The sequence below is a fragment of the Sphaerodactylus townsendi genome, linkage group LG06 (genome assembly GCF_021028975.2).
Source record: "Sphaerodactylus townsendi isolate TG3544 linkage group LG06, MPM_Stown_v2.3, whole genome shotgun sequence".
NCBI lineage: Eukaryota > Metazoa > Chordata > Lepidosauria > Squamata > Sphaerodactylidae > Sphaerodactylus > Sphaerodactylus townsendi.
The window spans coordinates 110,464,550-110,608,169 of NC_059430.1; the positions used below are offsets into that span (position 1 = coordinate 110,464,550).

The following is a 143,620-nucleotide window of genomic DNA, read 5'->3' on the forward strand; positions in this document are numbered from 1 at the left end:
CATATGCTGGCGGGTCCAAGCTCAGAGATATGCCACATTTTCTGCAGCATATCTCTGCTTTCCCCTATTGGGGTTTTCAGGTAGAACTTTTAAAAGCTTTTTGGACTTCCCTTTGGAGGGGGCAGAGCGGCACTGGAACTGCACTATCCCTGCCTGCCAGCCCAGTCTGGATGGGGCTGTCAAGCTAATTCTTCAGTTTTTGTCATCCCATATGGATTTATTTATGTGTTTCTGCCATTCCTCCAAAGTTGTCTCCTGAATATATAGACTGGTTAATTTTGGCAACATATTCTTATTGTAGAAATCCTTCCAAGCCATGAAATTTTTAGCTTAGACCATCTCTGCCGATCCTCTTGTATCTTCATTCATGTTGCTTGTAATTATCTTTGAATAGTGTATAATTTTGTCCCGTCAAGTTTATTCCCACATATTTAGCTGGGTTCAATATTATTACACATCTGACAGTCCTTCTAACATATTTCTCTTCTCTGTTTCATTAAAAAAAATTAAATTCTTTTTGTCTTTTTCCTGTTGATTTTACAATCTGAAAAATCTTCAATTTGGTCTATTATATATTGTATCAACAAATGGGAATTTGTGATTGTTAGCACCACATCATCAGCATAACTTTTCATTTTGGACTCTTCTCCATTCACTATCAGTCCTTTAATTCTACGGTCTTGCCTTAGTTTAGCACAAACCCAAATTAAGTGTTTTGTTTAAAAAAAATAAAAATAAGAGGAGAGTAAACAAAATAGTCGGTTTGGGGGGGAAAGGTGAAGGGTGGGAATCTTGTCAACTCAGAAAACACCCATGAATTCCAACCATACAATCCCAGGTATTCAAAATGTTTTCAAGATTTATACTAGCTTTAAAAAATCTCTGAAAAGAAAAAAAATTATCTATGCATCTCCCCTATAAGGAGGCAAATATGGCACTAGCTTTTCATTCTTCATTCCTTTCTGTATATCTCCAGGGAAACAGCTGTGAATTTTCAGTCTTCTCTCTCTGCTTCTATTTGCTTTGCAAACTAGCAAATTAGCAATTAAATGCAGTAGTTGGACACAGTTGTAAATCTCAAAGTTTTCTTGACAGGTTATTTTTTGTTGTTCTTATCACTGGCAGAGATTTTGGGTTTTGTTTTTTTACTATCTCTTTCTCTCGCTCTATGAACACAACTCCCAGGAAGAAAGAAACAAGACATAGTTTTGCCTTAGACAAGTTTTCAATTATTGGAAAGGAGAGCCTATAATAAAAGAGATTAAAAAGAAAAGAACAGAAGATGAAGTAAACAAAAGGGTGGGAAGCATGTCTTATGTGCTTCTTGATGAGATCCGATCCGAAGGATGCAGCTATCAGGTGTGCAAGGATTCACCTGTCAAATTCGGTCTCCCCCTCTGGGAAATGTGAGAGGAAAATAAGTCATCCTTCTCAGCTGACATTTCTCTCTTCAAATATCTTAAGAGTGAGATAAGCTTTGGAGCACTTTAGAAGTGCTGCTGTTCAGACTGCCATTTCCCTGGAAGTTGGGATTACCATTGACATTATTGATCATACTGTGCTGTGGCAAACAGCTTGTGTTGAAGGAAGCCCTTTCTAAATAATTAATATAAGAGTGACTAACGATGTTACAGCAGCAAATTGTGCTTAGCAAAGTCCTTTCCAAAATATGAATAGTACTGGTAATATCGTGACAATTACTGGTGTTTAAGAAATCCTTTAACAAATTGCTAAGACTGATGATGGTACTTCATCAACCATTTGTATTTAAGAAAGTTCTTTTTGAAATGGTTAATTCAAATGTTGGTTGTGCTTGCCAAAAGTGCAGATTTAGGAATGTGCTTTCCAAATTATTACTATTAACAACACATCAGAATATATCAGGAACATATAGGTTTAGATGAAGGTGGAGGGAAAATTGGTGGTAGTATTTAAGATATACAGATAACACCACGATACTGGAAGTAAATAGTGAAGACTTGAAACAACTTTTGATGAAGGTTAGCGCAGAAAGTCCTCTTATGGAGGAATTACACAGCTTTGAGGTTGATAATGGACAGATTGAAATGATTAACCATTTTCTTTTCCTTGGGTCAAACAAAATGGGACTGCAACCAAGAGGTCAGAAGGCGATTGAAACTGAAAAGGGCAGCCATGATGGTGCTAGAAAAGATTCTTAGGTATGAGGATGTGTTACTGGTGACAATGATTAAGATAAATCATACTATTGTATTGCCCTTTCCTATGTATGGGTATAAATGTGGGATGGTGAAGAAAGCAGATAGGAAGAAAGTTTATTCATTTGAAATGTAGCGTCACAAAAGAGTTTTACAGATATGGTGGACCGCTGAAAAGACAAATAACTGGGTTCTAGAACAAATCAAATCCTGAACTCTCCCTAGAAATGAAAATGGCTAAACTGAGGCTGTCATACTTTGATCACATAATGGCAAGACAAGAGTCACTGGAAAAGAAGTTATACCAGGAATAGTTGAAGGCAGTAGGAACAGAGGAATACCCAAGAGGAGATGGGTTGACTCTATAAAGAAGCCATGACTTTCATTTTGCAAGACCTGAGCAAGGATGTTAATGATAGGACATTTTGGAGACCATTAATTCATAGGTCACCGTGAGTTGGAAGTGACTTGACAGCACTTAACACATATAACACATCAGGAACAATAGTTTATATTTAAGATATGTATATGTTGAGCGTTGTTGTCGGTACTGTCCCAACGCTATGGACTCAATCCCTCATATCCTGCTTTACTGTTCGAGGTATAATGATATTAGAACCGATCTGGGAGCTTTACTACCTCTTGAATTTATGTTTCTCTCAGACAAACTAAAAATGTTTAAGCTACTGAACAACTCTAATGTAGAAATTTCTGAAGCAGTTGCTACATTTTTAATTCATGTTCTACATGATATATAACAATGATCCTGTTCTTGTACTCTGAATGTATGGTACTTCTGGTTTATGCCTAATAAAGGTTTTTGGATTGGATTGATTGGATATGTATATGTACATAAGTTCCATCAAGTCACAGCTGGCTTATGGCAACCCCAGCAATGGGTTTTCAAGGCAAGTGAGAAGCAGAAGTGGTTTGCCCTTGCCTTCCTCTCCAAAGCCTTCCTGGATAGTCTCCCGTCCAAGTACTGATCCTGCTCTCCTTCCAAGATCTGATAGCTCTACCATACCATTCCACACCCCTTGCATTTAAGATTCATCTTTCTGAATGATGAATGCTAATATGAATAATGACTTGACGACAACTAGTATTTCTTTATCAGAGATCTAATTGAATAGAGAACACAACATTGTAAACACTGGGGTCAAAAGCTTAGAAAAGTAATTTGCATTATAAATAGAATAGGGTTGAAGTAAAATAGGAGAACCTTTTAGGATGTGAACAGAATTCTAATTTTGCGGTCTGTAAAATGGGCCCTGCGGCATAGAGTGGTAAACTTGCAGTACTGCAGTCAAAGCTCTGTTTATGGTGTGAGTTCAGTCCTGAGAGAAGTCGGTATCAGGTAGCTGGATCAAAGTTGACTCACAACCCTATCCAAATTGGGGAGGGGGGGATCTTTTGGAGGAGGCAGTGCGGGTCTATGCCATCAGACTAACCTTCCCTGGGCACTTGCCCTGGCAGAGGGGTGAATTTGCTGGTGGCCGGCCTCTACAGACCACCCAAACAGCCAGATGTGGTAGCGTATACCATGCCAGTGCCCTGTACCCCCACTATCTATGCCAGCACTGCAAAGGGATTCTGGGGATGTGGCCACGAGTGGAGCTGACATTATTTATTTATTTATTTATAGGCCGCCTCATCCCCGAAGGGCTCGAGGTGGCTCACAACATGACTGTTTCTAGAACAGTAAATCAATATAACATAAAATCTAACATTAAAATTCAGCAGCAATTAAAACAATAAATACAGATTAAACAACAAGGTTGTGTAAAAAAACACACACAGGCGCCCGGTCTAAAGGCCAAAGGAGAAGGGAGGAGAGGCAGGGCCCAGGATGGAATCAGGGCCCTACCAGGATGGAAAAGGCAGCTTAGTTCCGATTTCAGTGGGGGGCAATAGAACTGCGGCCAGCCCCTCCAAAAGCCCGGTGGAATAGCTCCGTCTTACAGGCCCTGCAGAATTCACCAAGGTCCCGCAGGGCCTGGACAGCTGGAGGTGGAGCATTCCACCAGGCAGGGGCCAGGGCCGTAAAGGCCCTGGCCCTGGTCGAGGCCAGCCGCATCGTCGCAGGGCCAGGGATCACCAGCAGTTCTGCCGCAGTTGACCGCAGCGGCCTATGTGGGACATAAAGGGTGATGCGGTCCCGTAGGTATGAGGGCCCCATGCCGCGTAAGGCCTTAAAGGTCAATACCAACACTTTGAAAACAATCCGGAACTCCACTGGGAGCCAGTGCAGGCGGCATAGCACAGGGGTGATATGATCTCGATAATCACCACCTGTCATTAGTCGGCTTCCACCCTCACTTCACAGCCAGAAATGCTGGTACCCAACTCCTGGACTTACGCCACTTATGCTTCCAGTCAGCAGGGGGGGTTGTTTGCCTTTTTGGCTCTCTGTGCTGCAGGAAAGCCATCCTGGGAGTGGCAGGAAGGTATGGCTGTGGTACCACATCCGACTTCCCAGCTGTTTGGTTGAAGTTGCTCACCTTCCATCCTTCCAAGGTCAGTAAAATGAGCACCCAGCTTACTGGGGGGTATAGTATAAATGGCATTACGGGTTCAAACCACCCCATAGACATAGTCTATTTAGTAAACATCCTGATGTCATGTTACCCCTTCGGTCAGTAATGACCTGGTGTGTGCACCTTTACCTTTAAAACCTTTTCGTTGCTATTTTTTACTCTTATGTATTTTTGAACAAGATCTGGTGCTCACCAATCATTGCCCTAAAGACCAAGCTCCACCTATTCACCGCCATTGTGATCCTGACAGACATTTATGCTAGCGAGACCTGGAAGACATCAACAAGTATCAACAACAGGCTCAACGTCATCCAACAGAAGTGCCTATGCCAGATCCTGAAGATCCAACATTATGACTACATCATTAACAAAGAGGTGCTCCAAAGGAGCGGCATGTGCAAACTCCATACCACTGTTGCACACAGAAGACTTCAACTGACTGGCCACATCCTTCGCATGGAGAACGGTTGGATCCTAAAGAAGGCAATGAGGTGGATACCTCCTGAGGCCAAACAACAACAAGGACACCCCCGGAACACCTGGAGCATTCCATCAAGACCTGAAGGAACTGAATATTGCATGGAAAGAGTCTGAAACACTCACCCAAGACCAGAAATGCTGGAGAACACTTGTTGCCCGATTATACAGAGGCGTAGCTCCAAGGGGGCAGGGAGATGCGCAACCAGTGAGGGTCCCTGGCGAGGGTGTTCCAGGGACGTGGCGGGGCATGACAGGGTGGGGACAGAGGACGCACCAGTGCACCGGGCACTTCCCCCCCTTGCTACGCCTCTGACCCAATATGCTACTTAGCATGGGAGGATCTAACTAATGACTAATTTATGTATTTTGCTGTTTGTATAGCATTATTTTCTGATTTTTTAAAATTCCAGGTATACTTTTTGCAATTGTTTGCAGTATTTACTGAACTGTTTTCATTGCAGTTTGTGGCAAGGGTGATGTTGGTTTTATTGCATTGTCTTTGAATTTTGTAATTTACCATGAGTGTCAATGGGAAAGGTAGACTATAAAGGAAGAAAGTAAATAAATGAAATCTTAACATCCCGCCTCCCCTTCCCCAAGCAAAAGAGGAAACATCGTTAGATCTTTGGCCAGATCAGTCCATGCGTGGTTTGCCATAATAGTTAAAAAGTTCTTCAAAAATATACATCCGCGTGTTCTTGTTTATGGGCTTTGATATAGTCTAACATGTTCAATGAAGCCATCAAAAGCTTACACAAAATGATTTAGCCAGACGTTTCTCTCTGCAAATATACACCTAGGGCTTTTGAGCATAAACTACAATTTTTATGATTCGGGATGTTTGGCACGCTGTCACAATTGCTACGCCACTTTGATTTTTGTTCTCATTCCATTTGTTCAAATGACTTACCTCCATAATTGGAAATGCTTTATTCCTCAGTTATGTTTGAATAGTAAAACAATAACAACACACACACACACACACACACACACACACACACACACACACACACAATGATCTCCCTCCCCCCTTGGAGCCGTAAAATACACGTAATAAAAATGAAGCCTCCAGCAGGCCAGAAGCTGTGACAATTTAAATGAAATGGGATCCAAGGAAGGTTATAGGAGAGTAGTTAAATGGTTCACTTGAAGAACAAATAAAAATGTTCTTGATTGCTAGAATGAGATACTTTTAAAACCTGCTATTAAAATTCACCTGAAACAAGCTCCTCTTTTTTGCCTGATCCTTGCGGGTGATTTGCCTGTGGGATCCTGATCCGTCAATATGTGTATATTTCACCTTTCTTTCTGAGACTGTGTCCATATTTTCACAAGTACATACATATTTCAGTATTGGGTTGTTGTTTTTAACTGAATTGCACCCACTGATCCTAAGTGTGATCCACCAAACTGAATTATAGTATGTCCCATGTCGGAGTTACCTGAGGAGATCAGCCTGCGGTTTGCCTTATGCAGAGGATTTGGTAATAGGCAAACTCTATGCTGGGGATAATTAGGAAAGGAATTGATAATAAAACTGCAGAGATTGTCATGGCCTTATATAAAGCAGTGGTGCGACCGCACTTGGAGTATTGTGTTCAGTTCTGGTCGCCACAACTCAAAAAGGATATCGAAGAGATAGAAAAAGTGCAGAGAAGGGCAACGAGGATGATTGAGGGACTGGAGCACCTTCCTTATGAGGAGAGGCTGCAACGTTTGGGACTCTTTAGTTTGGAGAGGAGATGTCTGAGGGGGGATATGATTGAAGTCTATAAAATTACGCATGGGATAGAAAATGTTAACAGAGAGAAATTTTTCTCTCTTTCTCACAATACTAGAACCAGGGGGCATATATTGAAAATGCTGGGGGGAAGAATTAGGACTAATAAAAGGAAACACTTCTTCACACAACATATGATTGGTGTTTGGAATATGCTGCCACAGGAGGTGGTGATGGCCACTAACCTGGATAGCTTTAAAAGGGGCTTGGACAGATTTATGGAGGAGAAGTCGATTTATGGCTACCAATCTTGATCCTCCTTGATCTGAGATTGCAAATGCCTTAACAGACCAGGTGATCGGGAGCAACAGCCACAGAAGGCCATTGCGTTCACATCCTACATGTGAGCTCCCAAAGGCACCTGGTGGGCCACTGTGAGTAGCAGAGAGCTGGACTAGATGGACTCGGGTCTGATCCAGCTGGCTTGTTCTTATGTTCTTATGGTAAGATTTTACAGGATAATAGGTAAGGTCAATGCTTCTTGCCACTTCAAACCTCTCATCCCCCACTGGTTGCCACATGGCAGCACTACCCCAAAACCTCTGATTTTTTAAAGAGACGGTGGCCCTTTCTCATTGGTCCAAGAGATAAGGAGTCAACACGTAGCCAGAAATGTTGTGAAAGAAGGATGTAACTATAAATGGGATAGTTGGAATCAATGCCAAATACCAAGATTCTAAATTCAGATGGGCAAGGATGTTTCAATTCATTTGATTGCATTAAATATTACTTCTTTCCTTGCTAAGCTTACTTCATTACATTTACAGAAAATTGAGAGAAATTCGCATCATACAAAATATTTTTAAGCAGCAGGGAAAGCGAACGTGAACACATGAAACTGTCTTCTTCTAAAGATCATTGGTCCATGAAGGTCAGTACTGACTGGTAGCAACTCTCCAGAGGCTGAGGCAGAAATCTGTCATATCACTTGCAGCCCAGTCTTTTTGGCTGAGAATAACAAGAGATTGAACCTGGGACTTTCTGGGTGCAAGCAAATGCTCTGTCACTGAGCCACAACCTCTCTTGTCCCACCTTCCTTCCATAATATCCATCTGTATTCCCAATTGGGTCCCAACGGGGACTCAAAGTAGCTCATATCATTCTTTTGTCCTCCATTTCATTCACATAACTACCCTGTGAGGCTGGCTGGGTTGGGAGTGTGTGACTGAACCAACGTCACCTAAGACATTTCCATGGCAGAGTGGAGATTCTAATTTGGATCTCCCAGATCCTGGTTCAGAATCTGGAGAATTTGATATGATTCCCTGCTCTTCCATATGAGTGGCAGACTCTAATCTGGAGAACAAGGCTTGAGTCCCCACTCCTCCATATGAGTGGTGGACTCTAATCTGGATAACTGGGTTTGATTTCCCACTCCTTTACATGGGGTGGGGGGGACTCTGGTGAACAAGGTTTGCTTGTTTCAGCTCTCTGGGTGACCTTGGGCCAGTGACACCTGTCTCAGAACTCTCTCAGCTCCACCTACCTCACAAGGTGTCTGTTGTAGGGAGAGGAAGGGAAGGAGTTTGTAAGCCACTTTATGACTCCTTATGGAAAAGCGGGGTATAATAAATCCAAACTCTTCTTTTTTCTTCTTCTCTTCTTCAAATTCATCTCGTTTGTTGAACAAATTAAACTAAAACAATTTAATTGGATTTTGAATAAATTGTTAACTCTCTTGAAATCTATTGTTATTATCTTTCTTAGTGGATCATACAAACTGCTATTCTGAATATTGCTTTTTACAGGGGAGACTTGTGATTATGTAACCAAGATAGTGGACCCCAAAAAAATTAGGAACCATTGCTGTAACTAATTCTAATACATCTCTTACCGGTTGAATTTGAACCTCTTGCCAACAAATCAAACTCTATTACATTCTCAAAGCAAGGAGACAGCACAGATGGAATACCGGTAGATCAAAGTCATTTGTTAGGGTACTATCCTAGGAGAAGAAATAGCATTAGTTCAGATAATCTCCATTTGCCTTCACAACTAGTTCTCATCCGGTTTCCTAAAAATACATTACAACTGTTACTATTTACCAGGATCCTTGGTTTTTGCACCATCAGTCTGTTCATAAAACAAAAGTGATCAAAGACAAGTGTCCAAATAGACAATGAATTATTAGCTATTTCAAATATGGCTTTGTTCAGCAGCTTTCTCCTCTCCCTTTGACTCTTCTAGCTTATTTTACCAATTGAACAAATTTTGAACTAAGGTTTTGCCTTTGACTGTTTTACTGTTAGCGATATTGGAAGGCCAATACAATGGGACTCCATGCAACAAAATACTCTGTGTTATTGTAGACATACTGAGGGTTTGATCCAAGTGCCCTAGACAACCACTACAACAAGAAGGATTTCTTGGGACCATTTTATCATGACTCCAAGGGAAACCAGACCAGATTACATGAATGTTTATGTTGACAGATAGAGATAAATCTGTTGCAATTAGTGTGGCAAGATTTATTACCTTTGATGTGAAGATAAAATTAAAAATCTGGTCATAACAGCTCCCTATTAATTGGTTGCTCTCTTACTCTGAGTCAATGATATGAGTATATAGTTTCGAGACTGATATTTGATTCAGTTTGGGATGTTTTGTTAAAAATGTGTTACCACAAGCTCTTAGTGGCCTTGACCTGAATAGCCCAGGAGGATATGCTGCGGTCTATGGAGGGCCTTGCAGTAATAGGTTAAAAAAATTGCTTCCCCATGCTGCCAGAGGCAGTCGGGTGTCATAGCAGTGGCACCATCCCAGCCACCTCAGGCTGTGGATTGGGCTGTCCATGTCCGAGAGAAACCTGTGATTTTGGCAAGAAGAGAGTATTGGAGAGTGTCCCTAACTCAAGCCAGGAAGGGAATTTTCTTCTAGGGACAGAAGATTTCCTAGCCCAGATTCTTGGAACAGAGCTAATCAGTCTTCTGGACAGAACTGATAAAACTGAGGTAACTGACAGCATCCATCCTGAGTCCTGTAGTAAAATGTACTTCAAACACTGTGAGCTAATCTCAAGGTTTAAAAAGTCTGAAGGGAAAAACAAGCAGTGAAATACTGCTTTCCATATAGTTGACAAGTCACCAGTTACCACATCTTCTGAGTGCTAGCTTGAATATATTCTGTGAAACATCTTGAAAGTCTATCATATTTTACAACTCTGTGACAAACTGACAGCTTTTCTTAAAAGCCGGTTACCGTCTGCTTGAACCTTGAAAACACCTAAATATCTGTAAGTTAAAACTGTCTCTTTCTATGCTGACAATTCCTAACCCAATTCCTGGGTAAACGTGCTTTCCATTATTTCCTTTGGGCAAGTGTGCTTTCTGCTGTTCTCTATGGGCAAGCACGTTTTCTGTTATTCTCTACAGTCAAGTGTGTTTTCCATTATTCGCTATGGGCAACATGGGTTTCATTATTCTCTGTGGTCAAATGTGCTTTTCCATTGTTCTCTATGGGCAAGCATGGGTTCCATTATTCTCTATGGGCAATCATGCATTCTCTATGCACTGTCATGTGTTGTCACTGGACAATTGCTGCCCTTAGTTTTAGAACGTCCCAACATTTATGGTCTCTGAATATAAGAGAGGTGGGAGTTTTTTCCCCTTGTGATCCCCTGCCTTCACAGACCCCTACAGCTGTGCACAGCATACCATTTCATGGCAATTGCTAAGATCAAACTTGAACAATTGATAACGTCATAGAACTAGGTTTTCCTAGTCTATCCACTTGCAATGTAGTGTTGAAGAAGAGTTTTACAAATCCCATAGTTCCAAAAGAAGCAAATAAGTGGGTTGCAGATGAAATCATGCCCAAATTCTCCCTAGAAGCTAAAATAACTGAGGCTATGGTGTTGCGGTCACATCACAAAAAAGCAAAACTCACTGGAAAAGACTATAATACTAGGAAAAAATGAATGCAGCGGGAAAAGAGAAAGACATGAGATGCAATGACTCAATAAAGCCTTCAGTTTGCAAGACTTGAACGACGCTATCAAGAACAGAACATCACGAAGGTCATTGATCCATAGGTCATTGATTCATTATAAACTGGAAGCAACTTGACAGCATAAAACACAGTCTATCTAAAAGAAAGATCACATTTTCAGCTTTTGAGCTGCTGAAAAATCAGTGAGTGCAGTACTGAGCCAGGAGGCAACAAGTTCTCAACCATCTGTTATTGTGGAGGACGTTGGAGGACTGTGAAGTGATATTAGGTATGGGAATTCGGGATTTCTACGAACGTCTTTCCTTCGTGAGATTTATCTGCTCCATTTTTACCTCACCCTTCCTCCAAGGAAGGCAGACCAGCACACAGATTTTTATCCGTCAACAAAACTGCAAGTTGTTTTGTTCTTGCCAGCTTAAATGTCAGGATCCATGTGGGACGTTGCGCATAGCAGAGTATTTCACCCCCCTTCTTGCCATGATAAAGTCACAGCAGCAGAAGGCACAGACATTACATGAGTGTATGCATCCAAGGGCTCATTCTCTTCATTGGCAGGAGCATCCAGAAACAATCAGCCCACTGCTGACTTTCAGCCACATCCATCACTGGCAAAGCAGCTGGGAGAAGATGCTGATAGATGTACGATTCAGTCCTGAATCAGCTTTTTGGCATACCACCCCTGATATATCGATAGGTGAAAGTGTTCATGAACACACTGGAACAATGCACGTCTCCAAGATACCTATCAACTGCATTGTCCTGGGCTTATATATGGTATAGCTTTAAGTCAGCGAATGCTGATAGTTTCCTATACCTCCTTTTGACTGGGATGGCCTGAACTTGAATTTTTAAAAAGATCCAGGCTCCAATTTCCAGCCTGCTTCTATAGGACCCTCCAAGGTCGTGCCTGGGATGCTATGATGCATATCTGCAGCTTCCTTGGTGCCCATCAAGGGTCTTTCGAAAGTGGAAGGGGCCAGCCATCTGTAGTGTTTGCCAAATAAGGCTTCTGTTTGGTCACTGGAGATTTGATTGGCTGCGCAGATGGTTTAAGAAAGTTGCTTTGGCACCAGCTGCCATCACAACACAGGAAGCTTTGTTGTGTGGCTCAATGTAAGCCACGTCAGCCATTTTGTGCCTGACTCCATTTTCAGCAGCAGCCATTTTGTGCCTTGGAATAAAAAGCACTGAGAATCAGAATCAGTATTGGATTCTGAAAATGTTCCTTCCAGTGGTCCGCTTATAGACCTGAATTAAATCAGAGACAATGTCAGAGACTCGTTTCCCCCCTTCCTGAGATATTTCTAATCAAGGCTATTTTTTAAAGGTCTTCCTGTATACCAATTTATATTAAATACACAGTTAAGCATCAGTTGGTGCTTTTTGAATGTGCAGGTTGCACAAAATACATATTCATAACTCCTTTTAAATGCAAATTAGTTATCCAATAGGTGGATACATGAGCAAAGCCTTTTTTTTCTTTCCTAGATTTGTTCTGCTTTGACAAAAGGAGAGAGAAAAATGCTTGTATAGACAGCCATAGCTGCCCTTCTGTACCTTTTGCCCTATCAGGAAAGTATGTTCTCAAGCAACATTTTTCAAAGAGAGATTTTTGGAGCTGAGAGATAAGTCCTTTGCTTTTCAGTAGTCTATACATAAGCGATTAAATTCTCATCACAGGTTGTTTATGTTTGGGATTCTGAGTACATCATTCAGGCCAGTACAAATTTCCACAAGAATTGTTGCTGTCCTGGATATATTTAAGAGACTATGCTCTTTTAGATGACCATACATTCCATGCAATGAGCCAGCATGGTGCAGAGTATGGATCCCCAATATGGTGCCGGTGCACTTTCCATAGGGCCCACCAACTGTTTTCAGAAAGTGGGCAGGCCCAAGTGGGACTTTTGCCCAACAACGCTTTTGTTTGGCCACTGGAGTTTTGATTGGCTGCCCAGATATTGGGCTGCCTTGACAGCCCAATATCTGCCTTGACAGCAGCTGCCACCAGGGGAAACCCATGTCCCCAGGCATACATAGACCTGGGTGCCGGCACCAGCTCCGGGTGGTAGACCTGGACACTGGCATGAGCTCCAGGCAGTAGACCTGGACACCAGCATGAGCTTCAAGCAGTAGACCTGGATGCCGGCACCAGCTCCAGGCAGTAGACCTGGATGCCAGTGGAGGCTCCAGGGAGTTGACCTGGATGCTGGTGCGAGCTCCAGGCAGTAGACCTGGGCTCTGGGCGGTAGACCTAGGTGCTTTGGGGCAGAAAATTCAGATTTTTGTCTCCAGGCTTCATTTTTCCTAGATACACCTCTGGCTGCCGCCACAATACAAGAATCTTCATTGTATGACTGAAGGTAAGCTACGGCAGCCGTTTTGTAGCTGGTTCCACCTCCTTTAGCAGCCATTCTGTGGTGGCCATTTTGTAGCTGCACCCACCATGCTATGCCAGATTTCCAAAGGTACCCACAGACTTAAAAGGTTTGGGGATCCGTGGTGTAGAGGGTAGAATGTCAGGCTAGGATCAGAGAGACCAAGGTTCAAATCCCCCCTTCCATGGAAGGCTGTTTGGGTGACCTTGGACCAATCACTCCCCTTTGGCCTAATCTACCTCCATGTTCGGTCAGGGTCTTGATCAAGATGCTCTCGGTAGGACTTTTTCTTTGACAATATCTTTTTGACTTTCTTCCCTTCTTCCTCTGGAACCAATCCTTACCATAACCAGAGGGCAGATTTGAGGGGAACAGTGGTAGCTGCTATTTCTCCCCATTCCAGACAAGCAGATGACAATGGCCAAAAGGAGATACCTACGGGACCGCATCACCCCTTATGTCCCACATAGGCCACTGCGGTCAACTGCGGCAGAACTGCTGGTGATCCCTGGCCCTGCGACGATGCGGCTGGCCTCGACCCGGGCCAGGGCCTTTATGGCTCTGGCCCCTGCCTGGTGGAATGCTCTACCTCCAGCTGTCCGGGCCCTGCGGGACCTTGGTGAATTCCGCAGGGCCTGTAAGACGGAGCTATTCCACCGGGCTTTTGGAGGGGCTGGCCGCGGTTCTATTGCCCCCCACTGAAACGCTGCCTTTTCCATCCTGGTAGGGCCCTGATTCCATCCTGGGCCCTGCCTCTCCTCCCTTCTTCTTTGGCCTTTAGACCGGGCACGTGTGTGTGTGTGTTTTTACACAACCTTGTTGTTTAATCTGTATTTATTGTTTTAATTGCTGCTGAATTTTAATGAGTTAGATTTTATGTTATATTGATTTACTGTTCTGGAAACAGTTATGTTGTGAGCCGCCTCGAGCCCTTCGGGGATGAGGCGGCCTATAAATTTAATTAATAAATAAATAAATAAATAAATAAATACATACATACATACATACATACATACATACATACATACATACATACATACAGCTAGACCAAGGGGACTTCAGAGGTTTACTGGGGACTTCTAGTTAGGCCTTGGTGCCTAGCAATGCCAACCGCTAATGCCAGCTGCAACACGCACCCATGCTACAAGATCAGCACTTTTGAAATCCTGGTGCACCCCTCTCCAGAGGATTCCTGAGCCTGCAATCTCAAAAACTTAGGATAAGTTTCTATCCCGGGGCCAATGATCTAAACCAGAGTTTGATCTAAACATGGTTTGGCAACCTAAGCTAAAGGGGGTGCCCCACTGGTGCCAACCAAATAAACAGCAGGCCTGGCTGATGGGGTGAAAATGCCAGGAGGAATTAAATAGCAACAAAGGAGCTCAACTTTTTTTTAAATCCAAAAAGAGAGAATATTTAAGGAAAGCCCATGAGGGAATTCAGCTGCTCCTAGGTTGGGGGCACCCAGGCAGATGAACGAACTCCCGGCAGGCTATCCCGCAGGCAGAGCAGAGGACCCTGCTGCCAGTTTCTTTCTTTGGCTGGGATTTAAGCATTCCAGTCCGAGGCACAAAAGGATTGTTTCCCTTTCGAAATATTTTTCAATGCAACGTCGGAGCAGAATGAAGTGGTGTGGAAGGTATGGGATTGCAGATAAACGCTGTTAAGGAGCCAAGTATGCAGACAAACAGCAAAGTTTTGTGAGGCTGGGGGGGTTGGGGGAAGGAGGATACTTTGAACAGCTTTGCTGCTTATTGCAAAAGAGGCTGCAGAAGGGAAAAAACATTTCTGTGGAATCTTTTTTTTTAAAGCAGGAACAAAGCCTTTTTTATGTGCTAAATCCTGCTTGGAGATTTGGGCTGCTAATACTTTCCTTTATTAGGCTTCTTTGTGGCGAAGGGAAGAAAGCGTCCGCCTGAAAGGCATAACGGCAGAGAGGTTGGGACCCTTTAAATAGACTTTGTTAGGGCATTTAGGCAGGTCTCGCAAACGCATTATCTTTTCAGGCTTGGAAAAGGGTTTTTTTTTTCTTTTTAAAATTCTGTTGATGTGAAGGGCACACATCCGGAGGATTAACAGGTAAGCGCCAAATGGGCAAAAAACCCCCCCCCCACTTTTTCCTGACCAGGCTCCCGTCAAAGCTTTATGGTGTCCTTTTATGAACAAATGCTCCATTTTCAAAACCAAAGCCCAGCCTGTTTGCAAACTTCTCTCGCCACAATCCTCACAGACACTGCTGCTGAAGGGCCGTCACATCTCTCTTTGCATCCCTTCTTCAAAGCGGAGTTAAAGCTGCTGGAAAATTTGACACGAGATGGGCATTAAGCCCCATTAAAATCAGCATAACCCCCTTTTCCCCCCAAGCATGTGGGGAGGCTCCTGGTCAGAATGGGGAAAAGCAAAGATATGAGCCAGGTTCTGAGTTGGTTCTGCTGAGATCCTGCAAACCAGGCAGGTTACCCAGGACAAAATATAGTCTTGGGCCTCCTTTCTACTCCCTCCCCCCCAATTACAGATATCAGCATATATAGCAGTGATGGCGAACCTATGGCACGGGTGCCAGAGGTGACACTCAGAACCTTCTCTGTGGGCACACGCACAGAGTTTGTCATGTGAGGAGCAGAAAATCACACACACACACCCCACACACACATCTAGGCTGGCCTGGGCCGCTGAGCACGATGTGTGCGCACCACGGTGAGCAGGGAGGACTCTGTTGGTGGGCCTGGTGCCAGTGCTCCGGGTGGCTGGTGCCTTGGGGGGGGCGCAGAGGAGGCAGAGATGCTGGAGACAGAGTGGTGTGCGCGGGACTTGCTGGAGGTTAGAGCAGGCTGGCCCCTGCTCGAGTGGGTGGGGCAGAGGAAGAGGGAGCCAACCAGTTTTTTCTCTAAACTAAACCTCAGCATTCAGATTGGCACTTTGCAATAATTAAGTGGGGTTTGGGTTGCAATTTGGGCACTCGGTCTCAAAAAGGTTCGCCATCACTGATATATAGGAACATGGTCTACTGACATCAGATTTATTTTTTGTAATTTAATATATTATCCCAGAAGACTTTGACTGGCTGGCCATGTCCTTCGCATGGAGAACGGTCGGATCCCAAGGACAGCAGTGAGAAGGATGCCTCCTGATGCCAAACGACAGTGAGGACGACCCCCCCCCCCCACCTGGAGGAGAACATTTGACCTGAAGGTATTGAATATGGCAGGGGAAGAGGCTGAAACACTCACCCAAGACCGGAAAAGCTAGAGAGCGCTTGTTGCCTAATATGCTACTTAGCATGATGGATTTGATGATGATGATGAATTCAATATACAGTGTGTAGATAAGGAGAAATTCTTTATACATCAGAACTTTCCCCATCATGGTTTAGATAGATTGCTAGTCGGCATAAGGAATTAAATGGTAATTTTGGGGGAGTTTTGCGGAAGCCACAGATGACATGCAAAGACCATCAGACGACGCAGAAGTTTAGAAACTCAGAAATGCATAAAATATATGTATAATAACATATTTTATATTTTAATAATATGCACAATTACTTTTTAATAGTTTTTTTTTAGTTCAGACTTTTTTTCTGGTATGGAGGGCTAAAAAGTGTTACGCAGATTTCTAGATCACTGGGGGTGGGGGTTCCTTGCTCCTAACCCCCCAGCGATGTGGAAGGGATAATTGCAATAACTATCAACGTTCACGCAGTAGATACATAAATATACTCCCTATGAGCAGAGGACCCACAAGGACTTGCAGGAAAGGATCCCCATTTCCTCTCATTTTGCTTTCTTTGTTCTTCTGGGATAAAAGGATATCGAAGAGATAGAAAAAGTGCAGAGAAGGGCAACGAGGATGATTGAAGGATTGGAGCATCTTCCTTATGAGGAGAGGCTGTAGCGTTTGGGACTCTTTAGTTTGGAGAGGAGACGTCTGAGGGTACTTCTGTACTTGGGAAAGTAATCTTTTCAGTTATTAAACTTGGGGTAAGTGAAACAAATTGTGAAAGGTACGTCTTGATGGTTTAGTGCAGTGGTTCTCAACCTTCCTAATGCCGCAACCCTTTAATACAGTTCCTCATGTTGTAGTGACCCCCAACCCTAACATTTATCCATTTTACAGATGGAGAACACTGATGCAGTCTTAGATGACTCCGCCCCCAAAAAGGTCCCGACCCCCAGGTTGAGAACTACTGGTTTAATGGAATGTCCATGTGTGTAACAAATGAACCTGAATTTGTGTATATGATTTATATTTTGAGTATTGATGTTATTAATGGTAAGCTACTGATTGTGATTGTAATCTTTATTTTAAGATCAGTAAGAAAAAAATCTCCTTCCTCCACATTCCTGCTAAACCATGATTTTTGTTATGCGGGAAGAGCCCTTTTAAAATGCAGTCAGTTTTAAGTTTCCAGACTTTGTAAATGGCACAGCTGAGTCCTCACATCACTATGACCGGGGCTCAATGTCCCAAGCATGAAGAAAGCCCTAAACTGTTTTGAAATGAAGATATTTATTAAGGCAGCCGCACAACTCATTTTCAGTAGGATGAACCGAGTACAACTGCTAGGTCACCACTGCGCAGGATGAAAATGAACCCGAGGAGATCTGTAAATGGTTAACTATTCTGCTTGCTCCTGGCCGACGCTCCGTAAAGTGGGCCAGCCTTCCAACTGTGCTGAGCAAGCTTTCCAAAGCATTTTCCAGCAAGGCGCCCACCCTGTGAGCTTTCAGCTGCTTTCATTTTCTTCCAGCAGCCTAATTTGATACATTTTTTAAAAGATGTGGTGTTTGTAGCAGTAAGCAGCTTTCTCCATTTGACTTCTTTATGCAGGGAACTTATGAATCAGGAGAGATTGGACATGGACATCTAGAAGGACACAACCGTCAGCACTGACCTGCCAAGCTGCCACTGAAAATGATTAAATATTGCTTTCCTCTAATGTTCCTCCGTCTTGCTGAGTATCACAGACACACCCAAAGCAGAATGGTAAAAACAACTGCCCCGTTAAGTCCCACACATATTTCATGTGCTCAAAATTCATTTTAGCCACATTTCACTTGCAAAAGACACGCTCTCGAGCAGTGGTTCCCTCCCGGCCTTTCATGCCTTATGTCCCACTAACCACCATCAAAGAACCATGGTGGAGGGTGCATCAAGCTACATGATTTATGGCGACCCCTAGTGGGGTTTTCAAGGCAAGAGACTAACAGAGGTGGTTTGCCATTGCCTGCCCTTGCATCATGACCATGGACTTCCTTGGAGATCTCCCATCCAAATACTTGCCACGACCGACCCAACGTAACAGAAACAAAATGCCCACTTTTCCCATGAAGAACATTTGTATGTTTACTGTCATTACATTTATCATTAAATGAAGTTTTTAAGGACATAGCAAAAGTTGTAGAAGAAAAAGAGTTTGGCTCTCTCAACGGATAATCCCTGACAAGCAGAGTCCGAAGGAAATGGCCTATTGAAGACACTTGCTGAAAGGCAGGGAGAACAGGGGATGAAGAGAAACGCTGCATGGCAAAGGTTACTACTTGCATGTCAAAAAGTTCACAGAGTTGGCACATCATGCTTGAGAGGTGGAAATGGAGATTGAAGAACAAAGTCCTAGTCATTGTTATGAAAACCCTGCACCCCACCTAACAAATTGAAAGCCACTGCTCTAGAGAGCTGCACGATACAGGCTTTCTTCTGCTAAAACAGGCTTGATTGAGAGACATTTCAGTACAACTCAACTGGTAGGATCCAGGCTAAATTTTCCACTATCAGTGGCGGAGATGTAATTACAACCCACAATTTCTGAGCTGTTTGGACACAGGGAAGAGGCTGAAGCCTGTGAGCTTAAGAGCAACCCTGTCAGTGGTCCAATTGGCCATGCTGGCAGGGGCTGATGGGATATGTAGCCAAGAACATCTGGAGAGCTGCAGGTTGCAGACCCCTGATTCTAGTCCAGTATCCAGTGGCCAGTTGCTTGCCCTGGAGGGCCAACAAACCAGACACAGAGGCACGAGCGCTTGCTCTGATGTTGCCTCCTAACCCCACTATTCAGAGGTTTAATGTCTCTGGAGGTTCTCTTTTAGTCAGCATGGCTAGTCACTATTGATGCACCTCTCCTTCATGGATCTGTCCAGCCTTGAGCCTGGGTTAGATTAATATCTCAGCCGAAATTCATTAGTCACGTTTGTAATGAAGAGTGGCATTGCAGCTGGTCAGCACCAAAACAAGCAGCAGAACAATTATGGTGGTGGGGCTGTTGGGTTTTTTTTTAGCCAACTAGCATTAAAGAGAGACTTGTTCATGCTTTTGTGTTCTGTGGAACTTTCGCTCCAAGCTGAATGTATAGGAAGTTTCATTTTAGGCTGCTAGATGTTTCATGCTGCTTTGATGCTCTTGATGGGTTTTTAGGAGGGTGCTAATTTTTATGTTTTATTCTTTTTATTTTGGTTTTGACTGGTAAGCGGCCTCAGGCCGGGTCTGTGGAGGGATGGCATACAATTTCCCTAAGCTAATTGTACATGTATCAGTAAGCAACAGACGGAAATTATGGTTCTCTGACAAGACCCAGATTTGGCTAGAGTTTGAAGGCTTCCTGAGTCCTTGGCTAAGTGTCCAGGAGCGCCTTGTATCAGTTGCCTCTGATTTGCCAACACTTGGGTTACCTACACTCAGTCAGTGTGGCCATGCTGTAACCTCAGTTGGATGACTGCAACATGCTCTACATAGGGCTGCCCTTGAAGGCAGAGGGTGGCATGAAAGGGAAGGTGAGAGGCCCGGCATCTGGACATGGCCCACCCACCCTAGCGAAGGGAGAGGGTGAGGAGGGAGGCATGGAGTGGTGGCATGCAAGGGAGGGGGAAAGGCCCGGCATCTGGACATGGCCCACCCACCCTAATGAAGGGAGAGGGTGAGGAGGGAGGCATGCAAGGGAGGGGGAGGGAGTGGTGGCATGCAAGGGAGGGGGAAAGGCCCGGCATCTGGACATGGCCCACCCACCCTAATGAAGGGAGAGGGTGAGGAGGGAGGCATGCAAGGGAGGGGGAGGGAGGGGTGGCATGCAAGGGAGGGGGAGGGCAACCCAGAACATGGGCAGCCTTTTATCAGGGGCTAGCTTCTAGGAACATACATTGCCCATATGAAACGTGACATTGGCTGCCAGTCTGTTTTTAAGTTCAATTCAAGGTGCTGGTTATGACCTTTAAAGCCCTTCATAATTTAAGATTTGAAGGACCGTCTTCTTTCCTATGACTGAGTGTGCCAATTCTGGTAATCAGGCAGTCATCTCTTGACTAACTCATCACTTAAGCCGGGTGACCTGTCTGTTATTGACTAGAGCCCAAGCCTTTTATATCTGGCGCCCTGAAGGTGATGGAACCCCTCCTTGGAGATCTTCAGGAGGCACTATGTTGTCTGTGCATTAGGGCTTTTGATGAGGATTAAATGGCAGGAAACTGGAGGGAGGAGGGAGATTCGGAGTTTGCTATTTTCTTTTCGGTTTTACCCGAATGTGTAAACTATTATTGTGGACGGCCGCCTTGAACCACGAGGAAAGCCAGGATCGAAATAATTGTAATAAATAAAAAACAAACAACAGTAAAATGGGGCAAAAGTTTGTGGACACTAATTTGCCAGTTCAATGCATGAACAGTGGCTAAAAAGACCGCTGTTCCACGTGCATCTATGAGCAGCCACTTCCTGGAATGAGTGGCTCAATTTACCACTCAGCATGTCTGAGTGGCTCAGTTTACCACTAATCCATAAGCACTTCTACTGAGGCCAACTGACAAGTAAAGACATTAGCAGTACCCACTTGAGATCTGCTCCGTTTCAGGACTTAGTGTTGAAAACTCCAGGGATTGTGCTGAACCCCGCTGTCAGGGTACCTGATTAAGAATCACCGAGGGACTTCCTGGCTCATCCTGTCGCTGTGCGAAAAGCATGGAAAGTCTGCTGTCAACAGGCTTCTAACCTGGTTCCTCTCCAGTTAGTTTAAGCAAGCTGTCGTACAGACTACTGCAGTAATTGCTCATATCACCTTTCTGGGGAGGGTCGGAGATGTTTGCTTTGTTTTGATGAACGGCGGAGCCCTGTCAGCAGCGCTGTGCAACGTGGATAACAGGCGCTAATCTGGCAGGGATGTTATCGTTGGGCAGAGATCCTGCGCGTTTAGGAACAAACCGGCTTCGCTTTTAAAACCAACACAGTACGCTGTCAAGCAAAAATAGTCTTTATTCAAAGTTAATGGAAACAGGGGTCACTGTACTTTTGCAAGACTGGGAAAAATAAAAAAATATAAAACAAGGATATTGTCACAATACCAGAATGTGGAACTCTACTTTTCTTTTTCTTTTTTGCGCTTCCTTTCCTATGGTTTTACTGTTATCTATTTTTCCTGACTCTTGCTATTCACAACTCTGCAAGTCCAAAATATATGAAGGGGGGTGGGGAGGGGAGGAATATGAAATTTAAGACTTTTGCACTTTTCACAAAATGGCAGATACATCAAGGGGTGTCAAATTTTACGGGCGAATTGATGGAAGTTACCATACCTACCGAGGAGTCATCATTCCAATCTGAGAAGCCCATCAAGGATGCAGGGTTTGCTCTCTAGGGCCATTTTGGAAACTCCTGGGGTGGCTTGTGGTGCCAAGACAAGGCTCACAACCTCTCGGACCAGAGCAGGCACAGAGAGGGAGCACCGGGCCAAACAGTTAAAGACACACTACTGGGGAAGGGGGTTTAAAAATGTACAGCGGTGCCATGTGTTCTACTCCAATCACTTGTGCTACAACTACCAAACATGTACAAAAAGGAGGAGGATTTTTCTCTCTCTCTCTCATAGAGCTCTAAGTGTGGGGTTGCAGCAAGTTTAGGATCTGGAATGAGACCTGGACCTCGATCGGGAATGTGATCTAGAGGCAGACCTCGACCTAGATTTGGACTGGGACCTTGTTTTCGAAACTGATTTGGATCTGGAGCGGGATTTCGATTTAACATTTTGTTTAGACTTGGAATTTGACCTTGACCGGGATCTGCAACGGGTGTCCATTTCCTCACCCTCGGTTTTGGTTTCCTTTTTGTCGGACTCTGCTTTCGTGCGCTCCTTATCCTTGGAGCGAGAGCGGGATCTAGACCTAGACCTGGACCGCTCTTGGTCTTCTCGCTTTTTCTTCTTGCTGCTGCTAGACTTGCTGTCTCGCTTGCTTCGCCTCTTGTTCCGCTCACTCCTGCTGCGGCTCCTGCTCCTGCTCTCCCCCCTGCTCCGCTTCCTGCCTTTCCTTTTGTCCTTACTCTTGCTCCGGCTGCGGCTCCTGCTCCCCTCTTTGCTCCTGCTCCTAGCCTTGCTGCTGCTCTTCTCTCTCTCCTTGCTCCTACTCCCCCTTACGCTCCCCCTCTCCTCTTCTTCTGCTTTCTCTTTACTACCGCTCCTACTCCTGCTTTTACTCTTACTCTTTTCCTTACTGGGACTCCTGCTCTTTGCCCGCTTGTCGTCATCGTTTTGAACCTCGTCCTCAGGCTTGTCTTTGCTTTTGCTGCGGGACTTCTCTGCACTTCCACTGCGGCTCCTGCTCTTGTCATCTTTACTCGGGCTCCGGCTTTTTTCCTTTTGGCCTCCGCTACGGCTTTTGCTCCTACTACGGCTTTTGCTCTTGCTTCTGGACTGGGATCCAGACCTGAGGAATGGAAAGAGAGACAGACAGACGCACGCAATATTACTTATGCATTTTTATTTAAGCTTTTTATTTAGGTTTTATTTTTATGTATGTTTTTACAATGTCAGTCTTCTTGCTGAATGCCTTTGGTAACCATGCATACATCTCTTAACACTTAAAAAACTCCTCACAGAGGCTTAATTGTGGGAAATCCAGCTTGCGCAGCATTCCCGCATGTATGAACGCATCCGCAGCGTGAAAGATATATGAACTGCTAAACTAACTGGTGGGACAGATATGGTAAAGCAACTGAATTGGCTTCACTAGGATTTTAAAGCTAGCTAAAATGACAATGGTCTGGATTCTGGGAACATTTTAAGATGGGGGGAGGGACTTAAATAAAAGCCAGCATAACCCATCCTCCCGACCCCTAAGCCTCTGATGATATAAAAGTTCTTAGATGGTCTCATGATGGGATGACTGCATCAGCAGCATAGTCACTAATTCTGCAGCACAGAGGTAGCAAAACTCCCTGGCAAACCCCATTACTGTACCTGGATCGTGACCTGCTTTTTGAATGGCTGCTTTTGCTACTGCCACTATGACTCCGGCTTTTACGAGAATGCCTGCTTCGAGAGCGAGACCTGAAAGCAAAAGAAGCCAGCATTGAAATCTCCACATTTGTTGAAGAATCTGTAGACCTGGCAGGGCGTATTGGACTGTACCCCCAACCCAGACCCTAGCACTAAGTACCTGCTACCGCCCAAACACAATTTTTCAGATAGAGTGATCTGCCTGTATTCAGAATGTCCAAGAGAACAGCAGAAGAGTTCTCAAATTCTGCCAGAGTGAGCTTTTCTTAAGTCAAGGGTTGACGTGACAAGTGTCAGTGAAAAGGATGCAAATTTTTATTTAAGAAGGTAGTTATGTTGGTCTGCAAGTTCAGCAGCACCTGAGAAACCAAGAAGAGCTCCAGGATATAAGCTTTCGAGAGTCAAAGCTCCCTTCATCAGACTGGTGCTACTAAACCCGAATTTATTTATTTGGGGCATTTCCATGCCTCCTTTTCAGAATCTGGTTCTACGTAGCTGACAGTTAGAACTACTACGACTTTAAAAACAAGGTACTGGACATAAACAGCAGCAGAACTATCCATAAATCCATGAACAGCAGCAGAACTATCCATAAATCCAAAGCAAATCATTAAAAAGCTGGTAAGATAAACCTGTAACTAAAAGCCAGGGTGAAAAGAAGGATTTCCCTCCCATGCCTAAAAGATATAAAAGTAGGCACCAGAGGAGCCTCAAGAAGAGGAGTTTGGATTTATACCACACCTTTCTCCCCTGTAAGGAGACTCAAGATGGCTTACAAGCTCCTTTCCCTTCCTCTCCCCACAACAGACACCTGGTGAGGTAGGTAGGGCTGAGAGAGTTCCCAAGAACTGTAACTAGCCCAAGGCCACCCAGCAGGAATGTAGGAGTGTGGGAACACATCTGGTTCACCAGATAAGCCTCTGTCACTCAGGTGGAAGAGTGGGGAATCAAACCCAGTTCTCCAGATTAGAATCTACCTACTCTTAACCACAACACCACACTGGCTCTCAGATGATTCCCAGTTTGTAGACAGAAGTTTGAATATGGAAAGATAGGCCTAGCATTCTGCAAATCCATGACCAGGTGACAGACAAATCTAGCAGTGCAATCCTAAACAGTTCCCCATCTTAAGTCCATTGATACCAAAGGGATCCATAATGATGCAACTTTGCATAGGATAGGAATGTAACCAGAATACGACAGAATGCCTTAACTATCCACCTGTTTCCATGTCACCAAAATCATTGCAGTTTTTCCTCCGTAGCAGCCCCCACAGAAGCGAGCCAGATGGATTCATGATCAGGGATGACCAGACCTACCTTGAATGAGTTCGACTTCGGGAATACGAGCGGCGGCGTCTGGACCCAGGCCTGTCTTCAACCAGCCTGATCTTCCTACCATTTACTTCGGTTCCGTCCAGCTTTTCCAACGCTCTTTTCATGTCCGAATAGGATTTGAACTCAATCACCCCTTCATTTTTCCTCCCTTTGTGTGCGTCGGCATATGTCACTTCACCCGCCTGACGCATATAATCCTAGGAGTGGAAAGACAAAAGCACCGTCCTTGTAAATGCTTCAACTTTTAAAAGCAGAAGGCGCCGTTCTGAACAGGGATTCAAACAACAATGTGGAAGGCTGCTTATTGTGTGGAGCTCAAGGCAGAAATGAAGAGCTCAGACCTGCCATTGAAGTTGTTATGCCTCCCCACCACTAGACGAGGCCCACCAGTTGCATACCTTTAAATCCTGCCAACTGCAACGGCTTGACAGATTTTCAACGATCAATCTGTATTCAGTACGAGTCGGAGGACCGTACTTATCTCTTCCACTTCTTCTATAACCATATCCACCTTTAGGAGGCGATAAGCAGATGCAAATACTTCAGCTGAGGTAGTGGAGTTGGTTGTTTCATATACACCACAGGTGTCAAACTCAGGCCCTCCAAGTGTTCATGGACTATGATTCCCATCAGCCCATGCCAGTTGGGGATATTGGCCCTGCTGGCATGGGCTGCTGGGAATCGCAGTCCATGAACACCTGGAGGGCCTGAGTTTGACACCTATGATCTACACCACCCCCCTCCCAAAGAAAACAAAAACTAGACTAGCCAATATGTCAATAAATACATTTAAATCCTCCCCCCCCACCCACTAGTCTAAATTACATTCTTTCTTTGACAGATATATGCATACACGTACTATAGAGTCAGACAATACATATGCTTCTAAAATATTAGCATATGGCTTGTACATTTTATAGTTACAATTAAAAATCCAACATGCAGCTAAGTTTTAAGTTAACAGAAATCAACATTTCAAAAAAGAAAAAAAAAGAAAAACAGAAAGAAAACACAAAAATAACCAAATCACTATAGTCAGTTACTAATGTTACTTACATTGATTTAAAGTTTTCTGAAATTTGGCATGAATAAAGGTTTTCAGGCACCTATTTCAGTCTAATCACATCTGTCTCTAACCCTTGGGGTCCTCACCACCCACGTCTAATGGGGAAAAGTTGCGGTCGTCACATGGCTTCCTTTTTGGATCAGCCAAGGGCCACCAAGGTCAAAGAGCCACTCATGGAAAGGCAACCCAGGGTCAGCAAATGGAACAGGCAGCCAGTCATCTTAGCCTCAAAGGACTCTTAATTGAAACATTGAGGTCTTTGTTAAGTCTATGTTAAACAATCACATTTTACAAACAAAACCATTCATATATTTACAGAAACTAAAATAACGAAAAAATCAAAGCTCATTTCAGTTCATTTACGTCAATTAAAAGAGAAAAATTCATAATACATGTTACTTTTAATAAGATACGACAAACTTTTAAAATAATAATAATAGTAATCGTAATAACAACAACGTCATATTTTTTTTAAATGCTAAGTTTCGTATAGAAAGAAAAAAATATCACCAAGACAAAGGTAGGTTAGTGCTTACTGCGTCCGGAACCGTAACTGCTGTCACGGCGAGGACCCCGGGCATGCTCGACAATGACACGCTCCCCGCAAAGATCTTTGCCGTTTAGCTCGTAAACGGCATCGTCGGCATCTCGCACATCGTCAAACTCAACAAAGCCATACCTGGGCAGAGAGAGAAACAAAAGGTGCTCAAGAACCAACAGCGCTGCTGTCCCTTCCGAAACTCAAATCCAAGAGGTGAAGGTGGGGCCAAAGGAGCTTGCCAGGTTTCCTTCCCACACAGGCATGAAGAGGTCAATGCACCACCAGGAAAATCTGAAGCTCTAAAACAACCCCCCTTCCCCCGGCTCTGGAAAATAAGCCGTTCAAATGCCACAGGAAAAAAGGAAGGGGAATTCTCCATCTCTTCATGACTTTAGTTTACATGACCAATTATTGAACTATATGGGGTTGGTGCCCTGCTCTCCCTTTTTCAAACCAGACACTTAAGACAACGTCACTCTATCAGACAGAGGAAGTAACAGGCACACAGTTTGCAAGCAGAGAGGACCTGTTTGCTTCATCCCGTGTCATACAGCAAAACACTACCTGAACATTTTCTACAACTCTTATTTCTTTTTTATTTACTTTGTTTATACAAATATTCTTCCCTTCTCCATTTTATACTCATAAAGACCCTGTGAACTAGGCTGAGTGCCAGGCAGGGGGAGGGGTGTGTGAAGAGGGGGAAGAGAAGAGAGACAGGCCCAAGGTTACCCAGTGAGCATTCACAGCAGAGTCGGGAATTGAATCTGGGCCTTCCAGCTTAGTCTGAAATGCTAATCAATATATGACACTCCGTTTGTGGGGTGGCTGCTGTTGAACAGATTTACCTTGTCTGCTCATGACTCCAATCTCTAGGTTTAAGTGTCCACAGATCTGGCCATGGTCAACCCCAGCCCTTGCTTCTATGGCCTGGCACTAGCCTGATGGCTGGCTTATAGGCCACCTTCATGTTCTGTGCTAAGTTGTTTTCTGGGTTTTTCTTCGCCAGGCTGGATACTTCTTTTAAATGCCCAGTTCTTATTCTCCAGCTAAGTTCTCTGCTAGTGACTTTGTTTGCACCATTTCATGCTTTTTTGAAAATGTTTAAATGCTTTTATTTTTGCACCTCAAGCAAGACTCTGGAAAGGCAGTCTAAGAAATTCCCTAAATGTGAAACAGTGCCAACATTAACCCTAAAGTGCACACATCCTTCCGAGCGCACACAGCAACACACAGCATGTTTGCAGAGGTGCCAGAAGGTGAGCACGCTGCATATTCACGGATGATTTTATAGCTCTTCCTTAGTATCCCTCGAGCAATCTCTCAGGAGAAAGGACCTAAGTAACTGGGCTATGCTGTGTGCTCCAGCAGTTACCCGCAAAATGTTTACCACTCTACCTGCTGCCTGGTCTCCAACACAGTTAATAACATGCTTTGTTTCATGAGACAAAATAAAGATCTTGGCTGTCAACAGACATTCTGGAAGAAGAAGGCAAAGAGCACACAGCCTGGAAACCGACCAGCCAATCGGAGGTACGAGACCAATTGGAATGCAATGGGAACAGTCAGAAAGGCTGAGAACTGGGATTTGAGCAGCGTTCCACCCCGGAGCGTTGGCTACGTCACAGGAGGTAGAAGCACCACATGCAGCCTTGGGGAGCTTTCCAAATTGAAATGGGTGGAAACAAATAAAAGTACAGAAAATTACAATAAATAAAAAATAAAAGAGAATTTGCAGATTAGTAATGTTTGGGATGCCCAAAACTCATCCAAGGTTGCTTTCCCCTCCTGTCAGCTATCTCTCGCCTGTCTCCTTACACAGATACAGTGGCACAACCACAGTGGGATTAGCTGCCACTGCTATCATCAGCTGGGCCTCCTGTGGTCAGCCTCCTGTGGTTGAGAACAGAGAACGGTCCATTGGTTACTCACCGTGAAGGGACCTTCTGCTGGACGCGGAAGGGCATCTTGATGGGTGTTTCCCAACCCGTTCTCAGGGAGGCAGGGTCTTAAACTTGTCACTTCCTGTGAACTGCTTGGCACGCCCATCTAGGTCCAGTAAACGACTGTCCAGAGTAGTGAGAGCTCTAATGTACTAACGTGCGTGTCAGGAAGCGACAGAATAACATGAAAAACGACAACTTGTCAACATGAAACAACAAAAAACTTTCTGCAAGTGGAAACTTAGTTCTGCAATGCTGGAAGAGTTCGAACCCATTATTATCGGGGACTATTAGCTGATCCAGGGAGGGCCAAGATGCCCTTCCGCGTCCAGCAGAAGGTCCCTTCCACGGTGAAGTAACCAATGGACCCGTTCTACTGGAGGCATGAAGGGTATCTTGATGGGAACTCCCAGAGCAGTCCCCAAAAGCGGGTGGGTCAGATCATTCCCCGATAATGTGTTCCAGCACACGTCTACCGAAGGTGGCTTAGGATGCTGCAAGGAATGTAGTCTGTAGTGTCTGACAAATGTGGATGCAGTAAGACCAGGTAGCGGCTCTACAAATGTCCGCCAGAAGGGGAACTTGTTTCTAAAGGCCGCATTGGCAGTCGGCCAGCCTACTAGTGGAATGAGCTTCGTAATTCCCTGGGGAAGTGGATGGTTAGACGGCTTTGTAGGCTTCGATGATGCATGTTTTAATTGCGTTCCTACTAATGGCTGCCTTTGATATCTCGGCCCCCCCCCAGGTTGGAAGTGGAGCGCTTGATGAAAGAAGGCGCTGTGGGAAGTCCGGATGGACTTCGGTTCTTATGATGAATGCTTTCAGAGTTCTCCGGACTATCTAGGTTGTGCCACGAAATCTCTCTGTTGGGTGAGAAGGTGTAGCGCAGAAAGCGAGGGTATCACCAACTCCTGAAGGATCCTGGATGAAATTTGGAATTCACTTTTGGGCATGAAGGAGGGATCGAGATGCAGGTATTACCCGGTCCTTGTGGAAAAAATGTACACAGTTACTGCCTCTACTACTGACAGGGCGTGGATTTCAGATACCCTACGTCGGGCCTGAGGTTATGGCTAGCAGGAATAAGGAATCTTCATTAAAGCCATTTTAAAGGTGAATGGTCTGTAAATCCATTCGAACGGTGATTTGGTCAGAAGCGGAGAGTACTAGGTGCAACCGCCATGTGGGGAAACGGTGTATCATCGGGTGGTTTGTATTTGCTTCACCCCCCCGGTAAGGAATACGCGACGACATCCGGAGTTCCTGGAAAGGGGCAATCCTTGGATTACAGGTAACACCGGGTATCAAGGACGCTTAGCTTGTCTCCTCAGCGTGGAGCCACGCAGGCCTTGATGGAGTCCGTCTTGGAGGAACATCAGGATTTGCGGAAGGGTAGGAGCAAGTGGGGGAGATGGATTTTCGCCTGCACCAACGCGCACGAAAGCTTTCCACGAGGAGTTGTAGATTTTGACTGGTGGAAGAGCCGTCAGGACGCTAGGATTGTGTTGGCGACCTGGTCGGAATACCCTTTACGCCTTAGGAGGTTCCTTTCTGCCACGCGGTCAGTTTGTACCACCCGGGGTTCGGATGGGAGACCGGCCCTTGGGTCAGCATGTCCGGTGGTGTTGGAAGTGGGATCCCTTGTGAGGTTGCCATCTCCAGAATGGAGGAGAGCCATGGGCGTCGTGGCCAGTGTGTGTGGGGCCACCAGTATCACCTCGGCTTGCTCTATTACTATCTTCCTGAACCTTGGGGATGATGGGCAGTGGAGGGAAGGCTACAGGTAGGAGTCTTGGGCCATGGAGTTACGAGGGCGCCCACGTCCATCGCTGGGTGGTAAAACCTGGACATGAACTGTGGAGTCTGGTGATTTTCGCTGAGGCGAAGAGGTCTACCTCGGGAAGTCCCAGGTTCCTCGAGATCATGTGGAAGATGTCGGGCTTTAGTTTCCACTCTGCTTCCGCTATAGTGGTCCTGCTGAGCTAGTCGGCCGCGGACGTTCAATTGGCCTCTGATGTGTTCCGCGGACAGTGACGTCAGGTGAGTTTCGGCCCATGTCAGGATGCGCATGGCCTCCTTGTGCATGAGTGAGGATCTGGACCCCCCTTGATTGTTCAGATAAGCCTTGGCCGTGGTGTTGTCTGTTCTTACTAGAACATGGGTCCCCTGGAGGGATGTCTGGAAGTGGAGGAGGGCATTGAAGATGGACCTTGTTTCCAGGATGTTGATTGGAAGATCCGTTTCCTCCGGTGACCAATTTGCACGCACTGGTCTTGAAGAGTTGCTCCCCAGCCCCGCAGGCTGGCGTCGGTGATCACCTGGTTCCTCTCCTGATGAATGAAAATTTTCCTTTTCGATAGGTTGCGTCGCAGGTCCACCACCTGAGTTCTTGGCGGAGTCGTGGGGTTAGTTGGACGACGCGATCTTGTTTTTGCATAATCTGCCGTTGGAATGGACGCAGGAAGGATTGAAGAAGGGCCTGGAGTTAGGCGGCTCCACTGCAGCATGTCGAACACTGAGACCATCAATCCCATCAGGCTTGCCAAGGAGAAGCAAGGATGACGTCCTCTCTGATGCGACAATGAGAGACACGATCTGCCGGATGCGTAGTCTCTTGTTCTGTGGAATGAACAATGAGTTCTTGGTGGTATCTATGAGGGCCCCGAGGTGTTCCATTGTCTGTGAAGGAAGAGTTGTGCTTTTCTCTAAGTTCACTAGGAACCCGTGGTCTTGGAGTACTTTTTGTGCCGTCTGGACGTCCTTGGCGGCTTGTAGGGCCGATCCCGATCGTATAAGGATATCGTCCAGGTAGGGATATGAGTGGATCTTCTGTTCCCGGAGGAGGGTGATGGGACACAGCAGGATCTTGGAGAAGACCCTCGGGGCGGTGGCCAGCCCGAAGGGGAGGGCCCTGAATTGAAATTGTTCGTTGCCCACCGCGAACCGTAGGTACTTCCTGTGGGTGTGGTGGATCGGGATGTGGAGGTAGGCCTCGGTCAGGTCTAGGGATGTCATGAAGTCTCCTGGACGGATGTTTTCTATGATGGAGCGTAGAGTCTCCATCCTGAAGCGATGGAGGTGTAGGTGTCGATTGACGAATCTCAGGTTGAGTATCGCTCTCCAGTCTCCATTCCGCTTCGGAACAGTGAAAAAGTGAGAGAACACCCCCGAGGATCTCTCCGATTTTGGCACTGGTTCTATCGCCTGGATCCTCAAGAGGTGTTGAATGGCCTGTTGAGTTCTTTGCGCCTTGTCTATGTTGGAATTGACTGGGAAGGCGCGGAAGCGTTGAGGGGGCAGGTGAGCGAACTCGATTGAATAACCTGACTGGATGACCTCTCGAGACCATTGATCCACATGGTTGCCTTCCCACCGATGACTGAAGTGTTGAAGTCGGCCACCCACGGGAAGGAAGTGGGAGTCATTGTTTGGAAGGTCCTTCGGAGCGGAAGGTTTTTCCTGCTTTGGCGTTGTTGTTACGAAAGGAATTGCTGAAATGTCCGGTCCGTCTGCGAAAGCCCTGTTGAGCTTGCCAGCGTTTGCCGTCTCTGGAAGATCTGGGAAGAGTCTTGTGAGATCGGAAGGTGTGTGAAGATTTGTTGCTTTGGTAAGGATGATCGGTCTTGACCGATTTAGGCATCGCTTTTTTGTTGCCCTTGGTCTGTACCAGGACTTGTTCAAGTTCTGGACCGAACAGGGTATCTCCCTGGAAGGAGTAACCCGCCACCAGGTGTTTGGATAGCATGTCTGCGGGCCAGGCTCTAAGCCAAGCGTGTCTCCTAACCACTACTGTGTTGGCCATGATTTTGGATGTTATCAGTAGACCCTCGTGATTGGAGTCAGCTAGATAGGATGTACTGAGGAGGATCCTTTCAATCCCTTCCCTAAGTGCTTTGGATTCAGGCGGGAGCATGTCTAGGATTCTTCTTAACCATACTATGGCTGCTCTAGCCATGGTGGCCGAGGAGAGTAAAAGTTTAGATAAGGAGGCCAGGCCATCATATGCTTTTTTGAGGATGGCCTCTGAGCGTTTGTCCAGCTGGTCTTTGATGGTGCCAACCCCGTCTTTGGAGACTAATCCCCCCGACTGTAAGGCGGAGACGGGTGCGTCCACAGGTGGGACCTGGAGCATCTTGTTAATATAGTCTGGTACTGGGTACAGCTTTTTAAAAGCTGGGGACAGATGTTTAGAAGATGTGGGAGATGCCCACTCTTTAAGAATGCCCTTCTGAAAATATTCAGGGACAGGTAGGTATTTGGGGTTGCGGTTCTCATGTGGGAAGATCTCTTTTTTCCCTTTAGGGACGCCCTTGATTGGTTTGTCTGAGGTGGAAGTGGCTGTAGGGTCCACTCGCGTCTCGCCGAGGAATCCCTTGAGGTCTAACGCTGAGATAACTTTTAGAAATTAACAGGGGAGATGTTCTCAACCTCAAAAAATTTTAGGGGTTGCTCTGTATCTGATGCTTCCCCCTCTGACTCTGAGAAGTGTTCAGAATGACCCTCTGATTCGTTCTCACTGAATTCCTCCTCTTCCCCTGGGAAGGTTAGTGGTTTCCTATGGCTGCGTCCGGTTGCCCTTGCTGGGGACCTAATGGTGGAGATGCAGGGAAGGAGAGCCAGCTTTCATAGCTTTAGAGACCAAATGCTCTTTTTTGTGGTACGCATTGGATCTCTCCTCCCTCATTGCTTCTCTAAAGAGCCCCACTAGTTGCTGGGGGGAGGCGTCATGCCATCTATTGAAGCCAGGGAGCCTCTACTGTATGGCGACTTCATGCCCTCCCCTTTCGCTTAATGCTGTGCGGCAGCTCGTCGCGTGACTCACAGAGAATGAGTCACTTTTCCAAAGCTGCCCTCCTGTTTCACTCATCGGAGACCTTATCTTGAGCCTCGGCAACAGCGCCACTCTGCTATAGCCAGCAGGGAGGGAGGAAGAGGCGGCCGCTGCGTTGTTCGGAGGCCTCCGGGTCCTCGACGCGATCGCTGACTTCGGGGAAGGAGGAGCGTCGGTTGGGAGCTAGAGGAGACCGCTGGACAAATGGGCGGCGCCCTCCGCTGAGACGCTGGAGGTCGCCGCCGCGTGGAGCTCCAGATACCCATACGTTACCTCTTACTGCGCTTTTCAATGTGGCTCTTCGATTTCAGCGGCTTTTTTGGCTTTTGGGCTGGGTCATCGAGAGGGGGGGGGAGGAGAGGGGACGTTGTTTTGCTTGTCCCACTTGTTCTTTGCAAGTGGTGGCAGCTCTAAGGTGCCCTCCGCTGAAGATCGGTGGCAAAGGATTCCCCTGGGGGGAGAAAAACGATCGGCCATGGCAGGGTCTATTGGGCAGGGGTTCCCTGCTTAAGAGGGCCCTGGCAGTTTAAGGCAAAGGTAGAAATGGAAGAACACTAAAAAGGAAGAAATAACAGACACGAGAGACAGACTAGGACTTACAGTACAGTAAAAACTTGCAGAGACTGAGAAGGATGCTGCTCTCCCTATCAGGCAGGGAAGTAAACTGGACCTAGATGGGCGTGCCAAGCAGTTCACAGGAAGTGACAAGTTTAAGACCCTGCCTCCCTGAGAACGGGTTGGGAAACACCCATCAAGATGCCCTTCCGCCTCCAGTAGAACAAGAGCTGCTCTCTCTGTAAACCACTCAGGTTACCTGACACCCCTCCCTCTGGATAGCAGCCGGCTGAACTTCTCCAATTCCTATCCTGTAGCCATCCTTTTCTACCTTCTTAGCCTTTTCTGGAAAGCAAGGAGAAAGCCCCATAGAGCTGGACCCACCAAAAGTCCAAGTGCAAATTCTGCAGCCCAAGGGGGGAAAAAGCAATGCAAAACATCCAGCAGGGTTCTTGGAAAACTACCAATCCAAGCACCTCCCTTCCTTCTAATGGGGTGGGCCCACGGTTCGGTGCTCTAGTTCTCACAATGTGATGTGGGTTTTCCCATTCAAATATAAAACTGTAAATTATGCCAGCTCTGACCTGGATGGCCCAAGCGAGCCTGACCTTGCCAGATCTCAGAAACGAAGAAGGGTTGATCCTGGCAAGTATTTGGATGAGGGGCCTCCAAAGATTACCAGGGTCATGGTGCAGAGGCAGCCAATGTCATGGAATCATAGAATCATAGAGTTGGAAGAGACCCCAAGGGCCACCAAATCAAACCCCATGCAACGCAGGAACACACAATCAAAGCACTCCTGACAGATGGCCATCAAGCCTTTCTTTAAAAACTGAGGTAGTGCATTCTACTGTCGAACAGCCCTTATCATCAAGAAGTTTTTTCTGAAGTTTAGGTGGAATCTCTTTTCTTTCACCTTGAACCTGTTACTCCTGGTTCTGGTCTCTGGAGCAGCAGAAAACAAGCTTGCTCCCTCACCAACATGACATCCCTTCAAATATCTAAACATGGCTATCATGTCACCTCGTAACCTTCTCTTCACCAAATTAAACATACACCCAACTCACTAAGTCTCTTCTTGTAGGGAATGGATTCCAGATGGTTTACCATTTCAGTTGACCTCCTCGGGACCTGTTCCAGCTTGTCAAACTACCTCTGAATGTCTCTTGCCTTGAAAATCCCACTGCGGTCACCATAAGTCACATGTGACCCCATGGCAACCCCCCCCCCAAAAAAAACAAAGTCAGTAACATTTACATAATGCTAGAAAAAGAAGGCAAGTGCACCATGCTTAATACTGGACCATGTACAACCACTGTGGTTTATCCATGCTGCACATTCCACATTTAGCCTGTCTAAGATGACTAAGCTGCGGCACAAGAGCACGGGCAACTACAGATAAAAAACTATTTACTTATGCAGGATGGAAAATTTCCCATGTCAAAATGTAACATTGGAAAATTTTCTGGAATATTTTCTGTTTCTGAAAAACTTCCACCCCACGTTAGAATATTCAAACTACATTATTTTCCATTTAGTAATTTACTCATTAAAACAAACACCATTTTTGTAGCTCAGTTGCTGGCCTCTTCATTGTCCCCTTTTGCAGACGGACCAGAAAAAGAGTCGTTCCATCTGGAACTGCAGGGAAAAAAATCACCATTTTTAGTCAGAGAATGTGCAACTCAGAAGAGGGCACTGTCACGCCCCCAGAGACACCCTCCATTTTCCTTATTTAAGCCTCAGTGGCACTCTTAGTGAGAATGGGTTTAGTTGCTTTTTGTACAGTATTCTGTGGGAGGGAACCTCAGATTCTTTCCCTTTAAGAAGCCCTTTAAGAAGAGACAAAACACTACAGTAATTCTTGTTAGTAGTTCCTGTTCTACAGTCTGTTTAGTTCAGGTACCTCGGGAAGGCTGGAGACAGCAATATCTCAGATGTTTAAGGTGTTTAAAATTCATGGTATTTCAGCAATCAAATTTTGACATAATTGAAAGGAAACAGAGCCTAAATAGAGGACACTGGGAGATCTCAGCAGCGGCAAAGCAGCGCAGATTTCCTTAGAAGCAGTTAAAGAAAAGTTGGTGTCTGCAAGTTCTTCAAACCATCTCCAATCATTTCCAGCATCTCAAGTATTCTTTATTTAGTTAGTCTTCATAAGGGGGGAGTCAGAGTCCTAAACTTTCAGTACTATTAAACCTTTTTGAACTGTTGCTTATTTGTCTGTGGGTCTTATATTCTGTTCTGGCCAAGTGCAAGACACCTGAATTTAGTTTGCTTGGACACAATGTTGTCCGTCTTATCAGTCTTTTCCAGGAAGCTTGTACCATCAAGAGCGGAAGGGAGAGCAAGGCCCCAGATCCAGTTTCTTTATTTAAACACAAAAAGTTCTAGAATCAAATGGTTGTTGTGGGTTTTCTGGACTGTGTGGCCGCGGTCTGGTAGATTTTGCTCCTAACGTTTCGCCTGCATCTGTGACCAGCATCTTCAGAGGTGTATCACAGAGAGAAGTGTGTTACACACTGTGTCCAGTCCTTTTCTGGCCACAGATGCAGGTGAAACGTTAGGAACAAGATCTACCAGACCACGGCCACACAACCAGGAAAACCCACAACGACCAATTGAATCCGGCCGTGAAAGCCTTCGACAATGCATCTAGAATCAAAGCTCAGGGCTGCTCCTCTCCGCTCTCCAACTTCCAGGAAGCAAGTGAAACACAGGCAAAGGGAAGGTGTGCTCACTCAGTCACCTGCTTTCCTGCCTTCCCCTTGTCCGGGCACACCACTGATCTCCACAAAATGCTACTTGGGGAGAACATGAGGAATGACACTGGAAGGGCTTCAACTGGAGGAAACTGCTGATTTAGTATGGAGCCTATTTTAATCCAGAGCCTATTTTCCAGTTTTGGGCCCCCTTTAAGCAAAACACAATGCTGACAGAACAGTGCAGCTGACTAAGAGAAGGACACCAAGAACTCATTTCTGCAGGCATTTGATTCCTAGCATCAGTTTGGCTCTTAAAAAGAGTGAGAAAGAAGGTTGGAGGATTCAGACTGGCTCACGATGGCTTACAGTGGAAGCTTTTAATATTGCCGATTCCAGACTTACAGCAAATTCTGTGCACTTCTAAACTTAGGCAGTTCTTATTCCACTAGCTCAAGAATAAATCTAAGTACCTATGATCAGTAAGCATAATGAGGAAAAAGTTCCCAAACCACAGGTTGCAAGGGGTATGTGTTTGAGAAACATACGGTTGAAAAATTCCCCATCAAATAAATTCCCGGCATGTACAGAGCTGGCATATCAAACACAAAGATACACTAGTATTCTTCTCCTCAAAGTGTACTTGGTGGTAGAAAGTATTCACAGCACCACACCTCTAGCCAGAAGGGCTCATAATTCACTGTTCTGACAGGGGACTACATTCAGACAAGGAGAGGGCTGCAGCACTAATTAGAATAAACAGCATGAGCCGGCACTTCTAATGCGCACATGACATTCCACTTTCACTTTCTTTCTGTTCTTGGTAGCTAGTTTCACTGCTGGCTCAAATACAGAATACATCTTCAGACTGAGCAGTTAAAACTAACCAAGGTCCTGAACCTTGTGAACCAAAGTCTCCTACAGCATTCTTCTTGCTGTGCATTTTTTTTATTATTACCTAAGAACTAAATTTTTTTAAAAAGCACAGCAAACCACGAACAGAAAAAAGAATGCAAGTTGACAGACATGAAGATCATCTACGCACCTAATAGCCATGTGTCACAATCCCATCTGCAAACACCTAAACCTACAGACTGGGGCCACACTGACCCTAAACAGATTTTTCTTCAAACATGGGCAACTCCTCACATTTGCAGAAAAATCTTAAATCAACAATAAAATGTGCATTATCTGCGCATGCATAGCTGATGCCGTTACCAGAGAAGAATTGAGATGTCGGCCACAGTGGCAGAGGCTGTCAGCAGTGTTTTGTGCTGGCAGCAGCAGGCATTGGCAGCTGCCCCAGGCTCAGTGGCATAGGATGGTGGCAGTCACCACCCTGGGCTCAGCGGAGGAGGACATCAGCAATTGCTCCAGGTGATCCCGTGTGCTCAGCAGCAGAGGGACCTAGAGCCACAATGGGCTTGGCAATGGGGTGGGGAATGACATTTCCTCTCATGTATCCCCCCACCACTGAGCAGCAAGTAAGGAATCAGGTGTGGGTAATCAGCTGTAATGAGAGAGGGATTTCACCTCCAGAAGTGCTGCAGGTCTTCACTTGTCTATCCACTAATAGCGGTCAGCCAAATCTGTGGATACTAAAATCCAGTGACTAGCACTGCAAACAGGTGAGACAGATCTTCCTACAAACCTGAAAAGGTCCAGGATTTGCATCTAGAAATGATACATGCGGGGGAAGGGATTTTTTTAAAAAAACACCAACCCTAAAAATGATCAAAGCTTCTGAAGCTTTAAGAAACAGAAGTCCTCAGTGGCTGTTGCTGGGCAACCACAGATTCCAGGCTTGCTTCTGTCAATACAAGGCAAGGTTCTTACCAGCCCCACTTTGGCCTTTGCAGGAGGACTCACTGGGGCCAGGCATGACTAGGGTTACCAGCTCCAATTTGGGAAACAATTAGGGGTGGAGTCTGAAAAGGGCAAGGTATGGGGAAGGGGGAGGCCTCAACTGGATATAACGCCAGAGTCCACCCTCCAGAACAGCCATTTTCCCCAGGGGGGAGATTTCTGTCAACTGGAGTGCAGTTGTAATTCTAGAAGATTTCCAGGTCTCACCTGGAGCCTGGCAAACCTAGGACTGGCAGCAACTTCTGGGTGACTTGATATCTTCCAACTTCCATGACTTAACTAGGCTTATATATACATACCCTGTCTCACCTAAAGAACCAAGTGCGGTCAGTAATGGTAGGGCAGAAGCAGCATGCTTCCACAGTAGAAAATAGTCCCTCATTTCTTTCCGCTGTTTGATCTCTTTCCAAAAGCACTTCCTATCTATGTCAGATGCATCTCTCCACTCACTTTATCAGCCCATCTACCTTCCAATTTAAACTGCGGCCATCCTGTGAACAACTGGTTACCCGTTACCCCTCGCCAGCAGAATCTCCTGAAATCAGCTCGATTCTGATTCCGTCTAACAGTTCCACTCAGCTTTTCTCCCCACTCTCCCATACACATTTGTCGCCATTCACCCAGGGGTCGGGCAATGCGCCGAGGAAGGAGGGGGGTGGTGAGCCGTGGGGAGCATAAAAAAAGAGATGGAAAAAGTCAAAAGTAATTTCCTGTGTACTCCTTGTGGGTTCCCACTTATTTTTTTGGTTAATGAAGTATCAGCTCTCCTGCATGACTTCTAATCCATTCATTCTAAGTAACTCTGACTCTTGTTTGACTTTCTTGCTGAGACTCAGGAATATCACAGGATTCCTCTGTGGAATTTGAGTGCTTTGCGGCTACAGACAAATATGACCACCAAGCTAAAATTATTGTTCTAAGGATGTGATGCAAAATGCTTTTTTCCTGCAAATCTTCTGACAATGTTGTACTCTCAAAACTGGCAACAAGAATCAGAAACACGGTTGCTGAAATAATAATTTTTGTTTCAGAAGAAAACCCGTTAAAACTCCGTGAGCCATTTCCTTTCCACCAGTACAACTGCAACTGAAAGAACAATGATCCCATCCGTCTCACTGCTTGAAGTAGCTCTACCTTTGCTGCTGCTCAAGAGGCTGCTGAACTAGCTGTTCAGTATCCAAACTATACTTACTCATCACTGGAAATTTACGTGCTGCTAAAAAGAATGAAACAATAGATGTGCCTTGATGATTCAGATTAAGGTCTATCTAATACAGGACTCTAGTTTCCTAGAACTATGGAGGCTCCCGAGCTGAATTACAACGCTGCCTGCCTTAAGCATCTGGTAATCAAAGATTGCACAGAAGAACAAAAGAGATAACCAACTCCCAACTACCACAGCAAACTTTTCTTTCTAAGGCAGGGAAAGAATAAAAGCTTAAGATGGAAAGATTTTGTAGTGAAAAAAAGAAAGTATATCATTTGCACCAACACTTTCTCAGTCACAACAGCTAAGACCTGCCAGCATGTTTAGATATTAAGCTAAACTTTATAGCGCTGAAAACACTGAACTCTTTAATAATCATACCATTAAACAAATTATAGCATATTAGTTGTTGCCAAAACTACTGTTATCCCTTCCACATCACTGAGAATAGGGGCGTAGCCCCCCCCCCCCCCCCCCGAATCTGGAAATCTGCGTAAAAAATTTTTGGTGCTCCCTTCGTACCAGAGAGTAAGACTGAATTTTTTTCTTTTATTTTAAGTTTTAAAAAGAAATTGAGTACACTTATGGTATTGAACAATAAAATATGTGGATATTATACACTATACATATATTTTGTGCATTTCTGAGTTCCTATACGTCTTCTGTGTTGTCTGCTGGCCTTTGCGTGTCACCTCACTTCCCAAAAATTCCCATTTAATTTCTTATGCTATCCCGCAATATATCAAAACTGTGATTGGGATAGACACTATGTGGAAGGGATAACTGTATTTAGGTTTAAACAATATCAACAAAAAGACCCCTGGAAACATTGTGTATCTCTACAGTGTAAGAGTTCCTCCAATCCACTTATTTATTTATTTGGTTTTATATATCGCCCTATCCCAAAAGGGCTCAGGGCGGTGTACAACACAAGTTTCACCACAAAATCCTAACAAAACCCAACCCCAAAAACGGGTGGAACAAATGGCTAAATTCAAATAAATAAGTTACAGATAAATAGTACACAAGCTCCATTTGCTATAAACTATAAAACTAAAAATCAATTAAAACAACAGTTAATGCAATAAAACGACGTCCAGCAAAATTCTTAATTTAAAACCCTCCCAAAGAGGGAGGAACGGCGGTCCCAACGATGTTAAGGGACCCCTTGTACAATGGGTACAGGAGTGGGCACTTCACTCAGTGGCTGGTCTCTCCAAAGGCTTGGTGGAACAACTCAGTCTTACAGGCCCTATGGAATTCACCAAGATCCCGAAGGCCCCGAACAGCTGGAGGAAGAATGTTCCACCAGGTCGGGGCCAGAGCCGTAAAGGCCCTGGCCCGCGTGGAGGCCAGCTGCATCATTGAGGCTGTACGCAGAGGCCGAGCAGGGACATATGGAGTAACGTGGTCCTGAAGAAATCCCCCAAATTCCCCACTGGACAAATTGAGAAAGCCCTCTTAAAAATGTGTATGAGTGAAGACATTGGTTTTTTTTTCACTTATAAAGAGGGGTTTTTTTAATGCCACCCAAAATTGCCCATTTTTTTCCGTTGGGAAATTAATTTTTCAATATATTTTGGCTTTGAAAACCTTTTGTTCTCATTCAGATACAGAAAATATTTCATAGGGGTTTCTTTTCAGTATTCTCCCAAATTTTCCATTGGAAAAATCAAAGAAAAAAAATCAAACCTCAAAATTTTTCCAGTTTTTCACATCTTCAATATCAGTTACCGATTGCAGCTAATACCCTACTGATTAACACCCATCCTCCTCGAATTTGGACAACAATGAATTCTAGCAAATATTTAAAATATTTTTTTCTTCCATAATTCCATAATTTTACAAGCCTTCTGCACGGCCTCTCTGTCAATTACCAAAGTTCTGTCACCTAAAGATCTCAGTATTCAAATTGGGTGCATTTTACTTCCCTCTCAGCTCCTAAGTTGCTTTTAAAAACTGTTGAGGTAGACCAGGGGTCTGCAACTGTGGCTGTCCAGATGTTCATGGACTACAATTCCCATTAGCCCCTGCCAGCATGGCCAGTTGGTATCATTCAATACCAACTGGCCATGCTGGCAGGGGCTGATGGGAATTATAGTCCATGAACATCTGGAGAGCCACAGGTTGCAGACCCCTGATGTAGACATACATTCTTTTACCACATAGATCATTTTCAGCATCTGAAACTCCTTTACTAAGCAGTCACAATTCAGTTAATTCAGATTTCAACAAGGAATGCATAGTCCTGTTCCAATTAGCATCACTTTGTACATGATTCCCTGTATATCATTCTGCTGCTTGTCCATCCAGTCTGAAGACATTCATTTTGAGCAATTCATTATTTATTCGGGATTTAACCATTCTGAAGAAGTGGTATCGTCCATCAATCTTTCAAGGGTGGCCCATCTTGCTTTCAAGGGTGGACTCTGTGATTTTAACCCATCCAAGATCCCTCTGTCTACAACAGGGGTAGGGAACCTGCGGCTCAAGAGCCGCATGCGGCTCTTCTGCCCTTGCACTGCGGCTCCACGAGCCAAGCCGCTGGCCCCATCCTTGCCCACCCTGCAGGCAGTAGGGCAGACGCATCCGTGCGCTTCTCAGAATGAGCGGAGTAAAAGGTAAAAAAACCCCAATATATACAGTGTTATCTTTATTTTAAATGTCAAAAATTATTTGCGGCTCCAAGTGTTTTCTTTTCCCATGGAAAACGGGTCCAAATGGCTCTTTGAGTGTTAAAGATTCCCTACCCCTGGTCTACAAACTGCATCCTCTTCAAATCTCTAAGAATTTCTCAGGCAGGAATTGGCATCCTTAAGGCTAGTTTAATTTTGTGCAGCATAACTTTTAACAGTTCGAACTATTCTGACCTGCTGACAAAGGCAGTTCCTTCCCATTTTCTTATGAACGTGCCAGCTGCTCCAATAACTATCAAGCAATGTTGAACACTGGCTCTTGTGGGTTTTCCGGGCTTTGTGAACCATGGCCTGGTAGTTTCCGCTCCTAACGTTTCATCCACATCTATGGCTGGCATCTTCAGAGGCATGTCATGGTAGGATGACAGCACAGCCAAAAACTGAACCCTTGGATTTGCTTAAAAAGTTATTTTACATTATATCAAAGTGCAACCTATGCACCAGTAGAATAGTTCCTGTTTGCATGCATGAAGCCCCTAGCGTTTACAGTTAACAAGAGTGGATGGGGTTGAGGCCCTGTACATGCGGTGCCTGGCAGGGTGGCCAATACTAACCTCTGGTTCAGCTTGTTTATAATGGAACGATTTTGTAAAAGTGTTTAGTGCTCATCAGTTAACCTTTGCCATTATTTGGACACAATTTAAGATGAGATAGGTGTTCTCAGGAAAAGAGACAGAATACCCCCAAAAGCTCCCCCCTCCCACTTCGCCCAGGTGGTTTTTGTATTTATATGGGATGCTGATAATATTACTGAAAATAAATGCATTCCCAGTATGAACCTCTGTGCAATTCCGATTGGAGACATTTTTAACATAAGCCGCCTCGGGAGTGAAGCGGGCCCGAAAGGCGACACGCAAGCCTGGCAGATCTGGAAGCAATGCAGAGAAGACGGGCTTGCAGAACCGAGAGGAAACCGCCCCCTTCCCCCTCTGACCCCCTAATCAGACCAACCAATCAACCCGTGCGGGGGGGAGGGGATGGCCTCTCCTTCCCCTTTGGATGTCCATCTAGATGGGGGGAGGGGGGAGAGGGAAAAAGCCAGCGCGGGAAAGGACGGAGAAAGGGCGCGCATGCGCCGTGCGTGACCAGGCCGCGCTATCGGGGGTGGGGGGAGGAGGATAGCTGGGCTCTGGGCTAGGCCTCTCTCGCGAGGAAGCCGGGCTGCCTCACCCGTTCTTGAGATCCACTTCGAGGATTTTCCCGTATCCCTTAAAGAACCGCTCCACGTCCCGTTCTCGGGCCTGGTAGCTGAGGCGGCCGATGTAGACCCGCGGCATCTCCACGGCCCCCCACCCCTGCAGGGCCCGCACCGCGAACGGCGGCCGAGGCGACTCTGAGTCACGCAAAAGGGGAGGGGCGGCCGGCAGCGGCCTTCTTTTCCCCCTCCCCCGATCGCCCTTCCTGCGCAGGCGCACGAGCGGAGGGGGAGACCGCGCTGACGCGAGTGCGTTCTAAAACGTATAAGGGGCGGGGCCTACCAAGTGCTCCAGGTGACAACTGGTTCTTAAAGGGACCGTTCAGAAGAGACCCGCGTTTGGGGGCGGCTGTGTTCGTAAATATGGACTGACAGGGAGAAAACCCATAAGCTCTTTCTGCCCTCCATTGCCGTGACTGTTGCTTGCAGCTTTTTTGCAATTAATAGCAGGTAGAAATTCAACAGGTGCAGCGCCCCCTCTGTTTGCATTACTGGGAGGCAACTTAAAGAAACCCCCGCAGGCAAGATGGGGGACATTGACGTCCCCCGGGGATTCCGCCTCTGATTTAATAATGATTCCATCTTGTTTTCTGCTTTTTAGCTCCTCCTGGACTTTGAACACTTCGGGGCGGATCTGGTTCTCGTCTGCTGCTCCGTTTTATTGAACCTAGTTTGTGGCCGACCCGAAAGACCAGTGCATGTTGGCGCCTGCGTTTACCTGTTTGTTTATTTAGGATATTTTTTTATGCTGCATGTCCAGTGTTACGTTTTGAGATGTGCATCAATGTCTCAGCGAAGAAAAAGGAAAACAAAAGAAATAAGCCACCGATACAGCCCTCCTCCTGCAGAAAAAAGAAAACCAACAAGCTGCAAGCTTGCAAAGAATTACATCCTACCCCTTAAGGTGTCTCTCTGGGATTCTCTAAACTCTTGCAGTTGGAGTGGATTGATTTTTCCTCTGCTTATTTTTCCTTTAACTGAAGCACAGCTGCACTCAGTAGTCCATCCCCGTGGACCATATTTACTCCATAGCAAACCATTATTATAGCTCCTCTGGGTTCATTTAGAAAGACATTTTCTTCTGTGTACCTGGCAAGTCCCATGAGTAGAGCAGCAACATTTGCTTAGTGGCTTTGAAGCCACATCTGGCCTTTCTGAGCACCATCGCCTAATGTGGCATCTTCCCTGAGTTTCCAGAAAACAGTAGTGATAATGGCACAGATGCAAGGGAGAAGGTATATTAAAGCTTTTTTGAAAGGATTTTTTGTTGCTGTTCCTGTGACAGTAACTTTTCTCGATAGAGTGGCTTGCATAGCAAGAGTGGAAGGTGCTTCAATGCAGCCTTCTTTGAATCCTGGAGACAAGCAAGTATCTGATGTTGTTCTTTTAAACCACTGGAGTATTAGAAATTATGAAGTACAACGTGGAGACATAGTGTCACTCGTGTCTCCGAGAAACCCAAAGCAGAAGATCATTAAACGAGTGATTGCCCTCGAAGGAGACGTTATCAAAACCATCAGCTACAAAACAAAGTATGTAAAAGTGCCTGATGGCCATATGTGGGTCGAAGGTGATCATCGTGGACACAGCTTTGACAGCAATGCTTTTGGCCCGGTCTCCCTTGGACTTCTGCATGCTCGTGCTACCCATATCCTCTGGCCGCCAGAACATTGGCAGAAATTGCCAGCTAAGCTTCCTCCAGAACGCCAGCCTCTTCAAAAGGAGCGAGAATGACCTATAAGTACATGGTGGGAAACGAATGGTCAGTGAAAGGAAAAGGAATTGATTCTAATCAAAGTTCTGTTAACGTATACAAATGTGCTGCTGCACACATTGTATTACTTGTTAGCACAAATATAGATTTTTCTTAACCACATTAAATGGAGCATAACCTGTTTTGAAGCAATTGTGTCTGGATTTGAAGTTGTGATTTGATATAGAAATGCTTGAAATCCTCTGTCTACAATGGTACATCTAGTATATATGAAATATATATTAAAAGAAAGCGGGCAAGGCCCTTGTCTGGCTGTGGTTGTGGCTGGCAGGTTCTCACTCCTGCCACCACAGGAATGTGTCAGCTGCAGGCCTCCCTGAGATGAGCTAAGGAGTGGATACCACAGAGATAGAGACTCTGAGGTAGCCCCGTTCCAAACTTTGGCAAGGGAGCTGTACCTGTGTTCTGCGCCTAGGTTTGTCTTTTCAGGTTTATTGATAATTTTTAAAAGATGTAACCTGTACTGCTCAGACATTACTCCCAGTGTGTGAGCTCTACCCTAATGCCGTCAAAGCTGATAGAACGCAGAGCTGAGACGCTGAGATAACATCTGAGTGGAGATCACCAGCAGCGGAGACCCGGAGGTCCGTGTTCCTAGCGAGAGTCTCCGGCCTGCCCGGTTCCTGGCACCTTATTATTGTTATCCCCCCCATTGCCAGCGGTGTGTAGGAGGGAGGGACGGGGAGTTCCGGGAGAGCGGGGAGGTCGGGAGATCATCATGTGATGCATGATCCTCATCTGGCCTACGTCTTGAGGAGAGGAGCGTAAGCTGCCTGGAGCCTAATCCTCACCTTGAGGGGGCAAGACCATTGTCCCTAAGCGCCCGTGATTGAGCCAGGCAGTTCATGACCCGTGACTCATGGGGGGGATGAGGTAGAGTGGGGGCGTGCGGTCATACCAGCAAGGTACGTAGAGTCCGCTAGGCGTCCCAACGTTCTACCACAGTGCTGCTGGATCAGCAGTGCATTACTACATCTCCTCCTTTTTTTACATTTTAGGAAAAAGTAAATAAGCGCCTAAGGGGCCGACATTTAAAGGGACAGCTTGTCTCCTCCATGCCGTCTCATCAAGCTTTCAAAACTGACCAAGCTGCTTGTGTAACAGTAGAACTTATGCCATACGGGGTAAAGGAAATTCGAGGAGGCTTCTTGCCACATGTTACAGGCAGTATATAGACACGCATTGAATGAAACAAGATCCGGCTAACTTGAAGTACACAGATTAAAACCAATGCAGAGTTTGCAAAATAACAGCACTCAGCCATCCTCCCGGCAGCCAGCTCCAGGAGGGCTGACCTGGCCACAATAGGGCAAAACATCATACTTCAGATTAGATACAACTTCTTGCAGCTCACGACCTTTCATGTGAATCAACTGGGAATTATCAGAAAGATTAAAACAACACATATTATGTACATTCTCACAACCTTGGTGGTGTAACAACAACAAGTAGTAATCAAGCTAGCGCACGCATTGTCTAGGAGATTAAGCTGACGAGAGTTCCTGCTGCTCCGAGGCCAGAGCCACCCAGAGCAATGGAGGTAGAATTGATGGAGCCTTTAAGCGGCACAGAGCCAGCCGAAGCCAATAGTCTTGGTGTTACAGGAAACAAGTCCGGGGGAGGCTCCCACAAAGGGGAAGTTGCGGGGAGACAGGCCCGGCTTCTTGAGAGAGGCTGACCGCTATTGCTTCGACAGGAGGGATCAAAAGGTGAGCTGAGCGGAGGGCGGCCCAGCGCCCGGGTCCTAGAGGGTGGAGCCTGGGAGTAGCCAGAAGGGAGTCCCGGCAGACAGACAGAGCTGAAATGCAGCAATAACAAATAACTTATAACTTCAAAAGAATTAGGGCATGCAATAGAAATTTAAACAACAATAAACATGGCTAAAATCCATACATAGGCTGGATGATGTAAGGAAGGAAGGCAACCCGCGGGCTGCATTAATTGTCCAATGCATGGCTCTTGCTGTTTGACTACCAAAGCTACAGAGCTGATGTATGCGTTAGAGTCCATGGATTTCTCAAGATTTAGGGAGAGCTACTGATAGTCTTTAGCATTGCAGGTTCAGTGATTCTCACCATAGCAAGGTTGTGAGAAGAAAGGCTTGTTCCAACAATATTCCAAGCCGCTGAGAACAGCGGAGAGGTTCCAAGGGTTAATCTATCAGGAATGTCCCTGGCTGCAACTCCCAAGCTTCCCAAGCCAGGGGGGCGGCAGAGAGGAGAGAGAATAGTGATTGTAGATGACAGAGCAGCAACACGCAGCGGACATCAACCTCTGAGCCACAGCGCTGGCCCAGGCTGAGCCATTGCCGTTCCCCCCAGGGGTGGCCCCACGGCCGGGGCTGTGATCCTTGTGGAAGAATGGGGTGTGCTGGCTCCAGAGAGAGATCCCTCCCATCTGTTGGCCCAGGCTGGGGGGCAATCCCGAGACCCTCTCTAGAGCAGAGGCTGGTGCGGGTCGATCACTCCAGGGAGGTCCAGCTCCATCTCGGGATGGGGCTGAGGGTCTGGCATGGCGCAGCTGGGACTCCCTGTATGGAAGATAGAAAAAAGACAAGCAACAGCTTCCCCTACAAGGGTTTTGGCGTGCTGGCTAGCGAGTTGATGCCTTATAGATGACAATGGAAGGCTCCGAGGCAGCCCTGAGGGGCGGCAATTTTTTGATAGAGAATAGGAGAAGAGTACTTTGGATATGAGTCTGCTAGAGAAGAGGATGAGACCTTGATTACTTGGGTCAATAGGGGGGGGAATCTATACCTCCCCTCTCTTACGCTTGTTTTGGCCAAGCTGCTAGGCTTGGTATGCAGTTTGGCCCATTCCTCGGCCAACGCATCACTTGCAACATTCAAAGGCGTTAAGAGATACAAGGCAGGGAATTGTCCGGCTAAGGCTTAGGGAGAAGGGAAAGGTCATATCCAGGTCGGGATGTTTGTTTTGTAAAACGATCCCAATCACCGTCCCTAAGGTGTGGGCTTTTTTGCAAAGTAACTTGAACAATTCACAATTCATAGTCATATCGTGAATGCATAGCATCTATAGGAAAGATACAGAGAAGATGCAAAGAAAAACAGTTCCTAGAGCTTTCTGAGGGACTTGATCACAGGAGCAAATTGAGAGGGGTTTGCAAAAAACCCTTTATCAGATCCCTAGATCTGAGGTAAAAGGCGTCAGCCCATTAGAAAGAGGGAGGGTGTGCAGAAAGGAAGGCAGGGGGAAGGGTTTTGATCAAGCCGCCTCTACCTTCCCCTCCCGTGAAGGGACTTTGGCCGGGTTTGAGCTCAAGCTTCCTACCTCACAGGCGGAGGCTGTGTAAGATAGGTGTGGCCTGAGAGACCCCCCCCTGGCACTGTGACTAGCCAGGGAGCTCAGCAGAAAATGTGGGAGCATGAAAATGATTTTGGCTTCATATAAACTTGCTTGCGTACCAATGTGGCAGTGTAGGCTCAGATGGACCAGAAGGAGAAAGGAGGTTCTCAAGGGAGAGGTTTGAAGAAAAGTTTTGAAGGTTTAAGAAAACTAAGATGGAGGCCCGGCTTGAAGCAAGGTCCTTATCGTGGTATCCTGGGGAACCTGCGACGAAGCTGTGTCCCGTTTAAAAGTGAGGATGCTGTAATGAAGCTGAAACCTTTCAAGGACATTGGCACACATAATCAGAAGGGAGAAAAACTTTAATTGAAGCACAAGACAGTAGCTTGGAAGCAATGGAAAAATCCCCCCCTATGAGGGGGGAAAAACTTTGGGGTCTCTTTGGAAGAGGGGCAAGACATACAAGAACATAAGCACATGGAGGCATACAGAGCACATATAAAGTAACAAGGAGGATTACAACAACTCTGATTTGAGATCTTGCTCTCCTCACGACAAAGGGTACTGGAGCTGATTTTGCTGCCACTGGGAGCTTTGAGCTTTAGAGGGGCTTTGCACAGGCACAGAGGCTATGATTTGGTTTGAACCTTACAGCTAAGGGGAGAGGCCAAGGGGCTTCTTCTTCATGAAGGACTTTTGGCTTAAGGCCATTGTGTGAGCATCTTCCCTTTTCCATGCCTCATTGTCCTGTGGATTGGCTATGGGGCATTCTGAGGAGGGTTCAAAGCGGCAGTCCTCTTCCGTCAGCATTTCTTTCTGTTGCAATTCAGTGACTGTGGACTCTGCAGAGATTTTTGAAATCATTGCTGCCATTCTGGGGCACTGGCGGAGGTGCATGCGGACTTTGGAAGCAGAAGGGGCCAGCAGAGCAGGAAGTATAGACGAGAGGGGAGGCGAGCAACGAGATTTAGATTAGCTGAACTTAGATTAGACTCAAGTGGGGAGCATAGAGGCAGGGTGTTCCAGGTGAACTTGGCAGTTTCTGCGGGATGTTTCTGTCCATACTTGGATGTGGATGGCTCCCTGTGGTGCATGGGCCTATGACCCCTGGGATGATGAACAAACTCTGTTCAGCTGGGCGGAAGCTTTTGGCAAGAACCAGCCTAATGGTTCCCTCCGTGGGGATGGGATCACTATACTGAGCTGGAGCAGTGAAGATCTCATGGGGAGCTCCGGGAAGGGTTTGAGGTGCGGATCTTGGTTCCCGGGCTGGGGAGATGCCCGCTGGCCTCCCCAGTGGGCATTACTGGGGAGCGCCTCGGCCCCTAGACTTTCCTGGGGGTCTTCAGCCCTCTGGGGAGAGACCCTCCCTCCGCCAGGGTTGTAGAGCTCCCGCCGAGCAGCCTACCACCGATTCCTCGAATGTCCTGGCTTGCCGCCAGATTGAAACACTTCGTTCTCGGGGGCTGCCCTCATGGCAGCGAGAGGCGCAAGCGACTAGAAGGTTGGCTTGATGGGCTTAAAGACCCGATATCCTACAAGCGAAGTTTTGAGCATGTCGGCCAGCTTCGGGGTTCCTTCCTAGGCTCCGTGGACGCTTTGGCGGCACTCCGTGCGGAGGCTGCTCTCCTTGGCAAAGGCGCTTTAAGCGAGTTCACTTCCTGGGCCTCCTCGTTGTCAACCTGCCCCTTTGAGGGGCCTCCTGGAGCCTGTTCACAAACTTCGGCATAGGGCTCCTGGGGTTTTTGCCGATGGTGCGGAGAAACTCTGGGCTGGCTGGCCGCATTGGGGACTTTGATAAATGCCTTCTAGGCGCACCCAGAGGCCACCGTAAGGGCGGCCTCAGGCAGTACAAGCTGATCGTTAGTTGGCGTAAGCATCGAACCGCAGTTGAGCGGTTGTAGGCGCCGAGGCTGCTGCCCTGCTAAGGCATTGCCATGAACCGCCTTTCCCAGATCACAAATTGTGCAGGCTCAGGAGCATGGAAGGTGGTCTTCCAGTCGTCCGGAACCATTAGGTGACTCCTCACTGCCTCGGCATGTTTCTACATAGGGCTGGTGACTTCCATCGCCCCGCGACCGCTATGATTCGTGAGGATATTGGTAGCCTGGCGCGCTGTACCACAACCCGCTTAACTATGCCATCCTCCCCACGGTATCGCGGAAGTGGACGGCACAATGTAAGGATATACCGGTATCGCTTCTTCCGCCAGGTTTTTTTTCTTCTGCAGATCGGCTAATACGCTTCTGCGAGAGTTTTGAAACCCGGCTGATTATGTGGCGCTTGACGGATGCATACTTCGGAAAATGAAGGCGATAGCAGAGGGGCTGGCTAGTCGCTGAGAGTTTGAATTGGGTGAGGGAGCCGATGGGCAGAAGGAGGACAGGCGCCCTAAATTTAGTGGATAGGAGAAATTCGCTGGAAATTGGAAGGTGAAAGATCGGAAGGAGGGCTGCCTACAGCAAGGGAGCCATAGGTCTGCAGGCTGATGGCGGCAAACATTGTCTCCATCGCCAGTAGCAGCGACATCGTGGGCGCTGCTGAGGCTCCCAGCAAGAGCGCCTCGGCGTTTTCCCAGTCCTTAAGATTCAATGTCCCCCCCTGGCACCATGGACACTGAGCTTCAATCTCCTCAACCAATGGCGAGTCTCTTCTTTACGGGGACTCCCGCCGTGATTGCTAACGCTTTCAGTTCGTCAACTGCTTGTCATAAGCTCCTGCTTTTGCAAGCTCCCCATACCACCGGTGTCTGGCCGGACGAGAGTGTCCTAGGACGCGAAGCCCTGGATGCGCCGATCCAGAGGACAGGCGATAACGGAACGGTGGTCCCTGGATGCGCTCATCCAGCGGACTTCGGTATCGCTGCCCTTCCCCAGGCCGGTATCGAGCAGGGTGGAGGTTCGAGATTCCCGGTTTCGCACCAGCTTGTAGTCGGTAATCTACCGTCAGCGAAGAAATCCAGACGACACGAGATAACATCTGCGGAGATCGCCAGCAGCGAGACCGAGGTCCGTGTTCCCAGCGAAGTTCTGGCCTGCCGGTTCCTGGCACCTTTATTGTTATCCTATTAGCGGTAGGGAGGGAGGACCGGGGAGTTCCGGAGAGCTGGAGGTCGAGATCATCATGTGATGCATGATCTCATCTGGCTACGTGCGGAGAGGAGCGTAAGCGTCTGAGCCTAATCCTCACCTGGGGGCAAGACCATTGTCCCTGCGCCCGGTGATTGAGCCAGGCAGTTCATGACCCGACTCATGGGGATGAGAGGGGGGGCGCGGTGCTTACTCAGCAAGGTCAGAGGGTCCGCTTGGTCTCCAACGCTCAATGCAGTGCTGCTGGATCAGCAGTGCATTACTACACCAGTGTATGGGAACTTTATGATTCCCAGAGGGTAGCTATGTTGATCTGCAATAGAAGAGTCCACTAGTACCTTAGAGGGATATATGTTTTTGAGAGTCAAAGCTCTTGTTCAGCCCAATCCAGTAGCACAACTGCTGTGCCACCCCCAGAAGGCTTTCAGGCAGCATGGGGAGGCAAAAAAAAGCAAAAAACTTTCTCGGCTGCCCAAAAGCCCTCCATGGGGCTAAATCAAGGGTGTCCAACTCTGGCACTTCAGATGTTCATGAACTACAATTCCCATGGACTACAGTTCCCAATTGGCCATGCCAGCAGGGGCTGATGGGAATTTTAGTCCATGAACATCTGAAGTGCCAGAATTGGACACTTCTGGGCTAAATGGACTTATGCCATCCCGAGAATGCCCCGTCACCCACCCACCCTGTGCTGGTGTCCCAGCAGATGCCAACGCAGCTTGGAATGCCAGCCTTTCTTCTGGGTCAGGTGCCGCCAAGGTCCATGGCGCCCACCTGCCTTCCGGTTAGCCCAAACGTGCCTATGGGGTGGGCAAAAGCACCAGTGCAAGTTGGCACTGGCTCCATTGAACCATTCCCCCATCCCTTTGGATTGACTGTTGGTCAAATACCTTCATCAGATGGAGGGAACTTTGACTCTTGAAAGTTTATATGCTGAAAATTCTGTTCATCTCTAAGGTGCTGCTGGACTCAAACATATAATCCAGTCCTTAGCAGGACATCCCTAAGCTTTCCATCTGGCTAGTAAAGGGGCACAGGAGGGCAACTTTGAACCACTGATCTGTTTTATATTTTGTAATCCACCTTGAGTCTCAATGAGGAAGGCAGGCTATAAATATATGAATAAATAAATGTTTGGGCTCAAACTTAGGACTTTCTACATATGAAGCATATGCTCTGCCTATTCAGTCCCTATGCCACATTTATTTATTTGTACTCTGCCCTTTCCCATCAAAGCTATGCTCAGGGCAGCTATCAACATATAAATACAACAAGAGCCAGCATGATGTCGTGGTTAAGAACAGGTGGACTCTAATCTGGAGAACTGGGTTTGAGTTCCCATTGCAGACCATCTGGTGAACTAGATTTGTTTTCCTGCTCCTATACGTGAAGCCTACTGGGCAGTGGCGTAGTGCCCATGGGGCGGGGGGCAACGCCCTGGGTGAAGCAGCGGCAGAGGCGTGGCCAGCAATTGAGGGGGCGTGGCGGGGGGTGTTCCGGGGGGGCGATGCTGTGGCAGGGGCATGCACCCAAGCACAGTTTCCCCTCACTCTGCCTCTGCTACTGGGTGACCTTTGGCTAGTCACAGTTCTTTGTGAACTCTCAGCCCCCGCCTACCTCATAAGATATCTTTTGTGGGGAGAGGAAGAGAAAGGATTTTTGTAAGCCACTTTGAGTCTCCTTGCAGGAAAGAAAGGTGGGATATAAATCCAACCTATTCTTCTTGAAGGCTCAGGCCTTCTCTTTGACGGTTCCCCACTAGTGAATCAGCAGCTAGTTCTCTGGAAGTTTGTCATGCAGAATTTTTGAATTCTTGACAGCCAGCTGGCTGCCAAGCTGCAGGGAAGTTTTAGTTCCCACTTTCAATTTCATACTTTTGCACAATAAGCCATTTCTCCTGAAGTAACGCATTTGACAGGGTTAGACCCTGAGCATAGATTCTGCTGTGCTTTTTTGTTGTTGTTGATGATGGCTTAAAAATATGGTGTTTGGTTCCCTCCCCCGCCACAACCCAGACTGGGTATGTATGAAAAATGACAGGTCTATTTCAATAATACTTTTCTTCCTATGCTAAAAAAGATTCCATCTTTTCTTGTAAGGCTGTAGGCTGCAAAGCTTCATTAGCTACCAAGCTGGGGACCTATTTTTCTAACTAATGATATTTTCCTCGGTTTTCATTTTTTCCCTGCAAAAGAAATGACCTGCAAAAGATTGAGGCAGAGAATACTAAAGAGACCAAGTTATGTGGACAGCTGCTCTGTTGGGTAAGTCACACTAGTTGGCTACAACGAGGATATGGCAGCAACTGCTCTGGCAAGAGTAAGGGCAAAGATGGAGACTGTAACGGCATGAACACCACTGCAACCGTCACAAGGAATAGATTTTTTTCATACCATTGAGTTCCCTGAGCAGTAAGACATTCCTGAAGCAGTGTAGTTACCCAAATGGCCAACCCTGAACCTCAGCTATAGCATTGTTCTCCGGAACACTCACATACATACGAGTGTCCAGGGATAATTATTATTGGGAGCTTCTGTCCTGATCTGGATAATTCAGGCTAGCATGATCTCCTCAGATCTTGGAAGCTAAGAAGGGTCAGCCTTGGTAATTATTGGGAATGGATTGCTATGCAGTGTCGGGCAACGGCAAACTATACCTCTGAATGTCTCTTGCCTTGAAAACCCCACCAAAGTTTGCTTTAAGTCAGATGTGACTTGAAAAAAAGCACATGTGTACATCCAGAGAATGATTGTCTGTCTGTCTGTCTGCCTGTCTGCCTGCCTGTCTGTCTGTCTGTCTGTCTGTCTGTCTGTCTGTCTGTCTGTCTGTCTATTTATTATTAGATTTTATAGACTGCCCAATTCCCGAAGGGAACAAAATACAAGTTATAAACACTGAATTTTAAAATCCCTTAAAAACACAATAGCAGCATTATCATAAAACCCATATTAATCAATGGCGTCTGATCCTAAGGCCGGGAGAGGACCAGCAATGCCAAAAATAAAGATATAATACAGGGCAGTGCCAGAGATGGTACAAAGTCTAGTGGGGGGCATCAAAAGGGGGCAGGCAATCTGCGGCCAGCCTCCTCAAAAGCCCGGTGGAACAACTCAGTTTTGCAGGCCCTGCAGAACTCACCAAGTCCTTCCACTTGGACCTTCCACTGCAGAAATGAACAAGTGATAGGTTTGATGCTGGATGTTTCTTGAGCAAAATAATAGAACAGGGAATTCGCAAGCAGTATCAGATGAGAAGAGGGTGCACACGCACACAGATGCCCTCAATAACAAAGCTATGAATTCCAACTTCTACTAAATTCCATCCTGAGCAAAGTGTACTGTCGTATGGAGAGGGGTGGGGGGAAGTAAACCAGGTAGTTTTGTTGGAAGAAAGGAAAAAACACCAGTGGAGCAAAATAGCTGCCAGAGCACAGTCCTCAGGGCACCTGCATTTGGTTGCAAGGGCAGTGCAGCTTCCCAAACAATCCATCAATCAATCTTTATTACAATCATAGCCCACATATATTCCCACTGCATGCTTCCACACAGAACCTGGCTTCTCTATACTAAACATGTTAGGATAGTGGGAGAAAAGGATGTTCCTCAAACCAGATTGGGTTGGAACCAAAAGTTTAAAACCTCCTAGGTAAATGGAGGGAATTACAGGTGGGAGAAGTATAACCTCAAAGGAGGGGGATAACGGGGGTGCCAATGCCTCTTGGATATGGTTGATAGCCCAAATAGAATAACAGAGTGAGTTATGTTGTCGCCATTTGTGAAGATCATATTCCTGGGAACAAACATGACAAAGGGAGTAAAAATAGCAACCTGAGAGATGAATGTGCTTACATGTCCCTCTGAAATCTCCAGCAGATCTTGTTGTGTTTGTGCAATGCAAGAATCCATCAACTAAGATACTGCTGTTACCTTACATGACAGGATGGGGTAGATTGGTGCATCCTTTCCCAGGCAAATTGTCAATCACTTTCCTTCCTCCCTTTCATAGCAGAGGAAATGCTTCAAAATATTGACATCCCGCTTTGCTTCCCAAATTAGATCGCTACAAAAATTTCTATATCACAGAACCTGGGAAGACTCAAGAAAAATAGAAAAGAATGCATGGCTATAGAGAGGCCCTAGCTACATTTGAGAATACTGATCTGAAGTTCAACTCCCTTTGCATGATAGGGAGAAAGCCAGGACTATTTCAACCATGGTCAGGTTCTGAAACCAGGATTTGCCTCACAATTATTCAACTCTGATTTGCCTCAAGAAATGTCATTGCTTTCTCCGCCTGACTCCCCTTCAGCAACCCTCCTAGTGGAAGACACGAATCTGCCTTATATTGATTCCGACCACTGGTCTAGTGAGGTCACTGTGGACAACTCTGAAGAAGAAGAAGAGTTAGATTTACATCCCCCCCCCTTCTCTCCTATAGGAGACTCAAAGGGGCTTACAAACACCTTACCCTTCCCCCCTCACAACAAACACCCTGTGAAGTAGGTGGGACTGAGAGTGCTCAGAAGAACTACGACTAGCCCAAGGTCACCCAGCTGGCGTGTGTTGCACAGGCTAATCTGAATTCCCCATATAAGCTTCCACAGCTCAGGTGGCAGAGCGGGGAATCAAACCCGGTTCCTCCAGATTAGAGTACACCTGATCTTAACCACTACACCATCGCTCTCCAGAGTCTGAGGTGGGCGTTTTTCATATCACCTGCTATCTGAACCTTCTAACTGGAGATCTGAGGATTGAACTTAGGTCCTTCTGCATAAAAAGCAGATGCTCTAACACTGTGCCATGCCCTCTACCAAATCAAGTATCCCTGGCCTGCATTATGAGAAAGTCTACCTCTGTACATCATGGAAAAAGTTAAGGCTGTTAGCCCTGACCTCAGTAACCCAAGCTAACCTGATCTCATCAGATCTCAGAAGCTAATGTTATTTATTTATTGTATTGTATTAAATTTGTTACCCCACCCTTTCCCAGCCAAAGGCTGGTCTCAGGGTGGCTCACATAAATATTTAAACAACATAAATCAAATTCAGATATAATCAACAATTATATAAAACAATAAGATCACAATAAACATTAAGAACACTACCACAAATTTAAACTATGATGGCGATTAAGAATGAAGATTCCATTTGGGTACCCATCAAGGGTGCTGCTGTAGCCTAAAAAATTCTACCCATCCCCCAAAATGTTTTTCTACAGCAGTTGTGGGGGGATGGGGGATAGTACCGGGAGGCTAGTAAGTTGGAAAGGGACCATAACTGTCCCAACCAAAGGCCCGATAGATCATTTCCGTTTTGCAGGTCCTGAGGAACTGACAAAGTTCCTGCAGGGCTCTGATGTCCATTGGTAAGGAGTTCCACCTGGACCTGGTTGAGGCTAGTCAGACCTTGGGGTCAGGAACTCCCAGAAGGTTACTACTGGTACAGTGAAGTGCTCTCCAGGGGTAATATGAAGAGATGCTGTCCTGAAGATACTAAGCAGGGATGACCCTGGCAAGTATTTGGAGGGGAGTCCTGCAAGGATAACCAGGGCTGCGATGCACAGGCAGGCAATGGCAAACTACCTCTGAACATCTCTTGCCTTGAAAATCTCACCAGGGTCACCAAAAGTCAGGTAGAACTTGATGGCAACACCGAAGGTTGTTAATAAGCAACTTCAAAGCTTGGTAAAAGGCAGAGGTGACAGATTCTACTTGGACAGGTCCTGGAACCCTGTATGGTCAAGCTGCCATAACGCTATTGCCCTACAGCCTTTGGCTACTGGGAAGAGGAGTTAGGATGGGTGGGTTGAATCAGACAATGTCACAGCTTGCTGCTGAGACCTGTGAAACTATCACTGTCGCAAAAAGCCACAATCTGCAAGGCTCCAGGAGCCTGCGTATATTTCAGCAACGCATCTTGTCGAGAAAGCTGCAGGCGTCCAGCTTCTTCCTTCCGCTGATCTCTCTGATCTTTGCTGAGAACCACGTGTTGCAGCTTCAAAGCTTAATCTTCTCCTTGAGAGCAGACCCGGTTCTCTCATCCTGGTGCATCTTGGGCTTCACCTGCATTTCAAGGAAAGTCTCTGCATTAGGAGTGTTATCTGCCCATGGGCTTTCAAGGAAGCAGGGCAGCAGCCATCAAGGTAACGTCCTTCGTATTTGTGCTCTGGGGAAAGGGGCAAAGCAGAGTTGGGTGTAAAATTGGCTGCAGAAGGCTGGGAGGTTGATCGGGGATTCTGTCACTCCATCTGCTCCTTATCAGCGGAGCTGGATCATCACAGAGCTCAGGATTTCTATTCTTTAGCGAAAGCCAGGGTTGAGGAAGAGGAGGGAGAGTTGAACACAGAAAAAGGCATTCAAATGCCAGCAGTGAGGAAGGGGGAAGTGGGGCAGAGCTCTTCTATCCTAATTATGGAATAAAAGGCTGGACAGCACCGAGATAAAATCAACTATACTTTATTCCTTTTGGCTATGCATAAATTTAGAAAAAAAAATCATCTTAAAACATGACAAATAGCAAAAAGGAAAAATGCTTAGCATACAGATCCAGTGTGGTGTAGTGGTTAAGAATTTGGACTAACATCTTGGAGATCCGGGTTCGAATCCATACACTACCACAGAGCCTTGCTTGGCCAGACACATTCTCTTAGCCTAATCTAGCTCACAGGCTTAATGTGAGAACAAAATGGAGGAAAATGATATCAGCAGAGAATAAATGAATTGAAGAATTAATTAATAATAAGCAGGCTAATTTGATGATGTTATTTTTCCCATAGAGAAAAATACACATGGGGAGATTATCCTTGAATTTAATATGTCTAAATGCAGTCAACAAAATAATCTTTTTCAACGACCGTCAATTTATCACAGAATTTGATTTTCTACACATTTAAAATTCGTGTATTCTTCTGTAATACATTCATTCTGACAGGCTAACATCCTCATCTGTTCAAATATTGAAGGTGGACTTCTTTTCTTCACCCCAGTTCAAGGCTATAGCAATTTCACAGCCTTCAAGATCAAAATAAGATCTTTCCTTTGCCCAGCAAAATAGCTTTGGGATCTAAAGGGAGGTTGTATTATATCTCTATGGTAGTACCTGCCTGTAAAGATAGTAAAAATGTAGTGAAAAAACATTCTTATGCTTCTGAGTTTCCAGAAAGTAAAGTAAAAAAAAAGTTCTTACTTTGTTGAGTTTTCAGAAACCATAAAAGGCAGAATTGTTTTTGCAGCACACTTTTAGCTGAGGACTAAATTAGACCATTGATGCTGGCACTGTTGTAGGCACAGAGCATTGCTTTTTAATGATTTTTATGAGCTGGCTTTAATGACATTTCTGGAAGCTGTCCTCAGTCCATGAGAGAAGAACATGCTGTTGAGTCGCAGCTGACTCATGGCGACCCCATCTGTGGGGCCTTCCAGGCAAGAAACAAGCATAAGAGCATAAGAACAAGCCTGTTGGATCAGACCAGAGTCCATCTAGTCCAGCACTCTGCTACTCACAATGGGCCACCAGATACCTTTGGGAGCTCACATGCAGGATGTGAAAGCAACGGCCTGCTGCTGCTGCTGCTCTCAAGCACTTGGTCTGCTAAGGCATTTGCAATCTCAGATCAAGGAGGATCAAGATTGGTAGCCATAGATCGACTTCTCCATAAATCTGTCCAAGCCCTTTTTAAAGCTATCCAGGTTAGTGGCCATCACCACCTCTGGTGGCAGCATATTCCAAACACCAATCACACGTTGCGTGAAGAAGTGTTTCCTTTTATTAGTCCTAATTCTTCCCCCCAGCATTTTCAATGTATGCCCCCTGGTTCTAGTATTGTGAGAAAGAGAGAAAAATTTCTCTATCAACATTTTCTACCCTATGAATAACTTTATAGACGTCTCCTCTCCAAACTCTGCAGCTTCTCCTCATAAGGAAGGTGCTCCAGTCCCTCAATCATCTTTGTTGCCCTTCTCTGCACTTTTTCTATCTCTTTGATATCCTTTTTGAGATGTGGCAACCAGAACTGAACACAGCACTCCAAGTGCGGTCGCACCACTGCAACAATGGTTTGCTATCCAAGTACTAACTGTGGCCTGCCCAGTTTTGTTTCCAAGCTTTGATGAACTTGGGCTAAGCTGAGCTAGTCAGGATGCTATAAGAGAAGTTTAACGTGATTTTTTTTTAAAAAAAATACAGCTCCTGTTCCAAGATATCGCTACAGAAGATTTATTTCTTCACGAAATAATTGGGCACAACTGGAATACATTTCTAAAGTCTGCTTGATCACTCAGGTAGTGCCAACCAAAACTGCAATTGCAACTTGATGTATGAGAACAGGAACTTTACACCATTACATTACTCAAGGTTTTAGATCAGATCCACTTCTGTTTCTTTTTGATGTGGGCAGACTATCAAAATAGCATTTTACAGTTTAGGAGACCCCCAACAACCTTTGATGGTTAAAAAAGTGCAACTGAGCCTTTTCTTGGTGAGCACATAAAGCACTGCCCCTCCATTTGCAAGAGTTTGTGCAGCAGTTCCCAAAACTAGATGCATCAAGGACTGGGCAGCTCAAAGCCCAGAAAAGAACTCCCCTGCCCATAGGAAGGATCACTGTTTTGTGAACCATTCTGATTATTTTGATAATCCTAGGAGTGATACTTCCACTAGATCAGATCTGTTGTGCTTTACCTGTAGTGACTTCAGCTCCCCTCTTCCCTAGCCTGACTATAGTAACTCTCAGTCTCTCTGAAACATGCAGGTTTTCCAAGTAAGGTGAGGTTGCCAGATCTCAGGTTTGGCCCCTGAGAACCAGATGTCAGAGCTCATTTCTCAGGGCGAAAGATTGAAACTCTTGACCCCAGTGCTTGGCTAATGTCATGTTTCTGGGTTCCAAAATAGCGACCAGAAGAACGGGGAGTAGTTCAAACTGTTTTAATCTAAGGAGCAGATCCAACAGGTTCCTGCAAGCACTCTCAACTAATTGAACATGTGACCTTAGGGAAAGTCTTCAAATTAACACACTAAATTAACATAGGGGAATATGTTGAAAGTAGAAGTTCTGTCACAACAGCTGATAGCCTAGCTGAAGGACGGGGCAGCCAAGTCACCACTCCAGCCCAGCAAGGAATGATAATTGGCCCAGTGCCAGTTCCCGATGGACAACTTTTAGTTCAGTATCCAACTCACTTGAGTACAAAAGGCCCATTCCATATAGAACAATCCCAGATGGGTAGCCATGTTGGTCAGTTGCAGCAAAATAAAAACAGGAGTTCCAATGGCATCTTGGTAACGGAAAGTGCTGTCAAGTAACAGCCGCCTTTGTAGGGTTTTCAAGGCAAGAGACAAACAGAGGTAGCTTGCCAATTCCGTGCCTCTGCACAACAACCCTGGAGTTTCTTGGTGGTCACCCATCTAAGGACTAACAGGGGCCAACCCTGCTTGGCTTCCAAGATTGGATTTTATTTTATTAAGCATCTAGGCCACCTTTCCCCTTGCAGGCTTAGGGCGATTTCCAACAATAAAAGATCCAATAGAATGTATACACATTCTCCTTGAAGTGTGGCACCACGAATTCCAATGGGTGAATAGTATCTAAGTTAAACCCCATAAAAATCATCACAGAAGAAAAGGAAGGGAACACATAGAGGGAAAAGAAGGGAGGAGTGGGGAGGAAGAGGAAAAAGGGAGGCCCGCCAGATGGACATTGTTGATAGTTCAACTGTACGCCTAGCCTGATGGGATCAGGCCAGCGTGGACCTTCCAGGTTTGGGCAGCAAACTATCAAAACTTATTCTACCATATAACCTCCAAAGTCAGCGTGAACTTCATCAGATGCACAAAGTGAGTATCTATGACAGAAATATTGCCGCTTTCCATCTTTCTGCTGAGAATGCACATTTCATGCATCTGACAAAGTGAGTTCTGATTCCAGAAACGTTAGACTGGAATAAATGTTCTTGGCCTTTGAGTTGCCATCAGACTCCTGTTTCATTGCATGTCGGAAGAACCCATTCACAGAAAGAAGGCTAGAAGACGTTGCTGGTGAACACAATAGGAAATTTCCCACGTCTTTCCATTTCCCCCCCCCCCTCTGGCAACACATGTTCTTAATATAGGGCTGCTGTCAAGTATAGATGGCTTGAAAAGGTGGAAGGCATATATCTTCTTTTCCTCTGGAGAAGAAGACAGGCGCAGTGCAGGTCGCAATCAAAAGGAAAGAGGAAGGAGAATTTGGAGCTGTATACCCCTCCCCAGCATTTTTCGGTCCTCTTTCATGTAGAAATTTGTTTTATGCTGCTACCAATGGCTACCCTCCCTCACTTGCTTTTTCATTTAAAAGCCCAGAGATGGCACAAACAAGGCTGGATACAACTTCACTGACGGCTTTGAAAGGTTGCAGCCTTAATGACCCCCCAGTGGAGCTCCCCATGAGGTTTTGCAATCAAGACTTAACACGCTCCCTATCTATGTTAGAACCCATTCAAACTTTTCTCTGCAGAAAACGAAAGATGGAGAGGAGAAAGGTGACGCCACATTTGTATTAATCATTTGTGGACATTTTTCTCTCTGGCGCTTTGATTTCCAGACTATCGTTCTCCATATACTGCTGTGCGTGCTAACTTTCTACACTGTCTATTACATGATTGGGAGCGTTTGCTGCGGGGTGTTCAGGTGAGGCCTTCTTCATCTCGGACTACAGGTATTAGACTTGACCTCTCTGTTTTGGGATCTTAACAAGCCTTTCTGTCTTCATTAGGCTCTCTGAGGGCTTCTTCCCCCCGCTCTGCATAGCACAGTTCTGGCGCCACCGTTAATTATAACGCAGGCCATTTATTTTAATTTCACTCAATCTTTATGTTGTTGACACATCGGTTTGCGTGCCCCTAGCATCTCCCTGGCACCAGAATGCAGGAGTTCATTTTCCAACTCGATAAATGTGTATGTTTTTATAACATCACTTAAAACAGAAGATAATTCCTGATAGATAGTCCTGTTACTCTGTAGCAGCGAAATAAAATGGGAGTGTAGCACCTTTTAAGACTAATAAAATTTATTCCAACATGAGCTTCCATGAGTCAGAATTCACTTTATCAGAGGCACTGGCACATACATCAACCATGTATATATACGGCACTGGATGAAGTGAACTATAATTCATGAAAGCATGTACTAGAATCCATTTTTGTGTGTGCGTGTGTTTAAACTGCTCACTGGACTCCTGTTTTATGTTGAAACAGCAGTAATTTTTGCATTTGCTTCCATCCATTTTGGGTTTCCACCATGCAGTTTCAAGCAATTTTCTCTACGACATGAGGCAGAATTAGGGTAGGTGACGGTCTTAAACTGGAGAAACTGTTCATCAGCCGAAAAACTCCCGAAGTGCCCCCTCTTTTAAAATCATATAATTGAAAGCTGCCAGCACTAAAATATACATAGTTGGCTGGTTTTAAAACAACCATTAAAAAAACCCAGCCACAGCACAAAAACATACAGAGTGTAGTGAAGAGTAGGAAACCAAAGGATGAACTGTCCATTTGCAGAGCCCCTCTGCTGAAAGGCAGTGTTATGCTACACCACTTTCTTGGAAATATAGCTGTACTGAAAACAGTGAGATTTACTTCCAAATAACTGCGTTGAGGATCAGGTGTCTGCGCAGCCACCTGGACTGCCTGAGCTGGCAAAATTTAAAACTTTATATATTCAAGCCATTGGGGACAATTTAATAAGCCTTCAATGTCAATGGCTAGCTTTGCAAGATACTATGCCCTGTTCCACAGAAAGATGATAGGAGGGTTGTATATTCTTCTGTCACAGAACAAAGCATGCCAGACCCCCTTTGTTGTAGAATGCTGTGCCTGGGTCCTAGTGCCTAGCCCTGCCCCCCCCCCCCTTTGTTTAAAGTAAAAATACATTTTGGCATAGATGCTCTTGTATCAAAGTACCATGTTTAATAGTTCACAAAGTAATGGTTTTGACAAAGGCAGCACGTAAAAATGCATGATAATTCTCATATTCATTTGGGACTATATTTTAATGTGGAAGCGTACAACTTATTCAACCACTGCACGTCAACTGATTGAGCTATCATCTTTCTGTGGAACAGAGTGCATCAAGCCCAGCCAGATGGAGGAGGGGTAAGGAGAAGAACTGTAAAGAACTACAGTCAGCAAACAGTGCAAAGAAATAATAAATCACCATTACGGTGATCTTGAGAACCAAGTTATTTGTTCCAGCTTAAAAATCATAGAGGAATGGGCTAGGAACTTTCTACTCCTCGGGATCTCATCCATTAATGACTTTTAATTAAATTACTGCTCAAATGTTATTGTTTTGAAAGTCGTATTTTATAATCAGCATACTGATTTATTGAATAACTCTACCATATTTGTAAATCTGCCTTGATCTTTAGAGAGAAAGGCGGACTGTAAATGAATGAATTTAAATATTGTAGCTGGAAACAAAAAAGGGCAGCCAAATTAGATGCCGTGGCATTTCCTGCAAGATGTCTGTTATTAACATAAAAACAAACCCTTAGGAGAATTGTGTATGGATCAGGTTATTTTTTGAGTTAGTTTATTTACAGTCCACCTTTCTCACTGAGACTCAAAGGTGAATTATGGATTACAGAACACGCAGAGAAAAAAGTGAAACCATACAATACAGGACATCAAATCAACAATGCAACAGAACTATGAATACAAAGCTGATGACAATATACAATAAACAATGCAAATTAACAATGCAACAGGGCTAGGAGTACCAAATTAAATATCTATGTGAGCTGCAAATTGCAATGCAGGATATGACAATTCAAACGTACAGGCATGCAGGATCAATTCCCTACTGCCATATAAAGGCATCCTTCTGGACCATTCTGTCCCCCACAGATTAGTTCCATTACAAGAATGCCCTCCAGAACAATCCTGGTTTGTGTGTTTTGCAGAAATATGGTTTTATGGGAGCCTTCCTGAGTTCTTCAGGCAGGCTGTTCCACAAGGTGGAAGCCACCACAGAGAATTATGTGAGTGGCTAGTTGTTGATCTTACCAGTTTGTAGGGAGGAACCTTCCACAGGATATGTCCAGGTGACCAAAACTGCAGTAATGGAGCACAGAAGAAGAGGCAGTCTTGCAAATACGTGGGTCCTAGACAGTGGGGGGATTCAGCTAGTTCGCACCACTTCGGTTGAACCGGTTGTTAAAATGGTGCTTGTAAACAACCAGTTGTTAAATTATTTGAATCCCACCATCGGAACCGGTTGTTAAATTATTTGAATCCCATCACTGGTCCTAGACCATGAAGGGCCAAAGAGGTGATAACCAGTAGCTTGAATTGAGCCCTGTAGCTGATTGGTAGCCAGTGGAGCAATTGCAGTGCATATTCAGCCTGGCACTTGCTAGGAATTGGGCTGCCACATTCTGTGCCAAATGGGGCTTTGGACTTGACTTCAAAGAAAGACTTTGATGCTCAAGTATGCTAAAGAGCAGCAGATCCACATTCATGACTCAACAACGTGGTGTAGGGGTTACAATATCAGACTAGGTCTGGGTTGAGCCCTCACTCAGCCATGGGAGGTCAATGGCTATTCTTTCTCCCTATAATCTACACCACGAGGTTATTGAGGATGAAATGCAAGAGGGGAAAATGTTGTTGGAAACCACTGTGGGTCACCAAGGAGAAAAGCAGGCTATTGAAAACCCATACCATTTTGTTCTATAGTCATGATAAAGGATTCACGAAACCAGAAGGTGAAAAAGGGACAGGTGAATGGGCTCTTGTTCAACCCTTGCTCATATAGACCAAAAGGTGACTCAGAAGTCCTATATAACAAAACTATGTAATATTAGCCATCATAGCTATGTTCGGAGACAGTGTATGTCTGAGAATCCAACATGGTGCATTATGGAATGCTCAAAAGCATTTCATACGCAGTATTTTGTCATTCTTAGAACAGACTTGTTTGCTAGGTCAGTATAATCCTCATGAGAGCAGCTTGTTTTGACACCACCAAGCAGGTGAACACTGGAGCTAAGATTCAGACTAGTGTATTTTCCATCCATTGTCATTTTTCTTGCCCCGTATTTGGAAACAATATTGGAACACACAGACGTTGGCTAATTCAGTAAGACAGTTCTTATGAGGCAAGTTCAGACAGCTGGGAGACCCGTCGTCCAGAGGCCGGGTTCACTCCCACTGATTCCAAGGACAACTATTTTTAAAAGCAATCATCAACCTACCCTTTGAGCTTTCCTAACTTCAAGTCTCATCTGCTCTTTCTCTCTCTCTTTAGGCTTAACTCCTTCAGTACACACCTCCCTTTTGAATTTAAAACAGAGCCTTCCTACTCAAACCCCAACTATTTAGGTGAGTTTGCACCTGAGGAAAGGTCTCTTCAAGCCCCTTGAAGCTGTTGATGTGGGAGGAGAAGGCTGGGAAATGACACAACTCCAGAAATCCAGCGGAACAAGAGGGGGGATACAAGAAAAAGGATCTGCTCTTCCACCCCCTTCTACCTGACTGACAGTTTCTTGTTCCTTTCTCTCTACCTGTCCCAGACATACAGTTATCTCCTCCCACAAACTACCTGGTCATACCCTTTCCTTTTCTTCCTCTTTCTTTAAGGGGAAGCTTACCTTTTAGCATAGCTGCAATTTCAACATTAAACAATTCAGATGTTGTGCTCTTGGAAAAAGTAGCAAAATTTCTTTTACAAGTGACAGAACTTTCTAAGTAATGTCCAATGCTAGATACAGTTTCTCTGCCTGTGTTTAGAATGTATTCTTGTTTTGTACTTCACAAATGTCTGGTAACGCTCTAGACTAGAGCCTATTTTATATGGCCAATAAAGGTTGTTGTTGTTGGTTGGCCACTGTAACAAACAGATGTTGGGCAAGATGGATCACTGGTTTGATTCAGCAGGTCTATTCTTATATATATTCTGCTCTTTTGGTCTGGACTGTGGGAGGGGGGACTGCTTAGAACTACAGCCTCCACCAGGAGCTACAGGAAAAACATTTTTTCTTATGAACTCTTAGAGTGCATTTTTTAAAAAAAATATTTCTTTCCTTTTCCTCCTTCCCTAGTGAATGTCATTTCTATGGAGTGCACCTTTTTTAGCAGCGGCTTCTTCTTTGCTGTGATGCTGAAACGATGGGTCTGGGACTATTCACTCACGGTAACCTCTATCCACTTGCTGTTGACCTGGGCAGGTGAGTTCACAGACGCTTTGAGGCTGGCAAAAGGATCCTGCGTTTTGCTTTGAGCAGTGGGTTTGAAGGACTGGAGCTAAAGACCATTTTGGATTTCTTGTCCTGCTCAAAAAAGGACTTTTGCTTGCACTTTCTCCTGTGTGCAAATCAAGTGATGATTTCTGTGCTGATTTTCCTTTCCTCAGTTTAGTGAATTTCCTGTGAAATATACTCATGTATATTTCACCGATCACACAATAAATGTTCAAATAGGCATTTAACAAGAATATCAAACAGTGCAGATATATATAGTTGCTGTATTGCCTACATTTCAGTCAAATGCACAGGGAATATCACTGGAAACAGCAAAGTAAGAGACTTTTCAAATATGCAGTTTCAAATATGCTGAAATGTTCTTGCCCAAATTGAGGGAAATGGTAAGGTTACTCATGGATAATTAAAGAAATGACAGCAGAATTGGGCAAGGGAAATTCTCATATCTTTGGCAAGGAGAATGTTGATTTTTCTTGACCATCCAAGAAGAGGAGTTTGGATTTATACCCTGCTTTTCTCAACCATAAGGAGTCTCAAAGCAGCTTACACCTTTCCTCTCCCCACAACAGAGACCTTGTGAGGTGGGTGGAGCTGAGAGAGAATTCTGAAAGAACTGTGACTAGCCCAAGATCACCCACCAGGCTTCATGTAGAGGAGTGGAAAATCAAAACTGGTTCTCCAGATTAGAGACTCTTGCTTATAACCATTACACCAAGCTGGCCAACAGTCTGGCAGGACTAATATTTGTTAACAGCATTCATCTTTGTGGGTTAGAGCCCCTTTCAGACATCCACACAATCTCTAATGAGTGCCGAAGGTGTAATATGCTTCTTTTTTGTACCAAACAGAGCTAATTTGTTTATAGCCATGTCAGTGTGAAAAGTAAAAGCCCAAACCACAATCCATGTAATAATACGTTTATTAGGACCGGAGCTCAGCTACCCTTCAGAAATTTGCGAGCTCCCAGGGCTGTTTCCCTTTGCTTATCTGAACACAACACAAGATAGAGATATTTTGACATGTGGAGGTGCCTTATAGTGAGGCAGAACCTTGGTCTATCAAGATCCATATTGCCTACTCTGACCTGTAGCAGTGCTCCAGGATCTCAGGCTGAGGTTATTGGCATGACCTACTGGAGATGCCAGGTACCAGAACTGGACCATCTACAAGCCAAGCAGATGCTCTAGCACTGAGCCACAGTTCTCCCCTTTCATTTGAGAGTCTCTCTCTGAGGAGATACAGCTGCAACGAAAATCTCCCCCCTTCTGTAAAGCTTTTTGGAACCACTTCAAGAGAACATGAACATTATCAAGGGAGGGGCTTTTCTAACTGCCTTTGGGGCATTCCTCCTTCCCACCAATGTCTGCCTGTGCTATTATACTGTCCAATCAACTCTTGAGCCGCATGGAACCATTTCCCCTTCCAGCCCATCATGGCTGCGATTCTTTTCTCTTGCAAGGCAACATCAGCAAGATGAGGCATGTCAATCTGTAGTCCACCAATGGACTGGAAAGAGAGACTGATAGCTTCTGGGATTCCCCTCAAGCCACCAAGTCCCTCTTGCTGAGTTTCAGGGAAGGTGCTTATTGAAAAATGAGTCACTTAACTCCTAAACAAAGCAATTTTGCTAAACAGGGAGGTGGGCACGTTTTCAGGGGAAAGGATAGCGCTAATTTCCAGAGTCAGATCCCGCTTGCTTTCGTATTAGGACCACTAGATCTGCTTCCTCCATGGGCATGATTTACGTCTGCTGGCTCCCGATGTGATAAACTGCAGCTGTTCCTGCTGCACAAGCAAAGCTCTTTCTCTCCCCGAGTCACAATTTAAAGGGAGAACTTCTGGGCTTCGGGACAGAGATGGATAGGTGGGAGCAGTAAGATAGGCAAATTCTCAGATGATTGATGAGCCCCGAACAAGAGAAGCAGCAGCACAAATAGACAGATGGACTTTGCAAAGGGAGAGAGGAGCTGGGGTTATCTGATCTGTCATGCAGGATCCTGGGTTGTTGCTAGGAGTGTTCGAAAGCACGCTCTTTCCTTAATACTGGAAGGTAAGACGAAAAATCTGGATCCCAAACAAGCAGAGGGCCCGCAAACGCCAGTATCCCGACCCCACAGTAGCCCGTTTTGCTCAGCATTGCTCCGTTCCCAACACAGACGTTCAGGCGTCCGTGAAATCCCTAATAAATGCTGAAGATGTAACAAGCTTCTTTTCTGCATCAGGCTAAATGAACCAATTTGTTTTAATGCCGAGTCAGTGCAAAAAGTAAAGCCCGAACCACAATCCATGCAATAATACATTTATTAGGATCAGAGCTACCCTTCAGAGATTAGCAGAGCTCCCAGGGCTGTTGCCCTTTGCTCGTCTGAACACGACACAAATTAGAGAAATTTGGAGGTGCCTTATAGTGAGTCAGAGCCCTCGTCTATCAAGGTCAATATTGCCTACTCTGACCTGCAGCAGGACTCCGGGGTCTCAGGCTGAGGTTATTGACATGATCCACTGGAGATGTTGGGTACCCAAACTGGCACCTTTTGTGTGCCAAGCAGATACTCAACCCCTCTGCCACAGCTCTCCCCTTTCTCCGAGAGCATCTCCCTGAGGAGACACAGGGAAAAAACTGCAAGAAAATAAGGGCTGTTTTTGAAATTAAGAGATTATGAACATCATGGGAGAGTCTCTTCTAAAGGCCTTTACGACAACCCAAAAGTAGTCAAGATGGACTAGACTAGACTGTAGCCCTGAGACTTTTTGGGGGACTGGGAGTAGGGAAGTTGTCCACTGGAATTTCTTTTGCCCCATGGCAGTGATTGAAGTGTGCAACACTCCTGCACTGAAAGTTCAGATTTCCAGACGGATGCAGGAGGCTACCACTTATTCATCAGGGTGCCACCAACTCTGAAGCACTGAAGCCACCACTTCTGTCCCCTAGGTGAAGTTGTCCTTTAGTCAGAAAAACCCAAGCTGTGCCCCTTTCCCAGTTTTCCTCTTGGCACGCTAACATTGTCATAGGACTGTAGATGATTGACAGCCAGTATGGTGTAGAGGTGACAGTGTCGAACTAGGAGTTCAGAAGCCCCGTTCTGACTCCCCACTTGGCCAGGGAAGATGTTCAATCTTGGGCCAGTCACGTGCACTCAGCCTAACCTCCTCATAGGATTGTTTTTGTGAGGAGGAAGAAGAGTCTGGATTTAAACCCTGCTTTTCTCAACCATAAGGAGTTTTAAAGTAGCTTACAACTCTTTCCCGACAACAGACACCTTGTGAGGTAGGTGGGACTGAGAGAGTTCAGAGAGAACTGTGACTGGCCCAAAGTCACCAGTAGGCTTCATGTGGCGGAGAGGGGAATCAAACCTGGTTCTCCAGATCAGAGTCTGCTGCTCAAGTGGAGGAGTGTGGAGTTAAACCTAGTTCTTCAGATTAGAGTCCACCACTCTTAACCACTACACCAGGGGTCCCCAAACTACGGCCCGGGGGCCAAATCAGGCCCCCGGAAGACATTTATCCGGCCCGCTGGGCAGAAGTGGATCTCCCCCTTCTCTATCTCCTTTTCCCCAGGTTTACAAATAGCATTAAGCGCGGGCGACTCGCTGCTCATTCCAAGCGGCCGGAGGGGACCGTACCAATGCAGCAAGGGGGGGAGAGAGAAAGGCGGCAGAGCTGGGGGTCGGGGTGCCAAACTCCAGGCAGCCCCTGGAGCTTGGCACCCCGAGGGCGGATGGATGGCGCCCCCCCCCCGGCGGGCGGCACTTGGTCCGGCCCCCGGCTGGGCTCTGGCCATGCGTGAACTGGCCCCCTGTTTGAAAAGTTTGGGGACCCCTGCACTACACTATATTGGCTCTCAAAATGGAAGATAATTTTGTGAGCTACTTTGGGTCCTCACTGAAGGCTGGTACAAATGGAGTACAGCTAAAACCAAGATGTGTTTCTTGCGGCACTTGGGCTGAAATGATTGCCTACCCCTGGAACAAAGTTGAAAGAACTTGCCTCTTCTAGCTGAAGGCAAGCACATGTACTTTTCAAAGGCTTTGTTTGTTTGCTCTTGTAAAGTGACTATGCCCTCCATCGACTGGGAGGGAAAACAAACCGGCAAACCAAAGTACATGCTCTGGCTCTTTAATGAAAATTCTTTCTGGGCAACAGAACAAGATTAAAACTCAGACCCTTGGGCAGTTGTGTTCATGTTCAGATCTGAATAGATACAGTAGGATTTGGAGAGCTGTTTCTCCCCATTCCTTGCCTTTTAACTGCATGGCTTTAGCTGTACCTCCCTATAGGATGTACATGAGAGCCAACAGCGAATAAGTTAATGGTAATCAGAACAGAGGCAGTTTAATAGAAAAAAATAATTTTAAACAATCTTAACTAGATAAGGGCTTTGACTAGTATCACTTTAGATTGCAATGTGCACTTTAGATTGCATGTTTTTCCAGTTGGCCTGGTCACATCTGGCACATACTAATGGCCATTCCACGCCAAACTGTTTTGGGAACCTGTCTGTGGATGTACGGACAACACAGCCTGGAAAGGATAAAAGGTGCCAACTAACCTACATAGCACTAGCTCTGTGGTGGTGAACCTATGGCACGGGTGCCAGAGGTGGCACTCAGAGCCCTCTCTGTGGGCATGCGCAAGCAGAGTCACCCCCCTCCCCTAGGCTGGCCTGGGCTGCTGGGCCCGATTATTAGCATTAAAACTAGTTTTGGGGAATCAGTGTAGGTAACCCTGTTAAGTGCTGCTAAACCCCACTGATTTTCACGTGAAGAACTAAAGTGTGATCCTTCACCTGGGAGTAAGCTCGGTTGCTGGCAATGGGGCTTGCTTCTGAGTAAACCCTCCTAGGGTCGTGATTCACCCGTTGGAAGAGTTGCAAAGCAAAGCCACCGACTACCACCAAGCTTACTCCCGAGTAATGCACGCCTCGGAGCCAACTGTTTTTTCTAAACTAAAACCTCAGTATTTGGGTTAAATTGCCATGCTGGCACTTTGCGATAAATAAGTGGGTTTTGGGTTGCAATTTGGGCACTCGGTCTCAAAAAGGTTCGCTATCACTGCACTAGCTGATAACAGGGATGCACAAATATACCCTTATTCTCCTCATAGTGTTCATCTTGAAATACTGACGTTACCCATTAGTTTGATTATCCAGTGCCATTATATGTCATTGGTGTAGAAAACGTTAAGTGTTTTATTCATTTAATGGGAGGGGGGAGGAATGTGACCAGAGGACAAAGCAAATGACCCCAAAACAGGGAGTCATGGGTTCAATTCCCAGAACGGAGAAGCCAAAAAAACAAACAAACCAAAATGGGGATTTTTTTTTAGTTGAGTTTTGCAGTGAGGAAATTATCCCCGGGGCATCACACGAACATTTGTTTGACTCTCTGTCCTTCCACCTCTAAGAGCAGAACTACACGTTGCATGCAATTGTGATTGAATTGCAACCCCTGCGGCTGAATTCTGTTAAAATTGGGGAAAGAGGGAGATTGGCACTTGGAGGGTTTCTATTTAAGTGCTTCACCATTTCCTGCTGGGACTTACCAGCCCTCCAATAGGGGGGAAAAACACAAGGGGTGAAAGAGCTAAGCGACTCTCGCTCCCCACACCAACCTCTTTCTTCAAATGGAAGGCTTTGTAGTTGCTTTTTGTTATTAAAAAATAAGGACACATTAACACAGAACTCCAGGGAACCCTTCCACAGCCTTTGCAGATACCCCCCACCCCCAAACCATCAACAGCCATAAACCTCACTAACGTATCTGCACCACATTTCAGAGATTAGAGTCATGTGCTGATAACCTGCCATTTGTCTCTGGGCAGCACAAACTCCTCTTGCTGCAGGGTTTTCGAGAGTACAAGAGGGAGAGATGCCACTTTCCCCTCTTAGTCTTTCAGAACAGTCAGAAAAAGGCCCTTGTTCCTGTTGGATGTAGCGACGATGTAATGTGCAAAGGCACCGAGAAGAAGACTCAGCAGGGAATGGGCAAGTGGACGGCTAGATAGGGCTGTAAGGTTAGTGACCCCTCTGTCCTTTTGTGTCACCTCATTTGTCCTTAAACTAATACTCTCAGGTCTAATATCCGTCGTCTTGGAAGTTAGCTGCAGAGACACTTCCTAGATAGCAAGATAGCCAGCAGCATGCTATCTGTCCTTCCTTGCTATCTTAAACTTCCTACATTTACCTTTTACCCTTTTTAATCAGTGTGCTTCTTTGTGTGGTAAAGCCCAATAGTTCTTGCGGGTGGGGGGGGGGCAAGGCGGGGCGGGGGGAGATCCTAAGCAACTAGGTCATCTTGTTCTAAAAGTCACTCCAGAACAACCGTATTACATACATCCCATTGGACTTTTGAGCACACTTTGGCATGCGTCCTGACAGTCTGAACCACTCAGGACTTGTTCAGACGCATGCTGCTGTGTGAGCCAAAGCTCACTTGACGTTCGGAGACTCAATCACAGCTCTCAGACATTTGGTTTAGCTTCAGAAAGCAGCCTTGGGAGATTTTGATAGAAGAAGAGTTAGATTTATATCCCCCCTTTCTCTCCTATAGGAGACTCAAAGGGGCTTACAAACTCCTTTCCCTTTCCCCCTCACAACAAACTCCCTGTGAGGTAGCTAGGGCTGAGAGAGCTCAGGAGAACTGTGATTAGCCCAAGGTCACCCAGCTGGCCTGTGTTGGAGTGTACAGGCTAATCTGAATTCCCCAGATAAGCCTCCACAGCTCAGGTGGCAGAACAGAGAATCAAACCCGGTTCCTCCAGATTAGAGTACACCTGCTCTTAACCACTATGCCACTGCTGCTCCTAGAGGGACATGTGAACGTGAGAAACAGATGCCCACTCCTTTGTAAATAAGTATAGTAGGTGCAAAATAATGTTTATTTATTCTTCTCTTTCTCTATACTTCACTGCCACTGGGGATTTAATTCTGAACCCCTTCATAATTTCTCCTGAAGTACTATGTCCGAGCTTTAAAGCAGTTCTATGTGTTCCTGAGGAAATTACTAGTGTGAGATTCCAGGTTACATTTAACAAATTAAAATTTTATTTATATATGTCCTTTAGCTTCAAGCTTTCAAGAAATAAGTTACTAACAAATAAAACAAACTGAGCCAACAACTTCTGCTAAGGTGACTTTCAGTTTACATCAATCTGCTCTCTCCCTTCTTTACATCTCTGAGACCATATTAGCATTTGACTCCATTTATAATCTCTGGGCGTTTCTTCCTATTTCTTTGGCAATTCCACACTTCATCTAACACTATAAGTTCAGCACATGATGACCTTCTCAGTCACTTTCCAGAGCCAACCAATCAGCTCGTTCTCCCATCCCCCTTTCACCCTTACTTCCTCCTATAATTTACCTCTTATTTTAAAGAAACACACACAAAATTTTAAATCATTACACAGCCATATATTGAATCAGGCTCTTGGTGCATCAAAGTCAGACTGGACAATGGCTCTCCAGGGTCTCAGGCAAAAAGTCTTTTCCCACCATCTATTACCTAATCCTTTTTAATGGAGATCCTGAAATTTTGACACCTGGGACCTTATGAAAGCCAACCAAATGCTCTACCACTAAGTCATGGTCTTCCCTTGCTGTTTAACTCCATGCCAGCCATCATAATCCCCCCCCCCAATAAAAAATGCCTTATTGGCTAGTTTTAACTTCAGGTGTGGTGGGAATAGCTTGATAATCATATTGCATATGGTGTCCCCAGCAGGGCTTAAAGCAGAGAGTCGCCCCCAGTCACAGCAAGCAATACTGAGCTAGACAAACCAGCGGGCCAAAAGTGACTTCCATGCTCATGCTAAACCTGCCCTTTAAATAAGGACCGGGGCACTATGACAACTATCACTGAACCAAACATGTTGCTTATTTGGGTGGGGTTCACAGTATTGGCTGAAATCCCTTTCAAAAATCCTCCGCTGCAGCATTCCATTTGGAACACTTTTTGAAGGTTCTCTTTTCTCTCCCTTGATACCCGCCTGCTTCAAGGAGTGTTGTTTTAGCTCACTTTACGCACTGGAAGCCACTTAAGATATGTCTACAACAGAGGCAGTCGAGACACAACACACCAGCCAGCTCCCCTTGCTGTTGTTCCATTTTCTTATTGTCATGTCTCAAGAAACAGGAGTCGGAGGAACAAAACATAGTACTTTATTCCATAGCTGCTACTCACACATAGCTTAAAATCACTCTGCAGCTGTGCTCAATATAACACACTTACTAATTACCAATTACAGTGCAACAGCTGCAGACTCTTAAAACCATACAATACATTACACCCCTTCCCCCTAACTCCGCAGCAGCAATCTGGTGGGATTCTCTTTGGCTGCGATGCGTCTCAATACCAGCTCCACCGGCTCCTGAGTCTGTGTTTTGTTCCTGGTTCTGCAAAACAATTGGACCCGCTTTGCTGTTTCCTTATCACTTATCTCCGTCACAAAGCATAGCATACGAGATTTCCTCGGGGACAATTGGACTGGCCCGCTTTCACCAGCTTCCCTCTCATCCTGCAGCTCCATCTGCCCCCTTAACGCCCTCCGTTCCTCAAGGACGCGGGACACTGATCTGCCTATTTGGACCTGGCACTCTCTCTCTTCCTTAGCGTGCATGTCTGCTGGGATCACCACTTTTCTTCAGTTTCCACTTCTCGAAGACAAGGGCCCTGATAACTGCCTCACAACTTCACTGGGGATATACGGATTTTCTCCATAATTTGCGGACATACACCGTGTCATCCCTATCAAATGTCCGAGGTGCTTTCAACGCTTGGTCTTTAACTTCGGCGGGCGATCATCAAACTGGTCGGATGATGCATTAGGTCCAGCTAGCGTCGTGGTTTCCGATTCATTCCCAACACCGCAGGACTCCTCTTTAATTGGCTGTTACGCGATTATGTGCTGTATTAACAATTATAAAAAATTAATAACCGGCGGTGCCAATCCCCCTCTACTATTAGCCGCAATGCATCCTTTGTTGTATGCGCCATCAACTTTCTGCCTGCCCATTGGTAGCCGGATGAAAAGGGGCCGAGGTAACCTGAAGAATAACACCAATTTATTAATAAAGGGTACTCCAGCTCCTAAGATACGGCTGTATTATTATCGGATACCACATTATCCGAGGAATACGTAGGTTGCGAAAATAACTTACGCCAGTGCCCTAATTACTGTTTGTGATGTCGCGACATTACGCTATGCACTACTTCTAGCCATTTGGAATCAGCGAATCCACTACAATGAGAAACACCTGGCCACCAGGAAAGAATTTTCACAAAATCAATATGTACCTTATGACCCGCGGTCTTTTTGTGGACTCCCATTGATAGGTAGGGGCCTGAGGTGGAACGAATCGCGTTATCTGAAACACTCCCTGCGCCTGGCCACCCATTCTTCTATTTAAGCTATCCATCTTTGGCCACCACACATAACTTCTGAACCCAATGCCTTCATTCTCACTATTCCAGGGTTGCCCTACATGCAAGGCCTCCAGCACCCTAATCGCCAAAGCTGCTGGGATCACTACTATTTTTACCCCGATAAAGCGCACCCTTGGCGGACAGATATCTTTCGTGCTGCCTCATTCCAAATGGTCTAAATTTTTCCTCTAACTTACCCAATGGTAAACCAGCACCCGTGCCCAATTCAAGATTTCGGGCAAGCACTGGGTCCTTAGCTGACCTCTCTGCTATTTCTGCGGCTTGCACTGGAAACTCTGATAATGATTCCAACATCAAAACCTCCAAAAGTGGGGAGTGATAACCACTCCTCCCTTTGTACTGGCAAAGCGACTCAAGCGCATCTACGTACCCAATTTTCTTTTTTCCACGACTGGTGCTGCAGGAACATAATCATATGCGTTGTTCAGAAACATTGCCCACGCTGGCAGCATTCACGGGGACAATATCTGTAATTGTCTGGCGGCTCATAGAGGAAAATAATCCCAACAATGACTTATGGTCTGTAACAATCACAAATGAAAATTGCGTAGCCCTTACAAGTAGTAATGAAACTTCTTAACCCCAGCCACTATTTGCTAATGCCTCCTTATCTATTTAATAATGCCGCTCCGTTGCAGACAACGTCCTAGAATAATACGCAATTGGAGCTTCCCGCATATCCTCCAATTGATGGCTCAACACTGCTCCAACTCCACACGGGGAGGCATCGCCAGTGGCGTTCCTGCCTAGGGACAGGGGGTACCCTCTGTCCCCGGGCGCCCCCATTTGGTCACGTGGGGGGGCGCCAACATTTCAGGGTCGTTTGTGTGTTTTTAAATTTTTTTGTGTTTTTTACGTTTCAGCCTCCAGGGGGCGCATTTTTAAGGCTAGCAGCACCAAATTTTCAGGGTCCCATCCAGAGACTGTCCTGATGATACCATCCAAATTTGGTAATGTTTGGTTCAGGGGAAGCAAAGTTATGGACCCCCAAAGGGGGTGCCCCCATCCCCATTGTTTTCAATGGGAGCTAACCTGAGATGGGGAATACCCGTTTGAGGGACCATAACAGTCCCCCTGAACCTAACTTCACCAAACTTAAGGTGGCATCATAAGAATAGTTAACAGCTGATACCCTGAAAATTTGAATTGCTCCTAGCTAAAAACTACACACCTTCCAGGCACCCCAAGAAATTTGCCCAAGATTCTTTGTTTAGCAGTGACTTTGCTCCATTGTAGCCAATGGGGAATTTCTAAGGAAGGTGTGTAGGCAGGGCTGCATTTTTTGAAGAAGATAGAGGCGCCAGACTTTCAGGGTGGCTCCAGGAGGATCTCCTGGTAATAGCATCCAGGTTTTGGAGACCTTTTGCTTCTACGAGGGATCAGCTGTATGGGCTGAAAGGCTTATTTTGTTTCCCTGCTCCTGCACATGAGAAGCCTGCAATGGGCTGAAGTTTCTCTCAGAAACTCTCAACTCCCCCCCCCCCCACTGGGTGGGGGGGGGGGGGGGTGGGGGGGGGGGGGGGTGGGGGGGGGGGGGGGGGGGGGGGGGGGGGGGTGGGGGGGGGGGGGGGTGGGGGGGGGGGGGGGCTCCCCCCCAACCACTCCAGAAGCAGAAATACTTACCAAGCTTGGATGCTATTAGCCAAGGCCTCTTGGAGCCACCTTGAAAGACTGGTGCCTCTATCTTCAAAAATGTGCAGCCAGTGCTTACACACTCAGACATTCCCCAGAATCTGCCAGGCTCTTCAGCAACTTCTGTGGTGGGAAAAATTACTTTTCCCACCATAGACTTCAGTGGGGCTTTCTGTTATACCCAGATGGCTCTGTGGTAGAGGTTTCAACAGGAGGTACTGTGGTAGTGATCTTGCTCTGGGTGGGGGCATTTCCTGTAGCCGCTGGTGTGAGTCTCCTGAAGGGAACAAGCGGTATGAGCTTCAATGCGTGTGGCCGAGGAAAATGCTTGTGGGCACCGAGTTGAAGGTGAACCTGATGCCCACAGCATTACCATTATCCACGCAGGTGAAACTTTAGCAAAGTTGGCTGGTTCCTTTCAGGAGACTCTAAACAAGCAGCCCAGCAGGAAATAAATGCGGTGCCACTTATTTCCTGCAGGGCTGCTATTGAAGTCCAGAGAAAGACCACTACCACAATGCGCCACTGGTGAGCCTCTACCACCGCAGCTCTTTTTTTATAACAGAAAGCCCCACTGAAGTCTATGGTGGAAAAATATTTTTCCCAACCAGAGAACTTGCTGAAAAGCCGGGCAGATTCTGGAGAATTTCTGAGTGTGTAAGCAGTGACCACACATTTTTGAAGATAGAAGCGCCAGACTTTCAAGATGGCTCCAAGAGACTGACGAATGAAAAATAGCATCCAAGCTTGGTGAGCTTTGCTTTTGGGGGTGGAAGTAGGGGTGCTGAGAAGTTTCTGAGAGAACTGAGTCAGCAGGCTTTATGTGCAGGAGCAGGGAAACAAAATAAGCCTTTTGGGGACCCTTAAAGGTGGACCCTCCAGAAGCAAAGGTCGCCAAACCTGGATGCTATTACCAGGAGACCCTCCTGGAGCCACCCTGAAGAAGTCTGAATTGCCTCTATCTTCAAAAAATGTGCAGCCTGCCATTACGCTGCAGAAATTCCCCATTGGCTACAATGGGGCAAAGTCACTGCAAAACAAAAGATCTTTGAAGACCCAGAATTTCTTTGGGGTGCCTGGAAGGGGTGTAGTTTTTAAACTGAGTGGCACCAAATTTTTCAGGGGTGGCAACTGTTAACTATTCTTATGATGCCACCCAGAGTTTGGTGGGGGTTGGGTTCAGGGGGACCAAAGTTATGGTTCCTCAAATGGGTAGCCCCCATCTCCGGGTTGGCTCCACGTGAAAACAATGGGGATGGGGGCATTCCGACAAGGCATCCATAACTTTGCTGCCCCTGGAAACCAAACATCATAAACTTCAGATATTATCAGAGCGATCACAAAGGACCAATGCCCTGAATTCATGGTGCTAACACTTCGAAACTTTAAAAATGTGGCTCACTGCAGGCCAAAAAACCCCCACCAAAAATACCCCCAAGAAACCCAAATACCTTGCGTTAGCATTTTAGAACATATTTGGGCGGGGACATATTGGGACGGTATTCGAGAATGTGCCTTAGATTTGCCCTTACATATTCCAGCCGAATCTGCTATTTGTTTCATCTGGGATCTCCAACCCTCAAAAGTGATGCTGTTTCAGGGTGGGGGAGAATCATCGCCCCCAAACAGCATCACTTTCCATTTTATTTTAACCGGGGACCCCAGATTCTCCCTTTTAAGGTGGATTTGAAAGAAGAATCTAAAGCTCCCTAGTTTAAACACCATTGAAGAGATGATGCTGTTTTGGGGGGTGGATTCCACTGGAGGTGTTTTGTGAGAGATGATGCTGACATTTGTTTGGTAAATGTTTTGCTGGGGGTGATTTGTGAGAGATTTACATACTTAATACCCACTTGCACTGGCTTGGAGTTGTTTCTCTGGCTAACAACGTACCTCATAGGGTTGTTGTGATTAGGAGAATTAAGAGAAGAGTTGGTGGGGAGAGAGCCATGTATGTTTTGCTGGGAGTGGGAGGTGTTTTGTGAGCTGGTACAAAAAAATCATTGTTTGGTCATGGTGGGGGAGGGTGGCCGCCCATGCAGCCCGGTAAGCTCGGGTTGCATCCCCGGGCACCAGTTTGCCCACAAGGCAGCCCTGGGCATCGCACGTCGAAATCTGTGGCTTCCTCTCGTAGAAATGAACCGGCCACTTTCTGGTGAGCAACGATCTTTTGACGCGTCAGAATGCCTTCTCATGCTGACTTGTCCACTGCCACGCTGCCAGCTTATCTAATGGCGGTGCGGTGGCTCTGCCACTACGCGGCCTTATGCTTTAAGAATGAATGGTAAAAATTTACTTAATCCCAAAAATGCCTGGCAGCTCTTAGCTTTGACTGTGGTGCTGGGGCATCCTGGATGTGGCCTGCACCTTTGCTTGATGCCAGTTGGATTCCGCTTGCATCTACCATGTATCCCAAAAAACTCTGCACTTGCGCTACTCCAAACGCACATTTTTCCACGCTTGACAGCACGCCAACCCTACATCTGAGAAGCACTGCGAGTACTTTCATTACCCGTGTCATAAGTTCCTCCTCAGTTGCACCCACTATCAAGACATCATCAAAGATACGGTATGACTCCCGGCAGAAGTTTTCTTAATATTTCTTCCATCAAACTCTGGAATATCCCAGGAGCTACACTCACTCCAATTGTGGCCCCCCTGTGAGTCACTATAGTCTGGGCTTCTGCAGTGGCATCATCCACTTCCAGCTGTTGGTATGGCTGCGCTAGATCTAATTTTGCAAAAACCTTTCCCCCTGCGCAATGTTTCTAACAACTGACTGACAACTGGCACTGGGTACGGATGTTTCTGCAATGCCTTGTTAATTGTGCGCGCCGCCGTCAGCACAAATTAGCACATCCCCATTGGCCTTCAGAGGGGTCACAATTGGAGTTTCCTATTTTGCATTTACCACTGGCTCCAATATTCCCTGTTCCAATAACCGATCTGGTTTTGCATCCACTTTAGAAACAAAGGCAAAATGGAATCACAGCGTGATTTTTAGGCGTGTTGGGGGTACTGAAGGATCAAGATACTGTAATGATATAGATGGACCCTTATACTTGCCGCTGATCCTCAGCAAACCACACTCTTAAATTCTTCCACACAGCACCTCCCATGTTAAACTTTGCCCCAACCTCGTGAATTCCGGCTAATTTACTTGATTCCCAACCTCCCAAACCAGTCCAACCCCAAGAGGGCTCGTCCGCCTTCCTTCCACTATTAACCGGTTTCAAAACATCCATCAAACGCCATGATATTTTACATGGACATTGCAGCCGCCGACCACAGGAATTTTACCCTATGTCGCCCGATAATCCGTGAAGTGGTAAAGTCACAAGATTGAGATATTAAATCCTTACGCAATGAATAAAAAAATGTTTTATAAGTGTCCCATGTAAAGCGATGGAGAATGTCTTTGACTAGAATCCACTTCCATCACACAAGGGACATCCTGGATCTTCACAGTCACCGACAACTTCAAAGCTGAATCTCGGGTTGCACGTGGTTAATTAAAATGTTGCGTAAACACGCATCACACTGCTCATGTGGGGGTTGGCCAGTCAAAACCAGCTACGTAGGGGACAGCAAAGGTGCATCCACAGAGTGTGTAACGGATGAGAACAGAACATGTCTTCTTGGTCCCTGATGCCTTTTTTCTCTGCACACTCTCCCAATATGCCCCCAACGTTTTGTAAGCAAGAAACATTACATTGCCTCTTTAAATTTACACCGCGCTCTCTCATGGGGCCCACCACAACTCATACATTTCTCTGTTAACATCCTCCCCCTCTGTTGCATTGGTGGTCTTCCCATCTTCATTGCACTTTCATGCTGCAGTCTCTGAATTTCACCATTACCCGGGTCTACAGTCCGCTTTGCCAGCTTCATTTACAATCTCTGTGGGCTCCTGGCAATCGTCGCACCTCCCGAGTAGAGGCTGCAGCAAGTTTAAAATTCAAGGCTTCAGTATGCCGTTTGAAAAGTCAAGTCTGTCTTTGCCGGCCAGCAACTTTTGCAATGGTACCTCTGCCAGGCCACAAGACCAGACGATCCCTTAACATTTCAGCTGGAATTGGAGAAATTACATTGTTATTATGGCAACCGCGGTAAGACTTTGCGGCATAATCTGCCTGGCTTTCAGTCCCCTCCACGATCACGTTTATAAAACACTTTCCGTCTAGCTATTATTATTTCTGACGGTTGGGGATAAAGGAAATGGTTCCTTAATGCAGTCAATTATTTCTACAAAGCGGTGTTGCTGATAAGTCTCTAGGCGCTATCAATTGCTGAGGCGAGGTCAAACTACCCTTCACCACAGAAGGCTCAAAAACACGGCTCTTTTCGCTTTCTGGGTCATGATATGCCATTTGCCAGAAGATAAAATTCGAATAGGGCGCATAACAACGCGCTTCCAAGGAACCGCCAAATTAAAGCGTTCCAACTGCATGAAAGGCCATAATTTACTCGGTCACTTGCTTCACAAAACTTTGCTTTGAACTCGTCATGAGTTTATCGCAAGTGCGCCAATTATCGTATCTCCAAAGAGCCAGAAGTCGGGAGGGCAAAGACATAGTACTTTTATTCCTTAACTGCTACTCACACATAGCCGTCGCTCTGCAGCTGTGCTCAATATAACACACTTACTAATTACCAATTACAGTGCAACAGCTGCAGACTCTTAAAACCATACAATACATTACACTTATCAAGTTAATTATTATCCTGTGGTACCATTCCATTAGCATTCTATTTTGACACTGCAGCCGAGTTTTCTGACCTTTTCTCTCCCCCCACAGTGATGGAAGAATTTCCTCTGGTTTGGCAATGGTGGCTGGCGCTTGGTAAGGCTGGTTTTTTTTAATTATTTTAAACAAGGGCGCTCATCCAGGACTTAAAGTGGTGGCACAACCACCACATATCAAAAGTCATCTTTATTCATTTGCATGGATAGTCAGGCCCCTCTTTTCACTCCAGGAGGAACCCAAAGCAGCTTAATATCAAAATTCTACATGACTTCATCCTTGTAACAACAATTGTATGAGGAAGATTACAGAGACTGGCCCAGAGTCATTCATGAAACTCCTATAGTAGTGCGGATATTCAAGCACAGGTCTGCCAGAGTCTAACCTCACACTCTAACCACAATATAGCATCACTTTTACTGATTTTTAATTATTAAAACATACACTACACCTTCCCAGAAACCATACAACGCGATTCTGATAAATATTTGTAATGTACTCAAAATACTTTGTAGCGTTGTATTACTGAAAGCCTATTGTCTACATAATTTTACATCACTAAAAATACTACAACCGAAACATCTCCAGTGGCAGGGCAACAAAAGAATTTGAACCAAATTAGAACAAACTGAAGGTTTGAATCTTTACTTGGGAGTGCATTGTATGATTTATTGCTGATTGATAATCAGTAAGGTTATACCTTTTTAGTAAATAGGCTGTGAATAACGAATAGCTAGAAATATCTTAATCCTGCCTTTTAAGTGTAGTTGTACTATATCTGTTCACAATTCCGTGTACAATGGAATGGTCAAATTTTTTAAATCTATATTATATTTTTATAAATGAAGTGAGATCTTAGAATGTAAAATTACTCATAGACGGCATGTACAACTCTTTTAAATTTAATAACGGTCTATATTCACGCTTGTATACCTTATGCTAATAAAGGTCTATTGTGATTGTGATAATCAGTAATTACCTGGTGTGAGGTTTTAGCGGGTTGAGTGTCAAGATAGTAGTGGGGTACAGATCCAAGATTAGCTCACTGGCCTTAAAGCAGTTGTTTTAAGTCAGCCTTGCAGGGCGGTTGAGAGGACACCGTGGGTGAGAACGGGTAAGCTATGCAAGCTTTCAAGAAATAAGTTACAACAAATAAAACAAACTGAGCTGACACCCTCCCTCCCATAGAAGAGGGACATGTGCGTCTTCAAAAATGCAGACCTTTGAGTCTCTGTGGCATGAAACACACTTTGCAGTTTTTTCCCTAAAAGACTGCACCAAATAAGGGTTGGGAAAGGTCACAGCAAAGCAGGGGAAAATACAAAGAATGGACTGGGGGGGGGGTGGGGGTGGCGGTGACATCGTGCCATTCCAGGGAGGAGGGAGACGCACAATCAGCCCGCTCTGGGGTAGACATGAAACCGCAGCAGAACCTTAGATTGGACATGGCCAAGTTAGACAACTGGTTTTAAGCACTGGTTTTCCTTTGTCTCCTTCAGCCACTGGCCTCTTCCTCATGATTTGCAATGGAGAGCTCATCACCTATTTGGCATACTCGGATTACGACAGCCGTGGCAGGGACATTCTTTTTTAAAAGCTCTCGTTCTTTGTCAAGAAAAAGATCAGAGTGCGTCAGACTCCTTTATTTGAATTGGCAGAAAGGAGCTGCTGCACCTTTGAAAACAGAAAGAACGCTGGTTGAAGAGGGCAGACATGACAGGCCAGGCCAATGGTCAAGTGCAGTCCTGCATCTTTTCTACAGTGGCTATCATGGGTCTTTGGGGAGCTCAAAAGCAGTGCGTGAAGGACAAAGCCTCTCCCCACTGCTGCCCTTGCACAACTGATACACTGCCTCTGAACATGGAGGATCCATTTAGAATTATGATTAACAGCCTTAGATGGTCCAATCCTACCTGATTTTCTCAAAATCTCCTTTCAAAGCTGTCTGAGCTTTGGGTGTGACTACAAACACACACACACTATTACTTGGATGGCCCAGACCCAGCGTGGTGTAGTGGTTAAGAGCAGTGGACTCTAATCTGGAGAACCGTGTTTGATTCCCCCAGTCCTCCATATGAGCGGCAGACTCTTATCTGGTGAACTGGATTTGTTTCCCCACTCCTACATTCCTGCTGGGTGACCCTGGACAGTCACAGTTCTCTCAGAACTCTCTCAGCCACACCTGCTTCACAAGGTGTCTGTTGTGGGGAGAGGAAGGGAAAGAAGTTTGTAAGCCCCTTTGACTCTCCTTACAGGAGTGGAAGGCGGGATATAAATGCAAACGCTACTTCTTGATCCTGTGAGGTATCAGAAGCTAAGCAGTGTCAGCCCTCAGTGTCAGCCACCAAAAAGAGCCAGCAGCAGAGGCAGGCAATGGCAAACCACCTCTGAACGTCTGTTGCGTTGACAACCTGAAGTTGGTTGCGACTTGACCAGCACTTTCTACCACCAACCCCAACGGAAGGTGAACCCCAGTGAACAAAGTGGGATGGAATTCCGATGGGAATGCATGGACAGAAAACCTTGAAGCAAGGAATTCTATTCGTTGTTTAAGCTCTCGGGAAGAATCTCCACATTCTCAAAGCCCAGGCAGCACGCATCTTCACCACTGTAGAAGACTGACAAAAAATTCAATGCAAAACACCCCCCACCACCCCAAGAGGTGAGCTAATATTTATACACAAAAGGCAGAAATTCTTTTCTTTGTGACCAAGCGTGCCAAGATTCTCTGTTGGTGCGAAATCTTGCCTTTCTCGTTCCAATGGATGCAGGACCGATCACCATAATCAATCTATGCCCCAGCTGAATGGCAGCCTGACAATTTCGCACTTCATTTGGGCACACGCTAAGAAAGCCTACACTGTGGCCAAGCCTGAGTGCGCCAAATTACTACAAACAATACTCTGTGTGTGTGTGTGGGGGGACCCTAGAGGTGGCTGCCCGGTTGCCCAATGTGACTGGACCAGTTTAAAAAAGCTGCTGATCTCACTGCAGAGCCTGGAGTAGAAATCCCATCGAGGACGGGTAAAGCTGGAGGCAAAATTAACGGCGGGGCCAATAACGGACATTTCGTAAGGGATCGCGGAGTTGCTGCATCAAAAGGTTTGCGATCAAATGTAGTTTTACTTGTTTCTCGAGTTACAACTGTCTCGACAGAAATGGTTCAAAGCTGTCCTTTCCTACGTGCTGCGATACAGCTGTGGAGGAGACCACTGAAAGACTGCTGGCTGCAACCGGCCCGTTGGCTCATATGGTCCCAGACGTCAATAAAGTAAAGTTTCCCCTTCAGTCGTGTTCAACCCTGGGGTACCACTGCAAGCAGTGATTTTATAGGCAAGCTGTTTTTGTGGGGTAGTTTGCCATTGCTTCCCCCGCCCAGACTTCAACAGCGGGGGATAAATTACTGGTAGGTCCAGTGCTTGCTGAGATGGACATGGCCCTCTGGCTTTGAATGGCCTCTCTCCAACAGGCTATTACAGAGGCGTATCTAGGGGAATGTAGCCCAGTGCAAAATCTGAAACACCCCTCCACCCCAAAAAATGGGCGAACTTCTTCTTCGACTGTAGCCAGGAACTTCGTAAATCTGGAGTGGCGTTGGAGGTTACGACCGCGATGAAGAACTAAGAGATGGCGGGCGACGCTTTAATCCCAGCTCTGCCACCGGAACTGTGGAGGCTTTTCGCAGGGGTATGAAGAGGAGCCTGCGATAAAGCAACGGCACACGCGAACCATGCGGAAGCTTGGGCCAGACACAGCTTCTCGGAGCTCTCTCAGCCCCACCTACCTCACAGGGTGTTTGTTGTGGGAGGCGAAGGACAAGGAGACCGTAAGCACTGCTTTGAAGGCGGCTTCAGGAGACAAAGCGGAACGCTGGCGCCAAACTCTTCTTCTTCTTCTTCCTTTGCACCAGGTCATCACAGAGTAACCATCACATTCCTGGAGGAAATGAGGAGGGGTGTGGAGGGCAATTTTCCGCCCCCCCAAGTGACTAAATGGCCGCAGCCCATGGACATTTAACCCCATATGTCCCCCTGCATGGTACACCCATGGGCTAATACTATGCATGTAATAGTGATAGAGAACCTATGACACATGTGACACGCCATGACATTTTGGGTGACATGCCAATGTTTGCCAGCTCTCGACAATAACTGCTCTCCCTGTTTGAGCCATTTGTCTAATTATTTGACTTCCTTTATATCATACACAGCATCAAACATGAATGGATTGTATTTTTTAAAAAAATAAATGAATATATAATGAACTGTTTCTCTTTTGTTCGGCGCGGCGGCGACGATTGACGGGACAAAGCAATCAACGGGGATTTTCGGAAGGACGGATACCGCCGAATTACAACAAATCCAAAAGGTTCCCTATCCACTGCATTAGAAGGTAAAGCCAACAAGAGGATCAACCCCCCCCCCCCCCGTTTATATTTGTATAGCGCTTTTGCAAGCCAATCTTGTGTCTCTCACCTGTCGAATTGTAAGCATGTTGCTATATCGAGGCAAGCTAGAAGTACACTGAAGATGAGGGAAAGGCTCAAAAGTGAATATCTGTTTTGAGGCAGCAATGTAATTGGAGCGAGCCGACAGAATTTTTCAGACATAGGAATGAGATGTTTTTCATAGTGTGCATCCTTTTATTGTAGAAAACTGCCCTGAGCTGAACGGGCAAAGAGAAGGAGCTTTTGTAAGCCACCGCTGCTGATTTTATCATCTAGAAATTTAAAAAGCTGTTCGAAGAGGGAGAATGCTTGCATGCTGCATTTCAGAATACCCAAGCCCCCAAAAGCAGAAACAGGCTCTTGAACTTGGGTCAACTGGGCTATGCTGGACAATAGTTTGCTGCAAGGGGAAAGAATGTGCTCTGAGTTAGAGAACTGGTGACGTGTGAGAGACACTATACACAGCCCTATAGGACAGGCTCATAAAAATATTTGGAACGTTGTGCTCTGATTCTGTACACACAGCCATATTTGTGTATGGTTATCCCCATCCAGCTGTCCTGATACCCGGTCCAAAACAGAAGGCAGGTTTTTCAGATTTCTGTTCTGCCATGAAACCAATGACCGTTCCCTACTTGCGCAAACACAGAGCCTTTGCCTCCAGTACCTTAGCGGTTGTTGCAATCTTGGTTATACATTCGCAGCCTGCAATTAGGGCCATTTGCTCTTTTAAGCCCTCCAGCTGTGAGACGTAGCAGGAACGGCAGAAATCCAAACCCTTGCGGTCTTCAGAGGCAGTCGGAGCCAGCTGGGAGAGAACTTCCACCCGAACCTACCACAGACGACTTAGTCAGCTTCACAGGAGGAGGATCTGCTTTGCTGATATATACGGTGTCATGGCTGCCGTCAAAGCTGATTGGTAATCTGCCAGCGGGACCTCTTGGCAGGCTGGAGCAGAGAGCTGGCCCTTCCGGATGAGGGTGCACAAGTCGGCGATCATCCTGTCCAGCTCCTCCTTGTCTGTAAGTCAGAAGCGAAGAATGGCATGACTGAGCCAATCTTAGGCCCCTTCCGCACACGCAAAATAATGCGTTTTCAAACCACTTCCACAACTGTTTGCAAGTGGATTTTGCTATTCCGCACAGCTTCAAAGAGCACTGAAAGCAGTTTGAAAGTGCATTATTCTGCATGTGCGGAATGAGCCTTAGATTTAGGCAGCCTTGATACCGGGAGGGAGTAGAGCATGACAAAATTGGTTTTAGCAGCCTAGGACCGACACGCAAGCAATGCAGACAAGTTCAGTTACTGGGTGCTGAATCAGAAGGACCAAACTCCAATGCATTTCAACTTGGCTCATTTAAGTGCTATTCAGGGGATGCCGTGAAAAATAAATTGCCGCAGTGTTAAGAGGGCAGAGCTAGGGGAATGGAACAACCCGCGCGGTATGCACCAGCCGTGACACAACTGGCTCCAAGCTAAACGCAGCCAGAGAAGTGATATGAAGCTTTTGTTACCAATGCACACCGCTTGGCACTATAGAAAAATCTTCACAGAGAACAGGAAACAAACAGGAGCTGAAGCCAGGCTCCAAACCCCCAGTTTTGGTAAGGACCGAGAAGGAATACTTTTCTAACTGTGGTGAAATGTATTCCGCTTTCGGCTACACTACATTGTTGGGGACTTACAAAAATCCCTCATATTGTTGAAGGCTTTCATGGCCAGAATCACTAGGGTATTGTGGGTTTTCCGGGTTGTATGGCCGTGTTCCAGTAGCATTTTCTCCTGACGTTTTGCCTGCATCTGTGGCTGGCATCTTTAGAGGATCCTCTGAAGATGCCAGCCACAGACACAGGTGAAACGTCAGGAGAAAATGCTACTGTGTTTCCCTGAAAATAAGCCCTATCCCGAAAATAAGACCTATCATGATTTTTCAGGATTTTTGGAGGAGGCTTAAAATATAAGCCTTACTCCAAAAATAAGCCCTACCGGTGGTTACAGATCAGGATGGTGTGATCCAGCAGGGTGCTCCCTGCCAATGAGGATGCAGCTTGCATCACACGTGACAAGGAAGCAACGGGGCTGCTGAGAGCCCGCCTTAATGAATTGCGAAGGTGCAGTATTTCCTATAAAATAACCCCTACCCTGAAAATAAGCCCTAATGCATCTTTTGGTGCAAAAATTAAGACCCTGTCTTATTTTTGGGGAAACACCGTACTGGAACATGGCCATACAACCCGGAAAACCCATAACACCCTACTAAACTCCATATTCATCCTAAGTCTCTTTCCTGATACACAACAAGAAACAGGGGAGTGGTTAACTGCAAGGGGGTGGGCAGACACAGGACTTAAAATCCTCTGGGCATGAGGGGAACAGGGTGAGTTTTGTGTGACTTAATCTGGGATAACTTGGAGGCAGGAGTTCCCACATCTGGACTACAGGATGATGTCTGCCATTACTACACAGAGTCAAAAAGGGCAGGAAAGACTCAGGGTTATGGGTGACTGACCGAACAATGTAACACTGAGATGTAGATTTTAAAAAATCAACCTCCTGTTTTTCCAACAAGCCTTCTAGGTGCTCTGGCACCAATAAGATACCCTCCTGAAGTGCTGGGATCATCAAAAAGCACCCAGTTACTCACATCATTTCAAAGCATTGCTGCGTTGGTCTGCAGCAAAAGAGCAAGATTCAAGACCAGTAAGACTGTAGAGACTAGCAGGATTTTTAGGATATAAGTGTTCAAAGTGTCCCATCTCAGATATCTTCATCTGACAAAGATAACTTGGACTCTAATAAGCTTCTATCCTGGAAATCTTGTTGGTCTCTGAGGACATAGCTGCACTCGAATCTAGCTCAACTACTGAATCTGAGCATCAGTAGGAACCTCAGTAGAAGTGATGCCTTGAAATCTGACTGTTTTCGTAGACAGTTTTGAAAGCAGCTTTGCACAGCCTCTTTCAAGGTGCCCTTAATGAGCCCAACAACACATACCACCACTTACTCTGGGCATTGTCTCTTTTCCACTGAGTCATCCAAAACCCACGGAGCTTTACATCCTTAAAAATCAAGGCACTCTGCAGAAGCAAGCAGGAGAAATGAAGTTTATTGAAGTATTGTAACAGAGTTTTGTATAGTTAGTGCAGGAAGAAATGGTAGCTTGCAATGACTGTGCTGATGGTGAAATGTAATAGGAATGAATTTGTGTAAATCAAGAGCCAGTGTTAGATAGCAGTTAATATGTCCAACTAGTAGCAGGGAGACCTGAGTTTATGACATCAAAGATCCCATGAAGCTCCCTTAGTGACCTGGGGGAAGTCACTATCAGCCTATCCTAGCTTACCTCACAAGGGTCTTATGACAATAAAGTAGGGTAAGACTGAACCGCACCTACTGGCCTTCTTTCCTTAGAAGAGGAAGAAGACGGAGGGGGAGGAAGACAAAGCCCAAGGAAGATAGGGGAGGAGAACTGGGTTTTATACCCTACTTTTCTCAAAAAAGGTTTCAATTGCCTTCTCTTCTCTCCCCCAACTCTTCCCCACAACAGGCACCTTGTGAAGTAAATGGGGCTGGGAGAGTTCTGAGAGAACTGTGAATAGTCCAAGGTCACCCAACAGGGAGCATATGAGGGAATAGGGAAGCAAACCTGGTTCTCCAGATTAGAGTGGCTAGGAAGTGGAAAAATTTTGATTTAATTTAACTGACACCCTCCCATGCACACCAACGGGAGTCCCAAAGCAGTTTACAACATCCCTTCATTTTATCCTCACAGTTACTCTGTGAGGTAGGTTAAATTAAGAATCTGTGGCTGACTCAAGGTCATCCAGTGGACTTCCATGCAGAAAGGAGATTCAAATCTGAGTCCCTCAGATCCTGTTCTGACACTTTAACCAATAAAGAAACCAACCGATGGATCGATGACATGCAAAATAAAATTTAAAATAAAACAATGCAATCAGAAATCTCACACCTACTCACCACGGGGATTGTGACAGGCTGTTTTGACATCCCGCCGTAGGTAACCATAGTGCCTTTATGCCTGTTGGTGGAGTCAGCTATGAGATTAGGAAGCAAAAACCAGAAGGAAAGTAGGAACCAGAAGGACTTAGCTTAGCTCCTGAGGAAAAGATGGGAGCTGGATATTGGTGTGGGGTGCAGCACCATTATAGGCAGCTACATCCGTGCAGGATTTATTTTATTTTTTAAACATTGTGGTAAGGTCTAAAGTCTTTGGGAGTTTGTACCTTTTCGCTTTATGACGCGGAACGTGCGGGCGCCGGAAAGCTGGCAGGCACTGAGGGATAACGCTTCGAACCGGGCGGATCTTACTACGGAAAGACAGCACAGCGAGGGGCGTAGACTGGAATATCCCCGCTCCGTTCGAAAAAGAGGCCTCTAGCAAGCGAAATACAAGCCGTCCAACTTACTGCAGATGGCGCAGCAGCTCGGTGGCGCTTTTCCCTCCCACTCCATTTAGCGCCAAGAGGGGCTTTGGGATTTTCTGGAGAAAGAGAAAAAAAAAACGGTGTTTACCGAGAACGGTGTTACTTTTCGCACTCCTGTTCCCAAAGATTCTGATGAAGAGAAAAGAATTAACAATGTTGTGCTGAAGTGGCTGACTGGGCATATGGGGCAAACAGCGCTTTAAAGTTGCTAAGTAGTGGGCCGGGATTGGGACTGTTCTGGGAAAAGGAGTTTTTAGCGTAGGAATAATACTTTTTCCTAGACGGGATCGTTTCTGGAGATTTGCAGCAGGAAAAAGAACGCCCTTTTAAGGAATATGAATTACGATATTTCTACCAGCGCAACAAATGTCAGTAAAGTTCCCAACTTCCGGGGCCAGGATTCCTGCAATCTCTAATGGAGATTCTCACCCTCAATACTGACACATTTTGCTTGGCACAGAAGATTAACCAAGGGAGGATTCATGCGCTAACTGATTTCGCGCTGACTACATTACGATAAATAAATAATGCAAAACTCCGCTGCGAGATGAATTGTTTTCCAGGAGGAGAGATCTACTGCTGATTATTAGGCGGGATGGCTGAATGGCAGGGCGGCTTAGACCTCCCTGCCCTGCCTGTATGCCCGTGAGCACTACTGCTGATTATTAGGCGGGATGGCTGAATGGCAGGGCGGCTTAGACCTCCCTGCCCTGCCACCATATGATTTTTTTTTTTTGATTGTTGAAGCGGGATTTTAACGTTGACGAAGGACGACTTAGATTTTACTGCCCTGCCTGTATGCCCGTGAGCACCAGGTTAAATTTTCATAAGGACGAAGACGCATCTAACGTTTGATCCAGCAGAGCTCATCTTATATGGGAACCGTGAGTCAGATTGACAGTATATAAGAAGTTAATCCTTGTTTCCAATGGAACCTAGAAATTACCGAAATACATCTGTCTCATCACTGGTTACTCCACAGTGTCTTGCATACACGTTGAAGAATGTACTTTCAATCCACTTTGCAACTGGATTTCACTGTGTGAAATAGGAAAATCCATTCGCAAAAAAGTGAACTGAAAGTACATTATTCAGGATGTGTGAAAGCGCCCACAGCCAGTTGCTGAATACTTGATGATCTGATATGTTGAGTCAATCTCAAACTTGATTTATGATTCCCAAACGAACTGGATTTAGGATAAATACCTGAAACAAATCTTTTGCTTCTGGCTTCCTTAACGCCTCTTCTGTGATGACATGATCAGCTCCAAGGGATTTCAATCTGTCTACAAGCTCCTGGAGGTTGGGTCTGGACAGGAAGGACAAATAAAATGGATCCAGCTGGAGTTAACCTTTGTTGTTTACCATGCCAAACTGCACAGAAGGAAAGGGGAAGTATTTCATTGGCTGGTGACTGTATTGTTGCCAGAATTCTTGTGTATACGCCAATGAAACTTCAATGGTGTTTTTCTAAATACCACCACTTTGGTCTTAGTGTGGTTTGTATTAAGGGACTCTTCGTTACTATAATTGTCTAATTTATGCAATAACCTTTTTAGGCCTGTAAGAAATTAAAACCATGTCACCTGCATATAAGAGGACAGAAATGTTCTGGGATCCTACTGAAGGAGGGAAACTCTGGGCTGGAAAACCTTGGGACAATGTCATTTAAATACAAGTTAAAAAGCTGGCGGGGGGGGGGGGGGGGGGGACACACAGCTCTGTTTTTCCCCTACCCCTTGCCAAGGATTAGAACAGTGGTTCTCAACCTTCCTAATGCTGAGACCCTTTAATACAGTTCCTCATGTTGTGGTGACCCCCAACCCTAACATTTATCCATTTTACAGATGGAGAACACTGATGTAGAGAGTCTTAGGCGACCCCTGTGAAAGGGTCATTGGACCCCCAAAGGGGTCGCGACCCCCAGGTTGAGAACCACTGGATTAGAATATCCTCAGTTAGGGAATCTGAAGTACCAACCCTACTTTGGCATAAACAGCAATGTGCAGCTCCCATATAAGAAATAACAAATGTTCTAGCTAGCTTCATCCAGAGACTGCTTCTATCAATAGAATCAAAAGTTGCTGCCAAATCTACAAAGGCCACATATACAGCTTTTGTAGGCCCTTTGATACTCTGAAAGGCTAGCTCAGTGGTGGCGAACCTTTGGCACTCCAGATGTTTTTGGACTACAATTCCCATCAGCCCCTGCCAGCATGGCCAATTTAGCCCAATGGCGGCGTGCCCTGGAATTATGGAATTACTTCCTAACGATGTAATATTTGGCAGTGGTCAATGGTACTTTGCCCCTTTCTAAAGCCAGTTTGATGTGGATGGATAACATTGTTAGAGACATACCAATCCTCTAACTTAAGTAAAAGGTGTTTGATGTATAATCTAGAACAGGGGTCTGCAACCTGTGGCTCTCCAGATGTTCATGGACTACAATTCCCATCAGCCCCTGGTTGCAGACCTCTGATCTAGAAGCAATATTCAGTATATAATTCTGAGGATAATTCTGATTTGTTTCCCTTCTTAAAGGCAGGAATCATAATGCTTGATTTGCCAGCTGATGGAAGGACACCTTTAGCTAACACTGGGAGCCACAAGTCAGGAAAAGATTTGTAAAGTTTGGGAGGAGTCAAATCCTCACCTGGGGACCTGCCAAAGGTTAATGATGTAATGAGACCTCTGATTCAGTAACTGGGGATCAGGGTGACAAGGTGGGTAAGTCATAAGAGAGGTTTGGCAATTCATTCCGTTTCAAACTCCAATGAGAAAGGAAGATGGTTCATACTGAAATTCAAGTATCAATCCTTCCCCGAGATTTGGGCTTCCATTTGAAGAGGACATCTGTCAAACCCATACGAAATTACGTCCTCAAATCACACCCCTTTCTTTTTCTACCACCAAACCTTCTTCTACCACCCAAAATTTTTTTTTAAAGCCCTGCACAAAATGACAAAAATGAACAAGCAAGGGGGAAAGGAATGGGATACCTAGGGGAAAGCCGGGCAACAGCCCAGGGGCATGGAAAAATGTCAGGCTTTTTGGTAGGAAAGATAAAACATTTTAAGTATGACCGCACCGCAAGGGAAGCTAGCTTGGAAATGTTTCAGTGGAAAACATCATGCTAAAAGTGTAAAAGACGAATGAAACATTTCCAGCACCAATGGGGAAAACTGAAGTGTCCGAGGAGGAAATGTTTCATTATTGTTCTGGAAATGTTCTAAACAACTTGTGAGGAAAGAGCCATTATTTCTAAAGCCTAAATGGAGTCTCAGAGGACAATGATCAGTCTTGGCTCTGTCGCCAACTTCAAAACAGATCACGAGGCACAACAATGGTGGTGAGATTGCTATGTAATCAACAGCACTGGAAACTTTAGCAGATAGAAAAGTAAAAGAGCCTCCAGAGAAATCAAATCTAGTGCCATGCAGGATACACAGCTGATAAGGGGATAGTATTTTTAACGATTTTAGGCCTGATTTATGAATGACCAAAGAACAATGGAAAAAGCAGGCTTGCTCAGCAGCCGTGAAAGGGATCAGAAAAACCGGAACCTAGCATTGAAATATTCACAAAGAACTAAACGAGAGTTTGGGAAACTGATGGCTAAGGATTTGAGAGTGGCAGAGTCGATTCCAAAACTTCTCCTGGTTCTGTGTCTTTAAAAGCTTAGGGGGGGATATCAACATTGACACGTATAAGAGAACCAATTGAGAATTCTTGTTCTCAAGAACAGCCTCCTGTATGCCCTTTGTGAAGAAGAAAAAGAAGAAGAGTTGGATTAATATCCCCCCTTCTCTCCTGTAAGGAGACTCAAAGGGGCTTACAAACTTCTTTCCCTTCCCCCCTCACAACAAACATTGTGTGAGGTAGGTGGGGCTGAGAGAGCTCAGAAGAACTGTGACTAGCCCAAGGTCACCCAGCCGGCATGTGTTGGAGTATACATGCTAATCTGAATTCCCCAGATAAGCCTCCATAGCTCAGGCAGCAGAGCAGGGAATCAAACCCGGTTCCTCCAGATTAGAGTACGCCTGCTCTCATTGTGCATGGAGAGAAGAAAGCCTTGCAATCCTAGTCTCAGTTGTTGGGGAAACCACTGGCCAGTTGCTGAATTAGATGTCTGGCACATTCTGCTCCAGAAATGGGTTAATAACCACTGGACAAGATCTTCCTGTCACTCTGCTCTAACGAACATACCAAGCTGTAACCTTCCGAAATGGGCCAACAGTCCACCTAACTCAATATTATCTATTCTGACTGGAAAGGTCTTGGGCACAGGAAAGTCTGTCTCGGTATCTTTTCCTCAAGATCCTTTAATTGGACATGTCAGGGATTGAACCGGAGACCTTTTGCATGCAAAGCATCCATTTTACCACTGAACTAAAGCTTCTTTCCCCCAGAAATATCCCTTTTAACTGGACATTTCCATATTTATCTCTGGCTGACATGGCCCAAGGACTGGAACATAGCTGAAAAATTACCAAAAATTATGCAGCTAGAGGCCACCCCGTCCCGCACAATATTTTGATATAAAAGGGCAAGATCTATTTTGCACTACAACTGTTACTATTATTAATAGCAGGTGCAATATTAACAATATTATTATGGTATTGTACATACAGAAAATTACTTGGATGCCCTTCTTGCAGAATTACATTCTAAAGCAAAGATAAGGCATAAAGCAGGAAATTGAAAATAGGAGATGAACTGGAAAAAAAACAGAGCGGAGAAGTAAAAAAGCCCAGACTGTTCTTTAAATAAAGAACCTGACAATTTCCCTGGCTTCCAATTTACCCAAAAGGGAAGGGAAACTTCACATTAAGAGTATTTTTGTCCACAAAGGGGTCTCCCCACCATCTTTTTGTACCTTGGCAAGTATGGGTGTTCTTCCTAAAGCCCTCCACCCCCCAAAATTATACACCTGTTCCTGTTTGCTGGCCACCCAACAAAGAATACAGTTTCCCTTTTCAACATGCCCAGACCCCCTGCTGTCTACCAGATGTAAAATGACTCTTGAACATTTCTAAGAGCCCACTTCTCATGAGCCCCGAGGCCAGAGAAAACCATTCTTTTTAAAAAGCTGTACCAGTGGAAAGGACTGATCCAGTTTTTATTCTCTTTGTTGTTGTTTTTATTTAATGATATGTATTTAGCTGCTCTGACCTGGATGGCTCAGGCTAGCCTGATCTTTTCAGATCTTGGAAGCTAAGCAGGATCGGCCCTGGTAAGTATTTGGATGGGAGACCAACAAAAGTCTCAAGCTGGCAAACCACCTGCAAACATCTCTTGCCTTGAAAACCCTACAGGTTGCTGTAAGTTTCTGTGACTTCATGGCACTTTCCATCACCATATATTTAACCGTGAGCTGCTTTGTGTTGTTTACAGAACAGCAAAGTGTGACATCAATACCTGTACTAAGTAAAACAATCAAACAAAAAACATCAAAACAACTTCAGCGTTTTAGAAATGAGAAGGGCTCATTTGCCACATGAGATGAGTTCTCAAAATGCAAATCCATACAGTGTGGAAAGTGGCATTACAAACACTTTCTGTATTCAGCCAGTAACAGTAAGGCTTAAAACAACCAGACTTATTTTTAATCCCATGGATGGGAGCAACGCATGGTATGTCTGAAATACAGGGTGTTGGAAAGTGTCTTCAAGCTGCAGCTAACTTATGGCAACCCTGTAAGTGTTCAAGGCAAGTGATGAACCAAAAAGGTTTGTTGCTGCCTGCCTCTGTGTAGCAACTCTGGACTACTTTGGCAATCTCCCATCCAAGTACTAACCAAGGCCTACCCTGTTCCAAAATAGGATGAGATCGAGTCAGCATAAAACGTGTAAATCAGGGCCTGAAATATGGAACCTGTAAACATGACCTCAGAATTACCCCTCAGCAAATTCTCCTGTCCCTGATAGACTGTCTAGCAGTTATCAAAGTGAGCTGGACAGGGTAAAAAACAGAAGGTTGCTCCAAGTTCTCCAAATAGGCAACCTGTCCAGGAAGAGAGCAGTTCTGAAAAGACACTCACCTATCTCTGACCACATTTATTGTTTTGATACCCTTGGCTGCAGCAATCTGGATGACAGCCTGTCCCACTCCGCTATTGGCTGCATTTTGGATGACAGAATCTCCTGCAGACAAAAAGATGCGGCTCTAGCTTTAAACTCGGTTGTTATCTTTCATTCTCAAAACAGCTGTGGAAGATGAGAAAGAAGGGGCAGCCGCATCAGCCCTAACACCAACTCATCAGTGTCCTTTATTCCTTATTGGAAGGGCCTGCTCTAAAAGTGGGGAAGTAGTTTGGTCGCCCTGTTGCTGCACCAAGGAAAAAGCAACTTAGCACTTGAGTGTTGTAGGGTTTCCGGGCTGTATGGCCATATTCCAGCAGCAATTTCTCCTGATATTTCACCTGGATCTGTGGCTGGCATCTTCAGAGGATCCAGTCACATTTTCTGGCTGGATCCAGTGGGGTTTCTGGGCCTCACAACAAAAACCCCATAGATTCCAGCCGTGAAAGGCTTTGACAATGACTTGGCTCTTGTTAGTGGTGTGGCAGAGCTGACTGTTAGCGTGGATGCTGAGGTTCAAACGATCACTGATCGGTAACAAACGAAAAAGAACCCACTGGTGTATATGAGGGGTTGAACGGACAAGAAGAAGAGCTGGTTTTTATACTGTTTTTTTCTCAACCTTTTCAAGGGATCTCAAAGAGGCTTACAAACTCCTTCCCTTCCTCTCCCCACAACAGACATCTTGTGAGGCAGGTAGGTGGGGCTGAGAGAATTTGGAGAGAACTGTTGCGGGCCCAAGGCCACCCAGCAGGCTTCTTGCGGAGGAGCAGGGAAAACAAACCTGGTTCACCACATTAGAGTCTGCTGCTCATGCGGCGGAGTAGGGAATCAAACCTTGTTCTCCAGATTAGAGTCTGCTGCTCTTAACCACTACACCATGCTGGTCTGCCCTTAATTTAGCAACCCTGGACATCCTTGGTGATCTCTTATCAAAGTACTAACCAAGGCCTACCTCTGCTTAGCTTCCTAGATTTGATAAGATTGGGCTAAGCTGGGCTATTCAGGCTGCAGGTAAGAATAAAACTGTCGTCAATTCCTCTCCATTCCTGGCTATCAAAAGTCACTTGAGTGGGGTGCAGGGTGGGGAATCCTGCACCACATGTGGAAGAAGCTAGATTTAGAAAGCCTTTTCCTTGGGATGGGGTGACTGAGTCACAGCCAAGAAGCAGCCACCAAGAGTCAACAAGGAGGGAGAACCGATGCTGTCCAAGTCATCTGTACTCCCAATTCTTCCCATCTTCTGTACTGAAAGTCTAGCATTTCCATCCCCGTAAAACGAGAATGGATGCTGACTTTGTGCAACCCAACAGGTGGAGGTGAAGGAGAGGCAGAAGCCCCATCTGTAATAATAAGCTGAGTGCTCTGTGTCTAAGGAACCTCACGGAGGGAGGACCGGTCATTCTGGAAGCCAGCACATAATGATCGCCAGTGCTCCTTCTCGGCATCAGCCTGTGCCTCAAGGGTTCCTGTCTAATACGGCAGCTCTGCTGAGCCAGAATTATGTTGTTATGAGCAACTCTCCCTTCTCTCTCCCTTAAACTAAAACCATCAGTTCTTTTTGTCACTGAATGCTTCCGCTGTAGCTACACGGGCACCCAAGTAACAAATCAACCGTTCATTCTCGTCCCCAAGGCTAGAGAAAAATAATACTTGGCCGAGGATGTGCTAAAAAAATGAGTCATTGCTTATATGAACACTACAGAGTAAACTGTCAAATACATACCTGGCTTCAAGGTCTCAAAATCAGACAGCATCCGAAAAGCAGTGCAGGGGTTGACACTCAAGGTGGCTGCGGATACCAGTGGGATATCTGGGGGCATTTTCAAAAGCTTTTCCTCCTTGAACACTGCCTCTGTTTGCCAAGTCCCTGCAGCACAGGGGAAGCACAAGTCAGATGAAGAAGCTGCTGTTAGCTAACCAGTTTCATATCTACAGTTCAAGGTTTTTTAGAAGTCTTAAAAAAACACGTTAAGGGCTCCAGAGATTTTTAAAAAATCATACATGGCAACAATAGTAATTTGCTTGATGTTACTTTCACTGTCTTTAGATGGGTTAATAAAGACTTCAGCTTTGCTTAAGACCTAAATATCTCACTTGGGACCATTCTGTAGGATGCTTTTGACCAGGATCTTGGTCTCCAATCTCTCTTTTACTCTTCTAAGTCTGGCTTGGCATGAGATGGCAAATGCAAAGTTTTGTCCAGTAATCTGGAATCACTCCCTTCCTCTAAAACAGAGGTATGCAACCTGCCGCTCTCCAGATGTTCATGGCCAATTGGCCATGCTGGCAGGGGCTGATGGGATTTGTAGTCCATGAACATCTGGAGAGCCGCAGGGTGCAGATCCCTGCTCTTAAAGAGTTCAGAGCACACATCATCTGATGCTAGAGAGCACAGCATGGGTAGTGGTTAACAACGGCAGATTTTAATCTGGAGATCCCGGTTCGATTCCCCATTCTTCCATGTGAAGCCTGCTGGGTGACCTTGGACTAGTCACAGTTCTCTCAGAACAGCCCCACCAACTTCACAAGGTGCCCATTGTGGGGAAAGGAAGGGAATGTGATTGTAAGACACTTTGAAGTAGAAAAAAGTGGAGGATAAAAACCTACTCTTCTGATCAGAACAGCCCTGTGAGGTAGGTGAAGCTGAGGTAATATTGGTAATATGGAAGAAGCTAGAATGAGCAAAACACAGCTGCTTTGCCTCTGATAGCAGTAACAATAAATATGCTACCCCAGGTATCTTTCACGCTCTTCACAATTTCACCTCTCCAGAATGAAGAATCTGCTCGCGTGAGCTCATTTTGATAGTTCAGGCATTAGTGTGAGAGATAGCAAGCAAAGGTTTGGGGTCTCAGAGATCAAGCCTAGATTCTCAGATCTGCAGCCTCGTTTCTGAATCTGCTGGAAAAAACGGTTTTCATCAGAGCAAGAAGGGTATGCTGCTATCCACAGCCACTGTTCCTTAGAATAATGCACATGTTCACATTTGGAAACAGTTGCAAGTCAGACATCACCATAAATGTGGTGATCAACCTGCCTGTTAGTTGCGTTGTCTAAATGCAGATAGCCCAAAACTGGGGTTTGCTGGCTGGCAACAAATTTGAGGTTTTGCTGGCTGGCCACACACCCAGGTTGTAAGGAAGCATCCTGAGCTGATTTGTGAACATATTCACTGTAGTCTGCTGCAACATCTGCAAGGCCACACCTCCTCCTGCCTATATTTTAGCCATAATCTTACATTGCAGACCCTTAAGAGAGGGAATAATGTTTTAATATTTGGTTCCTACAGACTGGCTAGAAGGGACAGGAAGCAACCACCATGCTAAAGGTAAGGGGACCTATGTCTGGATGAAACCACAGAAATCTAGTGTGGTGCAGTGGTTACAGTGTTAGACTGGGATCTGGGAGAGCCAGGTTCAAATCCCCTCTGTGCCACGGAAGTCTGCTGGCTTCCTCCCATTCTCACCCTGACCAATTCTTTGGGTACCTGTGCTGATAAAATGGTGGAGAGGAGAATGACACATGCTGATTGGACCACACTGTCTGTCTGTCTGTCTGTCTGTCTGTCTGTCTGTCTTTTCCTGCTTTTCCCCCAGTTGGGTAAGAATATTGTTCTCCACTCTGTTTCCACACAACAACCACCCTATGAAGAAACCCAGGTTGAGAATACATGCCAGGCCCACTGGGAGGAAAGGCAGGGCAGAAATGAAGTGAGTTAAATTTTAAAAAATGTGCAAGACTGTGTTGTGTCATATCATGGAAGGGCAGAATAGTGAACTCCCACATCTTGCAGCACGGCAGAAGCAAAGGTTGGTCAGTTCCATGAGTACTAGGTTCAAGTAATTTGCCTGAAGAATAATAGTTTGGAATTCTACACCACCTTTCTCTTCTGTAAGGAGACTCAAGGCAGCTTACAAACGTCTTTTCCTACCTCTCCCCACAACAGACACCTTGTGAGGTAGGTGGGGCTGAGAGAGTTCTAAGAGAATTATGGCTAGCCATAATTCACCCATAATTCACCCAGCCATAAGTCACCCAGCAGGCTTCCTGTGTAGGGAGTGGAGAAAAAATCTGGTTCACCAGATAAGAATTCGCTGCTAATGGGGAAGAGTGGAGAATCAAACCTGGTTCTCCAGATTATAGTCCACCTGCTCTTAACCACGACACCATGCTGACCACTGCAAGGCTGCCCAAGAATTGCAGGTCTCCTATGCAGGTCTCCAAGAGTCAAATCCATCCACCAAAGAACACTGCCTCTCTCTCCCTTATCATTGTGTTCTCAATTGATGGACAAGATAAAGAGGTTCCTAACGTTCTTTCTGAGAACTTCAAGCTAAAGTTGAAGGTGACCCACTAGCTCTTAGAAACCTTTCAAGATGGGTTACACTGGGGAAAAGAAGGGACATTCCTAAGTGGGAACAGGTAAAGAACAGGTTATGGCCATTAAAGGGTACATTTCCTTTTCTTTTCAACTTACCTGTAGGGAAGACATTCCAATTCATTTTTGATTTTGCTTTAAGTAAGAAGAAGAGTTTGGATTTATACCCCAACTTTTCTCTCCTGTAAGAAGACTCAAGGTGGCTTACAAGCTCCTTTCCCTTCCTCACCACAACAGACACCTTGTGAGGTAGGTGGGGCTGAGAAAGTCCTAAGAGTACTGTGACTAGCCCAAGGTCACCGAGCAGGAATGTAAGAGTGCGGAAACACATTTGGTTCACCATAAGCTTCTGCCACTCAGGTGGAAGAGTGGGGAATCAAATCCGGTTCTCCAGATTAGAATCTACCTGCTCTTAACTATACTATGCTGGCTCTCCATTTTTAATCTTTTATTTAAAACTTTTTCAAAAAAATTAATTCAACTTACCAAGTCCTGCATCTGCCGGGATCACCAAGTCACCAGGCTTTAGCGAGGTCACGCCAATGCCAGTTTTCTCCACTCGCCCAACTCCTTCATTCCCCCCAACTGCAGGTAAGTCTGGGAGAACAGCATACAACCCTGCAACACAATCAGGACTAGATTACTCTTTCCACTTTCACCCTTCTGCCGGGATGGAGTCTGAAATCTCCCTCTCCGTTTGGGCTTCACTGGCCCAAAGTCACTCTGTTAAACTTCAATGGCTGATTGGGAATATGGAGGTAGGTCTTCATCCTAGAACAGCCACTGCACTCTGAGATACATTCATGAGTGGACCTCGTAGATAGGGACTTTGCTGCTTCTGCAAACTGCTGCTCATGCATTCTTCCCTTGACTGCCTTCCCCTCCCCCCCAAAAGCCCTCTTGTTCTAGGGCCACAAGACAGCATAAAGGCAAAGTGGAGCAGCTGCAGTGGGAGGGGAGAATCCACAGAAACTGCCAGCCCATCTTCCACAATCTTCAGAACTGGATGGATGGATACATACAGTAATTATTTAAAAATTACACATCTTGGCCAACATCACTTAACAGCTTATGTGGAAGTGAAAAGTGCCATCAAGTTGCTCTCATAGAATCATGGGCTGTTTCTGCACAGCCAAGGGAGAGAGCCTGCATCGGCATTAATCATGCCGATGCAGGCTCTGGGGCCGTTTGCACAAACGGCCCCATGGGATGCGCAGCTGTGGGAGCAAGCTCCACACAGCCGCATTTCCCCCTCCCCAGCCCCAAATGCCTCCTTACCTTCTGCTGGCAGCCATCGCTCTGTCGTCACTCTGAGGAGGGAAGGGGACACGCCCCCATGGCCAGAGAGACGGCTGAAGCACCGGAGGTCAGGGGGCGTGTCCCCTTCCTTCCTCAGAATGATGACAGAGCGACGGCTGCCAGCAGAAGGTAAGGAGGCGTTTGGGGCTGGGGAGGGGAGGGGAAAATGCCGGCTTCCACCCGCTGCTGTTCGCATGGCAGCGGATGGAAGCCAGTGTTTGCAGGAAAACTCTCTCCCCAAGCGAGTTTCGAAAAACCATTTTGGCAGGCACAGAGCGCTGCTGCATCGATTTGACAGCGGCACCTGTGCGAAGGCTCCCCGCCAAAATGGTGTTTTACAGGGGTGAAACCGTTGCGTTCAGCCTGTGCAGAAACCGCCATAGAGTTGGAAGAGACCACAAGGGTCATCAAGTCCAACCCCCTGCAATGCAGGAACACAAAATCAAAGCACTCCCGACATATGCTGATCCAGCCTTTGTTTAAAAACTTCCAAAGAAGGAGACTCCACCACTCTTTGAGGCAGTGAATTCCACTGTCGAACAGTGGAACTCTCAACTTACGGAGACTCTAGGGTTTCCAAGGTAAGAGACATTAGGAAGTGGTTTGCCATTGCCTGCCTCTATGTAGCAACCTGGTGGTTTCCCATCCAAGTACAAACCAGGACTGGCCCTGCTTAGCTAGCAAGTGCTGATGAGATCAGGCTGGGTCATCCAGGTCAGGGCCACTTATACAGATACTCAAACAAACTGCAGATTTATTTGCTGCTGCTCTGTACTTTGCAGTCAAACATCCACTGCTTTTATATCCTCATCCTGTTTGCATCATTCACACCACTTGAGTAGTATGTTTGTACAATCTGTTGCAAATATTTTTAAAAGCAGCTTCTACAGCAAATCTTAGAAAAACTTTGGTTTCCAGAGAAGCAAAGTAGTTTTGCCAGTAAAACAGGGATGGCCAGGAACAAGAGTCACTTCTTACAAATCTGGTTGTGATCTCAGCTGCAACGGTGTTCAGCTTGGGCAAAGCATTTCTACGACCACATGGAACTGTGCAGTTTCACACAGAAATTTACTAACTTTATTAGCGGTCCACATTTCTCACGAAAGACTTAAAGACAAAATACTTGGTGGAATTCGTGGCCCTAGGTGGAATCTTTGGCATTCCTCAAAGGAACTTTGGTAGCAGAACTTTGTTGGGCAAATGGGTCTTTTTGACCAAGACACTGGAAAGCAGCTGCCAGAGTAAGAATATAAGAACATAAGAACAAGCCAGCTGGATCAGACCAGAGTCCATCTAGTCCAGCACTCTGCTACTCGCAGTGGCCCACCAGGTGCCTTTGGGAGCTCCCATGCAGGATGTGAAAGCAATGGCCTTCTGCTGCTGCTGCTGCTCCTGAGCACCTGGTCTGCTAAGGCATTTGCAATTTCAGATCAAGGAGGATCAAGATTGGTAGCCATAGATCGACTTCTTTTCCATAAATCTGTCCAAGCCCTTTTTAAAGCTATCCAGGTTAGTGGCCATCACCACCTCCTGTGGCACATAATCCAAACACCAATCACACACTGTGAAAAAATGTTTCCTTTTATTAGTCCTAATTCTTCCCCCAGCATTTTCAAGTTGACAATACTAAGCTAAATGGAGTGATTATCAGACTAACTGAAAGACGATTCATATATAAATTGTTTACCTTGAATCATATTGATGTCTGATGGATTGATAGGGGCTGCAAGCATTCTTACGTGGACACCAGAAGCTCCCAGCTCACTCAAACTGATGTCTTTTAACCTGGAAGGAAAAGCACACCAAAACACCAATATTATTTTGAAGGTTCTTTCTTCTATTCCCCCCCCCCAATACAGTGTTTCTCCAATATTTAATTGTTCAGTTGCTTCTTTGAGGAGGCACCACATGGAAATGCACGAAGCTGCTTTATAGAGAATCACACCATTGATTAATCCAGTGGTTCTCAACCTTCCTAATGCTGCGACACTTTAATACAGTTCCTCATGTTGTGGTGACCCCCAACCCTAACATTTATCCATTTTACAGATGGAGAACACTGATGCAGAGAGTCTTAGGCGACCCCTGTGTAAGGGTCATTCGACCCCCAAAGGAGTCCCGACCCCCAGATTGAGAACCACTGCATTAATCAATGGTCTACTCACCTGATCTCTCTAACTGGAAATTCTGATTGGGCAGGGGCCGTGGCTGAGTGGGAGGGCATCTGCTTGGTCTGCAGAAGATCCCAGGTTCACTACCCAGCCTCTCCACTTAAAAGGTGGGGTGAAAGCCCTTGAGCTGAGCTCTGGGACAGCCACTGCTATTCTGGGTAGACAACAGGCCACTGGTCTGATTCAGTAGAAGACAGCCTTGTGTATTTTGGGATTTGGATCTGGGCCCTTTTGCATGCTGAGCAGAGGCTCTATCACAGAGCCTTTAGCTCCTCCCCTTCAGCCAGCATCCTTCTACCTCAACCTGTCATGCAGAAGAAAACAAATAGCTTATTTCTCGCATTATAGCTGCTGGCATTGACCTCCCATCTGAGAAATCACTTTCCTATATGACAAAGTGGACCTATAGGATGCCCACAGAGAAACCTAAAAAGATGCCATCTGCTGTTCTTTTGATCCCAGTACAGACATTTTGCTGCCCTTCTCCTATTCACAAAGAAGTCTGGATTCCCTGTCTTTGTTTACACCAGGGCCCCTTCCACATGGGCCAATAAACCTGATCTGGGGACGGGGGGAAATCTGGTTGTGGTGGGGAAGGGGGGGGAACTTCACACGGCTCCTGCTCCTAAAGCGAGGCTGCCCCGTGTTAAGTCCCCTGAAACGGTTTTGTTGAGAATCGTGCTATCTGCAATTCTTTCTGTAAAACCCGGGTTGCAGCCATTCATGAGCGAATGGCTGGCCGGGAAGTGCTTTCATTGGCCGCACTTCATATTGTTTTTAAAAGTCCCGCCTAGCAGCCGCGTAGCCACACAGGATCACAGGGACGTCTCGTGTCAGCATGGCTGTGGGGATCCATGCCTGCCTGCCCAGTAGCTACGGAGTGGCAGGAGGTAAGTTAAAAAAAAGAGATGTGCCTCAATGCGAAGGTGCGACAGCTGACTACAACCTGCTCTGCCTGTGCTGTATGGAAGGGGTCCAAGAGTCCTCCCTGGTAGCTGAATGTGTTCAGCCACTGTTGAAACCACTGCCTAGCCCCCTCCAAGAAACATTTTTATGAAATGCATCCACACAATGTACTACATCCCAATGAATTAGAACCATGCAATTTATTTTCCTAGTAGTTGTTTCGCAACCCCACACAATAGAGGAGGTTTCTTTTTCTTTCTTTCAGAGCTAGAGGTAAGACTGACAGGCTGAAACATCCGCAAAAGGACAAAATGGATTCTCAACACACACACACACACAATTGAAAAAGTTAGCTGGAGCCAATGAGGCATCTTCCAATGGCTTTGGAAAGTAATAATGAAAACGTCATCCCCCCCAAAGTTTATTTCGATTGTGACCCTGCTTTTCGGCACTCAAAGCAATTGACGGTAAGCCCGTAAAAATACAAATAACCTCGACAATATCATAACACTATAATGTGCTATAAAAGTGCAATAATATGGACATAAATACAGTGGGAGCGTATTAAAAAATTTAATCAGAATAATACATATTCAAAAGAAACAAACTTATATATTTAAAAGCAGCAACAGCAGGTTAAGACCACTCTACTCCTCAAGAGACTTGAGGAAAAGCTACCGGTGCTGAAGTTCTGGAAAACTGGGTTCAAATCCACAATTTGTCATGATGCTCAATGGGCAAACCTGGGTCTCTCTTCCTCCCCCTCTAACTCTACCTCACAGGGCTGTCATGAAGATCAAGAGGGAGATTATACATGCCACCCAGAGTTTCCTAGACTTCCTTGGTGGTCTTCCATCCAAATACTAAGAAGGGCTGACCCTGATTGCGTTTTAGAATGTTCTTAACCTACTTTCATTGAGACTAAAAGCAGAGGGTTTGCAACAAAACACGGAGAAAGAGAACGATACAAGATCAATTAATAAGAGAAAAGCAGGGTTGTGATTCAGCATGGAACGAAGAACTGTGTACTGTTATTTTTGTTGCCAATTAGCTCAAAGCCACAACAAAACAATAAAAACAACCAACAGCCAAAACAAGACAATCACAGTATCGAGTACACTGATCTGAGTTCCCTGGAGCAAAGAAGGGATAAAAATCTGGTGGAAAGCTGGAAATATTGGGGCCACTGTGGTGTAGTGGTTAAGAGTGGTGGATTCTTATCCGGCGAACTGGATGTATTTATTTGCTCCTACACATGAAGCCTGCTGGGTAGTCACAGTTCTCTCAGAACTTTCTCAGCTCCACCTACCTTACAAGGTGTGTGTTGTGGAGAAAGAAAGGGAAGGAATGTCTAAGCCGCTTTGAGACTCCTTACAGAAGATGAAGGCAGAGTATAAATCCCAACTCTTATCTTGTTCTTTACCATTCACATATATTCGTTCTCAATACTGGTGTGAATAGTAGTTTTAAGGGGTATAGCTTAAATTTAACAATCATCCCTTAGTGGAAATCACAGTGCCAAGATTCAGTGATGGATTTTAGTGCTTATATTGTTATTATTGATGTTGTACACCATCCTGAGCTCCTATGGGGAGAGGTGGCATATAAAATGAATAAAATAAGTAAAATGTAGGGAAGAGGAGGCGTGGCATTGCAGATGTTGCAGCAAACCACAGTAAACACAAACCGCAGCTCACAAAGCAGCCAATGATCCTTCCTTCCAATCTGGGTTTGCTGCTAGCCAGCAAATGCTGATTTTGTCGCGCTGTCTGAATGCAGAAATACAGTTTTGGATACTAATGCTTTTACTATTATCAACATGCCGCCCTGAGCCCACAAGGGGAAGCCTTCCCATAAAACAAATAAAATAAATACTTAATAATAAAAAAGGTGCCGAGGTGTCTGGTGTCTCACGTGCCCTCATCCAAAGGCTCCACGGCGCACCCTTTACTGGACATAAGCCAAGAATGTAGCTGCAAACAGCCGATCTCCCTGGAACCACATATTTTTTAACAGGAATGGGGGTATGGGAAGGATTGCGAAGACACGTGCAATGCATTTGGAGTAGGAAGTGAGAAGAGATCCTGGAAAGTACACTCAAGTTGCTCTTGTGGGTTTTTGGATCGCCTCCTAATCACCTCTTGATCAACGTGAAAACAGAGAGAATGAAACAGCCAAGAAAGGCTCCCAGCAATCCACAAGCTCTCAATTCCACAACACTACAGCAGTTTAATTCATTTTTGCCAGGTAAGGCTGGAGGGGATCGGGCTTTGAAGCATGTAATTCCAAGTTGTAAAAGAACCATTAGGAGCCCCCACCAGGTTCCGGTATGACCCAGACCCACGCCGAAGTTCTTGCACAAGCATTATCTATCACTGAGGAAACGTTAGCATCGCTAGCGTTGTTTAATTTCTTCATAAAGAGGCAAGCCGCTCGCAGCTGGAGCTGTTCTAATTAAATTGTCCTCGGAAGGAGGGCTGTTTCAGTGCAACGATGCCAGCCTAGGCGTGATTACTCCCGTATTTAAAATTTTTAGGAACCTGATGGAAACCAACCGATCATAGTCACGACGGCTCCTCTGCATACATAATTTCTGTCTTCTTTTTTTTTTAGGGGAGAGAGTTTGTTGATAAAAGCGGAGTACATGTATCTACGCCCTCATCCCCAGTCACATCCGGCATCTGTTCAGTGTTTGGAGGGGGTTTATTGCTTAGCTCAGCTTGAAATAACAGCTCATCTGCTCATGCTTAATTGGAACAGAGTTATGTGTCACCCATGTGGCTCAGGTAGCTACATTCTGTCCCCAGTCTCGTATGAGGACATCACAGCACTAAATATTTACCTGCATGCTAATAGACTGGTCTGTGCTGTCCCTCTGCTGGTCCCAAATCAACAAAAACAGATCTACACAACCTCTTTCTGGGCATTACTAAGGAAGAATCCAGGGCCGCCCTGCTCTATCTAGTACATTCTCCTCCTGCCTTTCTGGTGCAAAGGTCAAGGTGATGCACATGGTTCTCATGTCAAGGAGCTAAGCTGAGGGGCTCTGTCCGAAGACCAGACCATGAGCTTCATGGCAGAATGGGGATTTGAGCACAGGTCTTGTACACACTAGTCTGACTCCCTAGCTACTGCACCACCCTGTAAAGCACAGGAGTCAAATTCGCAGCCCTCCAGATGTTATGAACTACAATTCCCATCATCCCCTGTCAGCATGATGCTGGTAGGGGATGATGGGAACTGTAGTCCATAACATCTGGAGGGCCGCGAGTTTGACACCTATGCTGTAAAGCATTACGCTGGTCATCTCTTGACAACTTCTCCTGTTGTCACACTGCACCGTAAACAGGCATGATGTTTTTTTACAGATGACAAGAAAACAGGACCTGGCTCCAACAACATGACAGCCGAAAACTTGACACAAGCAAAACAAAAGGAAATTAAGATAGGGCTCGATGATGGAGGGAAGGCCTCATGGAAAAAGTTGGGCTTTGAGAAAAGGCTTGAAGGAGGTTTTTAAAAAATGTATTTAGAAAATCTGCATGTTATCTTGTCAGTGTCCTGATCAAAGCGGCTTAGAATAATTGTTATGTTTAGGGGTACAGACCCCATAGGGCAGGGGTCCCAACCCTTGAGCATGAGGCCACCACAGAAATTTTGACACAGTGTAGTGTGTGCAATGACAAAATGGTGACCACAGGAGGCATGCCAACCTCAGAATGTCAGGGGGCGAGGGAACACAACTCCAATAGTAACTCTTCAGCGTTTCAGGCAGAAACTTGATTTAGTAGGATGCCTTTTAAAATGAACATTGTTTTATAGCGCTTTCTTGCATAAACACACCGCTCATCTTCTGTCACTCAGTGAAAATCCTTATGCTGTCGGGAAGCTGCTCCCAAAAGATCATTTAAAAAGCTGTTCAGCCAATGAGAAACTCTTCTGGACAAAAGCCCCATCTGAAGAGCACTTTGCGGGTGCCAGGAAAACGTGTTGGCGGGAGTCATGGTACCCACAGGCACCGTGTTGGGGATGGCTGCCGAAGGGGTTGTTCATTCACTCTAACAATTCTGCAATGCTAGTTTTCAGAATCCCACAAAGATTCACTCTGTGGTACAAGGCAGTGGCCTGGCAGAGCTGTAAGCATTTTCAAAACCTGCAAAACCCAAATCTGGTCAGTATAAACGTCTTCCCCAATGCGCCAGTAATACGGTACATGCTTAAAATCAAGGGAAATGCCTCCTATCCATTCTGCAGTACTTTACGGCAGCTGCAAGTAAGAATAAAAGCCAGGCTGCACCACCTGCTCCACTTGCCTAAACAGCAGCTGCTGCTAGCCTCATTCTCTGTTTCCACTGCACAATGCTAGCAGCAGCTGCTCTTTCTCCCTCAGAGATACAGGCTCTGTCTGGGAGAGGAAGAGAACAGTGCACACCACTTTTAAAGCATAAACTGAACTCCAGAACAGAGGCTGTACACAAAAGAAAAACAAGTTCTGTTTCGCTAGATATGAGGAGGATAGCAACAGGTTCTGTGTTGTCCTAGCGCCGTCTTACGTTGGTGCGACAGCACTATGGTAGCTGCACTCCTGACTCTTCAATCCCCAATTACTGTTTCCTGTCAAGTCACCAACTTTATTCACTGAAAGGCAAGTGGCTAATTATAAGCCCTTCTGACGAGATACAGGATGAGTCATCCTGGTTGCTAATGGAGCATCCGGCAACATTAAAACCCAGAACAGAAGAAAATTCAACCCAAGCTCCTGATCTCAAAACTTCTGCGCAGACCAGATTTTTTTTTAGTTAATTTACAACTCCCTTGAAAAATTGATGTTTTAATGGAAACACTGACAGACCATTAATTACAGCATTGCTAGCAAAGTACGGCAGGGACCTAATCACCCAAATTTGCTCAAATTTATTATGCCATTCGGCTGAATAATGGCCACAAGCTGCAACTGATCAAGTAAATTGCATAAGAAATCCACTGCTTAATCTAGACCATGCGAGGCAGGGAGTTTTATGGCCAATGTCATATTAGATTTGGTTGCGGGACAGGAATTAAATATCCCAGTGGCACTTTCCAGAAGTAGCACTGAGGAGGGGCAGGCAGGGGAGAATATAGAAAAGACTCATCTCTGCCAAAAGTGCAAGAATACAGTCAACCTACCTGCTTTCCCATCTGTCACCAATCTCCATTGCTTCTTGCCACAACCTCTGCTTGTCCCCATTTCTCCTTTCCTACTGCCACTAGTTCCACGCTGCTCACTAACCCTGTCTCTAAACTTTCCCAAATAAGATGTGACAAACACTTTGGATATTGTGCTGTACCACCTGGGCTTCCCCTCAGGGGTGAGATTCAAATAATTTAACAACCGGTTCCAGTGGTGGGATTCAAATCATTTAACAACTGGTTGTTTACAAGCAACATTTTAACAACCGGCTCTGCCGAAGTGGTGCAAACCTGCTGAATCCCACCTCTGCTTCCCCTGTTGCGCCACATGTCAACACTAAGAATTTGCATTAAAATAGGCTCACCTGTAATGCATCTATCACAACATTCAGGTAAAGCGTGTTATGATTATATATTCATAAATATGAAACTCAAACAATACGCACCACTGTGGTTCCAGTGACAAAACTGATTGGATCCTGGAATGCAATTTCAAATACACGCTCAGTGTTATCCAATAACAAAGAATAGAGTGATAACAAAAAAACCCACACAGAGCTAGTTGGTTTTTCAGATAAAATCAGACCTCGAATACAGACTTCAAAGGCTTGTGGTTATGTCAGATGAATATTCTTGTAAAAAGTCCCATAACATAATTGTTTCAAGCAAAATTTCAAGCTGGATGGCGAACTGTAAAGCGTTCCTCAAACCAATCGCACAAGTTGTCCCTCATACACATGTCAAAGCAGGAAGAAATGCGGCAAGGGGCCCAGAGGAAGAATGCACACAGATCAATCAAATCACTCATAAAATCTAGTTCTATTTCAAGTGATAGCTACAACACATCCCTCCCGCCTTTGCGGAATGGCCTGCCTCAGGAAGCCCAGTTTCCTGACATTCCACCAATTATGTAGAATAGAATTGTTGGGAACACCCACCAACCACAAATCTGGTGCCTGCTGGGTGTTTCTGAGAAGTGGACAGGGCCAGATAGGGCTTTTGTCCAGCAAGACTTCTGATTGGCTTGTAGATTTTTTTTAAAAAAATGCTGCTTTGGCAGCAGCTGCCATCACAATGCTCTACACCATTGGTTCTCAACCTTCCTAATGCCGCGACCCTTTAATACAGTTCCTCATGTTGTGGTGACCCCCAACCCTAACATCTATCCATTTTACAGATGGAGAACACTGATGCAGAGAGTCTTAGGCGACCCCTGTGAAAGGGTTGTTCAACCCCCAAAGGAGTCGTGACCCCCAGGTTGAGAACCTCCCCCTGTACGCAGAGCCTAGGGCTAAGTTTCTGAATAGTTTCATATCCCTGTCCCAGGTATATTATGAGTCAGACAAATTATACCTTCTCCTTGTGGATTTGGATCCCTATATATCCTATAGGGTTGGCCTATTCGCCTTGGCAGCTACAAAGATTCGCTCCAACAACGTAATAAAGTAAATGATCAAACCTAAATTGGTATAAGTTAGGTGGGAATACAATCTAGACATACTGTAGGGGGGAAAGTGAAAGACTTAGTGTTCACATGATGGATTTTTAGTGAATTTTTTTTTTCTTACCTGTTGGAATAACAAGTTGGCTCAGAAGTTTTAATGTAATAATATTGTAATATTGTAATGGCCTATGGCTTTCAATAAAATTGATTGATTGATTGATATAGGTAATATACAATGCTTAAAATATAAAATAAATTTCTCTATATATACAGTCTTGCGGACAGGTTGAGAACCACTGATCTACAATCTATTACTGAAGTTAAGCTGTGGAAACTGTTTTATGGCTGGCTCCATCTTCTGAGACAGATATTTTGCTGCTGCATCCATCATGCCTTGTCAGAATTCCAAATGGGCCCGGGGGCTCAAAAAGTATGAGGTCCCTTGGGCTATAGTATAACAGAATGGTTCAGCAAGATCCTTTTATAAAGGGAACAGGAGTATAGACTTTGCCACTATGTGCTATACTACCTATTTACTGTACTATTGTTCTGCTGCTGCATTGTTTTCTCCTTTTGTAATTCTATTCTCTGCAGTGGTTGACAGATCACATTTGATCTTTTTTTGAACTGTTTCTCATTTTTGTAATCCCAGTCCTATTACATTCCTTATTAGATCTCTCCTGTTGTTTGACTGCATTGCTTTACACTGTGCTATCAGGCTTGTATATTACTAAGATGGACTATGAGTAAATAAATAGAATTCCAATAGCCATCCATAGAGAAAGATACTATGAGTAAATAAATATAATTCTAATAGCCATCCACTGGATAGAACAATCTTCATTAGATATATTAACCAACAGTTACAGTGTCAGATGAAGAAAGGGGCAGTGTGGGTTCAAATCCACCTTCTGCCACAAAGCTCACTAGGTGAATCTTCTGTCTGCCATATATTTTCAGTGTAATTTCACAGGGTGTTCGTGGGACAAAACCAAGGATGGTATAATAATCACCTATGCATATCTAAGCTCTTGGCAAAAATGACTGTTAGGGATGTGAAGACCCAGAAAAAAATCCTGGAAAATTTCACAACAAAACCCCCTAAGCCATTTTGGAGAACACTGGAAAATCAACTTTAAAATATTTTCTCTTTTGGAATGAAAAGTAGGTCAAGTCAAAGTTCTTCTTCTCAAAATGCTTCTAAGAAACATGTAGTATGCAGATATTTATGAGAATACAGTGGATACATAACACAAAATTTCAAGTGTAGGGATTGTTTAAATATGATTAATTTTGTGTAATGGCATACTGTATGTGATAATATACTGTTGAAATAAGTATTTTTCTGCTACTAATTTTGTACTCCAAACCCGATAGTAGTCCTCAATGATGTGATCACATAGAGACCATTAGCTCCGCATAACATACTTTCTTTTGTTTACTGTAAAATGTATGGATTCTTTTGTCAGCTTATATTTTTCCCACTTCACAGATAGCAAAAACTAAGGTACATACATATCAGTCCTTTTAATCTTGGACTCTAGACCCTTTTGAAAAGGCATTCTAGCAACATTCAAACTCAAACTTAGTAACCAAATTACCAAAGCAAGATAAAACTCATTCTATAACCCCAAACCTGAAATTTACAAAGCAGGCAGTTAACTAAAGACAAACTAAATTAAAAGCATGAAAACATGAAGCTGCCTTATCCCAAGTCATATCATGGATTTCCCAACGTCAGTATTGTCTACTCAGGCTGGCAGCTGTTCTCCAGGGTATCAGATCTTTCTCTTCACATGATCCTTTTTTTTACTGAGGATGTTGGGGATTGAACTCAGGAACCTCGGTATGCAAAGCAGAAACTCTCCCACTGAGCCATGCTGCTTTCTTTTAGCTAGACCTAGAAGGTCTATCTCAGAAACAACATTAAGGAACAAACAATGAAATGCAACCCTTGATCTGAATTAAGAATGAGAGTCTGCGTTCAGGATTTGAGTTGAATCCGAGGCTGACATTTAGGATTGCAGATTTATTCAATTAATATTGCCTTCCCAGCACCAGGCCTATTTTGGGCTTTTAAAATCAGGAACATACATTCTAGTCTAAGGTAACAAAGTAAAAATCCTACCCTATATAATTGGGTAGCATGCAGAGTTGTGAAAAAGGAACCTCAGCCAAAGGATGAGCAGGACTGTCTGTAAACCCATTGGTGGAGGGTTCACCAGTCAATCCTGCCTTCCCCCTGAACCAAGAGCAAGCTGGCTGCAGCAACTGTGGGGCAATGGTGACAAGCCGCCCTCTATGCCAGCCTGGAAAAAGCCCCGCCCTTTTACCACCCTGCCCTCTCCCAGATAACTGCCCTACCGCTTTCCCCCTCTCCCACACCACACGTACAAAAGCCCTACCACCTCATCCCCCCGCCTGCTCCCAGCCCCTAGAGAAACCCTGCTCTGGTGGGGCAAATGCAGGAAATAGCCCTCACTGCCAGCTGTGCAATGGCCCTACTGCTCCCCCATCCCCTCCCAATCCACAGACCAAGCCAGCCCCACCACTCTCCCCTGGTCCTGGCTTCCGCCTCATCATCCTCTCCAACAGCCACACAACAATCCTCTCACTTCCCTCTCCTCTCCCAACCCTCATACCAAGTCAGCCCTGGCACCTGTCCCCCCCCCCCATTCCCCTTCCAACCCAAACAAAAAGGGGGACCCACTTGAGTGATGGAAAGAGGCGCCCTCTGGTAAGTCTGGCTTGGGCAGATGCTGGTGTGGGGGTGGACTCCTGGGGGAGAGAAGGGAGGGGATGGCAGATCCCTGTCTGTCCCTCCGTCCTCTTTCTAGAGCCTATTTGATTTAATATTAAAATGGGCTTTGGTGCTAGTTAATAAATAAATCGTATTTCTTCATCTATGCTCAAAGGATTTTCGACACTGGGTTTTTAATCTTGACTAAAAAGTTATGCACGAAGACACTCCTTCAAAGTGAGGGGGAAAAAAACCCCTGTCACCCCTACTGGATGTTTTCACTGACGAGACCGTCTTAATGTCAGGTCTACTTAATACAGCATTATCTGTCTGAGTCGTTGGAAGATTTCAGTAGTCAGCTAAATCTTTCTCACAAAGGCAAAAGACAAAATAAAACCTGAACTTACAATAATCACCGAGCGTACGTAGGCTGGAAAGTTTGAGCTTCCTATAGCAAATCAGAAAGTGTCAGTTTCTCAGAGGTAAGCAACAGAATATGTCTGTTGCCTGTTTCCAAAAGAACAACACTCTCCAGTCATCATTTCTGCATTCTGACATCTTTTCAACAAGAACTTGAGGTAAGAAGAACGCACAAAATTAACTTCTCAGTCGAGCTACAGGAAGCCGTTCCAATTCTTTCACTATGCACCGTGTTCTACTGAGATAATCATTAAAGTTGATGGCCGGTAACAGAGAACAATTTCTCCCAGCTGCCTGGGATTTGACATCTTTAGTTTGCTGCTAAGAGAACAGAATGAGAAATGAGGAAAGCTGCAATGTGGAAGCTGGAAGTTGGAACAATTTCCACACATTCTTCTGCATCATATGGAACAAAGAATCTGAATATATTTTTTTGCTTCCCCAGGAACACACAGAGAAATCCACCTGAAAAACAAAAGCTACAGGCTACTGCTCCCAGGGGTATTTATACTTGTCAAATTAGGCAGAACTAATGTTTAACTTCTTTTACATTTCTTACTCTGCAGTTGATAAGGGTTGATACCAGGAAAATGTCTTTCAATCTGTTTTATTTTCTGGCTAAATTCTGCCCACAGATTGTTTTATGTGTTATGTGTTATGTTACTCTGCTGCTCTGACTTGGGAAGGAGGCAGAGAAGAAATGAGTGCATACATATGTGCTAGTAAATGTAGCAAGATCCCTCCCACAGGATCAACATGTTTAATTCAATTAACATAATTCCTGTTTACAATATCCTTATTCTGTTCCAGACTCCACTTCAGAAAGACAAGCTCAAAAATCTTTGTCAAAGAAGAATTTTGTCACAGAAGAATGCAGGCTGCAGTCCTAAGTACATTAACAAGGGAGTACATCCAACTGAATACAATGGGACTTATTTCTGAGTATACACGCTTGCCCTGACCTGAATGCCCCACTCTCATCAGATCTTGGAAGGTGAGCAGGGTTGACCTTGGTTAGTACTTGGATGGAAGATCACCAAGAAAGTCCAGGGTTGCTACAGGGAAGCTAATCAGGGGCCCATTATGCATAGAATGCTTACTTTGGGGCTCTTGACTGTGCAGTGGGCTTGCAGTAGGGTCTCCAAGCAAGGAGGCACTCACTCCTTGCCCCAAAGCTTTTCTGCTGAGAACACTCCTGGGCCTACTTTTCCTTATTCTCTTAACTCTACCTCTCAAGTCATTCTTAAAGGCACAGATCTCATCACACCCAGTTGTCCCAAGATTGCTGGCTTAATAAAAGCTCGTTAATTACTATTATATCGATATAGGAGCCCTTTCCAAAAATAATCCCCCCCTCCTAAATGAAAGAGGCAGGGGAAATTTGCTGGACCAAATGCTGCTGAAGAAGGGGACACAATTCCTGCCACTGCTGCAGGAGAAGAGAGAGGCTTGTTATTTCCAAGCACTCTGTTGTTATTATATTGAGATAATGATATTTCAATATGGAAATTTAGAGGTTGGTGTGTTTTGGCTAAGACCATGTGGTTGAGTTTCTTTTCTTTGACTTCCACTTGCTGGTTACTGAAAGATGCCAGCAGGAAAATAGGAAGCAGGAAGGAGCCAACAACATGAAAAGGGGGGTGACAGGGAGGCATGGACAGCAGTGTGAGGGAGTGGGAAGGGTGAAGCTAGGTAGGCTGGCTGTTGATGGAGGGAAGATGTCCCTGGCAAAGCTGCTATAACTGGCAAAACTGCCCTGCTCCGGCAACACAGCAAATTAAACTCATGCTCTCACTTGCCATGGAAAGTGAAAGCAGGGCTTGAGGAAATACATCCCCACAAGAAATCTTGCTTGACGGACATTTGCCCCCATCAAGCAGCAGGCACCTTGCGCATGATCGGCCAGGGTCAGCTTTGTTTGAGACTTGTTTGGGAGACCACAAGGGAAGTCTAGAATTGTTATATAAAGGCAGGCAAAGCTAACCACTTCAATACATAATTTGCCTTGAAAAATGTATGGAGTGTGCTGCCAGCAAGGAGTTACCATCAGTTGGATGTGACTTGACAACACTTTTCACACGATACATGCACTGTCAAAGCCTCACTTCCAGCATTCTGAATGTTAGCCAAGGCAGTCAAGATTCACTGTGTGCATTTTATTCTGTAGCATCAATAGTTATTTAGAATGGTAAATATTTTAATGTGAACATAAAACAAAAGTACAACAGCCCAAAAGTGTTATGGCCTCTTAGACGTTCCTCAGGATTGTGATAAAGCTCAGTAAGTGCTAGGTGGAGAAAACTGGCACACCAGTGCCAAGATTCAAGATCAAATTGCCAAACTAGAACTTTATACTAGGATTTAACATATCACCCTACAGAGCCACTATTTGCAAAAAATGTTAGGTCTCTGAGAACTCTGTAAGGGAAAAATATACAAACATAGTCCAAGGCACATAAGTCAATTCCAGTTCAGAGTAAAATAAAATGACAGTTCACATTCTCAACTATAGTATATTGATGCTAACTCTCACTAGCAACCATGGGGGGAAAGACAAGATTTGACTGGCCATACAGTGATTTTTTAAAAAAATGTATAACAATCATGTTGGATAGGTTGCCATTTCCAAAGAAAAATAAAGCCCTTAACAACTGCACACTAAAGAGAAAAAAACCTATCATCACTGAAGAAATGTTCTGCAATAAAACCACACCTGTATCTCCACCAACTTCCTCTCTCCTTCACCTGCTTCTTCAGTAGAGTATTTGTGTCCTGAGAAATGGAGAAAGCATCCATCTCCTGCCCCAATTGCCCCCCCCCCGCACTTGCAAAAATTATCTCCCAACTTCCACAGCTGGAATCTGTATTTCTTTTAAACTATTTCATTATGATCCTCTGCTTCCACATTATTCTTCCCCTCTTCCTGTGTTACCCTGATGATCATTAGGAAATAAGCACCTGGCCCATCACTGAACAGAAATATGTCGTTTAATAAGCCTTCGTGGGTCCAAATTAAATGTCTGCAGCAACTTTTCCTTTGGTCTAAAAATCTACCATTCATCAGAGGGCTGCTGCCTGCACTATTTGGCCAAAGACAGCTTTCAAAGTTTATGGATGCCACTGGTGGACAACAAACTACAAAAATTGAGCTTTTCTTTTGAAACCCTCTCTCTGCATGCAACTAAATTAAATCTAGTGTTCTATGGTTCGATAAATGAAGCACATGCTGCAGAGCACAAAAAGTATACTCCCTATATTATTTGGGCCTCCCAATTCTGAAAATTCTACCTGCATATTGTAAGCTCCCAATGGTTCACAAATACAGAATATTATTTCTAAGGCTAAACTAAATGCTATGCAACTAGGAGAACTAATAGGTAGACTTCAAGGGATTCTTTCTCTAAGTAATTTTGAGACTGCAAATAAAGTGGGACCTAGATACCACATGGCATTTGTTTATTCTGTAAAAAATATGATGCAGTCCTAGAAAAATACATATTAAATACATCCAATGCCTGCATCTCATTCTTCTCAGCTGTAGAGAACCTCCCGTACAAGTGCACTCTGTCCCATGGACAGGTGGGTAAAAAGTAACTGAGAACCCAGGACACTTACTGCTGGAAGGCAGACACTCCTAGTTCACTTTCCTACCCCTCACCATAGGGGGAAGGAGATAAGAAAAAGAATGCATGTGTGGAAACATGTGTCATTTTTTTCCAATCTCCTTTCCAACTAGACTTTCTTCCAAAAACAGAAGAGCTCAGCTGAATCAAACCATACATCTATTTCGTTCAGCATCCTGTACCTTGCAGTGACCAGACAGATACCGAAGACTGTAGGCAAAAAACAAAACTACATCCTACCCACCAACGCTTGCCCCCTCGCCGATATTCAGAGGTATACTGCCTCTACACATGGAAGATCCATCTAGCTTTCATATCTAATAATAACTGTTGGTGAACTTTCTCTCCTAATCCATTAATTCGGTCCAAAACCTGTGCCTCCGACCCACCCCCCGACGCTTGCACTCTCCACGTCTGCCAGGCAGCCATTCAACAGATACAGCCCCACCCCGTGGAAGAGTCACCGGTGACCTTCCGGCCGTTCCAGTCGCCCAAGACAAAGAAAAGTCTTCCCGTTCCCTTACTGTAGGACCTGAGCGGGCTCCCCATGTTTCTCGTACACCAGCCCTCGAGGCCGGGCCTGGACAGTCGCCGACATAGCGCGAAAAACAGAGCCCACCGAAAACCGCATGGCCACTATTATTAACCGCGCGCAAAAACAACGTCAGCGCCACTCTCTGTAGGCCACGGCAATGTACGTCATAAAGACGGCTGGCATCAACTATACGAGTAGCTCCGCCCCTTTATTGCGAGGTTGGAATGAAAGTGTGGCGCGTGAGCTGTCGAGCTGCATGTGGTTGCAGGGAGATTCAGATGGGGACTTTTAAACAGGAGTCTAGTGCTATGTTTCAAGCTAACGAGGTTTATTCCGGGATAAGCTCAGCCTACTTCAGTTAGGGATTTTAAAAAGCATTATTCCTTAAGATGCTGTTTTCAAAAATGTATGAGTATTTTATTTAAAAAAACACATTACAGGGGGTATTGTCAAAGGCTTTCACGGCCGGAATCACTGGGATGCTGTGTGGTTGCCGGGCTGTATGGCCGTGTTCTAGCAGCATTCTTTCCTGACGTTTTGCCTGCATCTGTGGCTGGCATCAGATCCTTTGAAGATGCCAGCCACAGATGCAGGCGAAACGTCAGGAGAGAATGCTGCTAGAACACGGCCATACAGCCCGGAAACCACACAGCACCCCATTACAGGTGGTCTCTGGCTGAAATATGAAATATTGAGAACCGCTTGAATATCCAAGTTGCTTCCACAGTTAAGGCAACATTATGACATCCAGTGACCCTTTCCAATGATAATATACCCCCTGTTGTATAGCAACAGCGTTGAGGAAATTTACCGTGTTTCCTCAAAAATAAGACAGGGTCTTATATTAATTTTTGCTCCAAAAGATGCATTAGGGCTTATTTTAAGGGGATGTCTTCTTTTTGGCACCCCCTACGCGACCACATCAGCTGCGCCTTGGGAATCTGTAACTAGGGCTTATTTTTGGAGTAGGGCTTATATTTCAAGCATCCTCCAAAAATCATGCTAGGGCTTATTTTCGGGGGGAAATATTTGATTTTGTGCCGTTACAAGACATTTCCTTATACAAAGTAAAGATATTACAGGATCAGACATGGGACTTCATATTTTTGTAGAATGTTTTGTAGGATGTTTCCTTGGTCAGCTTCTGTGTGTAAATGGTGATACCTTTTCTCATATTCAGTGCTAATTCATTGGTGTGAATTTTATTATTTGTAATTATATTGGATGATTTTGTTTTGAACTTGTATGTCATCATGCTATTAATGTTATTGTACAGTTTTTATGAATGTATGTGTATGAGTGTGCTACTCAGATTGGGGTTCCTTGCCTCTTGTTTTTTTTTTTTCCTATCAAGTCACAGATGGATTATGGTAATTCTACAGGTGGGTTGCCATTGCCTGCCTCCGTGTCATGATCCTCCCTTCTTCCCTCCTATGTGGGTGACTGGACCCCTCCTGGTCTATATTGCAGTTGCCAGCTTGGTTTCCATCCACCTGCTAGCAGTTAGCAAGTGTGTTACCCACTGCCAGGGGTAACTAGAAAGTGATTTCAGAGTGATTTCAGCTTTGTCAGCAATGAGCGATAGTGATTTCAGCTTTGGCAGCAGTGAGTGGATGCAGAGGCAGGCTGCCTTCAGAGCAGAGGTTCTTTATTGTGATTTCAAGCTCTTTCCAGGCCAGACTGCCCAGTACAGAATGAAACACAGCCCTTTTTATACAGTTTTTCACCCAATCAGAGGAGGAAGGGGGCAGTCCCCTGCCACATAATACAGACAATCTAAAACAAAGAGGAGGAAGACAGTCTTTTGTTTTTGCTGATGGGATTAAGTCCCAGCAGAAAAGGCTGCCAATGAATCTTGAGATCCTAGAAGTGGAAAATTCAATAGTCCAATGGGTCTTGAGATCCTCTTCAGTGAAAATTCAAATAGTCCAATGGGAAGTAGGATGATGTCCTCCAAACGGCCAAGGCACACCTTGTAAGTCCAAAAGATCTTTTGTTGGTGTTGACAAACTTATCAGATTGTAAGGAGGAGTTGTCCTTGCTTGGCATTTTCTGATCTACTTCCTTGTTACCTAGCTAAAATAAAACTACTAAAATCCTAAGAGGCTTCTTCTATTAATGCAATAAAGTAAGAAGAATATTTCTAATCCATTTCTCTTCTTGTCTATCACTGAAAGTAGCTCTATAGAATCCCTTAACCTTATAACAAAGAACCTCCAATACAGTACAAGCCCATATAAACATATAAGCAAGAGTATCCTAAATTAACAGTAACAAAACCTTAAATCAACTGGAGAACCTAGCTAAAGTATAATCCTAAACATTTGGCAAATAATAAATCCAACACCGAGGGGCTTACATTAAACCTTAAAAGGGACAAAGGCAAGAAGGAAACCATGTGAAAAATCAGCACATTTGTATATATATATTCTTTCCAGGACTTGTGGAGGCTTTTGGACAACACTGGTCTCTTTGCTCTGATCCTTAGCCAGTGTAGTTCGGTGGCAGGCTCAGGAAAATATTTTTCCTATTTTCCTGGCGGTAACAAGTGCACCACTGGTTAGGAAGTGTATTTATTTATGTATTTATTTTAACAATATCCTGCCCTTTCTCAGCTCAGGGCGGCTGACAGTATTCAAGAAACATCTTATATGTTACATATAGCCAAAAAAAAAATCATCTAAAGCAACAAATGAAGACATATACAGCAATAAAAATCAATAATCATTTAAAATTCCTGTAAATTCTGTGGTGCCAATATGTTTCTATTAGAATATTTATGGTTTTAATTTCAATTTAGACGTATGCTATTTATCACTGTATATTGTAAGTGATGTAAGCTGCCCAGATCACTGGGGAGGACTGCTTGTAATTTTTTTTTCTTTCTGCTGTTCTTTGGGAGTCTCAGAGGTCTCCCATCCAAACAGAAGAAGAGGAAGAGAAGGAGAAGTTTGGATTTATACCCCTCTTTCTCACCTGTAAGAAGACTTAAAATCTCCTTTCCCTCCCACCCACCCCCCAAACACCCTGGGAGGTGGGTGGGGCTGAGAGAGCTCCGAAGAGCTGTGACTAGCCCGAGATCACCCAGCTGGCATGGGTTGAAGTGCACAGGCTAATCTAGCTCCCCAGATAAGCCTCCACAACTCAAGCAGCAGAGCAGGAAATCAAACCAGGTTCCCCAGATTAGAGTGCACCTGCTCTAAACCACTATGCTCCTGCTGCTCTCTATACTAGCCAGGAACAGGGCTGAGAGTGTGTGACTGGCCCAAGACCATTCAGCCAGTGTCTGTGATGGGGGTGGGGATTTGATGCCTTCTGTTTAGAGTCCCCAAAATACAACAAAAACACCATGCATATCTTTTTGGAAACAGGATTCTTATAGCATCATTTATGTTCTGTTTTATTTACTTGATTTATAGCCTATCTTTGTCCCAGTGGGAACCCAAAGTATGTTACGTTGTTCTCTCCTTTATTTTACCCTCACAACAACCCTGTGAGTTAGGTTCAGTTGAGAGAGCAGCTGGCTCCAGGTCACCCAACAGGCTTCCTTGGCAGATTGAGGGTGTGAAGCTTGGTGTCTCAGATCCTAGTCTAACACTAATCATTATACAGCACTCGCTGTCATCGGGTTCATGCACATACACATATCAACTTTATTTTTGTTTTATTTCACTTCATTTACACTTTGACTTTCTCCCAATAGGGATGCAAAGCTGCTTACGTCATTCTTCTCTAGTTTCTCTTCACAACAACCGTGTGAGGTAAGTTAAGCTCAGAGTGTGACCGTCCCAAGATCACCCTGAAAACTCCTGTGGCAGAGTGGGGATTCGAACTTGAGTCTTCCAGATCCTAGACACTCTTCACCGTTACACCACTTTGGCTTTAAAACACTGAACTTCTTAGTATAGTGCTGAGTTGTTTTTACCCTCTTGAGGGCAGTTTGTCAATTTGTATTAACAGTTGTAATAAGAGTCTACAAATGAGTTTTGCGGCTTGTGATCTCCCCTAAGTTTTAAAAAAGCAGGCTTGTGGGTATGCCATTTTCTCACTTAGTTTTCCCTCTTTTGTTTCTCTCCCAGAAGGCTAATTTTTCACATCAAAAATAGTGATCTATTTCAAGACCCCAATCTTTTGAGCCATGCTGGAGGCTACACGTTCCATTCTGTTGCTGGGAAAAAAGAGCTGTTGGAGCAGCCCCAGACGATGTAAAGAAAGCTGAGTTATTGCTGTGGTTAAAATCTTTTACTTAGTCATTTCCTGACTTATTTGAAAGAAATGAAACATTAATGCCGTCTTTTGCTTTAATGCGAGCCCGTAAACATGTCATTTTCATAATGCTCCTAAATCTGCCCCCGGTAAATGCATTGCTTTCTTTCAGCCAAATGAGTGCGATTAGCTCACACAGCAGAACACGCACCATGAAGAAAGAAGAGAACAAAAACATTTTCTTGAAATCCAGATTTTTTCCCCCTTTTTCTTACATTTTTAGCTGATCTTTCCTTCAACAAACTCAGGGTGGCATTCAACTCTTCTACCCCATTTCACCCCTCAGTATAGTGGTTAGGGCATGGGTTGCCAACCTTTTTGAGTCTTTGGGCACTTTTGAAATGCTGACACAGTGTGGTGGGTGCTGCCACAAAATGGCCACCACAAGAGGCGGGGTGAGCCGCCAAGTGATTGCTGCAGCTTAACGTCAATCACACAGGCCATTTCCGCATGGCAGCGGAAACGGCTGGGTCGGCGCTTCTCGCGCCGAACCGAAGACGCTGGGACCGTCCGCATGGACGGTCCCAGGAAGAGGCGGGCAGCCGGCCCCGCGGAGTGCCGGGCGTTCTCAAGATGAAATAAGAACTTTGAGCATTCGGCGCTGCTGCCGGTGTTTGGGGACACGCCTTGGCCCTGCCCTGCGCTTCTGCTCGAGCAGGCGCGCAGGGTGGGGGGGCGTGTCCCCAGGCTCTCGGGCGACGCGCCGGAGGCCCAGGGACAAGTGTGAGTGCCGGGTGGAGTCGAAGTGAAGCATTGCTGCCGCTTCGGGCTTCGCAGCGGCTGATCACTGGCGGCAAGCTTTCAAAAAAGAGCGCTTAGGGAAGCGCACTGGGGAAAGGGCGGCTCCAGGCTGGGCGCGGGAGCGGCGCTGAAGGCGGCTGGCGGCGCTGCAGCTGCGCGCTTCGTATCGTAATCGGCGGCCTGGAGACGGTGTTTTTACCGTCTCCAGGCCGTCATTTTCTGCTTCCGGAAACGGCCACAGTGAAGACTGTTGTGCTGTGGCGACAGCTGCTGCCAAAGCAATGTTTTTTTAAAAAAAATCTGCGCAGCCAATCAAATCTCCCGTGACTGCCCAAAAGCCTTGCTGAGTAAGAACCCCACCTTGTCCTGCCCATTTTCCTAAAATCCCATGGTTGTGAACAGGTGCCCTTGTACCCAAGGGCACCATGTTGGGGTGCCCAGGGTTAGAGTGTCAGATCTACAGCTTGCAAACTCACTTGGGAAATTCTTGGTGATTTGGAGTTGTGTCTTAGGAAGGGCAGCATTATGGGCTGGACCTCTGTTTCTGCTAGCCATGGGATCCTAAAGGCCACGTTCATAGTTGCCAGGGTGCCCACCATCACACTTCCTGGTACTCTACAACTATTTTTGAAAGTGAGAGGGCCATGGGGGGGGGGGACTTTTGCTCAGCAAGGCTTCTGATTCATCTTTGAAGATTTGATTGTGCAGATTTTAGAAAATGCTTATTTGAATGCAGTTGCCACCTCAGCACAAGGATTTTCATGGTGTGACTGACTGAAGATAATCTGTGGCAGCCATTTTGTGGCTGGCTTTGCCTCCTGTGGCAGCTATCCTGTGGCAGCCATTTTATGGCTGTGCCCACCAAGCTATGTCAGAATTCCAAAGGTGCCCACAGGCTCAAAAAGGTTGGGGACCCTGTCCTAGACTTCATGCTATTATCATGGGCTGTCCCAAGGATATTTGGCACCCTACTGGCAAGTGAGTTTGCCACCACAGGAAGCCATATAACACCCCCTCCCCCACCAATGACCATGGTAAGGCAAGAATCCGACAGCCACCAATACTCCCCTGCCTTTCTCTTCATGCAAGGAAGGAGGGAAAGGGCCCATCTCTGAACCTCCCAATGTAGGGAGATAAAGATCAGGTTCCTTGCAGGCTGTCCACTGTGTCCAGGGCAACTTGTAGACCCCAATGTGGTAGGTGTGTAGGGTGGCCACTGGGCTGGTGGGCACTCCTCCACCTCTGGCACTCTAGACCTAGGTGTGCCTAACAGACAGTCTGGTCCTGGCTATACTGTGGAGGCTACCCTCCAGAACTGCCATTTCATCCAGGGAAACTGGACTCTGTGGTCTGGAAGTAATTCTGGCTGGACTGAACTTTCCTGGCCCAGCTCTTCCACTGGGACTCCTCACTCCCCAAGGGTTGGCCCATGACACATATGAAAGCCCACAAGCAGGGAGAACCAACCGGAATGGCAAAAATATTTTTAAAAGCCTTCACCCCCTGACAGAAAACTATAGAGGGAGACAGATGAATCTCCCCAGGGAAACAGTTCCAGCATTTTGGTGTCACAACTAAGGAGGCCCTTTCTTGGTTGGCCACCACATAATCCAGAATGTAAGCATGCTGCAATTGCTTTTGCTGCACAGACAACCTTGGTCAAGTCCTTGGGTCTTGGCAGCTTCCTCATGATGTTGCTGACTTCTGGCCCCAGACTTTATCTTGAGTTAGTGTGCACAGCATTACAATCTTGTAATCTTTTGCTATGCAGAGTGAAACCTATTGAATCTCATATAAATCATTGGGGGTTATGTTCTAACTCAACATGGAACTAAGTTGTTTGTGCACGTTTTTAAAAAATCCCTTTTTAAAAATTATTTGTTGCCACAGTCAGCTTCCAATCAGAATGGAAGAAACATGGTAGAGCGTTTTACATCTCCCAGCTGCAGGATCAGAGGAAACAGCCTGTGAAGATTTAAGAAATTCTTGGCAAGGGTCACTGAAGAATGAAATACCGAATGAGGGAGATTTGGCTGTACTGGCACATAACAATATCAGCCTTTGAAGAGACCGAATCTGCCTATGGTGAAATGCTGGCTGGTAAAGCAGAGAGTCCAGAAGGCGAAAATTCTCCCCTTGATCAATTTGGCTTTGACATTTTATACATTAGTCACAATCCTGCGTCCACAAGCAGTACAGTTGCTCACATCCCTTTCAGGCAACTGCACCTACTGGCACACTACAATAGCCTTTCTTCTTGAGCCAACGATTCCCTAAGTCTTGAAAAGATGCCTCTCGGTCATTTGGTGGAGAACCTGGGGTGGGGTTAGAGTTTTGGAAAAAGCACATCTGTTTTACAATACATTGGTGTGGGGTTCATCAGTAAAGATGGCGCTTGGGTGGCTGTGCAATCCCCTTGTGCTGTAATTTCAGCTGCAGTTGCTGTCAGGGGAGGTCAGGAAGCAGCCAGGTGAACCTAAACCCTGCCTGGTTACAGGTTACCAATATCTGGGTGGGATCCAGACCAGAAAGAGAAGTTTCCAAATGGCACTTTTGGAGGGACAGACTCTATGGCATCAGATTCCTGATGATTTGGGGGATGATGCCTGATGTCAGGACCAGGTTTCGTTTCCTGTAACTCCCAGTAAGGTCGAATCCCCACTTGAAATTTGCACGCAGATCCAAACCTGTTCGTTGTGAAACCGTGTCCTCTTCATCGGAGTTTCTCCCTCCCCACCGCAGCGAGCACACAGCAGACACACCCGGTTCCAGAACTCTTAGCAATCCCCACTACCAGGTGAGCTCGCTTCGCCGGTCTCCCCTGATTGGCTGGCATGCCTTGATGGGGCGGGACCTTTTCCCACTGCAGAAACGTACATTGTAGGGGCGTGATAAAAAAAAAACCAATGTGTAAAAGTTTAATGTTTAACTGTGCAAACAGTTAATTGTTACCTGTGTAAACCATTAGCGATTCAAAGTTACATGTTTGACTGTTTAACGTTTGCATTCCCTTCTGCTGGATGATTGCAAAAGCGGAAATGAAACCAAGGAAAGGCTGCGTGTGTATTGCAGCGCTGATTGATTGCCCGAATTCCCTGTCACACTCCAGGGCGGGAAACAAGTCAGGGTTTCAACCCTCATCCCTCCCCTCGGATCAGCTCTGAACCGTGTTAATGGGGTCTATGCCACTTGCAACCAGGTCCTGCCGGAACGCGGATTAACGGGGAGAACGAGCACCAGAAATGGAATCTGCCATGCAAGCGATGGGGAGGTCGTCCCTCAAACCTGGTTAGTTTGTGTTCTGAAACCTGGCTAAGACGGTAGTGGGGATTTGACCTAAGTTTCAGTTTCGTTTTCCCCAACAACCCTCGTTCCCACTACTACCTAGGACTGCCCACTGCACACCCTACATATACTGGAACTGAGGGCAAGAATCCTGAGTTTCAGCACCCTGTAGCTAGGGCGACATACATCAATAAAGTTATTCCTGTTTCACAGAGCTGACTTCGTTTGAGTGTGTTCAGCTTTACACCGTGGGGGGGGGGGACACAGGGTTTGAGGAGGGAGCTCAGTGGGCTATAATACCGTATAGTCTGTGGCGTTTCCCCTAGTTGCCCCGGCCCCGCAAGTGGCTGTACTGACCCACCTTCCCTGACCTGGGGGTTGGACTCCCCAGACGATGTTACCTTAGCTTGGCCCTGAGGGCCAAGGAACAGTCTTGCCCACAGGGCGCCTTGTGTTAGGGCACACCTTGTACCCTCCTCCCGTACCCTGGCCTGGGGTCCCGGCGCTGTTTGCCAGAGCCACCGGCTTGCCTGACCCCTCTCCCTCTCGCTCTCTCTGTTGCCTCACAGAAGAGAGCCCTCTGATTGCTTCTCCCCTTCCCCGGCTTCCTTGCCCCACCCTGTTATGCTTCACAGGGGTGGGGTGGGTGAGTAGCCGGTGTGAAGCCCGGGGCTCACCAGCCTGTTTCCCCACAGCGCTGGGCAGCCACGCCTTCTAAGCTCCTTGTCTCTCTACCACTCCCTTCCCCTGCCAATGCCCTCCCCAGTCCCTGCTGCATCGGCAGCTCCAGAAGCCCATTTCCCTTCTCCTTTTATCTACTCCTCCTCTGGGCCCAGCTGCAGCTCATCACTCTCTCTCACAGCCGGTTCAGCTGTGAGAGGCCCCTCCCTGCCAACACTCACTCTGCTGGCTTTTACTCTGTCTGCTGTTATCCTGCTGTCTCTCCTTTTGCCGCCCTTGCCCTGCCTGCTGTGCTGAGTCCGGGCGCTGGGGGCAGGGCCGCGCCTGGACACAGCCCACCCTCCAAAGCAGCCGCTTTCTCCAGGGGAACTGATCTTTGTCACCCAGGAGTTCAGTTGTAATTCCAGGAGATCTCCAGCCACCACATGGAAGTTGGCCACTGCAATAGGCAAGTGGTGGGCAATCATGCTGGCTTGCTATTTAGCTGCTCCCTGCCCTCCATGCAGTGGCTTAGAGGCCCCATCCCCAAGAGTTGCCTGGGACTCTGCAATAACCAACATGGGCAAGGGTTGCCAACCTCCTGCAATTGCAACCAGTCTCCTGATTACAGCATTCAGTTCCCCTGGAGAAAATGGTTGCTTTGGAGGTGGACTTAATAGCATTATAACACAGGCCTCTTCCGCACACACAGAATAATGCGTTTTCAAACCACTTTCACAACTGTTTGCAAGTGGATTTTGCTATTCCGCACAGCTTCAAAGAGCACTGAAAGCAGTTTGAAAGTGCATTATTCTTCATGTGCGGAATGAGCCACAGTGATGTTTCTCCTCTCCCGAAACTCTGCCCTCCCCAGGGTCCAACCAGTGGTGGGATTCAAATAATTTAATAACCAGTTCTGGTGATGGGATTCAAATAATTTAACAATTGGTTGTTTACAAGCACCATTTTAACAACTGGTTCTGCCCAAGTGGTGCAATCCTGCTGACTCTCACCACTGGATCCAACCCTCAAATCTCCAAGAAATTTCCCAGCCTGGAGCTGGCAACCCTATAAAGGCTGCCCCTGAAGGCTGCACAGTGTCTGGTGTGTGCACTATTCTGTAGGCTTATTTGCTGACGTCAAATCTTTCCACCCCACCTTTCCCAGCAGTTTGTGACAGCTAACTGCAAAACAGAAACAACAATGCCATGGGTCTAAAAATAAACACATACACAGCTAATTTTTAAAAAAGCATCCCAATTGTATAACGAGTTCACACCCACGCCATCCCCTGCAGATTTAAAAATCCACTTCAGGAAAAACAAATGTTTATTGTTTAATTTGATTTGACCATCGGCAATTCTTTACAAGAAAGTCCTCTGAAATAACCAGGTCTTTCATGAACCCTGGAAAACCAACAGAGAGGGGGTTGATGCACGCAGCCTCCAGCAATTTGTTCCAAAAGTGCTGGGGCAACAGTTGAGAAAGCCAGAGCCCTTCTTTCCCATCAAACCTCCCAGAAATATGGTAAAATTAAGAAGGATTGATTGGCAGATCTACAGAGGTGTATGTGAGTATACTAGAAGAGATGGTCCTTTGAATACACAGGCCTGGGCCATTTCAGGTTTGAAGAGGCCTTTGGCAGAAAGTACTTGGGGGCCATTGCCTGCTGCCACTCCCATCACACCCTTTCCAACCCACCTGCTCACCCCCTTGTGTGGCCTTCCACCAGTGTCCACCAATGCACCCTTCCCTTGTGAACTGTTCCAGCCACATGCATCATTTGGATGCCCCTTTCCCTGGTGGTGCTGGGCAGTATGGACAGCCAAGGTGGCTGGTCATCTGCATGGGTGGAGGGGGTACAGTGGCAGCGGGCCCTGCTGTAAGATCTGGGCCTCAGCAGTTGACTCACCTTGAGATATGCTGTTGCTGGCCCTGAATAGACCCCAGGTCACAGAGAGCTTTCAATATTTAAAGATGTTGTCTCCTGCTCTGGAAGGCAAGAATAGCTCTAGTGGGTTTTAAGTTAAAAGAAGGTGAATGTTGGTTCACTATTAGAAGAAGAAGAAGAAGAAGAAGAAGAAGAAGAAGAAGAAGAAGAAGAAGAAGAAGAAGAAGAAGAAGAAGAAGAAGAAGAAGAAGAAGAAGAAGAAGAAGAAGAAGAAGAAGAAGAGTTTGGATTTATATCCCCCTTTCTCTCCTGTAAGGAGACTCAGAGGGGCTTACAATCTCCTCCCCCCCCAACAAACACCCTGTGAGGTGGGTGGGGCTGAGAGAGCTCCAAAGAACTGTGACTAGCCCAAGGTGACCCAGCTGGCATGTGTTGGAGTGCACAAGCTAATCTGGTTCACCAGATAAGCCTCCACAGCTCAAGTGGCAGAGCAGGGAATCAACCCCGGTTCTCCAGATTATTACTGCTGCTCTTAACCACTACACCATACTGACTATCTTAGTGAGTGCTAATGGTGAGTGCAATTTGACACTGGAACCAATATCCTAGAAAGGTATTTAGAGGTCTTCAAGCAGAAGCTGGACAGTGTATGTGATGTCAGATGCTTCAATGGAGCGAGTGATCTGGGTTTTATCTGTTTACAGGTGTTAACTGTCTTGAAACACATATCAACCCAGAAATGGGTCAGAAAACAACGTGTTTTGGTAGGGTAAAGGTGTCCAAGTATGTGTTTAGAGAGGTGCATGCTGGCTGTCCAAAGGTTAAATAACAATGTGAAGTGTAATTCCGAATCCTGTTGGTCTGTTCAGCTTCCAACAGGAACACAGTTGCGTTCTGTGGCGGAAACTGCCAAAGGCCTGGCCTGTTTGCTGTGATACCGATCAGCTGCTGCCTTTGCCAAGATCTAATGCACCGGTCTTTCTGCTTGCTAGAGATAAATCCCCTGCTGGTTCTGTGTCTGCACATTTCTCCTGACCCCAGTGTCTGCACATTTCTCCTGACCACAGTGATCTTGTGCTGCCTGGAAAATCCGCTGAATGTCTTCTTTTTGCTGAATATCTTCTTAAAGTTTAGGAAGTTGCACAGTATGGGAATGTGAAGAGGGTCAAAGTACTTCATTCAAGACTTCCCAAACTAGATAAGGAGGAACCCAGATCAGGAATCTCACATGTGGTCCCTTTTCCAAATGAAAAAGATCCACTTGGTCCAGCATTCTTCTCTGGGTTTCATGCCTCTACTTGGCAAGGTGGGGGGTAGAGTTCTCCTGGAATTACACCTGGCCTCCAGGCTACAAAGATTAGCTCTGGAGGGCAGGTCCTATGGCATCACATCCTTGCTGAGTGCCCTCAGCTAGTCTGCTTTCCAGCCTATGCCTCCCTAGGGACCATGGCTCCAGCCAATTCCTAAATAGCTCTAGGTGGGACTGTGGGATTCCAGACTACAGAGTTCAGTTTCTCTGTTCTCACCAGTCTCAATCCCCAGATCTCTAGGAGTTCCCCAGTCTGGATCTGCCAACCCTATCTGGCAACCCAGTCTGGATCTGGCAACTCCAAATCTCTAGGAGTTCCCCAATCTGGATCTGGCAACTGGATCTGGCAACCCCATCCCCTGCCAGTGGCAACAGGGGATCTGGCAAGCCCTATGAACCAGCCAATAAGGTTGCTAGGTACTGCCTGACAACCAGCAGGAGGGTTGAGGAAGGAAACAGCAGTGTAGAAGAATTTTTTAAAAACCTGCAGCCTTATGTACTTACCAGAAGTTCTTATTGGAAGTGACAAAGAGTAGCTTTAGGAATCCATAGAGCTTCCAGCAATTCCTAGGGATGCCCTTTGTCACTGCTAGTAAGAACTTCTGGTAAGTACATGAGGCTGCAGATTAATTTTTTTTCAATGCAGCAGGACCAGGGGGTGGAGAATTGGCAGCCCCAACAGCCCAAGACGGACTCTGAGGAAGATATGCCTCTTCCAGATCCTTAGACAGTCTTGGGTGTAATGCAGCACGGGAGCATCTGCCTAGCCTTGCCAAGCCCTCAAGTCATGTTCAATGGGGAACATTTGGAGGAGTGAGAGAAAATGAACCTTAGTGCCAGCAGCCCAGCCCCCTAAGCACTCAACCCAGCCTGACTCTTCAGAGATGCTCTGGACCTGTGCCCCATCCTCACCCAGTGGAATCTTTATTTCACTGCCCTCTTACCTGCTTTGCACTCATTATAATTTCTCAGTGAAACTGCTTACCTACCCTTTCTTACAAGAAGCAGGCGTGCGTCTGGACACACATTAGGGCATCCGGCCATGCAAGGGGGCCGTCCGAATACGCACAAGGACCGTCTGGATATGCAGGGGGGCCGTCTGGACACACAGGAGGGCCATCCAGACACGCAGGTGGGTGTTTGGACACGCAGGGGGCATCCGGACACGCAGGGGGATTGTCCGGACATGCAGGGAGCCGTCTGGAAATGTAGGGGGATGCCCCCATGCATGTCTGGACACACAGGGGGGGCGTTCGGACACTCAGGGAAGCGTCCGGACACCCAACGGGGGCATCCAGACACCCAACGGGGGCTGTCCGGACATGCAGGGGGGCATCCGTACACGCAGGGGGGGCGTCCGGAAACACAATGGGGGTGTCTGGACACTGAGGTAGGCATCCGGACACCCAGGGGGGCTGTCCGAACACACACAGGGGCCATCCAAACATGCAGGGGGCCGTCCAGACACGCAGGGGGTTCGTCCAAACGCTCTAGTGCCTCATGACACTCTAGTGCCTCATGTCTTCACAACAATCTTATAAGGTAGGTTAGGCTAAGAAAAAGAAAGAGAGAGATTGACTCAAGGTCCTGCTATGAGTTTCATGACCAAGTGGGGAATTCAACCTGGTTCTTACAGGCCTTAGGCACTCTAATACATAGGATAGGTTGGGAAATCTGGAGATTTTGGGGGTGGAGCCTGTGGGGGGCAGTGTTTGGGGAGAGGAGGGATCTTAGCATGGTAAACTGTCATAGAGTTCACCATCCAAAGCTGCCATTTCCCCACCCCCCTCAGAGAAACTATCTTGATCATCTTGGGCAATTATTGGAATTGATTATAGTGTGAGATTGTCAGGTGAGGTTCGCCATGCAATGCTGTTTGGTCAACGGTATCATCATTGGGGTGACCATATTACTCTTGTTGCTTGCTTGACTGGTGCCCATAAATCTGGGGTTGCCTTAACGCACTTTAAAATCCCAGCTAACTGGAGGATTAGGTGCCTTTATAAATGGATTAGCTGCATTTATGAATACAAATTGGTGTGAAAATGCAGACAAAAGAATCCCCATTTCTCATTTCTTCTCCTGGCTCTGTGGCTGACTGGTGTCCCACTGCTCATGAAAGGACCAGCGTCTTCCATTCCTTTGCATTTGCAACTAATTCCTAAATACTTCTACCTTCATTTTAAACACCTGGAGGGGAGGAACAGACTTTGCAAAGGAAGCTCAGCACCTGGCCTCTCCCGTTGTGACATTTATGGTCCAATTGCCATGCTGAGCACTTCTGGCCACTACACTTTGCTTCCTAAATTGCAGCAGAGAAAGTTTAAGGGGGAAAAAAATGTGTTCCACCCCTCTGTGCACAATTCACTTCTTTCAAAGATGTGGATCTTCCTCACCAGCCTCCGAAGGGTGCTGTGCTCCTTAATGACTTGGCAAAGTCATTCCAGTTTCTCTTGTAATGACTTGAAGATGTATGCAAAGACCTTAGATACAGCTAATACTGAGACTTTCAAGCACATCCTTGCAGGAATCTAGACACATGTTGGGAAAAGAGTGGAGGAAAATAAAAAAGGCCTTTAGTTAAAAGGAGGCAGATACCCCAAACACATGTCTATGCATTTATTCCCCCACTCATTGTGGCTAGACAAAAAGCTGGCTTTCTAGTACATGGCATTTTTTCCTTCACAAAGAGCTTTTCTTTTGATGATGTGCACAGAAGGTGCATTATGAATTGCTCCGAGATATCCTTTTAGATTTAGAAGGTGCCCAGGAAGCTGGCAAATCCTTTCTTTTAAAGGGGTCTTAGCAGGAAGGTACTTTTCTCAGACTGGGTTGAAGACAGGGCTGGATCTGGGGTGGGGAGGGCAAGGGGGGGCAAGTCCCCTGGGTGGTGAGCAGGGAGAAGTGGTGACAGGAGGTGGGGGAGCCTCAGTTGCCTGTAAGAGAAGGTTTATTCTTCACTGTGCATCTATTCCCCCAGTTAGGCTGCTGCTAGGAGATGGGGGATGCTCAATTGCCCAGTAGAGATGGCTTGTTTTGCAGCATCGTAAGAAGAAGAAGAAGAGTTTGGATTTATATCCCCCCTTTCTCTCCTGCAGGAGACTCAAAGGGGCTTACAATCTCCCTGCCCTTCCCCCCTCACAACAAACACCCTGTGAGGTAGGTGGGGCTGAGAGAGCTCCGAGAAGCTGTGACTAGCCCATGGTCACCCAGCTGGCGTGTGTGGGAGTGTACAGGCTAATCTGAATTCCCCAGATAAGCCTCCACAGCTCAGGCGGCAGAGCTGGGAATCAAACCTGGTTCCTCCAGATTAGATACACGAGCTCTTAACCTCCTACGCCACTGCTGCTTATCTGCTGATTAACCTACTGCTAGGAGGTAGGGGATACACCTAGACAACTTTTTTCCAGTAATTTTTGGGTTTGATTTAAAAGACGTGAACATTTTGAGGAAAGCAGAGAAAAGCTGATTCGGCTCTTCTGAAATTTTGGGGTTTTTAAAGCCGAAGCTCTAAAAATACAAGCCTGCACAGTTGAATGCAGGGATTGGCTGAGCTGACCTCTGCATCTAGCTGTGTAAGGGTCCCTCCCTGCCTGTGAAGTTGGAACTGGTTTTGCAAGTGGCAAGGGAGGGTTGCCTGAAGAGATCAGGGTTCCTGATATTTGCAGACAGCCCTGCTGTCCCCCTCTCTGCTTGTGAATCTGGAAACAGCTTCGGAGGCAGGGAAGGAGGGATTCTCCCAATTCCACAGGCAGCCGGGAAAACCAAATTAGCTGAAATATAATTGCCTTTTTTGAAGCCAGGGTATTCAGATGTTTTTGGGGTTTTTTTTGTTATTTGGATTTACCAAATAATCAGCCCAAGTGGGGAAGCTCAATTGCATGGGAGAATCATAGAATCATAGAGTTGGAAGAGACCCCAGGAGCCATCAAGTCCAACCCCCTGCCATGCAGGAACACACAATCAAAGCACTCCTGACAGATGGCCATCAAGCCTCTCTTTAAAAACCTCTAAAGAAGGAGACTCCTCCACACTCCGAGGTGGTGCATTCCACTGCCGAACAGTCCTTATTGTCAGGAAGTTTTTCCTGATGTTTATATGGAATCTCTTTTCCTTCACCTTGACCCCATTACTCCCGGTCCTAGTCTCTGGAGCCACAGAAAACAAACTTGCTCCCTCACCAACATGACATCCCATCCAATATCTAAACATGGCTCTCATGTCACCACCAGCCACATACGCTATGCTATGAAGCCAGTTCCCTTGATTAGGCTGGTGCTAGGAGGTGGGGTGGGGAGAGGGAGACCCTGAACCACAGAGGGGAGTCACAGCCCTTGGTAAGGCAGAAGCTGTGGTTGTTAGTCGGGCAAGAGGAGGGGGAACTAAAGTTCCTGAGGAGATATTCAATTATGTTGAGTTCTGTGCAGCGGGAGGCACAGACCCTTAGGTAGTCTTCCAAGGCCTCATTCATCTCCCTCCTTTTCCTGGCCAAAGCTCTTCTACTTGCAGGACCTTCCAATTCCTTGTCTTCCTGGCCCCACTTTAAATGATCACATGCTGACAGCGGCCATGGTAGGCTCTGGACACGCAAGACTTCTGGGGAAGGGGCAAAGAGTGCTTTCTAAACACTCGCAAGGGGAGATGAGTTTTTAGGGGATGGTGACTGTTAAATGTTTAGAATGCCTGATTCACCCTTCTTTCCTGCCCCCCTGCCTTGTGCTCTGCTGAGGTGTGGCGAGCCTGGAGTTGAATGGGCAAAGGAGAAGAGGATGGACTCTTGTCTCCCACCCTCCGCCGCACACACACACACACACACGTAGTTATGGATGGAGAAAGGCACATTTGGCTACTTCCTAGAGCACCTCAAATGCATTAGTTGGTGAACCTAAACCTCCTGCCACTCAGGAATCTCTCTTATCAGATTATGGCCTACGCTTCTGACTGTATGTCCTTGCCTACCATTCCTTAATTAAGTGGAGATAATAATTAAAATATTCTCCAAAGACGACATTGAGTGATGTACTTAATATTCATACAATTCTTTGATCTAGACAGCCTTCTTGCTCATTTATCAGTGCGCTCATTGTGCAAGGTGTATGGGGGATAATAATAAATATCGAGTGGATTAAATCTGTATTCAGATCATATTACATAAAGTCCTTTACAAGAAAAATCGATAGCTACTTATTGCCTCCTGACAGTTCTGATTAATCTTCCCCCCATGGTGCTGTCCATGCTACAGAAATACCTGTGGTGGGGACCTCATCTCATGGTGTAGCGTAACCTGCCAAAGAAGGGTCAGCCGTAATACTGGGTATAGTGTTACACACTGCATTCTTTCAGCATGATCCAAACTTTATTGATTTGCAAATAATTCTCACTTTCAGCAGGATTTACTCAGTGCAAAGCTGATACAAACCACGGAACATGCCTAATGGAATATGATATGAATCACGGTACATAATCACAAAATGGGATGGCACTCAGTACTAATTGAACTATACATGGTTTGAACTATTGGAATATTAGTTTAGCAGAGTGTGTGCTACTAAGTTACATATGGAGCTCTTAATTTTTGCAAAACTGTGAGTCCATCGTAATTCTATTCTAGACAGGATGGAATAGAGGTAAAAATGTAAAGGTTGACTCTGTGTAAACAAGAGGTCATTACTGATCTATGGGGTGACGTTACATCACAACATTTACTAGGCAGACTATGTTTACAGGATGGTTTGCCATTGCCTTCCCCAGTCATCTACACTTTACCTCCAGCAAGCTGGATACTTGTTTTACTGACTTTGGAAGAAATGAAGGCTGAGTGAACCTTGAGAGAACTGCCTGAACTGGATTTCCAATGGGATCGAACTCAGATCGTGAGCATAGCTTTGACTATAGTACTGCACCTTGCCATTCTGCCCCATGGGGCTCCTATAGACACAGGATTCTAATCTAACTAGCTAGGATGGATAGAGATGCATGTTCTGCTCTCATGCATGTTTTACTCTCATGGTGCCAAAGTAGAGAAAGAAAAAAGAAGAGTGTGTGGAGAGAAGAAAGTGTCAGCCAGAAGAAAGGAAGATTCCCTGAGAGTAGCAATCTGCATATCAAAGGAATAGCATCAAAGCAGTACAAAGGAAGGATCTTCAGAGTCCTGACCTATCGATGCCTCTCTATAGTTGCTCTCTGAAATCTGAGGCTCAGAGGCAGCGCAAAGTCCTTCACTTCCAACATGAACCACAATGCAAACCCAATACAAAACAAGATACACACATGATACAAAAATATGATCCATGATAGGAACTTCAAATTCATTACACGAACAGTGATACACACTTGGTATGACCACGACACATACTGAAAATACAACATACATGATGGTCTTCTGGTTGCCACCTTCCAAGTGTTCCTAGTTAGGCGAAAACATTAAGCTAGATGAGACCAATAGTATAGCTTGGTGTGATGCAATATCATATTTTCAGTCTGCTTGATCTTTGAGACCTTGATCAGAAGTATTCAGATTTTTGGAAGACGGTGATCTAAGTAGGGCTGGAAAGAAAGGCAGGAGGCAGGCAGAGATAGAGCATGTCCATGTTCTGTACATAACAGATCCCTCAAAAAAAATGTCAGATCTATTGGGGTTTGTGACCCCAGTAGGGTCTCCATGGCCCAACAAAGGTTGAAGACTACGGGGGGTATTATTGGTCTGATCTAGCCGGTGCCCTTTTATATTCTAGCCTGTCTCAACATGTGCTTGTATAGAAAAAGTTCATTTCTCAGCCAGCTCCATAAAGCATTGACTAACAGCCCAGAGTTTTTTTTAAAAAAAATGCAATGAAGTATACTTGGCTTCACTTGAAACCCAGGCTTTTTAACACAATTAAAACACGATTGTTTTATTACTGCAATTCGATTAAAACATGGATTCAAAACTAATAATTTAACAGCAAGCTGCTTAAATTGTTAATTCCCCAGCCATGCCAGGTCTCTGGACAAGGATAATTCCTTCTGGTGTCATTACTAAAATATGTTGGGTAAGCCCTATGTGATAAATTAACGGCCATTATTCAGTTAGTGTTGGGAAGTCCAGACACCTTCCATTAAGGAAGTAGCTACTGTTACAGGGAAATTGTACTTCACACACATTATTCCCAGCATTACAAATACAATACTTTGTCATTGAGAAAATAATACAATCCAATCTCCTGTGAGTGTAGCTGTTTCAATAGCTAGTGCATTTTCAACTGTGGTACCAACATGTCAGAGGGTGGAGCACCTATTATCTAGTGTCTGCTGCATTTCTGCTGGCTTTGGCACTGCTTTTATACCTCCACTAGCAGTAAAGTCCATGTTATGGTCAAATAAAATGGACTCTAGACATGGGGGGAGGGGTTGCTCCAGCTCCCAACTTGGCCCTGGCCAATCAGGGCCCCTGAATTGCTTCCTGGCCCTTCCCTCAGGGCCTGGGGTGGTTCTCTGGGCTATTCCTCTGGGCTGTAGCCTGCCTCCCACTCAACCTCCTCTGTGCCTTGCCCCTCGCTGAGTTCTTCCCCTGCCTCCCTCCTTCCGGCGCTTGCTGGTGATGCTCCCTGTCCTGCCTTAGTGAGTCTCTGCAGGTGGGGCTTCGGGGTGTCTGTGTTGGTATGTGTGGGGAGGCTTGCGGGGGCTGATAGTCTCAGGCCATCGTAGGTGTGGCACAGTCAGGCAGTGTTCATGATGCGGATATCCAGTGGGAGCAGCAGTCATTGGGCCAGGTGGCTGTGCAGTGCACAGTTGGGCACAGATGATGGAGATGCACTTGGGGAGGAGGATGGGCAGGTGTCTGGCCTGGCTTTGTATTTGGGGCGAAGGCAGACCAGATGGGGGAATGGGGAGGTTGGTGCTGGGGCTCATGGGGCTACAGGTGGCAAGCCACTGCTAACTCACTGGGCCTGGCTTGATGTTTGAGGTGGGGAGAGACCAGGCAAGGAAATGAGGAGGCTGGTGCCAGGACTGGCAGGGCTGCCGGCAGCCATTGCCTTGCTTGGCCCAGCTTGGTGTCTGGGGTTGGGGAAGGGTGGCAGGGGACTGGAACTGAGTCCTGCGTGGCGATTGGCTAGAAGTGTGTCGTCACAATATTCCAAGCCTTAGGCAATTATATTGAGTTCATGCAAACACTAATGTTCCATAAATTCCACTACCATATTACGTAAGATCAATCCCTTTGCAAAAAAAAAAAAAAAAAGGTGGTAGGAAGGAATTGTGAGTCCCAGGACTTCTGTTTGATGGGAATTGCTTGTGCTGTCTCTTTATGTGACATTCCTGCATGTATTAAATGTTATCAAGCCACAGTCAACCACAGGGTTTTCAAGGCAAGAGATAAGCAGAAGTGGATTGCCATCTGCTGTCTCTGCATAGCAACCCTGGACTTTGGTAGCCATTTATGCATGCATTACTTACCTGTGGCTATTTACTTTGCAGTAGTTTTCATGCATGGGGTGAGCAATTGTGAGGTTATAGTACGCAAACGCAAGTCATGTGGTCCTTCACTAGAGAGTTTGCTGCTGGTGGAAGAGTGGGATCAACTAGTGGGATCTCTGAAGACTTTTCTACAATTGTACCCTGAGTATTAGTCCTCCTTCCACTTCCCCGTCCCTCATTCATTAATTTAGCTTGACATCTCAACTTCTGCTGTGGCAGACATCATCAACTGGAGCCATAGTTTCTGAGTTGTTGGGGTTGTTATTGCTGACCTGTAAGTAGGGGATTCAGGAGAAGGTGTGGGAGCTGTTGCAAATTTCTTAGTGCAGAGATATTTTCCCTGCACTTGCTCCACTCCAGCAAGTATGCTCTGCACAGTGCTACAACAGAAGTTTGCTGTTTTCCTCTCTTTCTTGCAGTCATGAAACTGTCTTTCCGCCCATTTGTTTGCAGACACAGCAGAATAGCTGAGGAGATTTTACTGTTTACCATTCTGGCTCTTCCTTTGGTGCAGGCGTACGGTTTGCTGTATGAAGTGGTTTCTTTTCTTAGCTCTGGAGGCTGTTTCCCACCTTTTCCCCTTTGTTTCCCTTCACCACTGCTTTGCTTTCTCAAGTCGCTGAAAAGTTTCTTTTTGCAGCATTGGAAGCTATTTCCTTGCCTTTTTTCCTGGCTGGCACAACACAGTGGCTACTACTCCCCCTGCCTGTTGTGAGACAAAGGAAGGAAGAATTATGTTGTGTTTGACAGGGATATACTTTTTCCCTGCAGTTATTTATTTTGCTTGCTTGCTCCTTTTAGCTGGCTCTTTGGAGAGTTAAAAAAAGGGTAGTTTCAGTGAGTCTTATCCCCTCAAGGCGATTGAATCTTAGAGTCTCCTAGACCAGGGGTAGGGAACCTTTAACACCCAAAGAGCCATTTGGACCCGTTTTCCACGGGAAAAGAAAACACTTGGAGCCACAAATAAATTTTGACATTTAAAATAAAGATAACACTATATATATAGGGGTTTTTTACCTTTTACTCCACTCATTCTGAGAAGCGCATGAATGCGCAGGACGGGCAATTATTAAGTCGGCGGCTCAGCCTCGCCGGCCGCCGGGAAAGCGCCCGCCCCGCTCCAACGGGGCAGGCGAGAGGGGAAGCCCGTGGCGTGGCCCAGCCGACCGTGGCAGTTGGTGCGCCCGCCCTGCTGCCTGCAGGGCAGGCAAGGATGGGGCCGGCGGCTCGGCTCGTGGAGCCACAGTGCAAAGTCAGAAGAGCCGCATGCGGCTCTCGAGCCGCAGGTTCCCTACCCCTGTCCTAGACCATTTCGAGATCCAGCAAAGACTGGAACCATTAATTCAAAGTGGGATGGAATAATTCATAAGGTTTGCCTTTTTTTGACAGTTTATGATCTCTTATTGTCTACCCAAAGCCATATCATACTGCTGTTATTCAAAGAACAATATCTACAACTTGCTAGCACCTTTTTTCACCTTCATCATTATTCCAACGGGTTCCGTTTTCTGACATTTGTTTTAACTATCAGGAAATGTCTTGCAAAAAATGATAGTGGCTGATTACCACTGGTTAGCTGCCGCACGCTGGAAGCTGGAGCACATCAGGGCAATATTTCTTGTCCCAACGTGCTTTCTCTTGCCCCATCTGTGCTTCTCGCTTGCCCTGCTGAAAGCAAGAACACTTCTCATGCAACTTTTGCACCCAAGCGGGGCAAGGGCAGGGCACAGCCGGCCATGGGTAATTGGCCAGGGCAAGCTTTTGAACTGCTTGATCATCCATTGAGAGGACCATTCTTCCTACCCTGTTGGGGGTGCCCAATAGGTTTCCTCCCCGCTCCCAGCTGCTGCCTGCTCGTTAGCCCTGCTTGCTGACCTATAACCCTAGAAAGCAGAGAGCAGTGGCTGTTTCTTTTAGGACTCTTGCAAGTGCAGGAGGCACACTACATAGAAAAAATGTTGCACTTACCTGTAACTGTTGCTCCTCAAGTGGTCTTCTGTGCAGGCACACATTGGGACTGTGCTTGTGCAGGACAGCCACTGTCTCAGAATAGCAAGCTTCTGTGAAGATTTCAGTACTAGAATCTTCCGGAGTGCTTCTCCCCCTCCCAACCAGAAACTCCAGGCAAGTTTTCCTGCCAAAAAGGTCATGTGATTGGGAAGGAGGAGAAACACTCCGCTCAGCTCTTTTCCCGCCTAAAAGGTCATATGATTGGGAGGGAGTCAGGACATTCCCCTCAGCTCTTTTCCGCCTAAAAGGTCATGTGATTGGGAGGGAACAGGAACACTCACCTGAACTCTTCACACCTGCTCTGCTTGTTAGGTTCATTTACCTCAGTTTCTTCAGTCAGCTTTTCTGAGGTAAAATTGCTTCTACTTCGCTATGTCAACTAAAGGAGTAGCACTTTTAAGAAGTGCTCAATTTGTGGAGCCAAAATGTCAAGAAACAACAACACAAGGACCAGTGTTTGTGCCTGGGTGAAGGCCATATCCCTTCAACCTGTCGTTTCTGTGCTCTCCTCACACCAAAGGCCTTGGCTGTGAGAGCTTCGTGCTTGAAAGCCTCCCCATGGAAAAAATCTCTGGCTGTTCATGGAGAGCCTTTGTCAAAATCCCCCTCTTTTGCTTCTCTCGCATCTCCAACGTCCC

General features: G+C 45.8%; 4 protein-coding genes and 1 long non-coding RNA gene across 6 annotated transcripts; 3 read left to right on the forward strand and 2 right to left on the reverse strand.

Moving 5' to 3' along the window:
• Window positions 1–14,850: 14,850 nt before the first annotated feature.
• On the forward strand, window positions 14,851–19,295 carry LOC125435683. Its single transcript, XR_007244901.1, has 3 exons — window positions 14,851–14,939; window positions 16,351–16,492; window positions 18,128–19,295. It is a non-coding gene; the product is annotated as an uncharacterized LOC125435683 (long non-coding RNA).
• Window positions 19,296–21,509: 2,214 nt separating this feature from the next.
• SRSF4 (serine and arginine rich splicing factor 4) lies at window positions 21,510–43,704 on the reverse strand. Its single transcript, XM_048499963.1, has 6 exons — window positions 43,461–43,704; window positions 26,486–26,628; window positions 25,282–25,394; window positions 24,866–25,080; window positions 23,508–23,597; window positions 21,510–22,974 (listed from the first exon to the last, which is right to left on the reverse strand). Exons 1-6 carry the CDS (start codon window positions 43,565–43,567, stop codon window positions 22,170–22,172), a joined length of 1,473 nt encoding a protein of 490 aa, XP_048355920.1. The 5' UTR covers window positions 43,568–43,704; the 3' UTR covers window positions 21,510–22,169.
• Window positions 43,705–43,712: 8 nt separating this feature from the next.
• IMMP2L (inner mitochondrial membrane peptidase subunit 2) lies at window positions 43,713–45,391 on the forward strand. Of its 2 annotated transcripts, none has more exons than XM_048499965.1 (2): window positions 43,713–43,950; window positions 44,087–45,391. In XM_048499965.1, exon 2 carries the CDS (start codon window positions 44,698–44,700, stop codon window positions 45,217–45,219), a length of 522 nt encoding a protein of 173 aa, XP_048355922.1. In that variant the 5' UTR covers window positions 43,713–43,950; window positions 44,087–44,697; the 3' UTR covers window positions 45,220–45,391. The 2 variants fall into 2 exon arrangements, with proteins under 2 accessions (XP_048355922.1, XP_048355921.1); XM_048499964.1 differs by having other exon boundaries at window positions 43,713–43,935.
• Window positions 45,392–57,701: 12,310 nt separating this feature from the next.
• LOC125435084 (transmembrane protein 244-like) lies at window positions 57,702–67,020 on the forward strand. Its single transcript, XM_048501120.1, has 4 exons — window positions 57,702–57,793; window positions 62,228–62,313; window positions 65,932–66,005; window positions 66,725–67,020. The coding sequence occupies exons 1-4, from the start codon at window positions 57,758–57,760 to the stop codon at window positions 66,901–66,903; spliced, it is 375 nt and encodes a 124-aa protein (XP_048357077.1). The 5' UTR covers window positions 57,702–57,757; the 3' UTR covers window positions 66,904–67,020.
• Window positions 67,021–87,324: 20,304 nt separating this feature from the next.
• Window positions 87,325–120,506, reverse strand: MECR (mitochondrial trans-2-enoyl-CoA reductase). Its single transcript, XM_048501972.1, has 10 exons — window positions 120,353–120,506; window positions 105,043–105,140; window positions 102,543–102,674; window positions 99,402–99,545; window positions 97,636–97,738; window positions 92,802–92,904; window positions 91,578–91,651; window positions 91,129–91,189; window positions 90,155–90,227; window positions 87,325–88,170 (listed from the first exon to the last, which is right to left on the reverse strand). Exons 1-10 carry the CDS (start codon window positions 120,457–120,459, stop codon window positions 88,007–88,009), a joined length of 1,059 nt encoding a protein of 352 aa, XP_048357929.1. The 5' UTR covers window positions 120,460–120,506; the 3' UTR covers window positions 87,325–88,006.
• Between the last annotated feature and the right edge of the window lie 23,114 nt (window positions 120,507–143,620).

Coding starts and splice junctions, on each gene's coding strand:
- SRSF4 (XM_048499963.1), bottom strand. CDS start 43,567: ATGCCGCGGGTCTACATCGGCCGCCTCAGCTACCAGGCCCGAGAACGG. Junction 25,081..25,281: donor GCAGTTGGCAGGATTTAAAG/GTATGCAACTGG, acceptor TTCCACTCCTAG/GATTATATGCGTCAGGCGGG. Junction 22,975..23,507: donor AAAAGCAGGTCACGATCCAG/GTACAGTAATGG, acceptor TCCATTCCTCAG/GTCTGGATCCCAGTCCAGAA.
- IMMP2L (XM_048499965.1), top strand. CDS start 44,698: ATGGCACAGATGCAAGGGAGAAGGTATATTAAAGCTTTTTTGAAAGGA.
- MECR (XM_048501972.1), bottom strand. CDS start 120,459: ATGCGGTTTTCGGTGGGCTCTGTTTTTCGCGCTATGTCGGCGACTGTC. Junction 91,652..92,801: donor AAGCAAAAGATTTGTTTCAG/GTATTTATCCTA, acceptor CTCTTTCTCCAG/AAAATCCCAAAGCCCCTCTT. Junction 90,228..91,128: donor AGCCTGTCACAATCCCCGTG/GTGAGTAGGTGT, acceptor TTGCTTCTGCAG/AGTGCCTTGATTTTTAAGGA.
- LOC125435084 (XM_048501120.1), top strand. CDS start 57,758: ATGGGCTTTCAAGGAAGCAGGGCAGCAGCCATCAAG. Junction 57,794..62,227: donor GCAGGGCAGCAGCCATCAAG/GTAACGTCCTTC, acceptor TTTGATTTCCAG/ACTATCGTTCTCCATATACT. Junction 62,314..65,931: donor GTTTGCTGCGGGGTGTTCAG/GTGAGGCCTTCT, acceptor CTCTCTCTTTAG/GCTTAACTCCTTCAGTACAC.